The sequence below is a fragment of the Panicum hallii genome, chromosome 9, assembly GCF_002211085.1.
Source record: "Panicum hallii strain FIL2 chromosome 9, PHallii_v3.1, whole genome shotgun sequence".
NCBI classification, from domain to species: domain Eukaryota; kingdom Viridiplantae; phylum Streptophyta; class Magnoliopsida; order Poales; family Poaceae; genus Panicum; species Panicum hallii.
Window position 1 is genome coordinate 8,684,752 of NC_038050.1, and position 131,103 is coordinate 8,815,854.

The following is a 131,103-nucleotide window of genomic DNA, read 5'->3' on the forward strand; positions in this document are numbered from 1 at the left end:
GGAGGATGATCCCAATGTCAACGAAGCCCGGCCTGAATGATCAATGTCAACCACCTACTACTCTCCACGCTGCTTGTGCTGAGCAGCATGAAATCGCGTGCTTACTAGTCGTCTCCACCTACTACGGCTGCTGATCGATCTTCCTCGCCGTCGCAAGCCCGTCCGGTTCCGACAGCACCCCCGCCGCCGATGCCGCCGAGCATTCCCCTGAAAAGATAATCCCACCTTTTTCACACGCCCAATATAGTTAGGGTCTCTCTCGACGCCAGTTGATTGAGATTTCGTGATTTGTCAGTCACTAATTACCCATCCAATGTCTCCACCTGCCCGCAATAATATTTTTACGCAACCGTGAAGAGGGCTGCAGACCCCGTTTGTGGTCTGGGACCCGTTCTACATAGAACCTGTTAAAGACGATTGTTGATTTTCCCAGCCTAGCAGCCGGCATTTCAGCCTAGTAACATCCTTTTCTTTTCTTTCTTTCCAACTACATTACAAACGAAAGTCCCAACTATAAAAAAGGTACATGTAAGATTTTTGGTCTAAAAATAAAGTTATATGCAAGATTTTGCCCTAAAACTAAAGTTACAATCTGAAAATAAAAGTTACATGTAAAATTAAAAAATTACATGTAAAAATTAAAAAGTTACACGTAAGATTTTCTTACATTTCCAGGAGTGGGCTCATGCCCATTAAAAAAACTTAAAAACTCCAAATCGAATCCAAAGCCACCATTTTTCAGCATCACATTCAAGCCACCATTCTTCAGCCTTCTGAATCAGCACTTCCCACCACGTGCTTAATTAATAAGAAAAAAGAGTAAGAAAAGAAGCAATCACTGTAGCACCAAAAGATTCCAGCAATAAACCACATAATGCCCAGAATGGAACATACACTGATTGATGGTGCCAAAATTTTACAAACCGGCTAATGGCCTTATTGCCCATATAAAATTCACATCCATACTATGTTAATATTTTATAAATAAAAAAATAGCGTTATGATCTCATCTCAGAAAATAAATAGTAATTGCCCATACTACGTTAATATTTACTGTTTCATAAAATAAAAAAATATGGTGTTATGAACTCATCTCAGAAAGGCTATAAAATTCAAACTCATACTATGTTAACATTTAATGTTTCAAAAAATAAAAAATATGGTGCTATGATCTCATCTCAAAAAATTTTAAAAAATACGACAGGGGACAAAATATTAAACTATCAAAAAAAGAAAACTTTTAATTTAAACTATTAATAAAGTACACAAAGGGACCAGGAAAAGTTAATATAAATATGTAACATTGAAAAAAGTTCGCATAATTATGTAAAACTTCCATCAGAATCAAAGCTTAAAAGCTTGCATGTTAATTAAGAAAATGTTGTACATAATGCAAATCCAAATTAAAAAGCTAAGCCAAATAAAAAAGTTATAGATTTTATGTTGGATGTCAATTATGTGATTTTATATTTGAAGCCCACATACTTAAAGGTCACATACTTTTATTATGGATGAATCAGTGGATGCACCCATAAAATCACAGTGATGATATCAAATAATAGAGCTGACTGAAACAAGAAACAAATAATTTGGTCACGTTATGTACAAAATAAAAAATATTATAATGAGATAACAAATATCTACACTGCTACCTCCACGTGCACGCGCGCCCACACATGCCCGCACGCACACATTATATATATACTAAAAATGCAACAATAAAACATTTGCACTCGTATTAAAAAAACAAAAAAACATATTAAGCAGCTAGAGGGTGGCACAACCCTCGCAGACTGAAACATTCAGAATTTATCCAACCTAGAGGCGGAGTCCCCGAACACCATGAAAAGAGCAGTATATATCACATCTTGTTTTTGCTGACAAATTGAGGACATAAAAAGGAAAGCACCTGCTCTGCAGAAAGAAGAAAAAAGGGAGACATGTTACTCCATGTTGGAAACTAATATGATGTATTTTGAGGGGTGAAAACTAACTAGATGAATATGTAAGCATCTCAAGGTAGTAGCCTAATACATAAGCCGTAATTATTCAGCACAAATGCATATTTGTGACTTCAAGATAAATAAATAAGGGAACATTGCAAATATCGAAAAGCAAAATCAGGAGCTTCAGTCTAACTATACCAAAATTAAGCCTTGGAATGACAAGGATTTAATACTTATGATCTTGCCAATAGTGGTGAAACTTTTTTCCTTTCATATTGGCAACTTGGCAAGATCACATGGTTAAATAATGTAAAGCCTACCAAGATTGTTTGATGAGATGCACACTGCTCGACCATTGCATTCCATCTGTTTTATTTATCTCGAGCTGAAAAATCATGTAGCCCACATAACATGATAGAATACAAATGGGTCAATTAGAAGAGTCCTAACAGGCTACCTACCACCAAGGATGATAAAATTGGCACATCCCGCAAAGAGCTTTGTAGTTTTGACGTTGATCGACCAGTAGACAATTCTCCAGCTAGTAGCACCATCCAGGCACACATTGACATGTTTAATTATCAGGTTTTGCGGTTGTCTGCAAGTCTAAACATGCATCAAACACAGATCAATCTCAAAAATTCTCAACTAGAGTTCTACATACCACAATTGAAGAACTACATACTTTTTTTTGGTGAACCTAAGAACTACATACTACTGCAAAGTGAATATAAACCTACAAGAAATCCCCAAATCCATCCCCAATATACATGACGCTAAGATCTACACTACAACTATCTCTCTGATACACACATGTACGAAGTCCACTCTCTATCCCTCCCTCCACTTACTAATCGGTTAGCATAAGACACTGACAAAATTGAAAGATTAATAGACCTTAAATCAGGCACAATGGACCAATCAAATCACAAATCAACCATATAAATGCATAGAAAGGACAAAAGCCAAAGACAAATCAACATCTCAGAACCCTAGTGTACCAATATCACAAATCAAAACGAGCGTGAAAAATCTTTATGCAGCGAAACCCTAGATTACCACAAAAGCACGAGTACCTGAAGGTTGCGGATGAGGTCACCGGTGCCAGTGCGCCGGCCTCTCTGCCTTCTTCCTGCCCCCCCCCCCCCCCCCCCCCTTCCTCCCGCTTGCCATCTCCACCTTACCTCCCTCCTCTCGCCTGACTTGCCTCTCCTCTGCCACCTCGTGTCCTTCCAGCCGGCCTCCTTCCGCCTTGCCACCTCACCTCTCTCTGTTTCTCCACTCTCCGCCTTGCCTGAGAAATGGCGAGATAATACAAGACGACCTGTCACGTTGGGAGAAATAGAGGCATCGGGTGGGAGAAAAAGTGAGGAGAACTGGAGATGCAGATGAACAACAGATAAAACTCGTTATCGCCTAAACGGGCGCCAAAACATCAGATGCGGACACGGAAACACCTGCTACATGCTGCATCATCACAATCGTCCATCAACAATCCAACGTCCCTGGACATCGATTGATGGAAAAGTACAATCTCAACTGATTGACGAGAAGTAAATCTGATATAATTATATTGCAACCATTATATATATATATATATATATATATATATATATATATATATATATATATATATCCATTGTCAACTTCTTCAAACCTACAAAAATGGTAACTAGTCCTATAAATGATTTTCGTACTATATAAGGTATAATATTATCTATCACCGTACTTAACTTGGACTTAAAACACAAAGAAAAATGACATTTCACTAGGGGTGAACTAACCAGTTTGAACTATTTTGCGTCAAATGGGGGAAAAGTTGTAGTTTGTGTCCAATCGGACAATGGCAACAGTTTGGCACAATCTTGCACTTTCAGGCGATTGAAAAGGCGTACTTGCACCTCGATGGACAACTGTTTCTTTCTTTTTTGAAAAGTCTAGTTTATAACCTTCACCAATGCAATTTGTTTGTCTAACTCTAACCCTCTGAATAAAATTTAGGCTTACTCTCTTAAACTTTTTCAGCCTGGTCCAATATATTCTCTAATGAGAATATTTTTTTCTCAGTGTACAGGTTGAGTTTTACGTTCAAACATTGTGAGCAGATAGATGAACATGATGCTTTATTTTAGGTTAGAAATATTTAATATAAAATTGATTCTAAGACACAAAATTGCATGAAAAGTAATTGTGAATAAATTATAAAGTACTTATCTAACATCGAGTACCACGTTACAAGTTACCTTGAAAAATTTAATATCAACTTATGCGTGGAGAAATAAAAAAAGAGAAAACCAACTGAAATAGTTTAAAGGAGTAAATTGAGCCAAATTTTGTTTGATGGTTAAGTGGACAATGTGAATTGCAGAGGGTAATAAAATAGACTTCTTTTCTAAGAGAAAGTCGACAGATGCTCCCAGCAGGGTTAGCATACCAGGGATTTCATGGCCATGGGGTCGCTGAGTTAGGTGGGAATGGAGGATGCAGTCCAGCCGAGGCAGAGTGGAACACCATTTTGAGCAACTGATATTTGAAAGGTACTCACTCTAATTTTTATGATTATTTTGTTTTTCATCATACATATTTTATATACAAATCAATTGGTATTAATTTTGTGTTATAAAACTATGGGTTGACAGAGTGATTGTTGGTCAAATAATTGTCATAGCGACCCCTCAAAAAAAATTTGTCATAGCGAAATAAATACATCCTTTCTTCAATAAAGTTCCTGGTTCGAGGGAGGCCCTCCAGCTGCCTCCAGGTGACTCCAAAATGAAATTCCAAGCCCTATAAATACAAACCCTTCTCAAGTACTACGACATCATCTGTACACAGCATACTACACTACTACTGCAACGTCCTGGTTACTTGTTGGATCATAGTTAAGCTGAGAGCAAAGATGTCGTCGCGAACCCAGCTACATGCCCTTGCCCCTCTCGCCGTCCTCGTCCTCCTCGCCGCCGCCGCTCCCTTGCTCGCCGGTGCGCAGCCGGCGTCGCCGGACCCGGCGGCAGACGCCTGCGCCAACCCCTCCGCGGACGGCGCGTGCCACAACGTCCCCAAGGCGCTGCGCCTGAAGCTGATCGCCATCCCGACGATCCTGGTGTCCAGCGTGATCGGCGTGTGCCTGCCGCTCTTCTCCCGCTACGTCCCCGCGCTCCGGCCCGACCGCAACCTCTTCGTCATCGTCAAGGCCTTCGCGTCGGGGGTCATCCTCGCCACGGGGTACATGCACGTGCTCCCGGACTCCTTCAACAACCTCACCTCGCCGTGCCTGCCGAAGAAGCCCTGGGGCGACTTCTCCTTCACCGCCTTCGTCGCCATGCTCGCCGCCCTGTTCACGCTCATGGTGGACTCGCTCATGCTTACCTTCTACAACCGGAAGAGGAGCGGCAACACCTCCGGCCGGCGCGCGGGCGCCGCGGTCGCCGACCACGAGAGCCCCGCGCACGGGCACTGGCACGGCCACGGGGACATCGTCGCGGCGGAATCCGCGGCGGTTGCCAAGCCCGAGGACGACGACGAGGCCAGCAAGGTGCAGCTGCGCCGGAACCGCGTCGTCGTTCAGGTAACCGTGCTGCCATCTCGACACTCTGGTAGTAGGCATCTTCTTGCTTTGTTGGCCGCAGGCGATTGGCCTTGCAGTTCGTATAAGATAAGAGAAACACAATTGTCAAATCAACTACTTCGCGTCCGTGCCGTACCTGGTTACGAGTCTCAAGGACTATCGCCGTACGTACGTTCGCAGCTAGATTATGTTGTAACAAAGTCATCGCGATTTTTTCTTCTTCTTTTTGCGAGATAGTCTTCTCGATTGGTTTAGAGCAATCAATGCATCTCACATGTACATCAACTATGATGCCATTGCTCTTTGATTTCTTGGAGATCTGTTAGTGTCACAGGAGGTGAAAGAGTTGACTTTTTACACATAAGGGATTGAAATGGGCAAATAGACAACTGTACAAGTGGATAGGTAATAGAGCCACAACGAAAGTGTTAAATATATTACTTCCTCCCACTATTGACACTGATTTATTTACTTTATTTTTCAAATATGACATTGCTTTTTTATATATGACATGTATAGGACTGCATGAGAAAATTAACGCACAAGTAGGCTAGCAGCTAGTCTCTTTAAATTATTATTTAAATATATAACACCGAGCACAGCCAACTCGAACCATAAATTTTTCATATATAACATTGTTTGTAAGAGAAATTAGCAAAGTCCTATAATCATAGGAAAATAATTTAAAAAAATCCAACAATAGTATTGTTGTTTCAAATATATGCATATCATTAGACTAATATCTATTGTTGATAAAAGATTTTGTCATCCATATAGAAGGAACAGTTGGATATAAATCAATTAAATCATCTACCATATTTTTATGTAGTATTTCCTAATCTACAATTTATGATATGCACACATTTCTAAAGTCAAACGCCTTAAGGTTTTGACCACCAATTAGGCTAACTAAATATGAGCTTTGTTATAAAGTAGTTCAGTTAGATTTGTAATTCAATTCAATGGAAATTTCAGTGGCAATAGTTCCGTCCGTTCCCAAAAAAAAAAGAGTCATTCTGTGATTCAAATTTTATCTTGTTATGTAATTTCTTGCTAATGCATCAATAGTGTTCAGCAGCTTGAGCCGGTCAAATGTTTTGGGGGTCTTGGAAATAAACTGACGTAGTACATTACGTATAATATGAGGTGCCCCTCTAGGTGATGCGCGCGTAATTAACAACTTTTTTAACTTATCAAACATGTCAGACACTCGACTTAAGCTAACCATGCGCCATCACTATCAGCTTGAAATCCATGACTGATTGTCCTGATGCTAAAAATGTTTTATTTTCAGCTGCAAAATCGTAGTGAAATCCATGACTAATGTGAAGCATCACTATCAGCTAGAAGTTTTTGTGAACTCTTGTGTACGTATTTGAGTGGTACAGTAGAAACCGCCAATTAAAACATCGTCGCATATGCACTGCAGGTCCTGGAGATGGGCATCATCGTGCACTCGGTGGTGATCGGCCTGGGCATGGGCGCGTCCCAGAGCGTGTGCACGATCCGGCCGCTGGTGGCGGCCATGTGCTTCCACCAGCTGTTCGAGGGGATGGGGCTCGGCGGCTGCATCTTGCAGGCGGAGTACGGCGCCCGGATGAAGGCCGGGCTGGTGTTCTTCTTCTCGACGACGACGCCGTTCGGGATCGCGCTGGGGCTGGCGCTCACCAAGGTGTACCGGGAGAACAGCCCCACGGCGCTCATCGTGGTGGGCCTGCTGAACGCCGCCTCCGCGGGGCTGCTCCACTACATGGCGCTCGTGGAGCTCCTCGCCGCCGACTTCATGGGGCCCAGGCTGCAGGGCAGCGTCAGGCTCCAGCTGCTCTCCTTCGCCGCCGTCCTCCTCGGCGCCGGCGGCATGTCCATCATGGCCAAGTGGGCGTGAACGTCTCGCTCGATCTGTATTCTGTATGAACTACGCAGCGTACTTGTGTGTGTGTGTGTGTGTGTTCTAGCTGTGCAAGTGTGCGACAAGAAGTGTAGCAGTAGTTGCGTGTATTCTGGAGTATATACGTGCACTCTGTTAGTATATACTCGATCACCTTTGCTTTACGGCATACATGCGCCGACGAGCTCGGCAGGCGCCAACGGCGGCCCGTGCGCTGCCGGTTGTGCCAGCCACCGGCGGCTTCCATCCAACAAGAAGAGAAGCAGTGTGGTGGTGGATGCCTAGTTGGTGGGCTGGTGGCCGGATGGTCCAGTGGGCCGCGTCGTCCGAATGCTCAGCTCATACAGCTGCTATGTGATTTGGTCATTTGGGAAGGAGCCCAGGCGATTTTACTCTGCTGCTCCGGTTGTCAGAAAAAGAAAAAGGCATAGCCCAGCCACGCAACATGCGGCCCAAAGCACAAGGGCACAACCTTGAGTACTAATGTTTATCATAAATATAATTACACAGCTCCTGTATTACATTGCCGGTTAACTAAAGAGGAGCAAAATTTCAGTCGGCATTGTCGCCGCATGTGAGCAGTGAGCCTAGTGTTGCCGATGAGCTTTGGGTTTCGTGATTTGAGCCAGTTCGGTACCTGGTCCGAGAAGATGGTTGTAGGAAAGCCGGACGATGGTGAGCGTCAACAGAAACAAGAACAGTGGAGGGATCAAGAACAACAATGCTGCTGCCCTCCGATAGCAATCTACGGACCGAGGTCATCGGCCGCGAAGAAGATTATTTCCAAATTGTTAGCATCAACAATATACTTAACATAAAGTATAGCAAAAACACATCCTTATAAGACTCCTTTTAAAGACAAATTTACAAACACCATTTCCATACACCACAGAAAGCAATTTGCAATTGAAGTTCAAAAAAGTGCGGGCACGCAACCTAAAATGGCAACTTGTGTTACTAGAGGGGCGTTTAACTTTATCTTTGCTTGTTTTTAAAGTACGTAACATGTTCAACGTGTGGGTCTTGGCCTATCTCGTATGCGAGTCAGACCAGCCTTCCGCTCACAATTCGATTACGTAGACCCCTACAAATAATGCACGGGCAACTATACGTATCTGATATTTATAGTTTCTGTTCGTAGCAACGTACGAGCATATTTGTCTAGCATTATATATATAATTAGGAGAAGAAAGGGTACATGTGTATTGTGTTATCAGCTGAGCGCCTAAGTCTATGGGTAGGCGCACCCACAGTTGCGGTCACCGTTAAACAGTTACCGACCAGGAACCAGCTTCAGCAGCACGCAGTTGACTCTCTGAGTGTCATGAATTAACAAAGAGATTAAAAAATAATCGTAATTGCCTTGTTTAGTCGGCCGATTGGTTTAGGCTCCCACGGCCTCTGCATCAGCACAAACCAGCGGCCCGTCGGGCGCCCACCGAAACCTTGCACCTGTTGTCAAAAAAAAACCCTTGCACCACGTAGCAGGTGACCTCACGGGCCCACTCGCTCCCTCTAACATTGGGCCCCGGACAGGGTGGGGCACGGGTGCCAGCGCCCTGTCGGCCGAGGGGGGCGCGTGCCGCGCCCGGGCTCCAGGAAGTACGGAGCCGTACGGCACGCGACCGGGAGGGGAGGCGCGCGTGGCCTCCCCGCTGCCGGCTCGTGGCCGCCACGGCCTGCCCGGAATGGCCCTTTGCGTGCGTCACGCCGGCGCAACTTGCCTGCGAGAGAAGAGCGCAAGGTCAACACCGGGCCGGACGTACAGGCTGGACAAAGGTCGAGCTGATGCTGCATCAAGATCCGCGCTTTGAATCTTTGATCTATTTTTCTTGTGGCAAGTTGGCATGCCAGCACAACCCGACATGCATGGCCATTTTTGGCATCTCGTTTTCTGAATTCTATTCGTATATGCTTCTGCATGGAGTCATCTATCTTGGAGCTGTCTCGTGGATTCCTCCTATAAAAGCCTTGCCAAAGCTCATCTCGACACAACTAGAACTCCACACTCATTTGCCAAAACACACCTCCAAACGGTTCAGCTCGAGCTGAAATGTCTTCCCAATCACCAAGAAGAGTAGTGAGCGTCCTCACTCTCTTCGTGCTTGTATCCTCCTCGCTGGCCGCCGCCGCCGCCGCGCAAAACGAGCCCGAAGCGCAACCACCGACGACCCATGGCGTGTGCGGCGGCCCGGACGTGGGCGGGAGATGCCACAGCGTCCCCAGGGCGCTGCGGCTGAAGCTGATCGCCATCCCGGCGATCCTCCTCGCCAGCTTGCTCGGCGTGTGCCTGCCGCTCGTCTCCCGCTCCGTGCCGGCGCTCCACCCCGACGGCGACCTCTTCGTCGTCGTCAAGGCCTTCGCGTCGGGGGTCATCCTCGGCACAGGCTACATGCACGTGCTCCCAGACTCCTTCAACGACCTCAGCTCGCCCTGCCTGCCGCGGAGGCCCTGGGCGGAGTTCCCCTTCACGGCGTTCGTCGCCATGCTCGCCGCCGTGTTCACGCTCATGGTGGACTCGCTCATGCTCACGTTCCACAGCCGGGGCAGGGGCAACAAGGCCAGCGCCGCGGTCGCGCACCACGGCCATGGCAGCCCTCCTCCGCAGGTGCACCTCCATGGTCACGGGCATCTGGACGACATGAGTGAGCCGGCGGCGAGCACGGAGGCCGTGGGCAAGGTCGAGGAGGAGGACGTGGAGGCCGGCAGAACGCAGCTGCTCAGGAACCGCGTCATTGTTCAGGTAATCGCTCACGTCGCGCACAACTGATGCTGAAAGCTCTGGCTGTTCGTTGTCGTTCATCTTCGATCCACTGCACCTCGATCGGCAGGTCTTGGAGATGGGCATCGTGGTGCACTCAGTGGTGATCGGCCTGGGGATGGGCGCATCGCAGAACGTCTGCACGATCCGGCCCCTCGTGGCTGCGCTCTGCTTCCACCAGCTCTTCGAGGGGATGGGTCTCGGCGGCTGCATCCTGCAGGCGGAGTACGGCGCCCGGATGAGGTCGGTGCTGGTGTTCTTCTTCTCGACGACGACGCCGTTCGGGATCGCGCTGGGGCTGGCGCTCACCAGGGTGTACAGCGATAGCAGCCCGACGGCGCTCATCGTGGTCGGGCTGCTGAACGCCGCCTCCGCGGGGCTGCTCCACTACATGGCGCTCGTCGACCTCCTCGCCGCCGACTTCATGGGGCCCAAGCTGCAGGGCAGCGTCCGGCTCCAGCTCGTCTGCTTCCCCGCCGTCCTCCTCGGCGCCGGTGGCATGTCCGTCATGGCCAAGTGGGCGTGATGTATCCGAAGAAGAGCAGACACTATCACGGCAGTTACGTTAGGTACAGGTATTATTGTACTGTGAATATATGCTGTATGCGTTCCGGCCTCCTGCTATATATTTTTTACCTGTCGTCTTTCTTCTCTTCATTCTCTGACACGGTAGTGGTATTTGAGGTGTAAATAGGCAGTATAAGTAGTACTGTGTTGGAAGGTGAGCTACTTGTAAAATGTAAATTTATGTGATATGAATAAGATATCAAAAGCTCTGTACATAATCAAGCAGGTGTTTTACTGTTTATGCTCTAAACCAAGATGGCATATGCAAATCTATTGGTAGTACTGAATGAACTGATCGACACAATTAAGACAAATGTAGCTGGCTATATTATTACCGCTTCAGGTCGGCCCATGTGCAAACAGCCCAAATAGAATGTCGGGTACTGAGCCCAAATACGGGACAACTGGCCCAAATAGAAGCGGTGTTACACCTTGTCTCCTCGGTTGTAACAAAAATCTATATAACCTCCTAAAAATGTAAATAAAAGATTAATCTAAAACAACCTAAATATTTGAATATATTTGAATGTGCATCCCCGCTTTCATATATTTTGTACGTCCAAGTGAAGATGTATGGTTTGGTTTAAAGTAATAATTTGATTCCAGCTGACCATACGTTTATATGATCCCATGGCTACTTACATCTGCTGCGCATACGAGTGATAACTTAATTAATTCTCTATCATTATATCTCTCGCTCCTCTCCCTCTCAATTTTATCTTTTCCCCGCCGACACCTCCTTTTCCCTCCTCTTCCCCACCTCCCCTCCCCTTCCCTCCTCCTCTCCTGCCACCAATTTCCCTCCCCCTCCCAGCCCCCGCCTACCCTCCTATCCTATCCTCCATTGCGGCCTCCCCTCCTCCCTCCCACCCTGCGGCCGCCTTCCCTGCGCGGCCGGACCAGCTCGACTCGTGCGGCTCAGCACGGAGCAGACGTAGTAGTTGCGCTTTGTGTCTACCGATACCATGGGATAAATCCGCGCATCAAGAGTTTGGTTCCCCTTATCCCCCTCCTTTAAGCTTCCGTATTTCTTATTGCAATCTTGTGTGCCTTTATATTCTTAGTGTTCCTCTCTTTGAGATGAGGTTTTCACACTAGTTGAACCCTAGTTGCACATCTAGTATATGTTGTGCTAACTAGTTTGAGCTATAGGTTAAGATTTTAGATGTGTCTAATTCACTCCCCCTCTTAGGCTACGGGCACTGATTCCTTTCATCCCCTCTGCTTCCCAGCCGCGGCCTACCCTCCTATCCCATCCTCCGCCGCGGCCTCCCCCCATCCCCGCGGTTGGAGCAGCTCGACTCGTGCGGCTCGGCGCGGAGCAGGTGCAGCAGAGCGGCATGGGGCGGGCTGCGCGTACCGAGCGAAGCGGCTCAGTGTGGGGCTGCCGGCCCACCCCGCTGCCTCGCCACCTCCTGTGCCACCCCTCCCCCACCCCGTCGCGCCCTCCTCCCACGCCGCGCCCTCCCTTGTCGTGCGCTTCCCTCCCCGCACCCCTTTCCCTGCGCCGTGAGGGGCTGTGGCAGTGCGGTGCGGAGCCGAAACGGCGGGTGACACGGAGCAGCGACAGCGTGCGGGCGGCGGCGTGCAGGCGTACGGGTGGAACAGCGATGGCAGGGCAGGGAGCCGTGGAGTCGTGACGGATACCGAGTTGAGCCTATGCATTTTTTAGGCAATTTATGCTAAATCAACTAGCATTTTTGGTAAGACTTATAAGCATTTTAATTGGGTTAGTTGTGTCCTTTTTCAGTCTCGGATATGTATTTTAATGTTGGTTCTCAATAAAACTGTTCTACAGAGTTAATAATATTGGTTTCAGTAAGCAATAATATCGTTTTATCTAGGCATAACATTACAGTTCATTAAGCAATTTTATTAAGTATCTTACAATTCATTTTAATTGAGTTTTATGCTATTTTAAGCAGTTTCGGTGAACCAAGTAGGAGGTGGCAGGACGTTGCTCGTATATTTATTCTAAATTGCTTTGGAGTTTATTACGATATGCTTTCAACTTTTAACAAAAGTGCTTTTGGAACTGTGTGGGAAAAATATCATCGAAAACCACTATTCGCATACGCGGCCGTTTAGCCTGTGTACACGCTACACATTGTCCATTTAATTAGCCGTTTATCCTATTTAATCACCGTTTAGTTTGTTTAAATGGCCATTTAGCCTGAATAAATAGCTAAACGGTAGGTGACCGTTTAAATATTTAGGCTAACACTATCAAATGAGATATTGTTTTGATTTTTTTATTGGTGGCAACGCAACGGTGCAATCTAATTTTAATTTTGATGCTCAGTTGTAAAATTACAGCCTTTTTTAACCTGAGATTGATTTTGCACGTACCGATTTCATAATTTTTGTCCTTGTCATACTCTGGTAATGCATGTTCCGTAGCAGCTGCGCTCCGTCTGAAAAAAAAATGCAACGGGTAGCAGCTTTTGCCAAAAAGGGAAAGAAGAGGTCGCGTTATGTTTTAACTTTTCCAAATGGGCCGGCCCTGTAATTTAGCCAGGTCCTAATTGATGGTTTAGTTTAATTAAATCTGAGTATGTGCTAGCTGCAAATCAGCAGCGAGCTAGAAGGGTGAGGGGGTGGTTGTGGGCTCCCGGAAACCACGCGCCGTATCCCCCGCCCCGCGCTCTCTGTAGCCCCCGCTAATACGTGATGCTCCTCCTCCGGCAATGGGGCAGATGAACGGACTTGGCCGTGTGTCGCACGACAAGCAAGTCTCGCCTTCTTGTCCGTCTCGAACCAAGGAGGAGAAGAGGACGGGAAGCGCGGCGACAGGAGGTGAGGTCCACGCCTGTCCGCCTCCCATGGTCACTTGGCCAGCCCTCGTGACCTCGTTTCATCTGGAAGAGCAGTGGGGGTAGTCGCACCGAGAATCCGAGATAGAGCCAAAGGCAAGATCGGACGCACGACTGCACGATCCGATCGAGAAGCTCCCCCACCGGTCAGCGGCCCCAGCCCCCAAGCAGGCCGCCGCACGGCGGCGGAGAAAAGCTAAGGCCAAGGCGCGGTCGCCGTCGGCATTCGGCAAAAGAAGCAATAATCAACACCCCCCGCTCCTGTGTTATTCGGCACGTGATGCAACGCCGGCCTAGCTAGGCGGCGGCCCCCATGTCTTCTTGCACTGCTGGAGGGAGAGTGACCGGGCGGTCGGCGAGGCGGCGAGCCAGTGCAGCGTGCACGTTGCCATCGTTTGCCTCACCGGACCTGACTGGACGGACGGCTGCCGTGAAAGGATCGAGGTCGACCCATCACCACGAGCCCACAAAAGCAAATGTCCACCCCCCCCCCCCCAAAAAAAAAGAAAAAAAAGAAAAAGGGCATGTGAGCGGCGCCATCAAAGGCACGAGACGATGCTCGCTCGAGTTAGGCCGGCGGCCTTCCCTTTTTGCGATAATCCGTGTGGTTCCGACCCTTCGCTGCTGTTGTCTTGGCGGCTCCAAGGGCGGCGATGCTCCAGTTTCCGGCGTACGTTTCGCCTGCGCACGCCTCTGCTGAATCTGCTTTGCTCATCGCAGTTCTAGGCCATGCTGAATCTGTCAGTCTGTCACGCACGCACGCACGCACCCCGTATCACAGGACGAGTTATCTTGTCCGCTCTCATTGTTTTTTTCAATCGCAAAATACCTAGAGTTATCTCGTGCGCGCGGGTGTGTGAAAGAGAGCGTCAGCCAGGCCTGGTTTAGATCGCTTCCAAATTTCAAATTTTTACACTCTCTCTCCATCACATCAATTTTGGGACACATGCATGGAGCAGTAAATATACGTAAAAAAATAACTAATTGCACAGTTTAATTATACATCACGAGACGAATCTTTTAAGCCTAATTAGTCCATAATTAGATAAAATTTGTTAAATACAAACAAAAGTGTTACATTATCAAAAAATTCTAAAAGTTATAAAAATTTGCAATCTAAACGGCCCCAGGTCGTCACCTCGCCGATCAGACCAGGCAGCCCCCGCCGCCCACGCAGATGCATGCGTTCGCGGTTCACGCCCGTCCATCCCCCACCTGTCGCTGCCCCCTGGGCCCTCCCCACCCGATGTCAACGCTCAACCCCGGCCTCGTCGGCATCTCCCATCCCTTCTCCGCCCTCCGTCTCCTACGGCCGGGGGCTCCACGAGACCACGACTTTTCTCCCGCGCCCGCCGGCGTGACGTCACCGCCGTGACGTCGCGCGCCCGGTCACGCCCGCGGCTTGATTACTTCACCGTCCCCCCGCCACTAGAAAATCGCGCACGTTCTTCTCCTTCGCCGGGCTTTTGGTTGGGGGGGGGGGGGGTGGGTGCGGGGCGGATAAAAAAAACGCGCGAAGTTTTCCCGTAGATAATTATAGGAGGGGGACACGCTTCTGGCTCCGGCCGCGTTTGCCTCCGCTTTGCCGTGCTCGTTGCTTGCTGGCTTGCTGCTTGCTGCTTGCTGCTTCCCTTCTCTCTCAGGCTGCGGCGGCAGTTCGTTCCGCGCTTTGCGATTGCTCCTGAATCCGCGGGAGCTTGGGCTTCTGCTCCCTCTCTGCTGTATCCTCTGTTGCGGAACCTGTCGAGTGTTCTGATGGTTCGAGCATGATTCCGGGAGGAAATATTCCCCGAGCTTCTTCTGTTTGCTGGAGCTGTGCTTTCCTCGTTCCATCTTGAATCTTCAGATTCCTGCTTCGTTTAGTAGCATCCGTCGTCGCGCCTTGCGAATTCGCTGTTTTCGGGCTCGGATGTCTCCCCGAGCCACGAAATCGTCGTGCAAAGGCTTGAATCTTTGGAGCAGGAGGGAAAGCTTCGACTTTTCAGGCCTCCCAAATCCCGGTAGTAGCTCACGCGGAGGCTTCTAGAACCTTCTTCTGGCTGTCGCCTTCCTAGCCGTCGCCCCATGGAGACCTCCACCATTAGCTTCTCGTCTCCGTCCTCGTCGCCCCAGTCCCCGCCGCCGCCGCTGGCCACGCCGGCCGAGCTCGAGGCCGTCAGGCTGCGCCGCCTCAGCGACAACCTCGAGCGCCTCCTCGACCCGGCCTTCCTCAACTGCACAGACGCCGAGATCGCGCTCGCCGCGGGGAAGGGCGGCGCCGCAGTCGGCGTCCACCGCTGCATCCTCTCCGCCAGGAGCGCCTTCTTCCTCGACCACTTCGCCTCCCTCCCGCCCCCCGCCGCCGTTGGCGAGAGGCCCCGGCTCGAGCTCGACGGCCTGGTCCCCGGCGGCCGCCACATCGGCCGGGACGCCCTCATGCCCGTCCTCGGGTACCTCTACACCGGCCGCCTCAAGTCGCCGCCGCAGGAGGCCACCGTCTGCATGGACGACGCGTGCGGCCACGCGGCGTGCCGACCGGCGATAGACTTTGTCGTCGAGTCCATGTACGCCGCTTCTGGCTTCCAGATCTCCGAGCTTATCTCCCTCTTCCAGGTACTGGCCACTCACCAACGATAGTTACCTGCAAAATGTGTAACCAGATTACCAGACACTCAATTGGTCCAGTGATATGGAGTCATTTTGCTTGTTCTTCCTACTTCCTGGCTGACACGAAAATTGCAGTTCTAACCATTGATCTTTTGTTGCAGCGCCATCTCTCTGACTTTGTTGGCACAGCTCTGGACGAAGATGTGGTGCCGATTGTTCATGTTTCTTCCACCTGCGAGCTTCAGGACCTGCTCAATCAGTGTATTCAGAGGATTGCAGTCTCCACTCTCGATAGCGGGTACCTCGAGAAGGAGCTTCCAGATGATATATACTGCAAGATCAAGGAAATCCGGCAGAGTGCATTTCAGGATGAATCAGAGAACGCCATTGTGGACCCTGAGCATGAGAAGAGGGTTAGAAACATCCTCAAGGCCTTGGATTCTGACGATGTTGACCTTGTTGGCTTGCTGTTACAGGAGTCTGCAGTCACCTTGGATGATGCTTTTGCTCTACACTATGCTGCAGCCTACTGTGAGCCTAAAGTGTTTGCAGAATTGCTGAAACTTAATTCCGCCAATGTAAATCTGAAGAATAACAGTGGGTATACACCGCTGCACATAGCTTGCATGAGGCGAGAACCGGCCATCATTCTTTCACTTGTGGAGAGGGGAGCCTCTGTGCTGGAGAGGACGCTGGATGGGCGTGATGCTCTTACTATCTGCAAGAGACTAACAAGAGAGAAAGACTGCAACAGGAAGTTGGAAACATGCGAGGAGACAAGCAAGCCTTACTTGTGTATTCACATATTGGAGCAAGAACTTAAGAGGAAATCCATCATTTTTGACCTGATCTCTATAGAGGAGTCGATTGCCACGCCTTTGTTGGTTGATAATTTTCACATGAGGCTCATAAACTTGGAGAACAGAGGTTTGCTTATAATCCCTAGTCTTAATTCTGCGTTGGTTAATACTATGCCTTTATAGTTTGCCCCACCTACCTCTCTAACACCACGGATAAGCAATCAGATCGGGCACCAGCAATCAAAACTACTTCTATTAGCGAATCAAAATCAACTTCATAGAACTGTATTGTCTATTTTAGACTGGAGAGGATATTTATCTTGCTTTTATCGTTTTGCCATTAGTCTTGTCTGCATGAACTAGTCTAAGGTTTGATCAATGTCTAGTGATTTTAGTTCATTTTGTGCCACTAGGGCGATGCTTCATCAGTTGGTGTTTTGAGAATTTGCCGTTCTTGCCTTCTCTTAGGTTTAGAAGTATAGGGTGTCACACTGTCACTGGCTTGGTTTGCAACATTCACACTGTTCACTGGCTAGTTTGCAACATTCACACTAGGCTTTATTTGCAGAAATTCAATTGCTTCTGTCCTTCGAAGAACGTATTAATGTATGCGTCAAAGATTAATTGTTGTGTACCCTCTTTCCTTGTAAGACAATAAAAGGGTTGAATATGCTCTTAAAATTGGCACGATGAAGACACTTAATGCTGCTAGAAGTATCGTTGCCTATGTGCTTCTATTTCGCTTCTTTCCAGATTGAAACTAAAGCATATTATTCTGAGAATCGACGCTGAAGTGTACTTTCTTGTCTATGTAGTTGCCTTTGCAAGGATATTCTTCCCTTCTGAGGCCAAGCTTGTCATGCGCATCGCACAAGCTGATTCAACTGAAGAGTTTGCTGGCATCACAAATTTCAGTAAACTGAAGGAGGTTGATCTGAATGAGACCCCCACAATGCAAAACAGGAGGTTACGTGAACGCCTTGACGCCTTAACAAAGACAGGTGCAGCAATAGCTACCGTTGCCTCATTTGTACTACAATCATTTATACATGCTAAAATTACTTTCAGGGTATTTGGTGCAGTATGCTATCATTTTCTAATGAGATGTTTCTCATTTGTCCAGTCGAACTAGGGAGACGATACTTCCCACATTGTTCAGATGTTCTTGACAATTTCCTCAACGAAGAATCTACCGATCTGATCTACCTTGAGACTGGCACTCCAGAGGATCAGCGAGTCAAGCGGATGCGCTTCTCTGAACTCAAAGAGGACGTCCGCAAGGCCTTCACAAAAGATAAGGCGGCCGTCGCAGCCATAGCTTCATCAGCATCCTCATCTTCGTCTGTGAGGTATGAAGGGAGGGGTAGACAATCCAATAGGAAATCGAAGCAATCACGGTGATATCAGTAGTTTAACTGCAATCTGTTCAAAGCACATGACTTTGAGAAAAGTAGGGAACGAAGGCTTGTAGGCTGTTTTGACAACTTGTAGCACAGTGAAGCAATTCAACCCAGCTTGATGAGAAATTTTCTGTAGCTGCTGTGCTTTGGCATGTAATGCTGTTTCGGTAGATAATTTCCAAGTGCTGGTTGTCAGTTTTGCAGCCACTTTAGTTGTCTTGCATGTAAAAACTGCTTTTTGGCTGGGAAATGGAGTGGTGCTAATATCTGTGTCCTTATAGAAAATAGTCGTATTCCTGTGGATATATGAAAGATGCATACGGCCTTAAAGAAGGGTGTTGATATACAAGACACAAGATAATTGCAGTGAGCTAAACAAAGGAATTTGGAAATGTATGTTTCAATGGTTGAACTTGAAAGAATCACTCTGTCAGTTGCTAGTGTCTTTGAAGGCAAAATGGCTGTGCCAGTTAGTAGAAAGGGTTTCACTGCATGGTTCTTTTGCACAGGACTTGTGAAATCATCCTGCTACCATTATGTCGGAATTCTGCAGGTGCATTCTCTCTATCAGACTGTCATTGTACGAAAATGTCACTGAAAGTAGGATGCTTCAGCTGTGTTAGCAAAATATCGAGCAGATGTTAGGCCAAGATGTGCTCTTGGGAAAAAACTCGGGACCAGCTTGGGACCAGAAACCAAATTTTTGTGGTGTAAGTGCTTCGATGCTCTCTGAGTCTCTCCGAGAAAGGAAAATCACAGTCATGACTCATGAAACAAGAATAGGGCCTGGTCTGCAACCGCCTGCTCCACAAAACCATTATGCTGGATAGTTCTGCGGTTTAGTTTACTTTCTGTGGGTGGCTATCCGATCGCGACAGTGGTGACTGATGCCATTTGTCTTTTCAATGCAGTCAAGAATAAAAGCAAAGCAAAGGTGTAATTTGAGACATGTCGTCCACTTATTCAAATCTTAAATCTTGAAGATACAGTCAATCTTTTCACTAACTTCTTCTATTAGGCGTGTCTACAAAAATCGCCAAACAGTGCAAGCCCATGTCTGATGGGCTAATAATGTACACAAAATGTCATCCAAAACAACCATGCCATTCCAAAATCCCTATAGAGAGAGGGAAAAAGTCCAAATTATTCCCTCAAGTATTGTCAAAGTCCGGATAACCCGCTAAAATATTTCTTGGTTTAATTTACCTCCTAAGCTATGTCATTTGGTCCAACTTACCACTTAACAAGATTTAGATTTATCTTTTTTATTTATCCACGCATAAGTGACGTCTTAAGTTAAAATTTTGCAAGATGATAGTAGATACCATAACGTATTTTAAAATATATGTTAATAATTTGTTATTATTATTTTGATCGGGTATGTCATTTAATAATAGATTAACCATTATGATATAATATTATAGGAAAATAATGATAAAAAATTATAATATATTTTTTGACATACGCTGTGATGCCCATTACAATCTTCCAAAATTTTAAATTCAAATTCCACTTATACGTGAAGAAATAAAAAAGACAAATTGTATTAGAGAATGTTTTGTTTCGAACCAAATGATATAGTTTAGGGAGCAAATTGAATGACCAAATAGTTAAGGAATTTATTCAGACTTTAGCCATACGTGATTGGACTTTTTCCGAGAGAGAACCGTAGCACCCGTCATACTGATGTCCACGGTGGCAGAATCCGCGGACAGCAGTCTCTGCAGCTGCGCCTCGACCGGCTGCGGCGCGCCGGAGCCGGAGCTGCCGCCGACGAACCCGTTCACCTGAGCGAAGTACGGACCGTCTCGACGTCGGGCGCCGTGGCACCGTCATCGCAAACAGGCGGGGGCAGCTGATCCAGATGGCCGGCGTTGAGGGTGATGTTGACGATGATGATGCAGTTGAAAGTAGGACCTCGCCTGTAACCGAATGCGACCGGAGACCAATTCTACTGGCCCACGGTGAGGGCTTGGATGCCATCAGAGAAAGGGAGGAGCCGAGTTATGAAGCAAATACATACAGTACATGGTCTGGTTGCTCTGCCTTTCGCCCTCTTCTTTTCTTGCTTGAAGGAACCACCTGCTCCTTGAGACCTTGACCGCTCACTAAACAATGCCATTGGATTTTTCTCTCGCTCTCTTTAACTTAAGTTCTCTTTATCCATGAGTGCTGATGAGGAAAGGCGAGCAATCTACCTCATGTCCTCAACACGCCTGAAAGAAGGAGCACTGTATGATCGTCGATTTATACGAGCCATAATACAGGGAAATGCTCCCTTTGTGGCTTTGTGACACTGAAACTCTGCTGTAGTGCGATCAGTTAACTGAAAACCTTCGGATCATTTCCTCTCCTCACCATTTTTTTTCCTGCATTCAGTTCTCTCCTCTCTATCAGCATGAGCTGTTACTACCTTGTTCCCCCCGGCATGTTCGCCGACCTGCTGGCCGGGGCGGCCAGGCGGATCGCTGCAAGACAAGGTAGGCATGCATGGGGGAGGTTGTTTATGCGCGTGGCCGCAGCATCTTCCCTTGTTTATGCTGCAGCTGCAGAGTTGCAGGAGACACAGCACGCCCGTGTGTGCCTGTCTGCAGCTGCAGAATCGCAGATGTCCAGCCGAGGACCAGCTCCTCCGAGGACGACGACGACGACGGCGACAGCAGGTGGCTGGTGGCTGGTGCCCGTTCCACACGAGCACTCGTGGGTTGCGTAGGCAGGCTGGACGGAAGTAGTCGGCGGTCACATGCTCGTGCTCTCTCTCGCTCCCGCGTAGGATGATAATATAACTATTATTAATTTATGTTGAGAACTACTATTTTCCTTGGAGCTTGCTAATGCAGCCCCATGGGTAGAGATGGAATTTCGAGAGGCCGTTCACACTGAACAGATGCGACGCCCCTTTGTAGCAGAAGAATTTCGTGCTATTTGCAGAAATTTCATTTGAGAATTGCAGAATTTCGCTACAAAATCAGTTTAATTCTCATTGGATTCGAGGGAAAAAAAAGTGTACGTTCCAAAGGAGGCCTGAAGGGTGTGCTATTCCCTTGTCTTCTGGTGCAGGACTCGTCTCAGACGCCTCACCTTGTAATGGTATGGAGCCCTGAAACTGAAAGTGAGTTTCAGCACAAGAAAAAAAAATGAATGGAGGGGTGTTTACTTTGGCTTTCATATATAGTTTCATTAGTTTGCCCTACACAAACTTGCTGCAATGTATAGCTTCTAGGCTGAAACTATGGACTATATTCCTCACTGAAACTTGACGTAAGCGTGGTGGGATGGTTTGTTCGCACACGAAGTGAGGTAAAACGCTCGAGTACAATCCAAGCTTGCCTCCCGCTTTTTTGCGGAAAGATAGTGTGTCTGATGCAGTACCCAGTACTCCTAAACAAGGAACCTTACACATGTGTGCTCACGGCTGCGCAGCAGCTTCATCGGTCCACTAATTTTTCAGTTCTGATGAAGGAATAATAATAACAATAACAAGAATAAAAAGCCGGTCAGCGTCGTTGCCAGAACGAAAGGAAGGAAGGAAGGACAGGGAAGGCGACGTGCTCCCGTGGAGTCCACGTAACCCCGTATCCTGCCTGACCTGATCCGCCGGAGGATGGGATGGGATTGGCTTAGCTTGGCTTCGCCTGTGTTCATGCTCGCTCCATAACTCGGGTCCATGTCCATCCTGCTTGCGACTCGTGACCGGTGTCGCGCGAAAACAAAACAAAACGAGAAATAAAATCCGCGAGAGACACCAAACCAAGCCGGTACCGCATTCTGCAAGTACCTTTTTGGGCCCCGGAAAGAGCACAAACGATTGGCGCGCAAGGCTGCTAGTACTTGGTGTCACAGGGTGGTGCTGCCACGTCATGGAGCTGATTTTGGGACAGTAACCGCAAACTACACTAACCAACACCGATGTAAAAGGCTCACAGAATCAGTTCGATTCTCTGGCCAATATTTTCGTGTGCCGTTCGGTCAAAAAAATACACGTGCCAACATGGACAGTTAAGAATTTAATTCATATAAATTCGTAGAAAACAAACAGAATTTCGCCTTTACACAAAATGACACCCTTCTTCCAATAGTATTCTTACTACTACGCAGGAACCATTTGATTGCTATAAGGAAATGAACTCGGATTACAAAATCGGGAAAACAATAATATATGGTGTCCAGTTTGTCCATTTAGATTCCTTGGTATAGAAATATGGATGTTCAAAAGTAGCATGTGCAATGTGCAGCAAACGACAGCAGCTTATCCACATCCAGCAGCTCTCAATGTGACCAGGCTCCACTAATAACGTTGACAAAACAGTGGTAATTTGGTTGGATGACAATGGAGACCAGCTGCAAGCTGATGGAGTTGCCATGTCGAATGACCTTTCTGCCCCTCACCAGTCCTCTGGATTTGCCCAAGCAAGGCAATGATTAAGCAGTTTAGCACCCTCACCGAATGAGCTGTGTCTTCTTGCCAGGAAGTAAAAATATATGCTAGCTCTGTCTTCACGCAGAATAGTTTATCTCATTATCTGTCTTCAGATTAAGCACTTAATGATGCTGGTGTGATAATCAAGGTGCAAGCTTTAATCAAGGTGGTAGTTGCAAATGCGGCAGCCGCAAAAGGCTCCGACGGGTGGTGGCACGCCGCAGCTACCCGCCTACCCGCTCCCTCCCTCCTCCCCCGTGCCCGCCCGCCCGCCGCCAACACCAACAGCACAACCAGCGCACCACCACCCAAGAAATGGAGCTCAGCCTCCCCCTCCTCCCCGCCTCAGCTCCGCGCGCGTAGCTGCGCCCCGCTCCCCCGCACTCTCGCGCGCGAGCTCCCATCCATCCCTGCGCGAGGTACTTGTCGCCCCGCTCTGCCGCCCCCCCGGCGCGGATCATTTGTTGGCGTTTGTTTCTTGATCCTTTCGGCTTGTTTTTATTCATCTCCCCCATTCTTTCTTTCTTGGTGGGGTTGGGTTGAGTTGACCCTCTTCCACGGATCTTGGGCTTTATTGACTTCCTGCGATTTGGGGGGGATTTTTTGCTCTTGGGGCCATGCCGGCCGTCGGTGGCGTTTCTTGGTGAAGTACACCAAGTGCCTCGATCCTATGTGTGTTTTGACCATTTGGTGGCAAGTTAGGTACATTACCTTTGCGTAGGTTGCAGCGTTCGGAGTACCGCTTTATGTTGCTGCGCATGGAGATCTGCCTGTGTCACCGACACCGAGCCGACCTGATGATGTCTTGCAGCATCTGTATCTGAGCCATGAGTTGCTCAGAATTTGTCGGTGTGATGGTTGACACGGATTGCTTTTTTTTCCTTTAGATTATGGATAGTTCCGGCCTCAGCATTCATAGGCTGAATGCTCACAGCCAAGACACGGATTGCTTAGTGGTGTGTCCTCGGTCCCTATACCTTTTCACAGCCTTGGGACCGGATTGATAGAAGTTGTGTGGAAATGCTGCTGAGAATAGGTTTGAGCTTGTCCATGAGCATAACAGACGTGTTGCTAGGAAAATTTGGTAGATGTTTCAGGCACCACGAAGATCCAATTCTGGGATGTTCTCTGGAAATAGGTTCATGTCAGTATTCATCTTGTGATGCAGGTGCTGTTTGAGACGCGAAGATGGCAGCCGTCACAGCTTACAAATATCAAGCTCAGGCATTGATGAGGGACTACCTGCTAGCCGATCCACTTGTTCCGTACACCTCGGTGCTCATGGGCATTGTCCTCTGCAAGATGGTAGGTTGATTTTCGCTTCCAATGTCTAAGCTATGAACTTCCGGTTCATGATTGCATTGGGTAATCAACTTAATGTGAGCAGCAATCCATGCTTCTGGCTTACTCTTTTGCACAGGATGACTACCTTCTGAGAGATTAGTTACACCAAATTGATGTTTTTCTTTCTTTTCACTAAACCCAAATGAGTAACACCAGTGTGTCCATAGTGGTGTGAAAGGCTAACTGCCACGAATAGGACTAGTTGTTGGCTTATTAATAGAAAGAAGACCAACTGTGCCTACAACATTTATTACTCCTCTGTTTAAATTCTTGACTGTTGATTTTAAATGTAGCTTTCGTTGCCAAGATTGTTGACAACCTCCAGACCTCTCAGTCCAGTAATTCTACTATCAATAGCTTGATGCTAACTGTAATTCCCTAACCAGCAATGTTGACTAGACATATTGATTTACTCCCTTGCAAGTCGCAAGGCTTATTAGCAGAAAGAAGACAAAATGCATCCACAGTATTTATTAGTGCTTTCTTCTTATAAATTCTTGACCATTGATGCTAAATTTAATTTTTTTTGTGATTTTGTCACTAACATTTTTGACAACCCTTGTACCTCTCAGTTCAGTTGTACCATTGCCAATTTGATGCTAACTGTTATTTCATAACCAGCAATGTTGAATGAACACACTGATTTTTCCCCATATGGATATCCTTGGGCAAGTTTTAGTAGTGGTTTAAATCAATTTGTCCAAAGTCAAGCACTGCTGTGTCTACTATATCCTCAATCTGATGCCATTTTTCATCCTGAGTCAAATTAGCCTATATGAATCAAGTATATAGATCAGGACAAAAGATAACTTATCTGGCGTGAGTCCCTTATTCAAGTCCCGCCATCCTCCAGAAACAACAAAACAACCTTCTCGAGTACTTCTATATGTGACAGAATATATGCCATCATATGGCTGGCTGCTGGCCTTTACATTTCTGGACCTTGTCAGCAACTTTTTGTATGACAAAAGTCAAGTCTTTTGACAAACAGCATGCTTTCTTGTTTAGGCTTATGATTTCACTCGGATATTGAGCTCCTTTTACTTCAAGGGCTATACTTCATTAACAAAAATACAACGCATCGAATGGAACAATAGGTTAGTAATGTTTGAGAGCTATTATATCTTTTCTTTTCAGAATCTTCATACTGACGATCAATTATACGTTTCAGGGGTATGTCCAGTGCACATGCAATCTTTATCACAGCTGTGTCGTTATATCTTGTTGCGTCGACTGATCTTTTCTCTGACCGGATCAAGGGACCTATTACATTCCGTAATTCGATCATATCCACTTCTGCATTGGGGGTACTGAATACCATTTATTTTGATAAAGTAGCATTTCTTTTATTCTTTATATAATGTGCTTACATTTCATCTTCAATTGACATAGTTGTGACTTGCATGTATGCTTTACAGGTTTCTGTCGGTTACTTCATCACTGATCTTGCAATGATCTTCTGGTTGTATCCTTCCCTTGGTGGAATGGAATATGTAGGTGCCAACTAAACATTAAACATATATGCACTGGAAGGTTCTTAGGTGTCCCTGGTTAGCATTATCTAATGGTTATGTATTGCCGTTTCAGGTCCTCCATCATACTCTTTCCTTAGTTGCAATAGCATACACAATGTTGTCTGGGGAAGGGCAGTTTTACACATACATGGTTCTTATTTCAGAGACAACCACCCCTGAAATCAACTTGCGATGGTAAAGCAACTGAATTGTTTTATTTATTTCTTAAAATTGAATTCTCAGTCAATACTTTTTTTTTGAAAAAACTTCAATACGATTTGATTGTAATGTGCTGTTTGTTCTGCTTTTCTTTAAAGGTTCCTTGACACAGCTGGACTGAAAAAATCAAGCGCTTACTTGGTTAATGGAATTCTGATGTTTGTTGCATGGCTGGTGCGTATACTAATATTTCTTGAACTAAAAAACAGCCTGTCTTACCTTAAAAAAAAAAGAAGAAACAGCCTGCCTTTCCATTTTTGTTGTTCTTGATTTTCTGTTGGAAACAGAATGCAAATGTCCGCATGAAGCTTCCATATGGAAAACTGATAAAAATAAATGGCTGAAAAGGAGTGATTTGTGAATGACTGCACTCATATTATCACATTTTTAAAAACACCTCCTTTTTTCTCTTGAGGCTTCAATTTTGAAGTCTCTCAGCAGCGGGTTGCCATACTGGGATGTTTTCGCTTTCACAAAAATCATTTGCATGGCTAACCATTAACATTCCCTGATATATTGACCTGATGACTCATGATGATAGCATTTGTTCATATTTCTTTCAGGTGGCAAGGATATTTTTGTTCATATATGTATTTTATCACATCTATTTGCACTACAGTCAGGTACAGAGATCTTCATTCCAAATGCATCAATCTTATTTTGCTCGAGTACAAAACATCTTCGTGCCATCTGACACATTTTCTATTCCAAATTACTTAACTACAGATTATGCAGATGCACGCCTTTGGGTACTACCTGACATTTCTTGTGCCATCAGTGCTCTTTGTGATGAACACAATGTGGTTCATGAAGATCTTAAAGGGTGTGAAGAAAACACTGGCAAAATGGCCATGATGGATGACGCCAAGCGGATCCCAGAGCTAACAAGACTTGGCTTCCTGGCAGCACCGTGTGACCTTGATTTGTAAAGTTATGAATATCAGGTTAACTAGAGAAAGTTAATGTGTAAAGTATTAGCAAACAAGTTAGGTTAGATGAAATCGCCCTATTTTCAGCAAAGCTGGAATTTCATAACCAGTTTGGTTTGTACCAAAGTTCTAGCACGCTGTTATGCTTACACCATCTGCGCCATGTGTATATCCGAAGAGCATTTGAATGGATAGTTTATTCACCAAATAGAATCCCAGCTCTGTGTACTTTGAATTTGTGATTCAACAGTTCAAGACAAAAGGGCCGATAGCACAATTTACCCTTAAATTTAACGGTTCCATGCAAGGAATTTGGAGATTAAATTACTCTTAAAATGTAACTGTTGTGTGTCCGGAAATTTAATTCCACCGAAGTGTCATATAAACAGGGAACGTCAAACATAACAGGGCATGGTAGTGTTCTTTTCTTGGTTTCTGCAGCAATTAAAACTGCGGCTGGGTTTACCATATCAAAGGCACAGCAGACGTAGCATAAGTTAGACCGAGGTTAAAACCCCAACAATTGTGATATATGCAAATCTGGAAGGAGTGGGCGCAATCATATGATAAGAGCACAATCAACACTTCAGTAACACTATCCGTGCAGTGATATTCTAGTATTGACATTTACATGACAAACACATGAGAAGAAAGAAGAGGGAAGCTGGAGCATTATCAGGCTGGAATGCAGCCACACAGAAGACTGGGATGTTTTGTTTAACTTCCTCCGGTACATTTCACAATGGCAGCATGAGGTTGAAACACAGATTCAAGAGCAGCATGAAGAACTGCTGACCATTCTCTCATTTGGTCTCTGGTTCAGAACCATTCCAGCCTGTGGGCTTGGATCCTGTTGCCCTTGAAGCAGTCTCTTTGCTGCAAAGGGATTAGAAGACAATCAATGTGTCCAATGTTAGAATGTAACAGTATCAGCAATAAAAAGCAAGAAACTACCGAGATTACTATGTATTATAAATAGAGAGATTGTGGAGTGAATGCACAGTGGATTGTACTATGAATTAAAGATCTGTCTGTTACAACTGAGTGTTCAGCCCATGGACCATCCACCCTACCAAATTAGAATGGAACTCAACTCACCGATCTCATAAAATATGTCATTCACATTGATTGCAGTTTTGGCAGATGTCTCCATGAAGAAAAGTCCATTCTCCTGTGCATACGTTTTTGCTTCCTGCATCAAAAGAATATTATATCGAACACACATATCAACAAAGTTCAACTGATTGTAACACATGGGCCACACCGGATGAAAAAGATGCTACAACAGCAGGAAGCAGTCCAGGCTTATGTATCCTAATTGTAGATTGCAATATTTTTAGCCTTCATGCTACATCTATATCGCGTGGCATGCAAGTGGGGTTGGATTGAAAATTTGGATAGTGTCATAGTAGAAAATTTTGTGTGCTAAGTTCTCTTTTTGCAAGGTAGATTGGAAAATTACCATCGAAAGGATTAATTTTATCCATAAAGAGAAAAAAAAAGGCAAGGTGCCAGAAACTGCCGGACCAAAAAACAACGATGATGATGATGACAACAACAAAAACAACCCAGCCAATCCCAAGCAAGTTGGGGTATGTCAGATTTCAAACCCAACATGACCCATCAAAAAAAGGGAAAAGAAAGAGAAGGGTCATAAGGCATCAATAATAGTGATATTATTAGGCTATTATTAGGCAATCTAAAGCCTCCCGAGATGGCATACCAGAAACAAAGCAGCTAAATGTTATGACAATGCTACGCTATATACTGAAACAGAAGAAGGCTTGAAAACCATGATCAGGAAGAAAGTAAAATGAATAGGGAGAGGAAAGACGGAGAAATAGGAATTGCATACCTCTGCTGGCACCTGCCTTGCGTCTAGCATATCAGCTTTGTTGCCAGCAAGAGCCACTATTGTATTCGGGTTTCCTACACCAAAGTAAAGGGAAAATTCATTACTTGTGTATCAACAAGCTACATAACTATTACATGGCTTTGTTTTTTTCATTATTCACATTACCATCAACCATACCCAAAAACTCAAACATGAAATGGGTTGGGGGAATCTAAGTTTCAGGGAAAAATAAATTCAGTGGCATATATAGAAAAGGTAATGCACTATCTCTATTTCTTCCAAATGATTTAATGGCCACACAGGAAGTACGAAATAAAAAATAGCATACATGGAACATTACAAGGTATAGATCAAATGAAAAGGTATAGGCTAAAAAGGGAAGCCTAAAGTGATTTATTTTTAAAATAAGGCCACTAGATACACCATCATTTAATACTGAAAACCAGAAGCATTGGGCGTCGAATGCCATTTTGAGAAAGTATATCAAATATAAGGGGCAGATCAGTGCAAAAGGACCATGAATATACTTTTTTTGGGTAAGCATAAAAAACATTTCTTTGCAGGGGAAAAAAAACTAAAACATAGACGGAGCATCCTCAATCTCGAAGTACCTTGAGCTTGAAGTTCTTGGACCCATTTCTTCGCACGAGTGAAGGAGGCCTAACAGTAACATAATAATGATTAAGTACATGGTGGTGTAATTGCATTTAACAGGGGAAAGGAGATGAAACTGTTGAATGATGTGTTGCTTCTGAATTGTAGCCCCAACTAAATCATTGCATGATGTATGAAAAAACAGGGAGCACGAGTGCAATAGGGAGGTGCATAAGTGGTTGGAATATGGCTACAAATTAGAAATTACAAAACAAGAGAGATTAGTACACATCTAAATGCAAGTGTTTATCAGTGAATGAGCAGGCATGTTAAGATCGATGCACATCGATTAGTGCAGAGCATTGAAAGGAACATCAGATATAAGTTGTCAACTATGCATTGCCAATGGCTTTCAGCAATAGCATCAACAAGAGATATATCATAGAAGTACAAGTCATCCCAGTACCCAGGCAGGCACTCCATGTAGTTTTACCACTGGTTAAAGGCACTTACTATATTGAAAGGTCAACACTTTTTCACACTACTGAAAGGATAAAAAGCTACAAACATCTCGTTTTAATTGCTTGAGTCACAAGAATACCATGAATGGAACCATCAGAAAACTTTTGCTAATTATGGTTTCATTACTAATCAGTGCTCATCTCAGCAATGCATTGGTATGAGTTTTAACTTCTAACCGTTATTATTAACCAAAGAATCCATTAAACTATGAACCTTTGAAAGAAATCGCTGGGTCCTAAATCCTGATACATCAATTTATCTAGAACAAGTAAACTATTAGTGTTTTACTAACCGGATTCGTGATGTCATAGACAATGATGGCAGCAGCAGCACCCCTATAGTACATGGGGGCCAAGCTATGGTACCTCTCCTGCCCAGCAGTATCCCAGATTTCAAACTTAACAGTCTCATCATTGACCGCCAAGGTCTGGGAGAAGAAAGCTGCTCCAATTGTTGATTCCTGCAAATAGGTAGACCGACAAATGAGCACAAGAACTAGCAATACGCTATCTCATCACGAGAATCAAATGATTCACCTGGAATTCGACAAACTGTCCTTTCACAAACCGAAGAACCAAACTAGATTTGCCAGCGCCCACATCTCCAAGAAGAACCTGATAAAATAGAAATATCATGTGCAAAATTATATGTTTGACACATAACTGCAAGCCCCCCACAACCTCGAGAAGCGGAATTTATTCACGGATAAGAGACCATTTAGGAGTTCATTTACCACCAATACTGAAGGCCAATTAAAGTCATCATCCGAAGTACATTTGACAACCTCAAGCCACCAATTGGCAACCAAAAACGCAGGTACTGTTTCTCTAAGATAACGCAGAAATTAACCAGAAGCTAGCCATTTATCTAGAAACATTAATTGGACAATTCGCCAAAAAAAAGGAAGTATAAATTCTTAAAACTATTATCAACAACCATAAACGAAAGGACCCCATCTATTTGTCCCGTCGTGGTAATCCATAGGCAAAGAACGTATACGATCGCGACCGACCCTACGCGACTAAGCACCAACCAGCCAAATACTGGCGATCAAGATCCGGCCGGCCGGGATTCGATCTGCGGCGAAACCAAGAACGGGAATTGAGCGCTAGGATAGGGAATTCGCACCAGCTTGGCGTTGCGGATCTTGTTGCCGGCGTTGGCCGCCATCGAATTCGATGGCGGATTGGGGGAACCGCGGCCGCGCCTCCGACGAGATCAAATCGCACGGAAGGAACCGGACTGGGGAATTTCAGTTGTTTGCTTCCACCGCTCCCGTGTTCCGCGTGTGCTATATGCTTCTCCCCCGGTTTTTTTGCTTAAGAAAAAGGGTTTCCCCCTCTAACCCTGCTAAGTTACATAATTGCCCCCAGGCTTGCTCAACACCACTAGATGACTGGAAAGCCCTGCTGGTGAATCTGAACGCTCGAGGGGTAGCCATGGGTTAGAAATGGTCCAAATGGAACATACTTTCTCCGTCTACAAAATAATGCAACTCTCGCTTTCTAAGAAGTTAAATAATTTTAAATTTAACTAAATTTTATAAAATAATATTAATATTTATATTATAGAATAAGTATCATTAGATTAATCTTATAATATATTTTTATATTAAATCTATTTGGAGACATAAATGTTAGTATTTTTTATAAATTTAGTCAAATTTAAAATTATTTTACTTCTCAGGATGCAAGAGTTGCATTCTTTTATGAACGGAAGGAGCAGGAGTATGGAGCAAAGTCCACATCCATATTTTCGTGGCGATTGGCGAATATGAAAAGGAATTGGATTGTTTCCAAATTATTTTTCGAATCAGGAAAAATTTTAAGTGCAAGTACAAAGCTCTTTCTAAAACAGAAACATCGCGTAACCCAAAGTCAAATATTTTCTTCAATGTGAGAAATTTACAGCATGCCATGATTCCTACCAATGCTTTTTTAACTTTTTAAAATAATTTAAAACTGTTCTGTATATTTACTATGTAATGCTAGTTGAATAACCATAACAAACACTTGTACAGTATTTATTTGGCTTTATTAAATTTTATATTTAAATATGAATCACTAAGGAAAAAATCATCTTATAAATACTATATACGTGTCCATCCCTAACATATAATAATTCAAATTGCAAATTATGGGAACTGATACTTGCAAAATTATGAATTTATAAAAGTCAAAACAACGGAAGAGTACTGTTTAACACCGGGCGTGCATATGCATATTCACTCCACGTCGAGAACCAGAAACATCGGAAGAGTAGTAGCGTAGCGTAACAACAGGAGCGAAGCCGAAAGATACGTCAAGCCGGCGAAGTCGCCAAGCTGTCTGCCACCGCCTCCCCCTGCTGTGCGCGCACGGCACGGCTCGCCACCGCGGGCCACCGCTGGCGGCGAGCATCAACGCCCGCGGCGTACGTCGACGACGAGGGCCGCAGAAGCAGAATAGTGTATACTAGTAGTTTTCTTTTCTCTCTGAGTGGTTGGAGCCTTGGACGGGGGGAGGACGACGAGACGTCGCCGTCGACGCTGTTGTTTTGGACTCGGGCATCAGGCCGAGGCGGGCGGGCAGCAGGGTCATGAGCAGTGGGGGCCGCAGGCAGCCGGCCCTGAGGAGCTTGACGTGCCATTCGCCGTGGCGCGGCAGGGCTACGGCCGCGGCAGCGATCGCAGCGGTGTCTAGGGCCTGATTCCTTTGACCGCGCTCCAGTCCTCACGCCCTGCATCGTCTCTCTCTCACCTGCCGCGCCTAGGACGAGCTAGCGAGCTACCCTCTGCCTGCTGCCACAGCCTGACGAGCCCCCAAGTACTCCTCTGTCTTCTTGCACCACCGTCAAGGAACTGATCGAGCACGAGCGCCACCAGACAAGCCATCTCTCTCTTCTCGCCGGAATTCTCTCCGATTAGTTTTACCCCCTGCTGTGCTCCTGGTTGCGCTGGCTGCAGCATCAATGCCTGCGCCCGGGCCAGTCGCGTTACTGTGCATTAGGTAAGCGGCACAGTAACTTTTCCCTCCCAGCAGCTGAGCTGAGCTGAGCTGAGCTGCCTGCTGTGCCCCTGGGGCGCCTCCACTCGTCACTGGCCTGGCCAGTAACCATGGTAACAATTTTTGTCCGGCTGAATGGCCTGTGTCTGGGCGGAGGGGCCGGCCGATGAGCAGCGGACCTGGACAAAAGCTTTCCTCTCCTCCCCTTGTAGTGCGCCTGGCCCCTCTCTCTATCTGTCATCTCTGATCAGGATCAGTAGCCATCAGTTGGTGCCATGCATTGCGATGCGAACCCATGCTGCTGTGCTGGGCTGCTGGCCGTTTCCTTGGTCGTCCCTTCCCCTTGGCCCCGACGACTGCGTGCAATCGCAAACTTATTATTGGAATCGCTTTCACTGCTCGTTTTTTTTCTCTTCCACCGTACGCACTCGAGCTCGTGGTGTACATGCATATGCATATGCATCGATCGACCAGACGCTGGTATATGCGTGCTTGGTTTCTTACCATGCATCCTGTTGGACGAAATTCAGCATGCCTACTGCTATGCAAATCGATACGATGAACCTTTGTACATGCAAGGCACTTGGGCGTGCAGGCCTCGAACACACGACGACCGACGTTACGCTGTCGCCACGGATGCGATGATTAGCAAGAACGCGGCACATGCTGAGGTGCATGCACATACGTGCAAAGGATCGGACACGCGTGCACAGCCAATTCCTGAAACGACTGGATCGAACTGAAGGCATGCAGGCATGCATCCTGATCCCTCGCTATAGCTAGCGCTACCTCTCTCTACAAACCATAGCTCCTGCTCATCTATCCTACCACTGTTGTGATGTGATCAGTGGCTAGCCACACATGCATGCATGTACAGCTAGCTAGCTCGCCTCTAAGCAACGTGTGAGAATGATGCTAGCTTGCGAATTGCGATCGAGCGGCGGCTCTGATCTATAATTGCTGCGCACGCACTGCACCTCGGACGACACGCATTGCAGCCTTTTCCATCGCATGGCACGCATGATCACCGTGAGTTCATGTCCATGACAAGGTTGGCGCTTGGCAGCACGTAAGGTTGGCTCATGACACACATGAGTGCTCCTTTTCTTTCACTAAGTGTAATGGGAGCGAGACGACGACATAGATTTCCTTGGCGTGATTCCGTAGCTAGTTGCTCCACACAAAAGTCTTGTTGATGATAGGAGTTGAGCAGTGCTTGAAGGCTAGCGCTGAAGCACTCCAAAAAAACCATCTAGGCCTTGCGCCCTTGTGGTACCGGGAGCTGGAGGCTCCAATTGCTTGCCGACCTAGCATTTTAATTACCGCGACATGCTTGTTTGCGGATTTATGGCTAATATAATGTCGTTATTGTTGCTGTTCTTGTTTATGTATTTGACACGGTAAACTTAATTATATGCACGCAATAAACAAAATGGTACCGTACGTTTTCTAGTTTTTTTTTATTTCATACTATATGAGGATGGAAATTGGGAAGGGAACTAGTAAATGATGCGCGTGCTTTTGGGTGTATTTTGTCCATGTGACACTCGGATTTTTTTTCTCCCCCTCCTTCATGATGCACGTTACCGAACACTGGAGTTCATACCCATATATTCCACCTCAAAGGTAAAATTGATCTTTTCCAGCATGTTAGGGTTAGGGATTTTCGATTTAGGTTGGTTCGGGACTAAAGGGAGAGCCGAGGATAGAAGGTTGGCTCGAGAGTGGAGGTGGTTAGTGGGTAAGTCTACAGAGGCAAAGCTAGAGCATAAAGGCACCTCAATATACACATGTAAAAAAAAATCTTGTTCCTAGAAAATTTAGATGCTAATCACTTAATCTTTTATTTTTTCCTGGCCTGGTGCATGTGCACTCAGCCAGCCCAACATGGCTTCGCCTCTGACGCACCAGGGATTTAAATGACTTTGAGTAGTCAACAAGGAACCAAATTTGATTGATATCTTAGCCACCGGAGACGGGAGAAAAATATACTGTGGACGAGAGGCGGTGGAAAACTTGCCACTCGGAAATTGAGAGATCTAGGACAGGGCTAGGGGTAGGGGCTTGTGCCCCCCACTCCCTCCTCCGATCCCACCCCCAAGTTTATTTGGGCACGGATCAAGGACGAAGCTAACATAAATATTAAGCTAATTTATCTATAGATGCCTGTGCACGGTGGCATCGCCCTTAGCGTCGATGGCGGAGAAGAAAAGGAAGAGAGGGGTGGACGAGCCATTGAGCCCTATTTCCACCAGGTCTCCATTCTCGACTGGTAGGTATGGAAAATCAAGAGCTTGTACGATGCTACAACATATGATGAATTTCATCCCCAGTAACAAGCATGGTTGATTTTTCGATCCGTGACACCAAATGATTATCTAGGCATCAAATTATATCTATAAAAGGTATGGTACCATACGTCCGCCACGGTTCCTAGCAGACTTTGTTCCTAGGGATACAAGTCCCACCTTTTTTAGTCAACTCATTAGGTTCACTCCAAAATTTGCCGTGAGCTAGAATGACATGCCATGTAATTAGGGTGAGAGAGGAGCTAAACTTGCCATGCAATTAATTAGCTGAACCAAAGAACACCGTCGAATACCAGTTGCATCCCTGCTGTTCTAGCACGATTGTAAAGAACACTACTCCTTGACCGTAGATAAGCAAAAGCAATCTCCCCGTCTCTAATAATACGCTTCTACCATGCATGAACAATGCATCCTACGACAGTAGTCTAGACCTGTCAGGTTCAGGACGACCAGAAGTTCAGAAAAGCAAACCCAGCGAGCTAGTCACATGCATGTAGAAGAAAGCCCCCAGGCGTCTCGGACTCGCCGCGGATGGCAGCGCGCACGCGCTGACGGCCTCGAGCGGCGAGACGAGCATCGGGCATCGCCGGCACTCTGGCAGGACGATCTCGATCTGGTCGACGCCCACTCGATGGCCCGCGGCGTGCGCAGATCGGACTAGCACGCGGCGTCCTGGTTCCGGCAGCGGCCGCACGCACGCACGGGCACGGCGGCGTCATCATGCGAGACGGGACCTGGTCTCACTTGGGCGGCGCCGCGCCGCCCTTGTCCTTGTGCTTGGCGGCGGCGAGCGCCAGCATGGACCCGGCGAGCTGGTTCACGGCCGCGGCAAGCTCGGCCACGCACTGCTGGCCGGCCTCGCGGCGCGCCTGCAGCGCTCGCCCGCGCCGCTCCTCCACGGCCATCACCTCCCGGTGCCGCCGCTCCTCCGCGGCCTCCCGGCTCTCCAGAGCCTCCGACAGGATCGCCGCGCACCGACCGATCGCGCCGCTCAGGACCTCCTCCTCCTCCTCCTCGTCGGAGCGCTCGGAGTCGGAGCTCTCGCCGTCGCGGCCGTGATCGTCGTCGTCCTCGCGGTGGCGGTGTCCTTGTTCCTGACGGTGGACGTGCGTTCCCGGCGCTGGTGGCGTGCTGCTCCCTATCCCTGGCCGCAGGTCGTCCAGCGATGGCCGCCTCCTCTTCCTGTCCGGCGACTCGGGGCTGAAATGCGCCACGCGGTACCCGTGATGCCGCGTCTCTTGTTCTTGATTATAGTGAGAAAGAAACCAGTCGTGCACATCACCATCGAGCACAAAATGGCGCCCAAGAACTCAGAGAGAGAGAGAGGACCGGACGCGACGACAGAGACGTACCTAGAGGTAGAGATCGGGGCAGGAACTGGGCGAGCGGGGAAGCCTGCATGGGGACGTCGAGGAGGCCGGAGGACGCCCCCAAGAACGTCCCGCCGGCGCCACCGCCACTGCCGCCACCGCAGCCACCCAAGCTCATCCTCCTCTCGATGACCTCGCCCATGGCGTCGTATATCTCGCGGAGGAGGTTGCTCGGGAGGCCCTTCTCCTTCCTCTCCGCTCTGCCCATCGCCCAGTAGCTGGGCGCTCTGCCGGCGCCGGCGCCGGCCACCTCGTAGGCGCGCACCTTCTTGTAGTCCCGCATGAGGTTGTCCCAGCGGTCGTTGCACTGGTTGTGGCTGCGCCGGCACCCGGCGCGCCAGCAGTAGTCCTCGACCCAGCGCCACCGCGCCAGGACCTGGTCCCCTGGGTGCCGCTCCTCGTGCACCTTCCGCTTGGCCTCGATCAGCAGCATCGTCTCCGGCAGCGTCCAGTTCCCCCTCCGGTAGTCCCTCGCCACCGTCAGGGCGCCGGCGCCGGCCATGGCGACGCTCCTAGACTGCTCGTCTCCCGTTTGGCCGAGCAGCGCACGGGAGCCGCCTTCCATGGCTGGCTGCTGCCGCAGTCTGCTGGTGGAGTGGCGGTGTTAGCTCCGCGGTGCTGAGATGTGAAGCTATTTTGTATCCGGAAGGTGGTGAGATCAGCGTGTTATTTGATGTGATGGCATGCTGAAATCTCACAAGTCACAAGAGGAGGGGAGGGGAAGCCATGAGCTCCTACCTCCTAGCTAGGTGGTGCCTAGTGATTCCATTGTTGGTGGAAGCTGTATGATGAGGGTTGCATGCATGAGGTGATGAGGGGAAGTGAAGTACCACCAATAACTACTTCATGCTTGCAGTAGATTATAGAATCACATGACATCTTGAGATAGCACGGAGAAAAGTGGCATCTGTTTGGCTCTATGCATTGCCTTTTCATCCTCTCTCTCTCCTCTCCCTTTCTGCGGGCTTTTTTGACTTGGATTGTGTGGGGTTCTATTGAGTTTGACTACCTTTTTCTTTCTCCCTGCTGGTTCTATCTGATCATCAACAGATGCATGTGGGAGGAGTTTAAGGTTAGAAAGACATGAAGCTTTATTTGCTTAGGGTTTCAGGCAGGGGAATGTTTAGTCCTCCAAGCTTAATGGAAACCGAGTTATACTAGCACTGTGGCTCCATGGTTCTCCTGAAAAAGGGCTCACTTTTTGGGAAGTAGGCAGAACCACCGCAACCATTTGCTGAGGCAGTGATCAGGCCCCATGTTAAGGCATAATAGCCATCTTGTTTTGGTAATGTGAGAGGATGTGCAGGTGACTAAATTAACACTGGTCTTGGGGAGCAATTGTACGACTGATACCAGAGGCATCACATGGAGTTGGATTGTGTGGTGGCAGGGGAAAAAAGGCTGGAGAAAAGAAGGCTGGGGTGTAGATTGATTGCGGCTACCTAGCTCAAGGCTTTTAGGCGCATGTGATCTTTCAAGAAGACAGGTATGTGCATCGACTGAACACGACAAAGGTCACCATTCACCGCTGCCCTGCTCCCCTGCCAACGACTTGACATTATTTCAATGGAATGGATGCTCTACATCAAGTTACTAAAGGTTTGATCCGCTGGATTCTGATGAACTTTGTGTTGGATATTTTGCTCGGGACTTGATTGAAGTCACGAAACAACCAGGATTATCGATGTGTGCTCAAGGAGTCAAGGACGACGAGGTTATGCATTGGATAGAGACCAACAGAGATGAAAATGGTAGGCAAGAGGAGCTTCTGCGATAGATGAGTTAGAGCCTGGACGACACATTTGCAAGGTGCAATATTGCCCTTATCAATGTTTCTTAACAGATTGTCTTATGGGCTATAGGCGATTTGTGCGTAAGGTCAGTCTCAGTGCACAGTTTTATGATATAATTATTAAGACTGCGAACTAGATAACTGTGCCGGCTGAGTTTTTACAGGGATGAAACTTCTCTCTCATCCCATGAAACACCCTCCTTCTCTCTTCTCGCCATGTTAGCAAAATTGATGATATGACATATAATTTAATACCACGAGACTCTTCATGAAATCCATTGAGACTGACCTAACAATAATATCGTATACGTTGGGCCCGTAATATTGTACAACTCATTGTACTTTTAGAAATACGTATATGTTGTGAACCTAACATAAATTTTAGATTCTCAAAATTCAAGAGTAGCAGGGACATGACCTTTAGTTTCGTAGTAAGATATGTAGACCAAATTTACTATTTAACTGTTATTTGTTGGTAGTGCTTTTCTTGGGAATCCCATCCACCTTGATTTTTCCATCCTAATTTAAAATTAAATTGCTACTTCCCATTTCAAAATGTAAGAAGTTGTAGTTTTATTTTTAACTCAAATTTTTCTATTTTGACTAAATCTACCGAAATGTTAAATCCATACTATCAAAATAGTTTTATTAAATCTACCATAAAATATATCTTAACAGCATATTTATTTGATATTGTATATATTAATATAATTTTCTATAAAATTGGAAAAGTTAGAAATTTTGAGTTATGATAAAACTAAAGCATACTACATCTTGAAATCAACGGCGTAGATGAGTAGCAATAAGAAAATTAAGAACTTAGGGCTTTTAATTTCATCGATATGTCGTTCTTCCATTCTACATGATGGGGCGCCACAAACTTGTTGATTTGTGGATTTCTAGAAATGCTGGATTCCACATTTTAAGATACGTTACGGTGCGCTCCTATACCTGCTATCTTTAACCCAATTTAAGAGCATCTCTAGTGGTCTCCTTCTCTCCTAATAAGCTGTTAATGCTGAGAAAAATATGCTCTAACAGTTTTTAATACCTCTTCCTTTCTCCAATAATTATTGGATTGTTCCAATTTTTCAACCCAACTCCCCTTAAATAAAGGAAGAATTTTAGCTATCCCAATATGTTAGTTGTACTAGGATGAGATTATTGGGAACCTATAAAAGTATCTCCTCCAATAATTCATAGCAGTGATATTGGTATGTCTCAATATATTATTGGGAGATGTTTATTGAAGGACCGCTGGGATGCTCTAAATCTCCACAATATTCATATTGAATTCGTGCACCAAATAAGGGCCTGTTCGGATCCAATGGAAAGAGAAAGAGAAAGTGCAAAATTTTTGCTCTTTTGCACTTTTTTTGCACTTTTGGATCCAAACACACCAAAGTGCAAAAGGGCAAATGCTACCGTAATTTTGCTAATTATGGATTAATTAGGCTTAATAGATTCGTCTCGTCATTTAGTCCTCATCTATGTAATTAGTTTTTTAATTAAACTATATTTAATACTTCTAATTAGCGTCCAAACATCTGATGTGATAGGAGCAAAAATTTTGCCATTTGCCCATTTGCCATTTGCCCTTGGATCCGAACAGCACCTAAGGTTTTTGACGTGTAAAAAATAAACTTTCTTTTTCGCATTTCCCCCTGGATTTTCTCGAATTACAAACTAAACAACCAGCATGGATGACGACAAATCACCCAAACAAGCCGCCCCACAAGCCAAGCAACAGGAGGTGACTGACACCCGAGGCATCGTCGGCGGGCCCACTCTACATGACCGACAGCTCGCGGGTAGTCCCCGCCAGCGTAGCACAAGCATTTCCGGCAGCGCGAGGTTTCCATCCTCCCATCGATCTGTACGCCCTCCCCACCGGCCGGTCGCGCGCCTCCGCCCTACCTCCCCGCCCGTCGCCGTCGGTCTCCGCTCCCAAAACCCTACTGCCCCTGCCGCCTCCGCCGCTCTCCGCCCGCGCCATGGCCACCAACGGCAGCTCCCCGGTACGCGCCCCGCGGCCCAGCGAGGTTGATTCTGTTGTTTTATCCCCTATGAGACGGTGGTAGTGTTTTGGTTCATATTTTGTTGTGGGCGTTGGGGATTTTGCAGAGGGTTCGGGACACAGAGAGCAGCCTGGAGAAGGTGAAGCGCCAGCTGTCGTCGGGGTCCGGGAGGTACCTGCTGCAGGGCCCCCTGCTCAAGCGATCTGAGACGGTATGATGGTTCCTGGCCTAGATGTTCATGGGGAAATGGCTCGCGCGGGGTTAATTAGGCGTGTTAAGATTTGAATTGTATGCTAGATTTTGTTAACCGTAGGGTTTAGGAGTGGAAGGGTTCGGCTTTGGCGCTGGATTTGGTGTTAATATCAGACTACCGATTAATTATGTAGTAGTAACTAATATGGTTGGTAGCGGCAACTTTTTGGGATGTGATTAGCTGAGTGTGTTTCTGTACATTGTCTTAGCATACCATGATCAGGGGACTTAGTTTTACGAAAACCACCACGTGATAATTGGGAATGGTGCATTGAATTGTGTCTTCCACATAATTTGGTATTACTTTTTTGGGTTCTAGCAGAGAGAGAAAAGGAGAAAAGTCAATCTTATCGCATCTGTTCAAGTACCTTTGTTGCCCTAAGAATGGTAGAACTGATTGAAATCCTTGCCGTTGATATTGCGGATGTATCATTACATTGCGAGGGTGGAACTGTGAATGGTTGGGCTGGCCACACATTGAAGAGGAACTCTGTTGGTATTTGTTGACTCACTACTATCCTAGAATTTACTATTTGATGGTTCACCTAGGACCAACTGTTTCCATGTACACAACTGTATTGTCATAGTGAACATAGTTTTTTCATTTTTCCTAATTAGGTTTGTACTTGTGAGTGTTACCCAGCAGTTTCACCTTGCAAACTCTTATGATTTTCTTTCAAACAGCTGCGGAAATGGAATGAACGATGGGTCATATTGGACCCCACTTCTGGAAAGATGGAATACAAGTATGGAACCTTGCCTGTTTCATAACTGAGAATGCCAAGTAAATTACAACTATCACCTTAGAAAGCGCTGATCTTTTGGTGCAGACTCCGGAGGAATGAAACTGCCATTAAGGGGACCATTCTGTTTGATGCCTCAAGCACCATTACTTTATCTCCTGTGAACTTTCAGTAAGACATCTCATGAACATAACCTTTCCATGATACGTTGTACCTAAGTGTTAGGGTTATAACCTACAATTATTTCTCCTTTTATTTTTTTGCAGAGGGATGCCAAAGTATGATGGTTGCTGCTTCTGTATCCTATTTTCCCATATTTTGATCTCAAAGTGATTTTTTTAGAAAGCATGTCTTAAATACTTATATATAAAAGTTATAAAAGTATCGCATGGTTGAAGCTTTTAGTATTCCTTTACTGTATTTAGACATCGGAACTCCTCAAAAGAAAGATTACTTTCTTTGCGCTGAAACTCCTGGTGCCGCGAAAGCTTGGGTATCTACATTACAGTAAGCTTGCTGATCCCTGACCAGTCAATACATGCTCAATACGGTTTGTTTCACACTTTTGTCTTATCTATATTAATAAGCCAAATACCTAGCAAAAATTTATCTCAGTGCAACATGCAAACTCCAATGTGAGTGTAAAGTCAATATGAGATTGTATTGTCATCCATTTGGTAATTGTATGATTTACAGTGTCCCTGTGGAAACTGTCTCGAATTTCCCATGATGCAGATCTATACGATATGATTCATTTCCTCATTGATCCGAGAATTTGTGATAATACTCTTCATGCTTAGGCTAGGGATTATCTATTTTCAGTACTCCAGTAGTGATATAATAACCTGAAGAACCTTTCAATGGGATCAAATTTACATGATGTGGTGTAGCGGTGAAATCCTTTTTTTCTTCTTCCAGCCTGGTAGTTTACTAATTTGGCATGTTGTAGGATTATGTTGAATTCTACCTTGCATAGTTAAGCTATTCAATGTTGACTTGTTGAGTCCTATTCCTGTTGCTGCATCCTGACTGTAGTTTTGTGTGTTTTGTTGCTACCGTACCATTTCCGTTGCATAGTTAAACTACAATGTTGGAGTCATTCTCATTACTGCATTCTGATTAGTTATCTGTTATTAAACAGCGCAACTCAGTTAGTACTCCGAGCTCATAAAGAGGCAGTTAATTCTCTGGCTGGGAATGGCTCTCCAGCTACATTAGGCACTGTTGCTACTGCAGTTGCTAATGCTAATGCAACAGCCATGGAGGCTACCAAAGAGATAGAAGCAGCAATGAAGGTCTCAATGAGGGCAGCTCTTGGGTTGGGTCCAAATAACTCCAATGAGGGCCAACTAGATGACCTAACAATCATGAAGGTCTGCATTCATCTCTTAATGATTATTAGTTCATTTTCTGTTCAAAAATACTATCATGATAACAATTCTCTAAAATAGTTTCTACCAGTAACACTTGCAGATTAACTTAATTTTTGCTGCAACCGCAGTAATATACCCACTTAAAAGTTAAAACTTTGCCCTTTATGGTCATCATATACTACACACGCATGATTTCTTCAGTATTTTTATACCATTAAATTTGATGTTAGTTAAGATGCCTGAGGCAAAATACAATGTGCTATAACACATTTATTTAAATTCATCACTAGAACAGAATGCTATGAAAAATTTTGTTGTGTTTCATACTTCCAACATTTTGCTGATAGTATAGTAGTTCCATGATTTACATTGCCAAACTGTTCAGATGTCCTTGTGTGGTGACTGCCTGGGGCATTCTTAATTATCTCACCATGCATGATTTGATCAATTCGCCTTGCTCTGTTTTTTGCTCTCTCAGGAGACTCTCCGAGTGAAAGATGAGGAATTGCAGCATTTGGCTAAGGATATTCGTTCTCGTGATGCTACAATAAAGGAAATAGCAGACAAATTAACAGAAACTGCAGAGGCTGCAGAAGCTGCTGCTTCGGCGGCACATACAATGGATGAACAGAGGCGACTTCTATGTTTGGAGATTGAGCGCCTAAAACGAGCCTTGGAAAGGCAAATAGAACAATCAATGCTTAAGGTAAATTACATTAATTTTTATTTGTTAGTCCTCTAAATTCATGACATGAACATGGTCTTGGGGACATTGCAGCTAAGACAATCCGAAGAGAAGCTTATTAGCCTGAGCAAAGAGAAGGACCAGTTGATGAAGGAAAGAGATGCTGCATTTCAAGAGGCTCATATGTGGCGCACTGAACTAGGAAAAGCTAGAGAGCAAGCAGTGATTCAGGAAGCAACTATTGCCCGAGCGGAGGAGAAGGCAAGGGTTTCTGAAGCAGATGCTGCAGCTCGGATAAAGGAAGCTGCTGAAAAACTGCATGCTGTGGAGAAAGAAAAGCAAGAGCTTCTAGCCCTGGTTGGTGAACTCCAATCACAAGTCCAGAGGTTTGTTCTCATTCCTTCAACATATATGAAGTATGCATGAAACATAGATTCATTCATTACACTATGTGATTGCTAATGGCCAAAACACAAAATTCACTGTCGCAGAGAACAGAGCAGCACAAAGCAAGTATGCGAGGAGAGGTCTGAATCATGCTCCAGTGCTGACAATTCCCCTCCCTTAACAAAGCACGTTGATGCGTCAGACGACGATGTAGATAAAGCCTGTGTAAGCGACTCTAGATCAGTCCTGGTTTCCAGCGAAAGCACCGAGGTCCAACTGGCCGTGGATGGGGTGGACATCCGTCCTATTGGCGATGCAGAGTGGGGCAGCTTCCAGCAGTCAGAGGCGCTGATCGCTGATGTGCGGGAGGTCTCCCCAGAGGCCGAAGGCGGTAGCTTGGATATTCCTGTGGTAAACCCCCCACCAGTCAATGATCATATGCAGGGAGGCGCAACTCATCCTTGAATGCCCGGGGTTGCTGCAGGCCTGCTACCACCTTCTCAGATTGGTGTGATTGCTGAGAAACCGATAGGGATTTGAATCCTGGAGAGAATTGCCGTTGCGGGTGTTTTGCCTCGATGCCGGTTGTATGTTCATTGTATTTAAGTATACAACTGAATAAAAAGATAAGTAGTGTTTGGCTGTGGGATTGTAAATTATTCACCTCGTCCCCTTTTCATGTTATTTTTCCCATAACATTTCATGATGTGAAAAATGATGCGGAGCGAAGTATTGAGGTAAAATCAACAGTGAGCTGAATAAAAATAACCTGACCTACTGGTTTGCCGGTTAAATTATTAGCATGAAGCATCGCATAAGCAATGTCAGATGTACAGCGTAAGGGCACCTCACATGCTAAAATGAGTCTTGGTTGAATTGAAACATTAGCATGTCTCTGAGCAAAACATATTCCATTTACAGAGACGGCACGTCAAGTTGTCATGTTAATGTCAATATGACAAACAGTTACCATCAGCAAGGAACATAAGCATGTCTCTGAGCTCGCCGGAATAAACACATGCTATAATACTTGCAATGAAGGCGGTACACGATTACAATATCAAAACCTTACACTTCCAATGGGTTAGAACACGCAAGCAGTGGTAACCTAGTAAAACAAATAAACTTACACACACGCCGTCATAGATAACACCTGAAACTTTTAGCACTAAGCCTCTACAGCATTGGGCCCTCTCGGGCTACCGGCACTGTTCTGTTGCTCATACTCTTGACTTGGGAAAACCTCCGGCAGCAGGCTCGTGGAGATGTTGTTCGCGTGAAGCCACGTCAGCTCCCACAAGCTGTCACCCCCAATCGTGCTCCTCTTTGCAAGGATTCCCTTGTTCTTCATCACGAGTAGAATGTTCTTGAGCAGGTCAGGGATCACCTCTTGCAGCTTGTCGCTTCGCTTGCCTCGGACCTTGATCTTGATGTACTTCTCCATCCGGCTCAGGACTCCCAGCCACAGTTTGCAGAAACTGCTTAGGCCGAAAAGGTCTGGCAACAGTTGAAGATATACTTTCGCAACTAGTTTCATGGCAAGCACAAGGGAACCTTCCATGTTTCTGTAGTCCTTCTGGGAATGATTCTGGCTGATCTCCAGCAAATCATCGAGCAAGGCAAATATGACGAGATCAAAGGCATGAGACCATGTCGCGGACTGGAGGCAGATTTCTTCTGTAACTGTTAGGCATCGTTGGAGCGAAGCTAGCGCATGATTTCGCACCTCCTCTCTCTGATCCAGGCTCAGTTTTTTGAGTGATTGCAGCAGTTTGAGCCACATCTCTCTGATTGCTTCCAGCCTTTTCTCACCTTCTTCACCTGTTCCTTTTGTCTCTTGGGACCACAAGGCAAGACTTCTGACAGAGTCAGACATCAAATCCAGGGCACGGATAGACCTATCAGCTAAACCAACCCTGGACTCAGCAAACTGCCGCGATGCTTCAATGCAGAAGCCATAATTTGCTAGTGAAAGGTGAGCCCCCTCTGTCATGATAAACATGATAGCCTCAAAACCTACTTCTGACGCATCAGGATGGCGAGCTGTAATGGAGAGCAACATTACTACTGTTCTCCAGCCCATCTGTGACTTTATATGCGCCGCATTTGCTTTGACGAGGCGTGCAACCTCCTGTGTGATGTTCTCGCTGTATGCATCTCCTACACGTGCATCGAGCTTCAGAACTAACTGGAGTGACCTTAATAATTCATCAGCAAGGTTCTCCTTGTATGGTAGTAACCTCTGGCATATTCTCAGGAGTCCAAAAATAGCTTTCTCCACGAGAGCACATGGCATAACTGTGGACTGAACTATGTTGGCAATATGCTCGTATACACCTTGCCAGAGGAGCACAATTCGGTCTCGGTTATTAAGTGTTATGGCAATCAGCAGCTCCAAGCAGAAAACTGCTGTATCCTCATCATCTGGTGAACTGGTAACCTTTTGGGGTCGGCCTGCTGCCCAAATCAGAGCCCTGGCAAGTTGCAATAGTGAATCAGGCTGCAAGAATTTGCTCTCTGTAAATATACTATCAATGCGGCATTTCTGAATTGTCTGAAGAGTTCTCTGGTGAGCAGCAAGTTGCTGCTCAGTTGGTTGTGATCTTGGTTCTTCACTGTCAAGAGAGAGCAGCTGACTAAACCTTCCCATAAGCCCAGAAGATTTCCGAGGAGTACCCATCACTGGAATATGAGATGGAGGAATGGCACTAGGAGCAGCTTTTCCTTGGACAGCTTCAGCAGAAGGTTCGGAATCATCAGCTGCATCACTAGCAACACGGGCAGGGAGAAGCCCTAGCTTATGCAGCCTCAGGATGCAATCCAACACGTTCCTCCAGCCAGTACGTATGTAATCACCATATCTGTTAGCTATAGTAAATAATGTCTCAGTTGCTAATCTAGCTTTCAGGTCATCTCCAAATGCAGTAACTGGTTCCTCAACCAAAGAGGTATTCAATAGTGTGGTGAATTTGCACAAAGAAACAACGAGATCATCCAAAACATCCTCAAGATGATGAAATGCAGAGATTTTTGCAACACCTAAAAAGCCATCCACACAGGTCAATAGAACATCTTCATGCTCCGAATGATCAAATACCACCGCAATGGCTGCAATGGTAGGGCCAGACATAACAGCAAACATATCATGGTCAAGGAAAGGCTGAGAGTCACCAACAATATATGGGGATGTAGACTTTGACTTCCGCATCAGATCTATCCAACGACTGGGAGACATTTCAAAATATCCCATACCCTGCTCAGGGGTGGTCTTAATCTCATTTCGGCAGATTGAATGGTATAGCTCAGACAACATCTCACGTGGGAGGTCACTGCCCCCATTTATGTTCCTGTTGTTCTTGATGAAGTCCTCCTCAGTCATCTTCTTCTTCACTTGCATGTTATGTTGATCAGTGTTCAGCATTATAATGGAATAGGACAGTAGTAGAGCAGTGTCTTTGTTTGCGAAAGCCTGAGGAGACTGCTCATAGTATCTATCTGAGAAGGCCTCAAGAACCCTCTGTATCTTCTGAGATTCACCAGGAAGCCGGAAAGTCTCCAAAAATAGACGTAGAGCTGTATCCAGGTTCATCTCCTGGAAATCAAAGGTCTGAGCAAACTCATGAAGCACCTGAACGCAAAACTCGTCATGATTGCCTAGGAAATCTCCTACAAGATTCTTATCCAAGCCAGCTGTGTAGCGGAAAAAACAAGCCACACTCTGGGGATCAAGCTTCTCGGGCAACAGATGAGTGCCTTGAAGAAACTCCAGACCTTTCTTTGGGTCCCTGTTGAAGTGATCAGCACCAATCATTAGCCTCCTTTTGACATACTTCCTTTGACGGACAAATTTCACCCAATGCCAAGGATCAGAAAAGTTCTCACACTTAACAGTCCAGAAAGGAGTGTATTCATTGAGCTCCACAGGCATGAGCACAGGGCGTGAGGTTGCATTCCCGATACGATCAGCCATTCCCTGAATCACAGCAATCAAGCCTTCTAGAGCAAGTATGTGCATGGAAGACAAGGGGCAGTTGATAGGAAAAGCGCTCTTCGATAGAAGATTTGCAAGCTCCTCAAAAACATTCCTACAGGTTATATCACAGTCAAGATTGGCATACATCTCCACCATAAAATTTTTCTGTCGACAGAAGTCTACAAGAGCTTCCATTGCAACCTCCTGCTGATGGTATGTTGCTCCAAAACGGGGTTGTGCAAGCCTTATAATTATACAAGAAAAGAAGGCCTCAAGCTGCAGCTTGAGCTCAGTCCGGAGGTGATGATAAAGATTCAATGCAATACTGCACACTATTGAAAGGATGAGTGGACTCATCGACAACCCGAACTGCATTAAGTTTCTGAAAAGCTCATCTTGCACTAGGGACAACAGCTTTGGATGTTTCTGAATTGAAGACCCACCAAGCTCAATTGCTGAATTGATCAACTTAAGAGCAAACAAAGGAAGATCTTCATCTAAGCCAATCTGTTCAACAACATTGAGGAGAGAGCACAGGAAATGGAAGATCTCCACCATGCAAGGGACTCCATAAGGCTCCACAACAAGACCACTGCCATCCGCAGAATTCTCATCAGAGGTACCTGTCTCAGACATGTAGCTTCCATTACCATTTTCCATTTGCCTGATACCAAAAGGATGATTCATATCCGTGCCACCCATCTGTCAAGAACATAAAAAAAGCAGTTACTAAACCTTTTCCATCAAGCAAAAATGCTAGCATGTTGTGCATGTAATAACACTTGTCAACGGTTCACAGTAGGGAAACAAACACCAAGGAAGACTTCCACATCTAAAGGCCCTTTTCTGATACTCCAATGAGCGAAACAATTAGTAGGGTGTAGACTGACACATACCTTGTTAATTTTTCTCCCACCTAGATAAAGCTCAGATGGATGCACGGACATAAAATTGTCAATTGGGTTACCTTACTGTTAAGCAAGTTTACCTATTGGATGAAGCAATCTCTGTGTATTCATATTTAATGCTATAAGCAATTTTCCATGGTCCGAACAAGATTTATGTTTGAAATTCACCAAACGAGTTGAAAGTTGAAACACATAAAAACACTCCACAAACTAAACCCAACACGACTTTGATTTCCTCTCACAACCCGCAAACAAAAACTCAATTAGCAGTAGGCTCGTAGAGTTGCAACGCCAGCGGTTACACACGTAGGGTGGAGCTAGAAGATGCAAGTCAGTCAACAGTGCTGCGGTAGTGTCAGTGTGTCACATAGGCCAACTGTGTTGCAGCAATGTAGCAATGTCGCATCAACTGTGCGTGTAGCTATATTTGAGGAGGCAAGCTACATTGGCAAAAAATCAAAGGCCCTTGTAGTGGTGATGCTACTTTTGAAACATTTATCATGTTAACAGAGTTGAGTTGATGAGGCTTAGTAGCTAAGAAAGACCACATGGAGTAATGGAGTGTGTTTCTCGAATCAGCTGGTTTTGGCTCTGATTTAAGAGGTAACTTTCATGAGTTCAAGGATGAAGATGTTTCTTCCCAAACTTGTTGTAAAAACTTCATCGACCGTATATGCATCCACATTATGGGATTCAGCCTGTTTGCACAAGTTATCAAGCATAAAAGGGTAAATAACCACCATTTCCTGCCTCAAAGATTACCTCACTGGTTCCACCATACAGTTCCATTTGCATTTTTAACTCGTTAAGAGGCGCTACAGAGGCATCTCCAAGAGAGGTTATGACAAGATATGAAGTTAGATGACACAAAACCGCCATTCATATCAAGGTATATATTTCCCAAACCTAACACTTAAGACACAATAGATGCACTAAAGGTAATTTCCATCTCAAGCGTGTGATTTTCTACCACGATAGTTTGAAACTACACAAGAGAACTCTATCGTTTTGCTCAGTGTAGTACTGAACAAGCTATTTAAGTGAGAATGTGGTACTAGAATCCCATTTTGCGTGTGCAATGCTGTTAATTTCCTTTATATCCAGTAACTTTGGTATGGTCAGGAGTGAGATGCGGGGTTGACTGGCACTTGTAAACTCAACGCAGGACTAGCGACTATTAATAGCAAAAGTGCAGTCTCTTACCTCTGGTTTGACAGCACCGTCAACTCCATCAGCACTGCCTATCTGCGGGAGGCGTGCGAAGACGCAGCGGATGAGCTCGTGCATCGCGTGGCGCGAGAACCGCTGCAGGAGCTCGCCCTTGGCGGCGGCCTGGTGGACGACTCGGAAGCAGGTGTTGACGGCGGTGCAGACGTGCTGGTCCCCGAGCGCCGCGGCGGCTGGCGCGCGGAGGCAGGCGAGGAGCGCCTGCAGCATCCTCATGAGCACGGCCTCCTCGGCGCCGGGCTCGGCCCCGGCCTCGAAGCGGCAGCTGGCGACGGCGTCGACGACCTCCCTGAGTGCGGCGCCCGGGAGGGCGGGCCCCGTGAGGGACATGACCTCGTGGAGCGCGGCGAGCGAGGCGGAGGTGACGGCGGCGCCGGCGTCCTCGGAGCGGACGGCGTCGAGGAAGGGCCGCAGCGCGGCGGCGGGGAGCGCAGCGGGGGGCGCGGGGGAGAAGGCGAGGCGGCGGAGCGAGCGGAGGGAGGCGACGAGCGGGTGCTCGGCGGCGGCGTCGTCGGCGGCCGTGGCGCGCGGGTGGCGGAGGCCCCGGCGCATGACGGCGAGCACGGCGCTGGCCTCGGCGGAGATCGCGCAGGAGAGCGCCGCCGGGTCGGGGCCCGGGCCATCGGCCGGGGAGGAGCGCGCGTGGTGGGGCTCCTCGGCGATGGGGTCGATGCCGCCGGCGCCGAGCGTCCGGGGGCGGCCCATTTTCGTCCGGGGGCGCGGGTCCGGCGCTACTAGCGGCTAGGGCTCGGCATGGGCGGCGGATCTGAGGGGAGGGATCGGGGACAGCGAGGAGCCGAGCGGGGCCGCGCCTCGGTGGAGACGGCGAGGGAAGGAGGGAGCAGGACGGGGGAGGGGGAGTTCGTGCGGGGCGTGCCTGCTCTGCTCGCCCTTTTTCGTCGTGTCGGCTTTAATTTTTCCGCGCCGTGCCGCCGTGAGCTGAGAGATCGGAGGTCAAGCCCCGCGTCAAGCCCCGTGGCCCGTGCTCCGGGGGCCCGGGTTGCGCTGCGGCTGGCGCCGAGGATCTCGGGCGAAGTGAGCAGTGAGATCCCGCCATCCGGGCTGGCCTGGCTGCATTCGGGTAACCAGAAAATTTCGGGTCGGGTTTTTCGGGTATTCAGAAATTTGGGTTTTTAAAATTAAGGGCATGTACAGCTTTGAGATCTTTTTACAGTTTTCAAGGTATAAGAGATACTTAAGTACAGTTAAGATCTCTACAAACTACCTCTTAATAAATAATCAAGAGTAGACTCCCAAAGAGACAAGTATTTATAGGGCTGTACATACTAGAGACGGGCTGTACATACTAGAGACTGGATGTTATCTCTTACTCTTAAAAAGATGTGCAAGAGATCATCTCTCAACGAAGACCCTTTCATTTACCCTCCTAAGACCGTTTAAGAGACACAGCTATACAAAATGGGCATGCCCTAACAATGGGCTATGCATGCCCTAAAGCTCGAGATTTGGTCTGGAAAAACGGATACCCGACAATTCGAGTACCCGATATTTCGGGTTCGGGTTCCGGTATTCCCGAAATATCCGAGAAACACCATGGATCCAGGCTCAGATCGAGCGCAGGAGCTGCGGCAAGAGAACGATTTTGGCAGGCTCAAACCGGAGGACGAGCACCGCGTGGACCTGGGCGTTCCTCGACGCGTCCGCGGGAGCAGATCGCGCAGGGGAAGGGCCAGTTGTGGAGGCCGGGCCGCCGCCGCCGCCGGGGTCGACCCGCTCGCTGCCGCGGAACTTCTAGCGCGGCCGCCAAACGTGGAGCAAGCGCATCCATGGATCCGTCCCGCAGCACCCAGGCGGTGGCCTCTGGCCTGGAGGCAGCTGGCCGGCGGAGAGATCAGAGATGCGCCGAGACAGAGAGAACAAACGAGAGATTCTTTTGCCTTCTGACCGGAGGAGTGAGGGGATCCGGACTACAGGATGAGTGGCTGACGGGGGAGATGGAGTGCTTGGTTTGGTGGGCCGTGTAGAGCTGGTAGTGGGCTGCTTGGGCTGTAATTGCAGGAACTTTGAGAGTTAGGCAGACCTTCTATAATTTCGGATTTCGGGTAATTCGGGTATCGGACATTGAAACCCGAATTACCCGAAGTAATTTCGGGTTCTTGAATTTGCTACCCGAGATTGCTTTGGGTTTTCGAATTCGGGTATTTTGGGTTCGGGGTTCGGGCATCCGGTTTTATGCCCAACCCTACCCTCGGCAGCGGACGCAGCAGCGACTTTATTTTTGCCGGAGACAATCCTTCCTCGATCCTAGGGGTTTGGACTTCGGAGAACATGCATCGGAGTTGATCGCCGGGCATCCGGGTTTCCCGACTCATTGGCATGAGAGCATCTCGCAGCTTCTGTATTCAAATGTAACGATGAATTTCAGTATAACGTGCTAATGAAACCCGATGCAATTAGCATGCTTCGTATTCAAATGTTTGGAGAGAGATTGCTAGCAAGCTTTTTCGAAAGTTTAACACCAGAATAATAAGTTTTCCTCAGCACTGGAAATACAGTTATAGTCTGCTGCTTTTGATTTCAAAGGTTTTACCTTGTATTTTAGCGTCATATTATTTTTTTGCTGAAAAAGAAAAAACACATTATGTTTTGTCATTCATGTTTAGCAGTTATAGATCGAGTCAAAGTCGAGTCTTGTTTATCACTTTATCTTCTTTACCTGAGTTTGTTAAAGCATTGTATTATTATGATGGAACGAGTCTACTTGAGGGGTTATGTAGACTACCTTCCTCGCTATCTTGACAAGTCCTACTCTTGACTTTTTCCTAGGTTGCTCTTTGTTTTCAGCATGGTTTCTTATGCGACCAGCCGACCAACTTCAGATGGTAGTTTGATCCAAACTGCCAAAATCTTGTTGAGACCGGTGGCCTGTTCTCAAAAGAATACCAGACAATTCACGACAAGGAAGCTAAAGATCGTGACAGGATCAAAAGAACCAAACCAGATGTCTCAAACCATAACTCATCAAAAATATTCTAGAGTTCACTGGTATTGTTAATCTGGACCAATGTGTTCCTCGAATAAAAGACCAATTCAGTGCGCATCATACAACAAAAGAGCACCCGACACTGTCCACGTGCTGCCAGTTTGGACTGTAAACCCTGCTTTAACCAAATAAAGCTCTTGTTATTGGCCCACAGAAAAGGCATAGTGAAAGTGCTGCCTGTTCACAACAAATGTACAAGACATGCATTTCCAGCAAAGAATAAGCCGATGTATGGTCACCAAAAGACCGCCAGTATGAATTCTGTCCATTCAAAATATTGGGCATTTTCCGCCTCGGCAAAGTATGGAATAAATGTATCGCTGCATCAACTCTTATATCCATTGCCATTCGTACGTCATGACTTCAGTTTATCTATGGCCGTCAGAAGACTAGTCTTGTAAGTCTCGATCTCAGCGTATTCTGGGGAGTTGGGAGTGGAGCTGACTATTGCATAGGCACCTGCCTTGTCCAAAAATCCTGCAGCTTCTTCTGTACATTACAAAGAAAATGTTATAGGAATAGTGTATAGGAAAGGATAGCTCAAAAACACAAAGTACTAATTCAGTATTCATATATGTTTACATGTTTGTTGGAACCATTGGAAGGAATGGAACAGTGGACCTTCCAAACAAACTCTGTTCAAGCAAGTGTCATTTTCAACATGGCCTGAGAGGATTTTTTTTTTTGTCAAAATGGGTGCCCTACAAATGAAGCAGACTTCATTTGGATATGATGCTCACCATGCAAATTTGCTGGCTCACCAAATTTTTGGCGAAGGATTCTACCACCCTGAGTTTGACCAGCAGCTGGCGGAAAACAGTCAATGCCAAAAATTTGGCAGGGTAGTGATTGGCATCGATAAAAAAGAGGCCTTAGTCTATTGCATTATGATGGGATGTTCCTAGAGTTGTAAACTGTTTTGGGTTTCTCTGTCGTGTTCTTGATGGAATCTTTTGATGTTGCCAATTTTTGTTTTCTTGTAAAACTCTTTTCTTCTATCAATAAATAGCAGATCTCCTACCGCATCTTTTTCAAAAGAAAAAAAAGGAACAAATAACAAATGCAAGAAATCATTATCACAGCATGGGCATACAGCAAGTGTTAAATGTTAGGTAACACAAAACAGTGTCAGTTTAGCAACATGAATACAAACGCTCCTAGAGCGATGACTCATGAGAGCTGGAACAAAGTGGCAGGCCTGTCACATGATCAGTTTTTGTTTCTACATGCTGTCACATGATCAGTTAGCAGACCACAAAGTTAAAAATAGAAATTGATAAATTCCAATATTCTTGGCAACCTGAGTTGCGCATGGCCCTTTTTTGGTGCGTACTATCTAGAATAAACACTCAAAACTTCAAAAAATCAAAATAGAACTTGGAATCATAACAGAGCGACCTAGATGAAGAGAGAAATTAATGGGAATTTTGTCGCTGGGGTCTCCTTTTGTACAAAAGTTAATCAACAGCCATTCAATCATGATAATGCGTAAAAGCAAAAATGAAAGGACTTAGGAATATTAATGAACCACTTTGGACTGACAGGTAAACTATAATTAACTAGGATACAGGGACAGGAGGTGGCTAATGTTTACTCACCAGATTTTGAAAGTGCAACAAGAGTTTTTAGAGCTTCTTTACGTGTTTTATCATCTTTAGCACCTTCCAATACATTAAGAAGTTCCTGAGCTCCCCCCATCTCAACCACCTTCATTCTTCTTTGGTCTATGCCCATAGGGATTAGTAAAGAATATTTCATAAGACTAAAGATCATAGAATGAATAAAGAAAATGAAGTGAAGGTTCAAGTTGAATGTCACATTATAGGAAAAATAAGTGGAACATTTAGCCAAGACTTGAAACTATAAGACTTCATTTTTATATATCTAGGTAGGATAGTCACTCGGACTGTGGAAGCAGTGATATGTAGCTATTGACAATCAGCTTAAAACTATGGAACTTGGTCAAGATCATTCAGTTATGGACCACAGCAAGTGCCTACTACTACAGCAGACAAGACTATGTCAATGATAGCAGCCAGCATGGTAGATTGATAGTGATCTTTAAAAGTTTATGATAATTGAAAACCTTTAGTAGCAAGCCCATATTGCATGGCCCCATGTTGATCAAACCCAAATAAATGTTAGCTGGAATTCTGGATTTTTCTAAAAAATGAGCATGTGTGCATTATGATCTCGTTGCAAAATAGGATGTCAAGCCAAGCATCTAGATATTTTTCTGATTACCTCCACACAAGACGACTTATTGTTTTATTAAGAACCCAACCAATATAAAATATGTAGACAGGGACATAAGTACAGCTCTAAAATGCAAAGAAATGAGGCGAGCCAATGTCATAACCCTTTGTCAGTTACAAGTAGGGACCTAGGCATCAGGACAGGAAAACATTAGGATATTCAATTATGTTACAGGACATGGATAGCTAGGGGGAACCTAAACTGCTATACAAGTGCGAAGGGATAGACCGTCAAGGGTTTCTAAATGAACTAACATTCAAAGAAACAATGCCACTAGCAGATGAACTTTATTTTTGTGCAATTTTCCAGTATCTATAAAAGCAGCAAAAAAAGCACACAAGAACAAAGTGTTAGCAATAAGACCCTTCATGTTGTCATTAAGTAGAGTATCATAATGACAGAAAGGGCCTCAATCCAGAGAAACAAAACCATCATCAATACAGTGACGACATAACAAGCATCTAAGTCAATTATATTAACATACTACAGCAAGTTTAGTTCTTTCTCTTTAAGCAGTTAATTATTATCATGGTCTAAAGCCCAACAATACATTAGATAAATCACTCACACATGCTTAAGTAAAATTAATTACCATCCACTGCAAAACGTGTTAACCGGGAAGCTCCCATCCGCTTGAACAAGGGATCCTTGACACGCAAAAGTGAAATAGATTGCTGAAGTAGGTTATCCCCTGAAAACTTGACAGGCAAAGTGAAATTTGGAGGTCAATCAGAAAATATCCTGTTATGCTGATAACTCAATCCTGGTACTCTAGTAGTGGAAGAATTTATACCCATATATGGAAAGAATTGGTAGCCAACAAGGCCAGCAGTTCCTAGGAAAAATATCTTCAATATCCATCCAAATTTCTTCTCAGCTTCCTCCTCAAGCGCCCTGTCATCTGTGCACCATTTCAGGTCAAGCCAAAAGACATAATCCACACTAGTGTTTTCACCAGGAACCAGAAAATAACAGAACATTGAACCAAATTTCCCAAAACTCTTGCTCAAAATGATACTCTGAACACAGGACATCTCAGCATTGCATTTGAACACAGTTCCGAAAAAATAGTGCCATAAAAATATATCGAGACAAAGGGTAGTCCAGGAAAAATGCATTCCATCAACCGAGATCCAATAAGGAAATTCTACAACGATGAACAGTCTAGGAAGGTGATTTCACAACCAACGAGTGTAGGAACAATCGGGTATGCGCTTGATCAGGGTTATTGATAACCCAGGACAAAATTTGACAAACCTAATTATCCCCATCAGATCGATCAACCACAGGAATAGAAATGAAGCCACCGGAGCCTGTTGTACCTCTCTCGTCGTAGGTGCAGAGCCTCCGAGCCAACCGAATCCCAGGGCCGCCACCACTCCAAATGCTCGCGGCCACCTAATGCGAAATCACAAGCGTCATGAGAGCTCAGACAGAGTTCGACGCGGATGGACGGAACGCAGAACCCCTAAATCTAAGACGTGGTCGGGGGCGTACACCGGCGCCACCGCCACGGGGCAGTAGGATTGATCCTCCGCCGGAAACAGCCTCCGCGGTCACCGGCGCAGCCCGGCGAGCGGCCGCGGCGGCGGACGGCGGCGACAGGAGGCGGAGGAGCGCGAGCTGCGAGACCCGCTGCATAGTGACACGGTGCGGTGGAGGGGTTTGCAGCCCAGTGGGCCGTAAAGGTTTTGAGGAAGAAGACGATAGCGAAAACGGGCTTCTGGATCGTGTATTTGGGCTTCCGGGAGTTTACACGAGGAGATCTCGCCCCAGCCCACCTCCAGGATCAAGGACGCACGGCCCACGATCCCGGCCGGATTCCCTGTCCAAAATCCCAAACGCGTTCTGATTTCTGCTTCCCCACACCGGGCCCCGTCGGCGGCCGTTGCGCCGTCGAGTGCGACGACGGCGACGGACCGCGTGCGATGCCATGCCTCGCACGCTCCCCTCACGCGACGGAGACGCTGCCTCTCCGATCCCTGACGCCATGATGAGCTCTCGCAAACCATCGCTTGGATTGGCAGGTGCTTGTGTCGGCCGCTCGATCGTGACGGGGGGCCTCCCGTTTGAGGAGGTGTGGTCCGGCGGCAACAGATGCGAGCGGCCCCGAACCACGCGCGCCCTCCAGGTGCTCGACGCATTGCGCAGGCACCGGTACACGCGCAGTGCAGGTGCGTGCGTCCTCTCTGAACTCGAGTGTTAACTTGTGGCAAGCGACCACGCGCTGCTTCGCTGCTCTGTTGGTATTTCCCTTTCTTGATCATGCGAAATCATTACGAAATGGCCCATGCCTCGTCGTGCTTGGGTTCTGGACGGCATGGTCGTTCGCAACGCTGCACCGCGCGTCAGTGCCGTTACGATAGTCTATGTCAGTGCCACAGTTTACATGATAACTCTATCCGCTGCAGCCTCTGAAACGCTGAACCATACGCCTGAAATTAGCTTGCATATACTACAATTTGTGTCAGTGCAATGAAAATTGAACGCATAGCAATGCGTGCAGTCCTGTCTTGCAGCTGCAGTAGCGATTGCATGTGATCCTCCTCCAGAAGAAGGGGATCTAAGCCATGCCTCTATCTCAAATGGTGTTTCGCACAGACAAGGCACGCTCAACCGTGATTAATTAATTGATTATGAACAGCTTCGATGGCATGGTTTTAGATCTGCACTTTTCACCTCTGTTCTTGCTCGGCATTGCACACAAGAAAGATTTAGGTAACCGTTCTGCCGCCATAAAATGTGGATAACTGACAAAAACGAAATCAGAAAGAAGAGAAACTAGTCCCTTCCATGAGCTATAATCCAAGTCACACCCTTTAGCATGGTACCCAAATTTAGATGACTAGACCATAAGTTAAGCTGTTATAAAATCATCAATTGTCACTGTAAAGCGAACACATAGGGGGAGTTTTCCAAAGGTGAAACTACAGTACAGTTGTTTAACTGTCACTTTTGGTGTTTCAGTACTTATTTTGAAAAGGGATGGTGAACTGAATCCATTTCAGAAACAGGCATTCTTGCAAAAAGTGACCATGACACTGCAGTACCACAATTTTACAATTCCAATAGGAAGTCATATATGACAATTACAACGTTATAGTAAGCTCAATTCAGTCGGTTAACCTTTTTTCTGAGCAGAGTTGGTCGATTATCGTTATTGTGAGTATCAGAAAGCAGATGAGTATAAGAGGGAAGAGCACAACATTGTGGTGCAACGTGCAACCACCAGCTAGGTAATATGCATGGATCCCTTGATGGTGTAGTGTCCGCATCACGGGTCAAGTCAGGTACAGCAAGAACGGTGACTTGAGGTGTGAACAATACTGCTTGCACATGCTAACCAACTCCCTTCTTTTGTTAGGTCCCAGACACAAAAGTGTTAGTATATCTAAGCATATCTCATCAACTCAATGATTGTGTTGTGAGTACAGAAAGAAGGCAACTTCATCAAAAAAGCCAGACAATACTAGCATCTATTCTCATGAATCTTATGTACATTCCAAGATGGCATGATGAGAACATACATCAAACTGACAAAAGGTGGAAGGGATTTCAGCCTGAGAAGAGGACTAGATGGTCTACAAGCCTTAGGATGGATGAACTCTTCAATACAGTGTCACCGATGATTCATCTCCAACCTGCGAGGTGCTGTACTTCTTGGCTGATTCTGGCTTTGACATGTCACCGGAGCGCCTCCGGAGCATCTGCCGCATGCCGTCAGCCACCCGGACAGCGGGGTTCGACTTGAACATCTTGCAGAACGCCATGTGAGCCCTCACAGCCTCCTCCACGCCCGGCTGAGCCTTCTTCCTGCACGCCTCATCCCTGACTGCCTCACAGCACAGCCCACACAGCCATTGGCCGTGGAAGCTTGCTCTCACGCTGGCAATGTAGTCCAGGGTGCAGTCCTCCCTCAGGCCGCAGCACTCACACTTGACCGACTCTATCTCCATTGCTTGCTTCTGCTGCTGCTGCTTTGTGTGCGCCTTGGTTCCTTGGACTGGAGGCTATTTGTAGGGAGGTTATTATGGTTGTGAGGGGGCAGTGGTGGGGAGGGATGGAGGAGGTATTTATGATGGTGAGGTATTGGTGCATGTTCTGAGGTCAGAGATTTGAGACAGAGTTTGTTGGGTGTGAGCCTCATTTGCTGGCCTTTTTCTGGCATTAAAAAACTCTGGCATCAGTTGGTGGCTAGAGGGGACGGGACATGTTGGTGCTGTGGGAATTTGGGGGGCCTCAGGAAATGTAAAGTTTGTCCCTTTGCTGAATTCTGAGAAAGAGCACGCTTTCCCGTGCTAATCGGCCCACCTTGCCACCTAGTACTTTTTTCTTGTTAAGAGTTTTTGCGTTGGCCCTTTCTCAAGATCCAGTTGTCTTACCCACCACCCTACTTCCTTTCCAACTCTCAAAGCTAAATTCTTGAGATAGCACAGCAAAGAATGTATTAACTTCATCCGCTATTTGGAAAAATCTTAATCATCCTGGTGCTATACAGTCATGGATTCCTGCAATGTTTGAACTCAAAACTCAAAACTTTTTTTGTTCCTGATAATATAAAAGCCAACCATCTGTCAGGCCGAGGACATCTAACCCTGCTATTGGATTAGATTCTATGTACTTAGAGGGTGTTTGGATACAGGGACTAATTTTTAGTCCAGGTCCCATTGTATGTTTGGGGGATTAAATATGAGCTAACTATAAAACTAATTGCATAAGTTGGTGCTAATTCACGAGACAAATCTATTAAGCCTAATTAATCCATCATTAGCACATGTTTACTTAGCACAACATGGTCAAATCATGGACTGATTAGGTTTAATGGATTTGTCTCGCGAATTAGCCTCCATTTATGCAATTGTTTTTGTAATTAGACTATATTTAATACTTCTAATTGGTATCCAAACATCCGATATGACAGAACTAAAGTTTAGCCCTGAGGAACCAAACAGGCCCTTACAAGGTGTCTGTCATAGATTCATAGGAGAGCACAGTTGTCGCTTGTAAAGGAAGTTTAGGCTGGATGTTGTTGTCAACCTATATTGGTTATCCTTTTTTTTTTGTTTATGACAAAGTTGATTCAGAGTTGGTTCCTTAGATAACCTATTGTGGTCCTTTGCATAATTCTGAGCCTGGATGTCCTAAAAGGACTTGCATGTTAGCATTATCTTTTAGTCTTTGTGACATGGTCTATGACTAGCTTTATCAGGTTGGTGCTTCTTTTATTGAAGGATGGCAAGAGATGGCTCCTACGATTTGGACTGGCCCATGGAATCTTGTGCTGTGCTGAGTGTCTGCTGCTTTTCTGTGATGAAATGGAATTAATCACTGTATTATGGAAGGATGCACCGCTTTATAGGGAACGTTAATTATGATTATGCTTTAACTGGTGTACATTTTATTGCTGAAGTTTGTGTTCTAAGCAATATTCAAAATAAGCAGTTGGAGAACAAAAGAAAAGGTAAATACGACTCCAGAGAAGAATTCCTCATGCAAAGGTGAGCGCATTTGGGTCCTTTAGTCCTCCAATTTCAACTTGCAAGTTCAAAACCTGACCTGCTGGTTTATTTGAATTGTTTGATAATCTCACATTACATATCAGGTGTCACAACCAGGTTAGTGCCATTCAATTTCCTGCATTTATGTTTCACTGTAGCAGCATAGACTAATGCTAATGACTTGACAGCGGTCTGAGATATTGCTTATGGTATGTGAACATATTTATAGAATAATAAAATGATTGAATAGATACATACTGAGAAAGTATCATGGCAAGGAGTCAAGGACAATTCCACACCACACTATATGATGTGGATTTTTTTTTCTGAAGGAACACGAAACTGAAATCCTCAGTGCCCAATTTGTTTCGTTCTTGACGATGTTCATGGTTTTGGAGTTTGATGCATTAAGTAGAAGCAATGCACTTGGAGAATATGAGAGGATTTAGCTGGCGTCTTGTTAAAAATATAACTGTTATCTAGTATTCAGCAGTCAGTACAATTTTTGCAAGAGTGTTCCATATGCTTAAGGAAGCTTTTAAGCAGAAACAACCCTAAAATTATTAGTATAGTATCTAAAAATACTAAATTCTTGTCAGGTGTAACACATATTCTACTAAGTTATGGGACCCAATAGATGACTTTCAGAACTTGCATATTCAGTATTATAATCTTAAAATTATTGCGCTCCTCTAGTATTGCCTAAAATTATCGTGCTCCTCTAGTATTGCCTACTGAGTCCAATCTGTACTGCCTTTCGGTGAAGGTTGCCATTATCCTGCTTTATACAGTGCACAAAAGAAAAAGATCTGGTATGTGGAAATTATATTATCATGTCTATCAAGTTTTACCTTTCATTTCCATTTACTGCCTTTCGGTGAAGGTTACTGTTATACTGGTTTGTGTTCGGCCTGTCACTGTCTGCGTCTGGTATTCTAGCTGATAGTTGTTGATTATTCCACTTATCTTTGTCATGTTTTCAGATCTTTCCAAGAGAAATGGAGCTTTTTTTATTGCTAGCTGGAAGAGTCATTGTCCACTGCTATACCTTCTTATCCTTTTTTTGCTGGCTAAACAGAATCACGTATTTGATCTTTGCAGGTAAACTTTCTGAATACTTGATACAGCGTAACCAGCATTGTATATTCACATATCACTATTATAAATTTTAACCATGCTCTGGTTGCTAGATAAGTTAAGAAGTCATGTAGATCATCTGTCTCAATCTTCCATTTAAATACCATTTATATGCACATGGTGCTTCTTCTTTTTGTAATTTGTTTGACCACTAGAATCTAGGGCTACATTTTAGGTTGTCTATAGCCAATCTCATCCACTCCATGTAATGATTTCGCTCCCGGAGATGGTGCTCATCCACATAGGCACATCGTGCTGTATACGGTGCAAATGTAGTTTCAATCAATTTTAATGTGGGGTCATGAATTTTGTATTCCCTTTCATGCCATTTGACTTCCAGTCCCTTGCACATGATGCTACTCAATTGCATATCATCTTCTATGAGTATATCGTGTGTGTTTTTCCCTCTTCGGATACCATACGTGTAACTGTGGGGAATGTTAAATAGGTCATAAGTTAGTAAGATGTAACGTGGTCAGGTAGATTACTCTAGTAGTAAAATGTAACGTGGTCTATCCATGTGCTACTCTATTATTTAGTTTGAATAAAACTTGTAAGATTCATTAACTTCTATTGAAAATTTGATAATCGAACAGATATAGATCAATGATGGAAGACCAATTTCCATGCCGATTACACTAGTAAAGGCAGGTAGTTCTGTTATATGTTACATTGCTACCAAAAGTTTAGGTACGCTCCTGGTGCATGACTAATGCGTAAACCTCAATTTGGTACAAGGCGAAATGTTCGGTATCCTCTTAAACGTGCAGCTTATGAAACATGTGGACATGTAGTGGCAGTTGGCAGTGGGCAGTGGCCATGTTGAAGCTTAATACGGCTGAGCATAAATACTACAGTAATTCGCACCTATCAGTAACATATACAAGTATAGGACCGCTCTCTGATAGCTGGACTGTTGTTTTGGTACATGAATTTAGTTGTCATGTTTCTCTCATATGCTTGCTTCCCTTTTGTAAGTTCCAATTGCATAAAGTGAAGAATATGAACAGTGCAATTAAAGCAAATGAGCTAGGCGAAAAAAACTACAATCTATTTGCCATTCGAAGGCCTGGGGCTAACAAGGTCAAAAAGCCTATGTTTGGTGGCTAAAGTCTGGCTGTAATCATCACTTGAACCCCAAAGGTTCAAAGCTATGTTTGAACATCTAGAACATCACTTATCCAGCGGAGGTTACAATTATAAATCAATTTTCCCAGTTAATAAAGAGCAAATTGACAATATATGTGTACTTTAGTTATTTTAATACGCTATTAATACGCTATCTTCTTAAGGATCACCACTTCATAACTTATGCTTAATGAAAATGTTGCTGATATTTTACCTGTGAAAGCATGATTACCTGCCATGTGTCAGACAAGGTAACTGAACAGGGAACCTCTAATTATTGAGTCCAGAAAATGAAAAGGAAAACAGCCTCTTGTAGAATATAATTTTTCCCCATCGTAAAGAGGAATGTTATGTACTTATGTACAATAAACCTACACCATGCCAATCAATCTTGCCACTTCAAATGTCCTTATCCGTTCATTTCTGTTCTCCAGGGCGGATGGCAAATTGACAGAGACGCAATGACAGCGAGACAGATCATGGATATATACCGGTGGCTGCATTTCACCATCATCCCCCTCCACGGCTCCCATGGGCTTGACTGCAGCACCTCTACACATATTATCCGATTCCCATGGCCATCTCTGGACACAGAAAAGGATGAGCAATGCCTTGTGGCAGCGGCACCGGTAGGGAGCCCCGGTGAATCAGCTTCAGAGACAAGATCGGACACACAGCCATGGCATGCTGCCATTCTCTGTACTCCGAGCCGAACCGTGCATGAACAGCACGGGCCACCATCGCTGGCGCAGAGATTGGCTGCGTAGGTGATTGAGGACATGTGATGTGTGGGGACGCGGCAAGTTGCGCTGCCGCTACAGAACTGCGTGCACCAAGCCACCAAAGCATTGTGGGGTTCAGTGTTTGTATGTGAGCCGTCTAAAGGAACAGGTCGGCAAATGGCACTGGCCGTTTGCCATGTGAGCTAACTGTTGTCGGGCGAGGAGAAGACGGCTGCAGGACGACGGCGGTTTTCCGGTGAACTGTGGGCCGGTACACATGCATGCATATGGATCGGAGCTGCTGATGCTATGCACAAAAGGTGCATGAACTGCTGATACTTTCCCGTCTCCATGGACTGTGTCCTTTATCTTTATGCATGTCTTCGTTCGTTTGTTGGTGAGTCTCATGCTACTGTGGTGACTGCGTGCAGGTCACAGGATTTTCGGGGTTGCATGCAGGAAAACGATATGAGATAATGAATGTCGTGGCCAAGGCCAAGGCTCACATGATAACGGTGATCCTTGTCCTCCCACAGCCGCATGAGCTGCTGCATTATGATCGTTATCCGGTACTGGGAATTTATGAGGCTTTGTCACTTTCTGAACAAGCTGGCAAGTCCATTCCCGTTGGAAAAAAAAGAAAAACAAATGAAAATCATGGTATTTCCTCCCCTACATTATTACATATGCCAGGTAAACAAATTATCAAATAGTGTACACTGCATTCACATGATCATCCATGTTAGGGATACTGAATTTGTTCTGCCCCCACGATTACGACTTAGGTTTACGGATCTATAGAAATTAGTCAGTACGGTTCTAGAAAAGAGAGTAGAATTAGGAGGGCAGACACCCTTCTTGATAACCTGCAAAAATCCTTCATCTGATCGAAGATAAGTTTCATATCAAGTCTGAATTTATTTAGTTGCTTTGTCATCAGGGGTCCATGATTTCTTTTAGTTGATTCGGCTTGACAGTATTCATGCTTCCACGCACACAGGCCAATGAGTGGGCACATGGGAGTTGCTAGCTGTATTACCTAACAGATGATCATGCTGCTATCTCGCCTGATACTGGGTATCATTGGTTCGGTACCGTGTCAACCATGTTTTTCTAATGTCCCCGCCACATGCGCCCCAAAGACCCACATGCCATTTCTCCTAAGGAAAGAAAAACTGCACATTACCTTGCTCTTGCCACACTCTAACAAAACATTTTTGGTTGCCTGGCTCATGAGTCCAGGATATAGACATATCTGTGCATACCTCTCCATGTTATGCGGCTAAAAGTTTTCTTCAAAAGGGAAAATAAGATGATGCCACTAAGTAAATTCTTAGTTCAGATTTTGCTCATTTGTTCCTGATAAACAGCTGTTCGGTTTTTTCCACGGCGCTCTTATCAGTTATATCTACTTTTTGTTCAGGCTTAAATTAGCTAAGACGGTGGAAGAACGAAAAATCTGATGATTGGGCATATATGGCACCGAAGGGCAGGCCATGCTAGATTTCTCGGCCTGCAGTGAATATACTCCGGAGATTGGGCTGGGCCTAAACATTATCTACAGAAAGGGTCAATAGCATACTCTCTCTAGTCTCTAGCAAGAAAAAAAGCCCAGCAAGGCAGCACCCAGAAGTTGAGTTCTTAAATTCTAATCCCGCGTTTGCAGAAGTTGAGAAAGATGGTCGCCTTCTGCTGAGTGCTGACGAGAGATGCGCACTGCTTCGCATCAAAATGAAGTACTTCCTGAAGCTGTTGGTTTCACGAGCTTCCAACAGGCCAGGGGGAAATACCTATGGGGCGCAATAGGTACACTTTCACATCCATTTCCCAGTATTTTGTTCCCTTCAAGCGCAAATAGGGAAATGGTCACGAGCTCTGCAGCTAAACAAAGTTCAGAACCTTTCCATCAGCAATTCCACAAAGAAAAGGGATGGCAAAGTTCCAAGCCTAACAAAAATCACAAAAAAGATGCAGAACCTTACTGCTAGACAGCTAGAGAGTCCGTGATGAGCTGAGCTCAGTGCTGCACTGCTGCCTATATGGATGGATAGTACAGCAGACATGTTGGCAGACGCGATGGAGAAAGAAACATGCATGCGAGTGCTGTGGATCCTGGAAAGGGAGCCAAAAGGAGGCGGGCGTGATCCACAAATCCCAATAAAAGCGTAGCAGTTGAGAGTGAGGTCATGCAAAAGTGACCAATCCTTGTCCTCTTCGATCAAGAGCACCTGTCGACCTCAATGATGCCATTCATATGTTCGTTTACAGTGGTAAAAAAAGCTCGTGACAGTTCAGTTCATTTAAAAGATTGCAATGAAGAATGAACAGTGACGCCGGCAACTTGCACCCGCAGCATCTTGATACTACAAGTTTAGGGACTATGGATTGATTGCGATGATTCCCTCCTCCCGTGCAAAAGATCGCAGAAGATGTTGGTGATTTTGGGGATATATTTCGACCGGGTTCAGGTAATGCAAAACTACCCGTGTAGCCCTGAATGTGTTTGTTGCCTCAAAACTTTTCTGTACCAAATCGACAGGACACCAGGACAGCCCTGGCGAAGGGAATCTCTCCCCGTTTCTGAAAGCGCATCAGTGCTGTGCTGATCGATGATGGATGGCATTCTACTACACGGGCTGGTGACGTGATACCCGGCCTATCCAAAGCTCTCTGACATCAGTGATGCAATTCTGCCCCAATGTCCCGATGCAATTGCCCATCAGGTGTGAGGTGCCCATGGCTCTGCCCGATGGTTCGTGGCTCTGCCGGGTGGCCAAGACGCAGCTGATGCGATTTTTTGGAGTTTCGGTGCAGCCGCATGAAGCTCGAGGTAGGATGCGAGTCGGTATCAATAATATTTTTATCAGCTAATTAATTATGATGGTACGCTATTCTAATTTATTTTTCCTCCTAAATTATTTACACGTAATGCTATTCTAGTTTATTTTATTAATTTTTTGGATCGATCCAATGATCTAAAATATATATAACTTGCATCCTAAATCTTGAGGCGTGCCGCAGAGTACACTACATTAGTAATAATGGCACAATAAGTTTCCCACCATGCAAGCGGATGCTAGCCATAGTTGGCTAGCTCATTGTAGAATGGAGCTAGCACCTACGGTTCGAATCCCCGTGTCCATAGATTTAAGCTATCTTATATGGTTTTTAATAGGTTTCCACCATGGCCTTCTGGGCGAGACATGCGGCGATGTGCTGCCCTCAGTGGTGGTGGTTGGGTACAAACTAGAGCTCCGAAACTAGATAATTCTTTCGAGTCTTACATGGACTCTCTCTTCTTTTTTTTCTTCTGTACTTAGATGACTGAAACTTTGTTCACGCGCGTCTTGAGATGTGAAGCGTTAGTTTTGAAAATTTGAGCTCGGTCTTGAAACCTCAGCTTTGGAGTTGTCTGAAATACTGCATTTGAAATCTCACCGGCTCACCGGAAACGTGTGAAAACATATGCCAATTTTTTTTAAAAAAAACTGTTACTATGAAAACTTCATCTCACGCAACGCAGATGCCGGATCTTACACTCGAATGAAGCTTCTCTAAAACAGGGATGGTGCCATACTTAGCTTCCACGAAAACATGATGATATACGCAGATCGTTCGTGTACGCCGGTCACACATCTTCGCCATTGCAATCACTAAGTTGGCCCCTCTCCCGTCTCTCATCCGTCATGATCCATGTGCCTGTACATCAACGTCGACCCTCTCCTCTCTTGCATCGGCAGCATGCACGGCAACAGGAGGTGTCCACGAGCTGCTGGTAGCTCACATCGGTGCTCGTCGTAGCTAGACTGGGCTCGTGATACGTTAGGTGCGGCCGTGCGCCGTGTGTTCGTGCGGCCTGTGTGGGGGCAAGATGCTGCCTAGCTAGCTGCCTGCTGAGAGTGCGAAGCAACGCCGCAATGTTTCAGCGAGCTCAGCGCCTCCAACCATGTCCATCCATGGCCTCTTGAGGTGACCAGCGAAAGCTGCACGCGCGCATTACTCTCGGTTGGGGCCTTGGGGGCTTGACACAAAAAAGAGGCGTCTTTTCTTTTCTTTTCTTTTTCGTGCATGGTCCATGTCTCCATGAGCAGCTCTCCTAGCACTGCGCTGGCATGCATCGCATGCATGCGCGCACGGTACGGACGTACGTACACGGAGACGCTGCCCCTGCTCGTACGGATACGCTGACGCTGACGACGACTGGCCAGGATCAGTGGCTGCAGCAGGGTTTGCAGCTAGCCGGGCAGTGGTGAGCTTTTCCTTCAGGCTACAGGGACGGAGGGAACTGGAAGACGGAAAGAAAACGTGTGCGTTGGATGTGATCTCTGCTTTTCTCTACCCTCTGTGTTCTGAAGAATCTGATCTAGAACAGTGCTCCTCACGGACCGAATTGAATGGGTATGGAACAATGGATATGTTGTTCAAGTTTTTCCGAACAAACTACTGCACTTTTGTGAGAACTCAACTGATGAAGTACCATTGGGTAGAATTATGTGCAATGTTCCTCCTAGTTCAGAAAACACGTTTCAGGCCAGTTCAGAGAATTATCTGTGAGTTAATAATGCTCTGAACTTTCTATTTGATGGAGAACACGATTCATTGAAGGGACACTATGATGTAAATAAGAAGAGCTCAATTATTTGATTCAGACCGGCCTAATTTTTCTGCATCAGTGTCAGCCTATCAACTCAACCCCCCCATGTACTCCTATGTGCCACTTGAGAAAAAAAAAGAGAGATGTTATACCATTTCAGGAGTAACATCTGCTCTACATCAGTTATGACCTGTCTCCAACCTCATTCGCTGGATTAACTGTCTAGGACAATTCTAGTATTAACAAGACGCTGTTCGGTGATTAGGACGCTCCACACGTTGGTAACCACTACCTCAGAAAGAATTACTCTGCTCAGACAGACAACATCATGAGACAAATTCACCAATCACCCACTTGGAGCAGCTGAGCAGGACAGCTTCACAAATGGGAGTGCTTCGCCTCACTGGGTTTTCAGATGGGCTGTGGGTCATGGTGGTGACACTATGTCCCCATCCATCTTTTGACTTACCTGATAAATGACCTGAAGATGAAAATAAAAAGGTTGCATTCTGTCAACAACGACTACTGTCATGAGCCACATGGGATGGTTCGTATATGCTGCAGTCATATTTATCACAGGCAGATCATACAATCATTTGTGTGCATTATGCATGCATGGATCTGCATGATTGCTCCATGTTTGATTCAAAGATTTGGCGTGCATGCCGTGCTGGAGAGACTCTTTTCACCAGAGTGTGCAATACCACTTTCCGGTCAAAATTGCCAAAAATTATGGCATGAGACATGGAGTAGGCTCAAGGCAGTAGTGGTAGTACTACGAGCTGGGTTGCCCCCTACTTCTAGAATCTAGATCCTCTTATTTTCCTCCTTTCTGGTTCAAGGCTTTTTGTTAGCATTAGGCATCATCAGTAGCCATTGATTCTAATCCACTTGACCCTAGCTTTTGTCCTTGGGCCCTAGGCCTACACTAAAGCACCAAGCAAACACACACTAGATAAGACACCACTTGGTGGTAGCCACTGTGTGGTGGCCTATCCCTTTTCCTCCCACTAGGGAAAATCCTTCCTTCATGTAACGGCCAAATCACCAGACCCGCAGCAGAAAGCAGTGTGTCAAGATCTCTTAACTTCCTGCAAAAGTTTTTTTTTTGTTGGGTGTCAATCTCTTGACCCTGTTGAAGTTTCTTGCACCCTTTGGCTGGAAACGATGGTGTGGAGAATGTTGCCACAAGGTCGTCACAACTGCAACTGCCAGGCCTACCTCTTCCAAACCTCAGAGACTTTGGATGTCACAACTTATATATATAACAAAAAAAATCATCCATCTAGCTGTTTTTTATGCGGAAAATGATCATATAGATGGAAGCAGCATATATCCTCCTCTTGCAGCTGGTTATGTCCTTATTGGTAACATCCATGCAACAGATCAGAGAGAAAGTGCCAACATGACAACAACCTGCGGCACTAGCTAAAAGGGCCACAAGTATGCGCTCCAGAATTTCGGTTCATGAATTGGCATCTTTTTTTCGCCCCCTCAACACAAAGCATGTGAACTTTTCCAACTGGCAAGTGCATTGTGGGCTAGCTTCTTTCATGCCCCTTTTCTGAATGCATTAGTGGATGAACTATAGTATCAACGCTAGACGACTATACCGACCGTGCAATTATTCAAGCCCTGCACACAAAGTGGTTTTCAATATTCAGGCGATACCTTAGTAATAGATACTGCATAACAGTCTAACAGAGTATATTATAGGTCAAGTATATAGTGTTTCTTTTTTTTAAGAATCAAGGACAGTATACTGAAGAGCAAGTGGGTGTTTGGATCCAAGTGCTAGTGCCTAAGTTTAGCACTAGTATGGAGTGGGCTAAATATTAGGTAAGATTCGAAAATTTTAGCGTGTTAATAGATGCTAAAATCTAACATTTAACTTTCACCTGCGATCGCGCCCGTAGTCGGGTATAATTAATATAATGGTTCGGTTCACTGCTGCCTTGTCAGTGTCATCCTCCGGGAGGCAATAATTGCTGCATCGAAGCTTGTTAAAATACTGGTCACCAACAGAAATATTCTGTTGCGTATATTTATGCTGTCAGTCTCTAGATTGATAGCTCCGCTCACTGTTAGGGAGGAGCAGGGATAAATTATTGGTGCCTAAGGCTGACTCCAACGGGTGGCAGGCATTTGGGCCATCCATCCTGGAGTTTGGCTGCCCCGTCAAATTTATATTGCCATCGATGGAGCTGCTGTTTCCAACGGAGCAGCTAAAATAGCTGGACACGTTGGGGCCAGGCTGGTTCGCGCCACGGAAAGGAAAGTGGAAGGCGGGGGTAGGGGGCGCGGCGGCAGGGGCGCGCGCGGGGGGGGGGGGGGGGTGCGGACGCGGCGGCGGGCTGGCGGCGGTGGCGGAGGTGGAGGGGACGCGGCGGCGGCGGGCTTCGGGCGGGGGCCGGGCGGCGGGGGTGGGGGGGCGCAGGGGCGCGACGGCGGCGGGCTGGCGGCGGCGGCGGAGGTGGAGGGGACGTGGCGGCGGCGGGCTTCGGGCGGGGGCCGGGCGGCGGGGGTGGGGGGGGGGCGCAGGGCCACGGCGTCGGGCGGAAGGCGGCGGGGGCAGGGGCGGGGCCGGCGGCAAGGCGGCAGGGGCGCGGGGGGGGGGGTGCGGGCGCGGCGGCGGGCTGGCGGCGGCAGAGGAGGAGGAGCTCCGCCTCGGGGAGGGGACGCGGCGGAGGTGGAGGGGACGCGGCGGCGGCGGCGGGCTTCGGGCGGCGGGGGTGGGGGGGCGCAGGGGCGCGACGGCGGGCGGAAGGCGGCGGGGGCAGGGGCGGGGCCGGCGGCAAGGCGGCAGGGGCGCAGGGGGGGGTGCGGGCGCGGCGGCGGCGGAGGTGGAGGGGACGCGGCGGCGGGCGGAAAGCGGCGGGGGCATTGGCGCGCCGGCGGGCGGAAGGCGACGGGGGCAGGGGCGGGGCCGGCGGCAAGACGGGGGGCGGGCGGCGGCGGGCTCTGGGCTGCGGGGGCAGGGGCGCGCGGGGGGGGGGGGGAGGGGGGCGGGGCCGGTGCGCGGCCGCGGGGAGGGGACGCGGCGGGGGTGGGGGAGGGGGCCCAGGAGCGCGGCGTCGATCGCTAGCGCTACAGTACCATCCAGTTTAGCTGCTTCTCCCTCCTGCCGCTATTTTGGCTGGCTCAAATGGCTGATCCGTTGGAACACCAGTCCGAGCGCTACAGTACCCGCGTGGGAGCCATTTTTGCTTTGCCTGCCCGGATGGCTGCTCCGTTGGAGTCAGCCTAATGAATCTTTTCACGGGGGGCATTAGTGCCTACTGCTGCCTAGGCTATTTAAGTGCAGTGCTGCAGCTACCGCTGCCTCTGCTGGTAGCACTGTGTATGCATGGGATGGTGGCTGAAGATACTATGTCCTACTGTACAATTTGAGAGCGAATTCATGCATATGCATGGGTCCAGGTAGGCTTTCATGGTAGAACAAAGGAATTATGAAGGACTCAATATTTTATATGTTAAAAATATCGCAGCCACGCCGTGCCCCGGTCCCGGGGACAGCGAGAGCCCTCATCTCACCCCGCCCGGACACGCATAATTATCCACTGCCCACGCCTCGGAAGCCGCGCCGTCCGATCCGTCCTTACGAGTACTCGCTGCAATCGCCGGACACCAAACTCGCGACGCGGCCAGCCGTTCCCCGACAGGTCCTCCCCCGCCGCCGCCCGCCGGCAGCCGGATTTCCTACGCGGCGGCCTCCGCGCGCGCGCGCGGACGCTCCGGCGCCGCTACCCGCTGGTGCCTGGTGGAGAGCGGTGGTATGGCAGCCGCCCGCGCCGGCGCGCTCGCATCCAGGCCGTCGGATCCGGCCCGTCGCCGCCAGGTCAGTCGCGGGGTGAGTGGTGGGGGTGCCCGGGCCGTCGGTGGCCGTGCGAGGGCGTAGAGCGGGCCCAGGACGCCGCACGGGAAGGGAATGGCGTGGGACCCTCCACGCTCGGGCGGGGCCTCGCCGCGCGGGCGCGGCTGTCCGTTTCCACCCGACATGGGGGAGGGGAGCAGGCGGCGGTAAGAAATTAGAAAGGCCCGTAGGGGTGAAATGGAAAGCTCTCTTCGTTGCGGAGTCACCGCGACGCTTTTACTGCTACTGCCGCCGCCTGTGCGCGTGTAAATGCATCTTCTGAGCTCGAACGGCGGTGTACGGTTTGAGCTCACCTCCTAGATGCGCGCCCGCCGCTCCAAACTCAATTCTGGAATAGTTGTGCTACTAAAGAAGATTACTACTAGCTCGCCTCTCCTTTTTCACCGAAGAGAGGGTCGAGCTCTACGGGACCAGGTTAGTAATGCTCATAACAAATCGAACCCTGTGACAAGATGACATCACAGAAAGGTCAAACTCTACATACGGGGGTCAGGTTTAGCTGTGCTGCTTCTGCTTTCGGTGACATCTTCATGTCATCATCAGGGACATGGACATGAACGACGATGAACTCATGAACAAACGGGGGCGCGCGAACCGCGAAGTGGCCAGCCTTGCGTGGTTGCGTTGAAACTTCAAACTCTTTGCAGAGTCTTCTGTCACGAAATCGATGCACCCTGTGCTCGCCCGGAGCCAACACAGAAGTAGCAGGCCGTACCTGCGCTGCACTGCACGGCTGAGAACTGAGCTGACCTCTTTTCTAGGAGTAAATGCATGCGTTGCGACTTGCCAGCGCAACGTACGTGCCGTGCCGCCTGCACCTATATCGCCGATCGATGCGATGGACCTCTGCGTACGAATGCACTGTGACGCCATTGATAGATGCGAGATGAATATCACACCTAGATAGTAAAAGGTAAACAAAAAAAAGGGGACAAAAAATGAATCATTCGTGCAAAAGAAGTATTTTTCGATCATGTGCTCCATCCAAACACCATTCTCGCAGTGCCTTATGTTTCTTTAATCCATAAGGTTCAAAAGGTTAGGGCTCTGTATTTCTACGTTTTTTTTCCCAATTCATGCATTTCTAGAATCTTGCATGCATTCCAAGGTACTCAAGTTTGGAGTCACCGATACAGAGCTGAACTCCTTGCATGGAGCTCGGTCTGTAAGGATGTAATATGATCTTTCTTACCCTGAGCCATCTCTCTCACTGTTCCTCTCTTTCTCTTGGCCTAGCTCTTGGGTTGGGTTGTAACCCCCTTTATGTAACGTTTCCTTCGATCAATATATTGGGTAGGTCACTAGGTGAGGCTTCGCCCCCGAGTTGTTCGGGCAAAAAACGAATCTTGCATTCTAAAGAGGGCTTCGGTACTAATTAGATGGAAGAAAAATCTGCTAGATCAACCTCTATGAAACCAAGGCAACCAAGATTGCAGAAAAACTTTGTACGTTGGAGTGACATGCCTATCAATCTATGTAAAAAGATATACTAGTATCGATATATTGTACTCCATATGTCCCCAATGTTTCAAGTGTCCTTATCTCAACTGCAGCCTGCTTTTCACTGGAAACATGGTAAGCTAGTGATGCCATTGTCACGTCTAAGTCTTGTAGTTGTAGCCCTTTTTGTCATCACAGACATCTATTTGTATTTCCTGCATAGCAGTGAAGGAGCTTGCAGGGGTGCTGTTGTGTGTGCGTGCATAGCGTGTTCTTACAATTACATAGTACAACTCAGATACTTACAATGCAAATATACCCCTATGAGCATCTTCGAAGTTTGAGCTCAATTTCGTTTTCAGGGGAGTCGAACTCAGAACCTAATATGCTGCCGAGACTCTTATAACCACTAGGCTGCATATCTTTTCGCGTCTTTGTAAAACTTCGCCTTTTAGGCTTTTACCTTAATGCCCATCATGCCTGCCTCTGTATCGAAGGCATGATTCTTCTTACCCATATACAATTTATCGAAATCATTTTTTACTTTGAAATTTCATATGAATGTAGAATCTAAACTCATGTACAGTTGCTATTGTTTCAAGAATTCTTCAAACGTAGTACCACATAGAAATCGCGCACTAACATGGAAAAGTGTAAGGCTCGCGTGACTTGGCCCTTCATCACTACTACTCATATTACTGTTGGTTGCAAGAGGCCTAAAGAGAATCCTGAAGAACACGCGCGCTACAAGGCGCTAGACGACGCTATTTGCTGTCAGACATTTGCGCCATGCTAAACTGCCAGCATGCTCTCCTCTATCATGCATCCACTCCACTCCACCCATGTACGTACGTAAAACAGGTGACAATTGCACACAATTCATCCAGTTTCCTTTAAGGAACAGCATGGAGGACCCTACTGGATTTTTATAATTTTTAACAAATACGTAGGCCCAATGAGAAGGCACTAATAAAAAGGAAACTAGTGGAAATTTAGTGTACATAATTCATATGGTTTTTTTTACCAGGAGTCTAATTTTTCTCCATAGATGTGTATATCTTTAGGCTTTGTTTGATAAATCTGTTCTCTCTTAATACATATTGGTTGAGGTGAAAATATACCGGCACTATATATGGCTGATCCATGATATTCTCTCCATCTAAAATTGTGATAGTTTTGTTCTAAATCCCACTTTTGTGGCCTATAGAAAAATACATCAACGTATCATTAGATCCACCATAAATTATTTCTTAACAGTATATTTATTTGGTAATGTACGTAGATCCATTTCTCTAAATTTAGTCGAAGTTAAAGAAGTTTAGCTAATACATTTAAAAGAAGATAGTACTCATTTTCCCTGGTTTTAAAATTATAGATCGTTTTGGCATTTCTAAATGCATTATTTTTGCTATGCATGTAGATGTGCATTATATCTAGATCCATAGCAAGAACTATGCACCTAGAAATGCTAAAAAAATCTATAATTTAAAACGGAGGGATTAATACATATGGATCTGAAGGAATTAAGCCTAATATTCGTCTCAACCCAGAATAAACCTCGTCACCGCTTTGCCACAACTTGTGGTTCAGTCTAGCTTATCATGTAAAAGATATATGGTAGCGCAGTCATGATCGCAAGTACGACCGCAATTAACCAGTGGTGGTTAAGCCATTGCACTTGCATCATCACCAAACATCACATCGGACGAATAAATCGCAACGAATTCATCAACCGGAAAAATTATAGCGGAAAAAAATCCTGACGATCTGTTGTTACTCGTCTGTAATTGGTGGTGATGCGCGCGTGTGCAGGTTTTAAATACGACACCCCCCCCCCCCCCCCCCCCCCCCACCCGGGAAAGGAGAATTGCGAGGAGGAAGAAGAAACCCCTCCCCTGCTGTCGAACAGTTCTCCCCATTCCCCCGGGGAAAATGAAAGATTAGCCGAGCCCGAGAAAACAAAAAAAAATCCAGTCTCCGGACCTCGTATAAATACACGAGCCCCACCCACCGCCCAAGAACCGCAGAATCGAGCAGACGCCTTTCCGGGGTTTTCCCTCCCGGGCTTGGGTTTTTTTTCCGATCCGGGCGGCGGTTTCCAGCGACAGTTTCTGGTCCCGTCTCTCAGCGTGGTTTCTTTGACCGATATCCGTGTGCTCTTCCTCCCTCGTTCTCGTTCCCGTTCGTCTCGTCGATCGGAGCCGGCCGGCTTGCGTTCCTGCGTCGCTGGGAGGGAGAGCGGGTGGAAGCTTGGGTTCTGATCGAATCCGAGGCCGGGGCAATGCGGAGGCGGTAGGAGCGGCCAGCCATCGCTGCCCGGAGTTTGATCCATCCAAGGAGGAGGCCGCTTTCTGGTGAGCTTTTTTCGTCCTCTGCGCCGTCTCTGTTCATTCTTTAAAGCGACTACGCAACAAAAGCGCTTGCAGAAGTTGCCATCTTTTCTCCTTTCATCATTGCTGATGGCACCGCCTGCCTGCTCCACACTCGCGCAGCGCAGGGACGCGACGCGACGCCATGCTGCGCAACAGATCGAGGAGAGCGGTTGGTGGCGGTGCCAAGCAAGGAGGAGGAGCAGGCGGCCTCGTGGCTGAGCCCCCCGCGGCCACGGCCGCCGCCGCGCAATCGCCGAGGCATCCGTCTTCTTCCGCTGCTGCTGCCCCCGTGTTCCCGTCCCCGAGGCCGTTCATGGCGATGGCGCTGCCCCAGGCGGGGCTCCTGGACGGCTCCTCCGAGGGCCCCTCGTCGGCCATGAGCCCCACCTCCATTCTCGAGACCAAGCAGTTCTGCTGCTCCGCGTTGCCCCCGTTCCTGTCGGAGCGGAGCCTCAGGCGGGCGCACCACGTGGACGCGGCCGCCGCGCCGTTGCCGGCCGGCGTCGGCCTCGCCGACGTGCTCCGGGACCACGGGGACGCCAAGCTCGGCGGCGGCAAGGTGGTGTTCGGGTCCCAGCTCAGGATCCAGGTCCCCTCCGGCAGGGCCGTCGAGCTGGTGTCCTCCCCGATCGAGTTCGGCGCCAAGAACCGGGACGCGCAGCTGGCGGTGCTGTCGCCCGCCAGGAGGTTCCTGCCGGAGGTGGTCAGCTCGCCGTCCGCCCGGGTGTTCGCCGGGGCCGTGGCGCCCGGGGAAATGGCCATGTCGGAGGACTACACCTGCGTCATCTCGCGAGGCCCCAACCCGAGGACCAGGCACATCTTCGACGACTGCATAGTTGAGAGCTGCGGGGACGTGCTCGTCGAGAAGATGGACAAAGGCGCCGGCGCGGCTGTGGCGAGTGGCTTCTTGAGCTCTTGCCACGCATGCAACAAGCAACTTGGGCACGGCAATGACATCTTCATCTATCGGTGAGAATGATCTCCTAGTTTCCTTCTGTTTCTGCAGTTATGATTTCTGAATGAAAATCCATTTGGGTTCTTGACGGTTCAGAACATAACTGCTATTTTTCAGCTACTGACACTAGAAGTCTTGAAGAACTAGTCACAGTATTTCAGTGATTCATTTGGGTTTCTCTGCTTCTTGCTCACAAGTCACAATGTTACAAGCATAAATGATCTGTTCATATACTAGGAAGGTGAAATCTCCGTCAGACTACTGAAAATTACATAATGATATTCTAATCTTAGGACGCCAACTTTGGGAACATGATCCGCTAGATCTGAACCGCACAGCAACAAAAACAAAATAACACATTCAGAGAAACCTCCACGCAGTTCATGTGTTACATGTTTAAGGTTTAAACTTTAAAGGGTGCAGCGGTAAAGTGAACTTAGTATTTGAAACTAAAATTGAAAATGCCTAATGTTCTCATGGTGCTTGTTCTTCCTATTGGCTATGCAGTAATGCACAATGACACCTAGGCCTCGTTTAGATCGCAAGTTTGTATAACATTTGGAACTTTTTGCTACTGTAGCGTTTTCGTTTGTATTTGACAAATTTTATCTAATCATGGTCTAACTAGGCTTAAAAGATTCGTCTCGTGATGTACAATTAAACTGTGCAATTAGTTATTTCTTTTACATACATTTACTGTTCCATGCATGTGTCCCAAAATTGATGTGATGGAGAGAGAGTGTAAAAATTATAACATTTGCAATGCATCTAAACGGGGCCCTATTTCGTAATTGCTGTTTAGTCAGTTAGATGTAATGAATACTCCTGTATGTCTGACACGAATTGATTTAAGGCAAAAAGTATTGCATTCTTAATGTACTATTTATTTGACATGGAGATGGCTTCCATCATTGCCTGGGGAGACCTTGATGAGTGGTTCTAATGTTAGAGTCGTTTATGACTTTCTGATTGGAGTGGGGTTATACAATACATCTTCAGTGGATCTTATCAAGATTATATTGGCTTTTACCCCACCAATCTTCACTGATAGTTTGATACCCTTTTAATTTAATACTAGGCACTGTTCACCGGAAACAAGTTGCTTGCCCATTTATGATTGTGATGTTTCGATTCCCTGTTGCTTTCGATGGGAGACTTGCTCTTTATTTAAGCCACATATTTAAAATACAGTGCTATTGTGCATCAATAACTCCCTGTGTTTACTTGGAGTAGCTGCTTAACATTTATAATTCTCGACTGTTATGTTTCGCTTTCACATAGAAAACTACGCAAAGGAGTTCCTAGTGCAGGGGGTTATACTAACAAATTCCAAGGGACTAAATTATTTGGCACCCATTGATGTTGCTAAATGAGGTCCGCGTCCCAAGCTGTGCTGGTCTTGGTGTTCCTACTCCTAACTCCTGACCATGAGCAGGACCAGTTATCATCACCAAAAACAAAAGTTTCGACATCGTAGTTGCGAGTTTGACAGCCTCTTGTTACCAAAAGATATACAGAGTTTGCTTGGATAAGATGGCGAAAGTGATTGGCGCTATATCTTGTTCTCATTTTTCCTTGCTTGCTGCATATGATCCATTTGAGTGCTAAACACTAGCTTTGATATGTGCTCCCAAAACATTTTTGGTTCACATCTTCTGATGCTATAATTCCTCGAGCACAGTAGTTTTATTTGTGCCTATGCTGTTCTCAAAGACATAGCATGAACAGGGCAGTTGTCTCGGAAAGTTGTACGCATTTTATAATCCAGCAGTTAGGTCATCACTGTTGTGTTATGATATAATTGGCCCTTTTTTTCTCTCCTTTCTCCAGAGGTGACAAAGCATTCTGCAGCAGTGAGTGCCGGTACCAGGAGATGCTTTTCGATGAAGCAGTGGACAATTTGCGCTAGACGATGATCGAAAAGAGGAGGATGTTAGTGGAGGAGAAGGCACGATGATCCTGAATAACCGAGACACGTTTTTTTTTTGCTTCTTTTTCTTCCTTTTTGTTGTGTCACCTTTGCGAGATTGCATTCTGTTTTTGGTCATGGAGGAGGGAATGATTTAGTCTTTTGCGGATTAAAGACCTTTGGCGCCCACTTTTGTAAGAGGTTGCAGATTGATGATCTGGACTTGTTGTTCATGCGACTTTCCTGGTTAGTTGCAAGTTCTGATGCTCCTGTTCTACTTCTATGTTTATTCATGTGACTCCCAGAGTGAATTCCAAACCAAATTGAAGAAAAGTTAGCCCCTTTGATGTGCTTCTTTTGTGTCAATCATCATATTGTGTGCATGATCACCCATCAGTATCACATTTGTACAATATATCAATTTGCCAAAAGGAAGATGTTGGAGAAAACTACTTTTTCAGTGATTCAGAGGACAAAGGAAGAGCTAGGCATCTTGAGAAAAGTTTCCCTCACAGGTTGGGTGGAGCTTGGTGTAGCAGCTGGGCTAGCTCATTGGGGCCAGCCAGCCAGCAACCCTGCCAATCACCTGTAATAAACTGCAGCAGCCCCCACAAGTATACTAACAGCTCAACAACCCCTAATCATCATAGTGTTTCCTGTAATTGGAGCCCTGGGAGTGTGCTGGACCGATGCTGATTGCGATTTGTCCTGGCATTGCTTATGAGTTCACTCATCTGCTGCATGCTTTGTTCTGTGAACTGTTTGATTCTTCTCCCCTTTCCCCTGCCTTTGGTTGCTGCTACTCTTCTGCATCATTGCGTTGGCACAGTATATGGAATTATTTTGAATCAAGCGCTCGTGCTTTAGCAGTTGTTAATCATGGCAGAGGACACTGCAGCTTTTGACCATGGAACTTTTCTTGGAGACACTCGCATGGAGGTTTGTGGCCGTTTTTTTGGCTAGCTGATAGAGTGACAGGTGATTCTTTGGGCTCTTCAGTTTGGCCGGCCGATTCAGTGAAAAGATGCAGTTTTGACTTCATCTGATTTCGCCTGCTAGTGTGTCTCTTTCTTTTTTTTAAAGAAAAAGGCATTTACATTATTGTTCCATTTAGATATTTCAATGCAGTTTATTGAAGCCAAATTTTCAACTCTGCACAGCTAATGTGTGCCGCACTTATAATATGGAGTGGATGGAATAATTTTTAGGGCATTTACATTAACTTAGATGATTTAGTATGAAGTGTAGTACTCAGAAGTCAGAATATTTGTACTTGATTACGTGGAACATTGTTTAAGAGATTCTGACAAGATCACATAGTCCAATACCCAACCAACATCATTCATGGACTGCAGTTTATTCAGGCCAGATAATCAACTCCGACAGCTAATGTTTGCTGCCCCTTACGATGCAAGTTATATTTATTTTAAGTTATTAGATCGATTAAAAATTTGATAAAATAAATTAGAATGACATTATGCATAATTAATTTAGAAGAAGAAATAAACTAGAAAGACATGCCATCGTAATTATTTACTTAACTCATAAAACACTATTAGGTAGCCACTTGCATCCCTACTGCCCCTTAATAAGATTCGCGGATGAAAGGAAGAAAGTTTTGGGTATTGTTTAATGCCATCAGTCTCTTTTTTTGGAAAAGGTATTTTAATGGGTCAAATAATTCCTGGTTATCTTGGTCGTTTTAATATGGAGCGTAGTACTCAGAAGTCAGGAATCAGGATATTCGAACTTGATGATGTCCAACATTGTCTAATAAATTTCATCTTTTTAGTATTTTCTAAGAAATGTTGACAAGGTCATCAAGTCAAATACCCTATCTACGTCATTCACCGGAGCGACTTGACTCTTTCCCTTTTTCTGTTGAGACTGTGTGTACTGCGCTATTTTTTTTATTTATTAGAAAATGCAAATTGGGAGTTGATAGAAGGAAACGTATACCACTCAGTTACAAAATATAGCTTGTTTTAGCTTTTCTAGATTCATAGTATTTGCTATGCATCTAGATATAATGTATGTCTAAGTCCATGTTAAAATCTACGAACTTTGAAAAGTCAAAACGAACTATATTTTGGAACTGATGGAGTATTTCTATTTGCGTTACAGTGATGTGTGCACTGTTTCCCTCCTTTGTCACAACATCAGTACACTACCATTCGGTCTCTCTTGTAACAGGGAATTTTTCTGAAATCATATACTCTCTATGGTTATACATATAATATGTCATATATTTATAAAACGGGAGGGAGTAGAAATTAAACCAATTCCAGTGAAATTCCTGCATTACGAGGAGACCTTGACTGGTCAGCCAACGAAATCACAACCTCGGTTATTTGTAGTGGTAAAGGTTTCTGACCAATCAATCTATTTGCCATCAAATTTATGCACTTCTTTTTTGAAAACGAAAATTTATGCACTTTTAGTAGGCTGTTTCCACAACATTCAGGGGGAATTCCATCGTTCTTCAACCATTGCAACTCTGCCAGGCTACGACGATTCAGTTCAAGGAAGCATGATCGAACCAGGCATTTCTGTTTCAGAATTCCTTCTTTGCAGCAGCACATGAAGCTGTGTTCCATTCTGTCGCGAGCCACGGCGACCATTGCGAGTCATGGCATCACAGGCGGTCGGACGACAGGAAGCTGTAGATCACCGCGTCCCTGGCCTGGCCGCCGCCGCGTCCGGCGATGTACCTGCGCAGCACCCCCTCCCTCTGGAAGCCGGCCTTCTCAAGCACCCGCTGCGACCGCACGTTCTCCACGTCCGTCACCGCCTCCAGCCGCTCCAGCCCCGGCAGGTCGTCGAACACCCTCCCCACCACCTGCACACGCATGGAGTTACGACGATCACGAAGAACGCCATGGTCCAAGAACGATCGAGTCGATCGACCAGAGGGGTAGCTACGAGTAGTTACCATCCTGATGGCGGCGGCGGCGATGCCCCGGCCCCAGTGGTCCCGCGCCAGGGCGTAGCCGAGGTTGGCCCTGCGGCCGCCCTCGTCGGCGTACGGCCACACGGAGACCTGCCCCACGGGGCGGCCGCCGACGCAGACGGCGCCGAACCACGGGTGGCCCAGCACGGTGTCCCGGATCTGCGCCACCCGGGAGCAGGCGGTGGCGCAGAGCGGCCGCTTCAGGAACCGCATCACGCGGTCGTCCGACGCCCACGCCATGAAAGCGTCCGCGTCCGCCAGGCCCAGCGGCCGCAGCGACACGACCGGCGCCGTGGCCGCGGTGGGGTCTCCGTCCTGTCGCTGCCGGTCCTGCGCGTCGCCGTCGCCGGCCGGCGGTTCCATTGCTGGTTGATGAGCTAGCTTTGCCTTCGAGCCGTGCGCATCGGTGCAGCCGTAAAAATTCGTTGCACGCACTTGGTTGTGCCGCGGTTTGCATCAAACGTGTCACGGTCGATCGGTGGTATGGATAAGAACATGATGCCACTGCTAATTAACAATGTTGCACGCACTACGACTGATCTTATATCTTATCTTCACTCCTTACTCCATTTCACTTTAAAAATTCGTACGGTTCTTAACTTTTATAGATAGAAAATGTGCTACGAGTGGTGCGATGCAGAGGAAAGCCCAGGGAGAGAGCAGAGCAGAGCATTGTAGCCCATCTACGGCCCGCTGGCCTCCACAGGCTTCATCTGCTGCCGACGGTCCGTATCGACGAGGCTGAACATGACCATGTCCCTGGGCCTGCCCTTGAGCACGATGTACTTCCGCAGCGTCCCCTCCCTGACGAAGCCGGCCTTCTCCAGGACGCGCTGCGACGCCGGGTTCTCCACGTCGGCCACGGCCTCCAGGCGCAGCAGCCACGGCCACGCCGCGAACACGGCCTCCGCCGCCGCCCGCACCGCGCGCGTCGCCACGCCGCGGCCCCAGTGCGCGTGCGCCACGCGGTACCCCATTGACGCCCTGAACGGGCGCCCGTCCTCGGCCGGCACCGGCTTCACGGAGATGGAACCCACCACCACACCGCCAGCGCAGATGGCGCGGTACCAGGGGTGCGGCAGGACGTGGCCGGCGATGTAGCCGCGGGCCTGGTCGACGTGCTCGTAGGCGTCGCGACGCTGGAAGCGGGCCACGCGCGGGTCCGACGCCCACGACATGAACGCCTCGGCGTCCGCGTCCGACAGCGTGAACTCGCGGAGGGTGACCTCCACCGCCGGGGCTCCTCCCTGCTGGACCTCCATGCCGTCGCCTCAACACCTCGAACTCGAGTAGGCCGCCACGTTACCGGCAGTCCGGCAGGTATATGTAGCCGGACTTGGACGAGCCGGCGGGCTTGACCAGAGACGAGAGGAGTTGTCCATGGTGTTGACTTTGAGAGCATTCAGATTTCAGAGACCATGCGCCGCCACACGATTGTGACTACGGTACACGTCAGCATGGTTACAGCGGCCGGGACGGGGTTCCAAGATTCCGTTAGCCACTCGAAAGGCGCGCGGCTTCGCTGCACAAGAGCCCGTATTTCATATCGCCGAATTTTAGTAATTACGGTATATGTTGGTGTCATAATTTGCAGATGTACTTAGTATGTATTTTGAACATTTTATTATTGTGACACTACTATTAAAGTAGGATATTATTTTTATATGGAAAGGGAATATCTATATTTTGTATTTTTGGTTATAGTACTTTTTGTTATCATTTATTTTAAAAGTTTGTTGGGTAGCAAAGCTTAAGGTTTTGAAACTTTAAGGAATTTTTGTATTCAAAATTTTTTAACGTAAAGATGTTTCGGTGTTCGAATCCTAGGTAGAATGGATCATACGTAAACATTTATGCGGATGGATTGTAAAAATGCTTTGAATTTAAAATTGTACTATATAATAAAATAAAGTTGTAGATTTTGAAATTCTAAACAATTTTTGTATTGAACACTTTTAAATTTGAAGATGTTTTCGCATGCAAGCATTTGTGCAAAAAAATTTCGAATTTTTTTTGAATTTTAAAATTTTCTCTATAATAAAGTTGTAGTTTTAAATTTTTTGATCAAATTCTATATTGAACAACTTTTGATTTCAACATATTTTGGTGTTCAAATTGTACTTATAATGTTGCTCGTGTAGAAATAATGGATGGAAAGAGTTGTGGTTTGATTTAATTAAAATCCGAGGGTTTTTCAGGATTAGAATTGTGGGTTGATTTTATCAAAAATTAATAATTTTATTTGCAAATTGCTCTAAACTAGAAGGTTGGACTGGGGTTGATTTTGAGAAAAGTTATGAATTTTTTCGTAAAATTATTTGAAATTGGAGGCCAGACTGCATGTTAATTTATCTAAAGTTCGAGAGTATTTTTGCAAAATAACCAGAACTCGCAAGATCTGGGTTGTATCCAGCCGATCCAACGGCTGGTAATAGACCGTGACGTGGCCACGCTGGCTGCCCGTTTTGGTGCATGAATGGTTTATAGAGATCTCATCGTTGTTTCTTCGAGATTACTAGCTGTTCTCTCTAAGTCACAGGCAGGCCTGGAAGTGATTATAAACGAGTTTATCTTACACATCGGGCCCAGCCCAATTACGTTGGTGGGTTGAATAGTTAGGCCGAGCACGCACGCAAGCAATTCGTCGTCGTCAGTGTTCCTCGAATTCGTGTTCCTCCGATGCCCCCGACCCGACGCCGCGAGCCAGATCCATCCATCTAGCCGAAACCGCGAGGCAGCAAAACCCAAACCCAGAGGCAGCGGGCGTCGCCGGCGGCGGCGATGGATCCCCTCTCCGTACTCCGCGACTACGCCGCCCGCAACGAGCTGGACAAGATCATCTTCTCCGGCGACGACATCCTCTTCGGCTCTGACTACACCTTCCCGGCCAACACCCCCACCGCCTTCACCTCCAAGCAGTCCAGCCGCCCCTACCCGCTCTCCGCCGCCGTCTTCCTCGCGCAGCACCACGACCTCAAGCACACCGACTTCATCCAGGCCGCGCGCCTCCGCCGCATCCCGCCCGTCTCCCTCCCCGACCGCAAGACCTTCCTCGACTTCCTCCGCTTCGGCCACAACTCGCTCCCCTCCGCCGACCCGCTCCTCCCCTCCGCCTTCGCGCCGCCGGAGACCCACCTCCACCCGCCCTCGCCGCCGCCCGAGGACCCCGCGGCCGCCGACGAGGCCACCACGGGGAAGCAAATCCGCGCGCTCGAGCGGCCATTCAAGGACCGCAACGCGCTCCTCGACGCCCGCGGCCGCGACTTCCTCGCCGTCTTCCAGGCCGCCCTGCGCCGCCAGGACGAGCAGCGCAAGGGCGGCGGCAAGGACGCCGCGCCCTCCTCCCGCACCGACTCCGGCGCCGGCGCGGCGGCCCTCGCCAAGCCCAAGGTCGTGGACAGGGCACTGGGCGACGGCGTCGTGCCCATCATCCTCGTGCCCAGCGCCTCGCAGACGCTGATTACGATCTACAACGTCAAGGAGTTCCTCGAGGACGGGGTGTTCGTGCCCAGCGAGGAGAGGATGCGGGCGACCAAGGGAGGGAAGCCGGAGAGCGTCACGGTGCAGAAGAAGCTGATTCGTGCGGAGAGGGCGGGCGCGGCTGGGGGTGCCGTCTCATTCGAGGTAAGGGACAAGCCGGCTTCGCTCAAGTCGGACGATTGGGGGCGGGTGGTGGGCGTGTTTGTGCTCGGCAAGGAATGGCAGTTCAAGGACTGGCCCTTCAAGGACCATGTAGAGATCTTCAACAGAGGTGTGGGCTCTTGACCCTTTATTTTTACATGCCATGCTTGAAGCATTTGCAATCTGTTTGACACGGTCCTGTTGCTACATTGTGGTTGCAATTTAGGCATGTAGCTTCATTTGAATGTATTACCGGACACGATAGCTTTGATGTCATTTCGTTAGGAGCTTACCTTGTTATCACAATTGAGTTAAAAAGGCTTGTTTCACGATTGGCTTTGATCAAAAAATTAGTATTTTCTGCTGTGTTTGTTGCTGCTTCGGAAATTAATAGTAACATGTACTAGTTGAACTTCCCTGTTTAGCTTCTTTGCACTATATGTGATTTTCCCCTCTTCTCTTTTGGTGACAACCACTGAACATTACCATCCACCCTTTTCTGTAAGAGGTCTATCTATTTAATACTGGAGAAAATTCCCTATTTGCTATCGGAAAAAGATGTGCTTCCCTATTTGCCACTGAAAATTTAAACTTCCTCATCTGCCATCGAATCTAACTTTCAGCCTAGCAATGTCTGGGTCACCTTTCTTGCATTTGTGCCAGTGATGCCCATTGACCTGATAGATAGGGCACTTGTGCTGTCCTTTCTTCCTTGTGAGTTGCTGGCTTATTGGCTGATATGGTTCTGAGGGATCACGGTATGCAATAGACTGGCGCAACCTTACTCTCACTATGTCTGTGAAACAGTAACTGCAGTTCTTGATCTATTGTAACTTGGGTAAAAGTTTTCAATTCATCATCGTAGTAGTGAACATGAATAATTTCCTTATAACCTGGTGGCTATTTCTCTACCATCCAGTTGACAAAGTCCTCAAAATTTATTGTGTCAGAATCTAAAAACTTCTCAACAATAAAAGCACTGCAATCCTTCCTATTTTTTTTTGGGGTTACCAAGAAGTTTGATTTCTAGTAAATAACTTGATTTGAGATCCATCCTGTGAATCAAAGTGGTACAAAGCATCGACATACTACTGCATGGATGGCACTTTTCTACAAAAGAAACACATGGAGGTGAGGGTTCTTACCCTTCTGGGAACCATGTATGACAAGGGCTTGCTGCTGGATTTGCCATTCCCTTGCTGCGGCACCTCCACTCAGGCCGTGCAGAGTCGCAGCATCCGCTCCGCTCGTCCCGCACCTTCCGCTTCGCCCTTGCTGTGTCTTCAGCTCCCTGGCCACACCACGCCTTCTCAGAGCTCTCTGCCCGCGTCGAGCAACGCCTCCACTGGCATGCCTCTCCCAACCCTCAGCTGTGAAAGACTGCAGCACTCCTCATACGTGACATGAGATCTCCATCCGATCTGAGCCTAATCCTCGATCTAGGCTTTCAAGAGGAGCAAATGGGGAGAGGGGACATGCCTGATTCGAACGGGATAAGAGAGAGGGGAGATGCTGCCGTTTTTTAGAGGTGTGACCAGATATTGGAGGGTAGTATGGTCATTAGCACAAAAAACTGACGTGCAAACAGAAATGTGATGGCAATGGCTAACGGAACCAACGGTAGCGGCACATAAGGGTTGAAAGTTATATTTGATGGCAGATAGGGAAGTTTAAACTTATTAGTGGCAAATAGAGATGCACATCTGTTTTTTTTTCAATGTTTAATAGGATTTTTTCTCTTAATACTGGAGGAACGCTTTAACAACTGTTAGTTCAGATCACCATATTCTGTTATATTCGACTACTCTATATTTGCTTCAAAGTTTTCTTGATATTGTATTGCTGCATTTCAGGATATGATTAACTTGGTAAGAATGCTGCATTGAGTGCAAAGAAGGGAACTCTAGATTGTTCTGTTTCTCATGCAGCATGATATGGCACACTATTCATGTGATCTAACATCTTGAAACTTTCCTCAGTTATTGGTTTCTATGTGCGCTTCGAAGATGATAGTGTGGAGGCAGCGAAGGTGGTCAAACAGTGGAATGTGAAAATCATATCTGTGAGCATGGGATAAAATCTGAAGTTTTCTTGGTTTCAATCAAATTCAGTTCCGCAAATGCTTACATCAACATGGTTGTGTTATGCTGCAGATAAGCAAAAATAAAAGGCATCAAGACAGGACAGCTGCTCTTGAGGTATGGGAGCGCTTGGAGGAATTTATGCGGGCACGCACATAATTGAAGCAACATGTGTACCATAACTGTGATCATGTAAGCTTTCTGATTTCTCTTTTACCGCAATGAAGATCCTGAGCTCTTGTTGAATTTCACAGCTGAGTTCTAACAGGATTGGATATGTTGTCTGTGTATGACTAAAATTTTCTGCTCAATGTCATTTTTCAGTGGACTATTAAAGACCCAAATGTTATGTTGAGCTGGAGGCTTTATGCTTGCTGAATACTAAGGATAAAAGCAATCCATTGTCCAGACAGTAGATGGCAGAACGTCGTGTCTGGAAGCTACACCCACCAAGATTACATCTTTTGTATACTAGATTAGGCTACCATGTGCTCTGTTTAATTGTAACATTGTACTGTAGCTGTTAACTTACAACTTTCTTGGCAAGTATATGTGATTGCTTGCAAGTCGCGAATGAATTTCTTGAAACAAGTCTGGGTGCCTCTCTATGTTGCTGAAGATATAATGTTTTAATGCTTGTGTCATTTTCTGAGCAAGTACGAGAAACATTGGCACTGGATGTTGAACTCCTTTAAATAATTTTCTGCTTCTGCTGCTCTTTGTAATGTAAGCAATGGCCTGATGCGTGAACATCTACCATCCTTCGATCTCCGGGGCCAGCTTCTAAACTGTAGACTCTCTAGAATAAACTTTTTATTGTAACTGCACAAAACAGGGTGCAGTTTCAACTTATACTGTATCACATCACATGTTACATCAGTACATTTGCTGTTGCAAACTTGCAATAGCTTAGCAGGTTACAGCTACACATACATGGTGGCAACTGAAGCGAGAAACACGGTGACGAACACAGTGCCCGCAGCCATGACTCTGGAGCTAGTGGCGCCTGCTGCATGCAACAGCTGCGGGAGCTTCGACCCGGCGCCGGCCGGCGCCGTTGCTGCGGCAGGAGAATCCTCGGCCGGTTGCGGCGGCGCTCCTGACGCATCTGGATCGGCCGCCGGCGTGCCCGACGACGGGTCAGTCGCAGGCGTGGTGGCTGCCGGAGTCGTCGTCTCGGACGACGGAGGCGCAGTGCCTGCCACCGACGGCGTGGAGGTTGCCGCCGGCGCCGAGCCCTCGCCGTCGCCAGCGGCGGCATCTGTATCGTCACAAGCAATGGCAACCTGTCAACACTGGTGGGCACTTTGACAGCAGTGGCTGCGGCAATGCGCCGCACACCGGCGCACGCGCAACGTACCGTCGCATGGGTTGGGCAGGTCGCAGACGTTGGGGATGATGGTCTGCGCCTGGCCGAGGAGCAGGCCGACGGGGCTGGGCGCGAGCTTGGACGCGGCGCAGAGGCAGGGCGCCTGCGCGCGGAGGAAGCTCCGGAGCTGGGAGCAGCAGGCGGTGAGCGTCGCCGAGCCGACCCCGAAGACGTAGCCGATGCACGGGGACAGGCTGAGCGGGGCCGGCGGGCAGCTGGGCAGCGCCGGGAACGCCGCCGCCGGCTGCACCGCCGCCTGCTGCGCCGAGGACAGCGTCGCCGCCGTGACCGCGACGACGAGGGCGAGAGCCACAGCCACCTGGAGCCGCCGCCACGCCATGGCGGCACGCAGCGGGGCTGTCTTCGGCGGCAAGGACGTACGACGGCTACGCGATTGCACGAGACGAGGCGGCGCGGCTGTACTGTACGAGACGCGGAGGGGGATCTCAAGAGGCGACGGTGGTTTATAATGCGGCGGACGGTTGCGAAAAAATGGGGGCGGGATGGGGGAAAACGTGAGCTTGCCTCACCAGGTGGATGGGCCGGTCTATCTAACTCGCTTTGGAGCGTGAGTTCCTACTGGTCTGCACGCCGCGAATGCGACCTGGGGTTCCTCGCGAGGCTTATCGGTGAGCGGACCGGAGAATGTACGTCTCTGTCCGCCTCCATGACTCCATGAGATGGTGAGAAGAGCAGGTCCCGTCTTGCATTCCAGAATCTGGTTGTGTGTGGGTGTGTTGACCTAAGCCCTGCCAGGTTGGTGATCAGCTCGGTCACTTTTGTGTGCTCGGTCCCAATGGTTTCTTTTCCCCTCCAACTGGCTCTGTTGCTACTGGAGTCAATCAAGATGGCGATGGATAGTTCAGAGCTGGACTTGATGGTCACCTTGGATGCATATGGCTGGCTTCTTTACTTGGTGATCTGGTCTGTGCACCCTGCCAGCAGGTTCAGTTTCTTGGGCGCGACAACCTGTTTGGAAGCTGAAACGATTCCAGACCAGAGTAGGTTGGTGGTGTCGCTGGTGTGAGTCGCGTGTAGGTAGAGGCACTAGGCAATTCCCGTGAAATAAAAACGCGACCTGCGTGCAGGCAGCAACTAAAATCATGCGCAAATAGCTGGGCATTTTCCCCGGAAGACAAGGCCATTCACATGGAAAACACAATGAGGAGCTAGCTATCCTATCAAGCGCGCTAGTCTGACAGCGGCTTGCCTGTGCGCCGCGCTCCCGCGGTGGCCGGGACAAGCGACTCACCTCATCACCGCCGGCGACGTGCGCCGGCCTCGAGCAAATGCGGCCGGCCCATTTCGCCCTCCGGAATGTGTTGAGAGGCTCGTAGCTCTTCCTAAATTTGGAAACGGTTCCTCTACAGTAGTGCAGTGTTCCTCTGCAGTACTGCAGAGGAGGCTCGTCCCTAAATTTGGCGCTTGTACTCTTCGTTGTTTGTCTGTTGCTTTTTCAGTTTTCGTTCACTAGTGCCACTGGAAATGATACTTCTTCCTGATACGCGGCTGGTCCCGTGTAACACTGAATTTCGTTCATACTCATATATACCATCCTCTTGCAGTCTAAGGCTGCAGCCGTTGAAGGCGATGCAACCGAATTAACAGCCGAATAACTCAGACATGCAGCTTCTGGAGAGCAATTCACGTTTGTGTGAAATTCATTATATTGAGGTTTAATTGCAGCCATATGTTCATTTCATGAACTGCAATAACCTGTGTACATTAAAATTCGAGTAAATTACATCCCCGGTACAGCAAGTTGTATGGTTGCATCACTTTGGTCTAAAAAGTAGCAAAACATGCAAACGGATACACAAACTTGTTAAATATGTGCAGCATGTACGGTCATTGTACTCTATGTGTGTTGCTGTATTTTGACACCGTGGCAAGTGATGCGGATCTTTTTATGCGCATAACCCCCTATCTTTGTTCTCTCTTTCCATCAAAATCTTAACTATACATGCAACGTCCTTATTAAAAAAATCCTCCACATAGAGGGCTGTATAGAGGGGCCGGGGAAAAAGGAAATCGGAGGTCCCAATTAAACACAAATTAAATTATTTATAAATCTTTTGCACTGGCTAATTATTATAAAATGTTCTCGCCACTATTAGTGCCAAGGGAATTTGGATGTGATTTTTGTAGAAAAATGCTAAAAACTAGTGCATACCTACAAAACAATTGAAATATAAGTGGCTTTCCCTGTACGCCTACGCTCTAGAGCATCTATATATCTACACTACGGGTATTGCTTAACGTTGCTTTATATCCTTTGTTTCATGTTAGCATTTATATTATATGTCCTTGGATTCGATCTGTAGCGACCTAACAAGTGGACTTTTTAGTATACTAAGTACATACTGGTAGATGCATGTTGATCAGGAGTCATCGGGATTTTGTTGGCCTAGATGCGATCTACGGGATCATGCCCTGGTCAAACCAAATATATATTATTGCAGCTCATTTATATGTCATATTTTTCTAATTCAATAGAAAACTTAAATAGTATATCTCAGACACTGAAACAACACGTAACACAAATACATGCCAGAACTTTAGTAATAAATATTATTTAAATACCTTTGAAAAACAAAGTTGTACACGTAGTGAACAAACTAGATGGTGTTGAAATCATATTTTTAATAGAAGCCTCAAACCGATGGTTACCTGCTTGCCTCAAAACGATCTATTTATGATTAAAACGGAAGCAGAAACCTCGAACGGAACAATAAAATAGATAGGTGTAGGGGTTACATGCGTAAAGCCATCCACGTGATGTTGGTAAAATACAGTTACATAGTGTAACATGAACGTATATGCACATATTTAACAAGTTCATGTATCTATTTATATGTTTTGCTACTTGTTGGACCAAAATGATACAAATATATAAGTTGTTGTATCTTAAAATTCAGTGACAGCTGTGTTCGATGGGCTGCAATCGTGTTGTTAGAGCTCACGATGTAACAGACGTTAAACTCCTGGCACGCAGCACGTGCGGTGTGCGGTCACTGGTCACATCTGGCAACAAGCACAGAGCATGAAACACAAATCCACATCTGAATGTACGAACCATGGACACGCACGACGACATCACAACAATCCCTATAGTACATAACCACATCAGAAAATGTAAGCAACGACCAATGACACCAGGGCAGCGGCAGCAGAGACGCCGCGGTAGCCTGCTGCTGCAGCTCCCGAGTCAAGCACGCCTGGAACTGACTTGACTCCACCGGCACCGGCACCAGCTGCCGCGGCCGGGTCCACACCGGTCGGCCCAGTCTCCGGCGCCGCCGCGGAGGTTGCGCCTGACCCTGGCGCCGGCGTCGTTGGACCAGCCGGGGTACCGCTCGCGGTCCCCTGCCCCGAGCAGGCGTTGGCGGGCAGGTCGCACGAGCTGGGCAGCAGCTGGCCGAGCGCGGACCCGAGCCCGAGCTGGGCGGGCCCCGACGCCATCGCGGCGCAGAGGCACGGCGCCTGGGACTGGAACATAGCCCGGATCTGGGCGCAGCACTCGGCCGGCGGCGACGAGGAGTTGCCGATGAAGAAGCCCAGGCACGGCGACAGGGTAGCCCGCGCCGGCGGGCACGCTGCCGGCAGGCTCGGCACCCCGGGCGCCGCCGTCGTCGTCGTCGGCTGCGGCAGTGGCAGCGGCAGCGGCGGTGGCTGCGGCTGCGCCGTGGTGGTGGAAGCGGCGCACATCAGGGCCACCACGGCGAGGGCCAGGCACGGCCTGGTGACCGGAGGGAAGCCGCGCTGCCGGCGCTGAGCCATCGGAGCTAGTGCACGACGAGTACGTGCCGTGTCGTTCACCAGGTGGGGGGGAGTTGTGTGAAGTTGCGAAGCATGTGTCGTGGTTTATATACGCGGTTAGTGTGTGACACTGACACAAACTGTTCGAGGAGAAACAGGCGAGACCGTGAGAGTGGAAGGCTGCTTTGTGGTCGGGTAGATGCGCTGCCCTATCTAACTTGTGATGAGGCGTCTGATGGGTTCGAGACTGATATACCTTGCGTTGCGATTGCTACCAATAGCAGCAGGTTGCACTTTTTGCAGGACATAAACGTTGCTTTCTCCAGCGACTTTGGTGAGAAAAATCTGAGATGGGATGGGCCTTCTGTCAACCTCAACCACTGACAGTGACACTATCTAGTTAATGCTCCTTCTTAGAATACAACTACGTTTAGATTTGTTCTAATTCAAATATTTTTATTTTTAACCAATATTATTTCTAAGATGATTTGCGTATGTTATGGTAGTTCGGTTCACAACGAATCTAGTAATATCACTTTTACATTGACAGTCTATTTTTTTATATTCATAGTCAAAGTTAAAAAAATATTAACTTAGTACAAACCTAATTTTACCTCATCAACTTGAGGGAATATTTGTAAACGTTGATCATCATATGCTAAATACAGGTACATGTTTTTTAGGGGACAATACATGGTATTAATTATACACAATTGGCTCCTATAAATCAAAATTGGACGACATTTGCAATTATCTACCAATCACTATTCGTGTAGTTGCACATGGGCAAAACATGCATACAACATGCTCTTACTTTTCTTATCTGAAAATTTGTTCCAACTCTCAAGTCCCAATATCCTTCCTCTAATAATAAATTCATTTATCTTCCCTAAAAAAAAGACAAAAATAGACTCCTTATTCTCCATATCTGCCTGGTCCCAATTATAGTAAAAGGACACAATTACAAAAAGAAAGGTCAAATGTCAAATATATCTATAATTATAATCAATTTCATCATTTAAAAAAGGTTGTGAGACAATGTGATGGAGCTTAAAAATTAAAAAAAGAAGCATAAGAACTCTGATCAACCTACTGGTACGTTTTCGTTTTCGTTTTCAAGAGTGAAACTAACACAATATTTGTTTGAATGAAACTTATTAACCTGCTAGATTGAATGGTTTCTAAGAAAAAATGAGTTATAATAATTTCTGTAAGGTGTGGCGAACCATCTCAGAAGTCAGAACTAGTACTACGCGCTAGCAATGTGATATGACTTTTTACAACTTCCCAAGGTCAATGCATAACCTTTACTCTATACTGTATTTTTCTTTTCCATATAAAACGCCTCATACTAATACAACGGAAGAATGGAGTTCACGAGACAAGTTGCACTGCATGTATTAATTTGTGAAAAGCGTTGGTATCAGCATACTAACCCAGCGTCCCTTTCACAGGCCAGCGAAGGCATCCGGCATCGTATTTCTATCACCATACAGCAGTCCTTTGTTCCTGTAAATAGCACATAAGCACAGGTTAATGATCAACTAACCAGTGCTCGTTCGCACAAGATCAAATGAAAAATTGTAGTTGAGACTAAAGAAACGCAAGAGAAATTAAACAAGGTGGAGAGTAGAGATCAGAGCCACCTACGACGTACCAGTGCCTAGGATCGCAACAGGTAAAGATGCGATGGACGAAGCTGCATGGACCTTGCTCGGTGCCTGCACGTACGTAAGCTGCACTGATCCATGGCTGGCGACCAGGTGCCACTGCTGAGGTATATGATAGTGCCGCCTACAACAGTAGGCAATACCTTGGCAGAGGCAACAAGAGTCCTCAGATCATGTTTAGAAAAATAGCCTTGTCTCCTATGCTTGTCACAGGGATATGCCTTCCCACGACAAGATCCGTGAGTCTTTATAAACTAGCATCTTGGAAACACGAACATCACTATGGCCTATCACCAGGATCTCCGAGTCGCACTCCACCAAGAAGACAGGTCCATAGAACTTAACTACAGTGCATGTGGCGGTCAATTTTGGGGGTTGCAGCACTTCACCTGGTAGGGGTGTGGCAATCTGGAAAATCTTGGCTGCACGGCCATACCCAAACTCATACACCACCGTGTAAGCCGTGCCCTGGAACGAGAATGATCGACGACTTAACTGATGGAACCACACGGTATATCGTACTACTGAGCGCAAGCATGACGGTGACGACACCAACAGAGAAGGTAGCAGTAGTGGAGAGGGATCTGAGATAGGGAAGATTCTCCTGTGCCGATAAGTGATGGAGTTCCTCGTGCATCTGCGGGAGGAGAGTCGAGAGTGGTGGTAGGTCGAGAACGTCGCCGGTGAACGGGTGGAGCAGGCGGATGGCGGTGTCGTGGTCCCGCTGCAGGACGATCGAGGAGGCCTTCGTAGCAATCAAGAACGCAGTGGTCCTCGAACAGCGGGATGCGGACACGGACGAAGGCTCCCGTGTCGAGGTTGAAGAAGCGGACCTGGCCGCGCAGGTCGGGGTGGCCGGGGTAGAGGCCGTCGCCCTCCGGGAGCATCGCCCAGCGGCGCGGGTGGAAGCGCGGGTCGACGACGCCTTGGCCGCGCGGGGAGGCGGTGCCGGATCGCCACGGGGCGCAGACGGCGCGGAAGCGGACGTAGTCCAGCAGGTCGCCGGCCAGCAAGCGCGACGCGAGCAGGCGAATCAGATCATCCTGCAGAGACGACGCCCAGGGGGACGCCGCCGCCGGCATCGTATCGGCCGTCGGTGACAAAGGTGCGGCCATCCTTGAATCACCGTGCGTCGTCCTGATCTGATTCTGATCTGCCATGAAGCCCCTGAAATTAGTAGTAGGAAGAAAAATGGAACCACGAGATGGAAGGAAACCTTCGTTGGGGCAACCGCCAGGAATTCACAAACTTTTAGAGGGGGGCAGCAGGTAACATGTCCTCACTTGGAGTCTCCATCGGTGGCAGGCCGGCGAGATGCGCAAAACTCGCACCAGGCGAGGCGAAGTACTAGGAAGTCGATGGCGGCGAGCCGGGGAAAGCGCTGAGCGGTTCAGTGCCACGTAGTAAGCTGCGTTGATCCATGGCTGGCGATCTGCCAAGGGGCGCAAACGGCGCGACGCCCAGGCCGGGGCCAGGGGGGGCGGTGCTGGCTGCCGGCGCGGTCGGAGGTGCTGCCATATTGGAGTTATTCGACTTCGAATTAAATCGCGGGCCTGATTGGTCTGATCAACGGAGAAACCACTAGGGAGAGCAAAGAAACCAGAAGCTCGGTCGAAACCCTCATGTAGGCAACCGTACGTAATGATCCCGATATCTAGTTACAAGCTTACTAGAGGCAAAGGCAGCAAAAAATACCTGAGGTTCTGGAGTTGCTAGATGCAGGGTGCCTGGTATTCCACATTTTTTTCCACGAGTTTTACTTAATTATAATCTAAAGTGACCCAAGATAAGATCGAGAAGCCGTTGAATTACCATTGGACAGATCAGATAGCGGCCGTAGGGTCTATCATATGAAGCTTAGTGAATGGATGGACGACATCAAGTCTGGATCCTTTTACGGTCCTGTCGCGGCAGGTGTTCACATAAAACCGATCACATCCAGCGCATAAGTCGCACCAGCTCATTGACAAGCGCCACGAGCAGCAGCAACCTGTACCGTCGTACCCCATAGTGATCGCCGCCGAGACGAGGCTAAGCTTTGCTGACGGATTATTTACGTCTTTGCTGAGGTGATGCGATTTCCGAATGGCATGTCTCTTGTGCAAATCTGAACTCTCTGGTCCCAGCCTAGACCAACCTAACCAAATTGTATAACAAGTGCAACCAATTATGGGTTGGGCTCCTATCAATAATTAGTCAAAAATTTGGACTCAACACACCGTTGGCTCTACCCTAATGATTAGAACATAGAAATAATTTTTAAAAAGGAAACATAACTGATATAATCCAGATTGATAAGCTAAAAGCACGAGGACAAACTAATTGTGCAACACACAATGTTGAAAATAACAATGCATACTTGAGAAGGTTCTAGAAGAATTTGAAAAAAACAAGAGAGAGGAGTTGCCATGCTTCATGGCAAGATAAGAATTGTCTAGGATGAGATATTTAGCATGGTCAGATAAGGATGAGAAAATTCTAGAGTTAGATATTTTGTAAAGAAAAGTGTGGAAGTTGCCATATGTCAACACCACAATACCCATGAGCACGTATAAGTAGAGGTGCTCTTCTCCTCTCTTGCCATACCATGCTATCATATTATCAATTACCCCTGTTTACACTTTGGATATTTAATCATGATATTTTCTAAACTTAATAAATTTTTAAACCACCGCATTCCCTGCAGAAATATAAATACGACACCGAGATTACTCCCAGGTAAAATGCTACAACGTTATTCCGTGCGCTTGCGGATTTATCTATGACAGTAACAAATACCAGCAGAATACAGTTGTAAAACAATTATAATTGATGTATCTGATAAAATGTTACCCAGTGGTAGTCATTGCATGTTAGCTTTTTGCTGGTCAGTAACAACTCACTGGTGAATCTTACAATTCCAATATTGATAAAGAAGCTAGCAAATGGAGGCAAATTACAAAGTAAAATAGAGCAAGTATGAGCATAATAACACCTCCAGAATAGGGATGCAATGATCCTTTCCATTCTCCATCTGCAGGAGGGGGAGGAGAAACTAAAAGCTAGAGAGAGAGAGGAGCAAAGATTAAAATAACACTTCATTCACAAGAGAGAAAGAGAGGAGGAGAGTGTGTACCTCCGCAAAGGCTTATCAATTGAGACACTGGTTGGCTTTTACTCCCACAATGGTAATAAAATCTTATGACCTTATCAACCTTGATACCATCCTTTATAAGGTTACAAATACATGGCACACTGTAACCCTTTCGATCACATTGAAAATCGCAATGCAACATCGTCCATTAGGAACCTGACTATTGATATGATATCGTCTTTGCCAATGCTTTGTGGTCACAATACACTTGAGCAGTAGTTATTCGACACAAAATGCCAAGACAAGAAAACCATATAATAAAATTTAGGACCTAACATGAAAATAAATACTGAATCAGGGCAAGGATGCTTATATGTGCTCCAATCTATAAGACACTAAATTTAATATTTAATTCATATCATACTTTCTTTGCATATTTATATCCGGTCTTTGAGAAAATACCACATGCAGAGCCTATTTTAACATATGTATAACTTGCTTGCGAAGTAACCAAAGTACAATAGAAGATATTTTTATCTGATCTGCTATTTGAAATCTGTTCCTTTCAAATTGGTTACTTGGTTTGTGATTGATGGATAAAATAATTGACTAATGCAAATAGGATTAGCAATTAGCCAATTCGGCACCACTTGATTGCATTTGTTATGAGAAAAGAGGATGCAAGGAAGGTTCAGCTAGAGATTTGACAAGTTACAAATCACACCTGTTCATTCCTTGAGACTACACAATGAGAATCACTAACATTTCCAACAATGACCTGGTGGGCTCTAATGGCTGTTATACATGATATCCTTCATGTTTCTTCCGGCGCAATGTAAGGGCTTACAGACCGAGGGAAAATATTCAAACTGATCTGTTGATATATAATATGAAATCTTAAGAAATTAAGGGATCACGAAAAATAGGCTCCAAACAACACCACAGAGAAACAACAAAATGAAATAGCATCGCCTAGTAAGGATTTTCATGCATTTGATATTATTTTGTGCATGTAAGGTTTACACAAAAAAGAGAAACAGAGCCTGTAATCTATGTAAATAAGATCATATTATAAATCAAAACAATCCAAAGTTGAAAAAATCAGTACTAGTGATGCCATTAATCTTGATAAACTAAAACCATAGGATTATGGTGATAAGAACTCTTAACAAGCTCCAAGGATTACAACACCGAAGCACAAACAAGAGTAAGAACTCACATCATTAGAAGGAACATTACCATCTGCTCCGGCCTCCAACAAGTATTCAACACATTCTGTTAAGCCCTTCACACAAATGGAGTTTGTGGATGTCTAGAATTCAAATTGCACTCCCGTGCCCGGGCAGCCTACTCCAACTTGCCACCGCCTTCATTTTTAACTTGACCGATGCTGTCTTCATCTGTCCATGTACTTTTACTTTTTCGTGCACCATGTGGATCGTCCATGACCCCGTCCGAACTCCTCGGGACCCTTAGTTCAAGCCTACTCCTCGCATCTTACGCCTGCATATCACAAGCCAAGAGATACATCAATGCACACAACGTTGTCAATTACTCATCATCCAAGGGTGACCACCGTTGGTTCTCACCATGGCTGGCGATCTGCCAAGGGCTGCAAACGGCTTCTTCGAATTAAATCGCCGGCCTGATTGGTCTGATCAACGGAGAAACCACTACGGAGAGCAAAGAAACAAGAAGCCCGGTCGAAATCCTCATGTAGGCAACCGTAAATGATCCCGAAATATCTAGTTACAAGCTTACTAGAGGCAAAGGCAGCATAAACACCTAAGGTTCTGGAGTTGCTGTATGCAGGGTGTATGGTATTCCACATTTTTTTCACAACTTTTACTTAACTATAATTTAAAGTGACCCAGGATAAGATCGAGAAGCCGTTGAATTACCACTGGACAGATCAGATAGCGGCTGTAGGGTCTATCATATGAAGCTTAGCGAATTGATGGACGACATCAAGTCTGGATCATATCCTTTTACGGTCCTGTCGCGGCAGGTGTTCACATAAAACCGATTACATCCAGCACATCAGTGCACAATCATTTTTTTTTATGTTACATCAGTGCACAATCATGATATGCTTTGCTCTTTTCCGTAGGGCATGATAGGCTTTACTCGACCGGATCCCAAAAATAGCACATTTACTATAGAAAGTAAAAATAATCTAATTGATGCTTCATAACTGTAAAAATGTCCGGGCTCCATCCAGCTCTGCAGTGCGAGGGTTATTAAAATTATTCACGCCTGCAAAGAGAAAAGTATAAAAGCAAGCAAGCGTCAGATCCATGAGCTATATAGAACCATGCGTATATATGACGAAACAAGTAATGCCGCCTGTAGCTCTCAGAGACAACACGTTATAACGGTGCAAGGTGCATCCATCGTCGCTGCTTCATGTAGCCCTGAAAGTTCGCTTAGGAAAACATTGGTCTCTTTCTCTCCGTGCACTCTATCATCAAATCTAACGTGATCAGCCCATGAAGCAACTACGTGAGCCCAGATATTCTTGCTTGCTTGAACAAGATCTCGACTCGTTAGAGTCCAGGGGGCTTCTCTAAGAGAAAAATGTTTCCAGACTTCTAGAAAGCACCATGAACGCTTAGCGATATGGGTGCCAATAATACCATATGGCTATACCAGCTTTATTTGATTCCATTTTCTTTTTAGAGCATGGACAAAAACGAAAAACCTCATCAAACTAAAACAAATCGCACTGCAAATATGGGCGGCGACAGTGAATTTCAGCTTTCGACTAAGAATAAATAAAGAACACATTGGGGAAGAAGAATACAAGTCCGTTACACAAAACAAAAGCATGTATATTAGCACAGTACTAGCAAATAAATAGTGCGTCCGATCGAGACTAACCCCATGACGGAGCTCCCCGTTCACCGCCGGCCACCGAAGCCATCTGCCATTGTATTTTCCCCAACGGTAAAACAATCCTTTATTCCTGTAATGAAGAACACGTAAGCACAGAAATAAAATTACTATATCAAATGAGAATGAAACTGTAAATTCAAGAGTAGAAATATACCAGTGATGCTTCCAACTGCAGGTAAAGATGTGCTGGATGACGCTGCATGGACCCGGTTCCGTGCAAAGTAAACTGCATTGATCCATGGCTGGTGACCAGGAGCCACTGCTAAGGTGATGTTGCGCAACATAATATTCCATTGGATGGAAGTATGTGGTAGTGTCACCTACAACGGTAGGCAATGACTCGGCTTAGACACTAAGAGTTCTGCTCTGTAAGAAAATGGCCTTGTCCCCTATGCTTGTCACGGGGATATATCTTTCCATGACAAGATCTGCGAGCTTGTACACTAGCATTTTGGAACGAAGATTATCACTATGGCCAATCACCAGGACAGGACCTCAGAGTCGCACTCGACCAAGTAGATAGGTGCACGCAGTTAGTTGTGGCGACCAACTTAGGGGGTTGCAGCACTTCACCCGGTAGGGGTGTGTCTATCTGGAAAATCTTTGCTGAGCGGTCCAACGCCGACTTATCCACCGCGTAAGTCTTGCGCTGGTACGAGAAGGGCGCACTACATATGGCATAGTACCAGATGAACATAGTCCATTGGTGGTCCTGTGAGGTTGCGATGGCCACACGAAACAGGTCGCAGAATGCAAGCAGGACGGTGACGACACCATCGGCGAAGGTAGCAGCAGTAGAGACGGATCTGAGGCATCGAAGCTTCCGTCGCGCAGGTCGTAATCCACGCGGAGCGCTAGCTCTTGGTGCATCTGCGGGAGGAGAGTCGAGAGTGGTGGCAGGTTAAGAATGTCGCCGGTGAAAGGATGGAGCAGCCGGATGGCGGTGTTGTGGTCCCGCTGCAGGACGAGGAGGCCTTGGTAGGAATCGAGAACGCAGTGGTCCTCGAACAGCGGGATGTGGACGCGGACGAAGGATCCTGTGTCGAGGTTGAAGAACCGGACGTAGCCGTGCAGCTTGGGGTGGCCAGGGTAGAGGCCACGGCCCTCGGGAAGCATCATCCAGCGGCGAGGGTGGAAGCGTGGGTCGCCGACGCCGTGGCCACGTGGGGCAGCGGCGCCCGATCGCCAGGCAGCGCAGACGGCACGGAAGCGAACATAGTCCATCAGGTCGACGGCCAAGTAACCGCGAAGCTATCAGGCGAATCAAATCATCAGGCAGAGACAGCCAGGGGGAAGTTGATGCGTCTGAGGCGACGGTGGACGGCGCCGACAAAAGTGCGGCCATCTTGCAGTTCTTCTAAACCGCTGGCCTGATCGATCTGATCCACCAAGAAAACTACGCCGGGCAGGAAAGAAACAACCTTATCTCGATAGAAAACTGCTAGGGCTTGGGCAGGAATTTCGCGGGCGAGAGAGGGGTTAGGTACAGATTGGTTTTGCAGGCGTCGTGGACGGGGAACAAGATTACCAATCGGATTTCAGTTGAAAAAGCAACCGCAGTAAATCACCTTGGACTCGTAGACCAACAAACTAGAAGCTTGAGTCAAATTGGAAAGAGAAGAAACATGCATGATCAGTCTAGCAACAGGACACACATGTCATGTCGTTCGGCTTTCAGAATGAACATATGGACACTCGATTGTGCTGCGCCTATTTTACCAGAAGAGCGAATTGGATGGCTTGTTGTTTTTTTGCCTAAGGATATTAGATGACGTTGAAATTTATTAAGTTAAATGTCTTATATGCCCATCCTTGTTTTGCAGTTTGAGTGTATTCTACCTTGAGTTTGTAATATCTTAAATTAGTCATTCGCATAGTTCTTGACCAGTATGAAGAAAAAATATCAGCGGTCGTCTGAAAGGCGTTAGGCTTGCTTTGATATTGCCAGCAAAACCAAAAGAATGCTTTTATTATTTGAACTAGCAACGTGCCCTGCGCAAAGCCGCAGATAGCGCGGGTACCTAGTTTTTTTTCCAAACTTTTGGATTTTTTTACTTTAAAAAAAGTTGAATGCAAATAGTTTTGTTCATATAGTTGTACCTTTGTAATTGTTTTGTTCTAATGGTCGTGGTCCAGACACGGGTGCGATCTTTATTTTTCATTGTTATATTTTGTGGTGTACTTTTGGATAATAAGTTAGAAGAAAAATGAATGCTTTATATAGAAATACATCTTTTGGGTATTTACTGAAAGTAACTGAATATTTATATTTTTCATTTTGACACGAACAATACTTTTTTTGAAAAATACTTGTGATGTACAATTTTTTTTGAGTATTCTAGTTATGGTGCATGATAAATAAATTATTTCTAAACTTGTAGAAGAAGATTTAGGTAAGTGGTTCAATATATATACCACCACCAGAAGTATAATATACTTTCTTTCTTTATCCTCCAACCACCCCTTGATATAGCCTCATAATGCATGCTCTCATATTATCTTAGGTATAACTATCTCCATTATGCCTTCGAGAATCTTTGTCCGCTATACCACGATAATCGAAGATGCATCACTGATAGTGCACACCATTACTTTTGAACACTACACGCGGCTTGCTATGGATGGGCGTCCATGTCAAACATCGATTTTTAAGTTGTTTTGTTCTAGATATCGCATCATCACTCCACGGTGATTGTATCATCTATCGTTCCTTCTCTTCTAATTATTTTTAGCTCTTGACCATCAACAAATGACAATGCTACATAGCAAAACATCACCGTCTCAGTTCTTCTCATTGTCGCTAGTGGTGATCGCCATGCTTTGGTAATAGAGACAATGCAATCCATATTAGAGTCATCGTCAACTTGGTGACTCGGCTAAGATTATGTCGTGGCTACAACATGGCTGCACCACCATGCAATCCTGCTATGCCTCTAGTTTTGTAATGCTAGTTGCCTATGCATTTTTCATGTTGAGAGACTCATCTGCTCATCATTTTCTAGTTCAAGATCACTTTTTAGAAACTTTCTATTTTCTAATTGTGCAGAGTATGCTACTATTCGGCTAAGCTTCTTCGTGGCTAACTTATCAATTTTTTATTTTTTCAATTAATGTGGTAATTTTTAAACCATCGCAACGAACGTGATGGCTTCTTTTAACACTTTGTTTAAAATTCATATACAAATTAACTACACATTTTATTAATTGCAGTACTAAATTTAGCTATATATTAACTATATTTGATATGAAATATATGTGAACTTGTTGTCCCATTTTTAACTCAAATTTAGGATTTTCTTATTTGCATTTGACCTATACTATTTATTTAGTGCTTCTTAGTAACTATAAAAATCAACTACTAACTTTTTTGTATATTTTAATTCTTGCATTTATCTATTTATTAGTCATATTCAATATGGACTTTTTGATCAACTACTAATTTCCTTATATTTTTAATTTTGATTTAGCTATTTTGCTAATAGTAACTCTTTTTTGTCATGTGCTAATGCTAATACTAATTTTATTTTTATATAATCATGAATTTAGCTATTTACTAATTGTATTCGGTATGGGCTTTTTAGTTAAGCCCTATTTTTCTTATTTTTTAAATTTAATTTAGCTATTTACTAATCGTATTCGACATAGCTTCTTTGGTCATATCCCAATTTTTCTTAATTTTTTAAATTCTAAAATAGCTATTTATTAATCTTATTTGATATGAACTCTTGAGTCAGTTTAGATCATTAGATCTTCATAAAATCCAATGGTATAAATTCTTTTTTTGGATTAATATGGGAATTTCTAGACTCTCTCAGCGAACGTGGTGGCTTATTTTAACACTGTCTTATTAATATAATAGATAGATGGTTTTATACATAGTTTACCATTTTCATGCATCTGATGCCCATTTTTCCCTGCAGCCAGCAAGCTGGATCATAGGCAATGCAGTTTATTTTCAGGTAAACTGATGCCTTTGATGAAAGATCGCTGTGCTTCATTCCGTAGAATCAAGATGCCATCGTTCCATCAACAATATGTATATGACATGAGCAAGAACAACTACTTGAGTTGTGACCGAGACAATCAATTCTTAAAAAAGCTATCCCAAATAGGGTCGTAACCACGCCCAGGGGCATGAACTCGCGCCTAAATAAGGAGCTTCGATTACATCCAGCACATAACATAATCATGATAGGCTTTGCTCTTTTTTATGGGTATGATGAAAGAACAAATTTTACTATAGAAAGTAGAAATAATCTATTTGATGCTTCATAATTGTAATATATCGGTGCTCCAACTGTGCAGTGCGAGGGTTAATTATTCATGCCTGCAAAGACAAAATGTACAAAAGCAAATGAGCGTCAGATCCATGAGCTATATAGAACCATGCATATGACGAAACAAGTAATGCCGCGTCTCAGACACAACACGTTATAACGGTGCAAGGTGCATCCATCGTTGTTGAAAATTCGATTAAGAAAACATTGGCCTCTTTCTCTCACTTATCTCTCCATGTACTCTTATCATCAAAATCTAACGTGAGCCCACCAAGCAACTACCAGACGGTCAATGTGCATCATTGCAAAATGCCCGGATACTCTTGCTTGCTTGAACAAGATCTAGAGTTGTTAGATCCCAGCAGGGGGTTTCTAAGAGAAAAATGTTTCCGACTTCTAGAAAGCACCATGAACATTTAGCAATATGCGGGCCAACTATACCATATGGCTATAGCAGCTTTGATTCCATTTTGTCTTAAGAGAAGTGAGGACAAAAACGAAAAAGCTCAAACTAAAACAAGTTGCACTGCAACTATTGGCGGAAGCTACTAAAACAAGTTGCACTGCAAATATTGACGGAAGCTTTTTCTTAAGAAAAAGGACCGAATCCCAGCCTTTGCTCGAAGGCATGCAGGACCGGGATTCGAGCCCCGGCCGGCTGGCTCCCAGCTCTTGAGCTCAACCACCGAGGTACAAGCTTGTTTGCAATATTGGAGGAAGTTAATTTCAGCTTTCAACTAAGAATAAAAGAACACAATGGGGGAAAAGAACAGAAGTCCGTACATAAAAGCATGTACTCCCTCCGTCCTAATATACAAGGCGTAGCCACTTTTTACTTAAAAAGGGAGTATTAGCATTGTACTAGTAAACAGTATGTAGGAGACTAACCCCTTGACGGAGCTTCCCGTTCACCGGCCACCGAAGCCATCCGCCACGGTATCCCCTCAACAGCAGTCCTTTATTCCTGAAATAAAGCACATAATTAGCGTGAATCAGCTAATAACTCAGTAGCATAGAAATAAAATTACAATATCACCAAAAAAAACTGCAGGACAAACAAAGTAGAGAGTAGAGATATAGTAACTAGTACTACACATACCGGTGCCTCCAACTGCAACAGGTATAGATGTGCTGGATGAGGCTGCATGGACCCGGTTCCGTGCCACGTAAGCTGCATTTGTCCATGGCTGGCGACCAAGAGCTCCTGCTAAGGTGATATTGCGCAACATAATGTTCCATTGGCTGGAAGCATATGATGGTGTCACCTACAACGGTAGGCAATGCCTTGGCTGAGACACTAAGAGTTCTGTTCTGCAAGAAAATGGCCTTGTCCCCTATGCTTGTCACGGGGATATACCTTTCCATGACAAGATCTGCGAGCTTGTAAACTGGCATTTTGGAAAAAGGAAAACCACCATAACCTATCACCAGGACCTCTGAATCGCACTCAACGAAGTAGATGGGTCCACGTAGTTTATCTGCGATAGTTGTGGCGATCAACTTGGGGGGTTGCAGCACTTCACCTGGAAGGGGTGTGTCTATCCGGAAAATCTTTGCTTGATGGTCAGCCCTCATCACATACACCACGTAAAACTTGCCCTGGTGCGGGAAGGGCGGACTACTTATGGCATAGTGCCAGGTAGACATCGTCCATTGATGGTCCTGTGAGGTTGCGACGGCCACACGATGCAGGTCACAGAATGCAAGCAGGACAGTGACGACACCATCGGCGAAGGTAGCAGCAGTAGAGACGGATCTGAGCCATGGAAGCTTAAGTCGCGCAGGTCGTACTTCTTGGAGCTCTTGTCGCATCTGCGGGAGGAGAGTCGAGAGTGGTGGCAGGTCGAGAATGTCACCGGTGAAAGGGTGGAGCAGGCGGATGGCGGTGTCGTGGTCCCGCTGCAGGACGAGGGGGCCTTGGTAGGAATCGAGAACGCAGTGGTCGTCGAACAGCGGGATGTGGACGCGGACGAAGGCTCCCGTGTCGAGGTTGAAGAAGCGGACGTAGCCGTGCAGCTTGGGGTGGCCGGGGTAGAGGCCGTGGCCTTCGGGCAGCAGCGCCCAATGGCGCGGGTGGAAGCGTGGTTCGACGACCCCGCGGCCGCGCGGGGAGGCGGTGCTGGATCGCCACGGGGCGCAAACGGCGCGGAAGTGGAGGTAGTCCAGCAGGTCGCCGGCCAGAAAGCGCGACGCGAGCAGGCGAATCAGATCATCCGGCAGAGACGGCCAGGGGGACGTTGATGCGTCTGAGGCGACGGTGGCCGGCGACGTCAAAGGACCGGCCATCTTGCAGTTCTTTTAAATCGCTGGCCTGATCGATCTGATCCACCAAGAAAACTATACGTAGGGAAGGAAAGAAACAACCTATGTCGATAGAATCTGGTAGGGCTTGGGCCGGAATTTTGCGGGCGAGAGAGAGATTAGGTACAGATTGGTTTTGCAGGCGTGGTGTCCGTGGAACAAGCTTACCTATCGGACTTCTGTTGAACAAGCAACCGCAGTAATCACCTCGTACTTTTGTAGATGTAAACGAACTAGAAGGTTGGGCCAGATCGGAAAGAGAAGAAACATGCACAATCAATCTAGCAACAGGACATACATGTCATGTCGTTCGGCTTTCAGAATCAACAGAGGGACTCCATGGTGCTGCGCCGCCTATTGTAACTGAACAACGAATTGGATGGGTTTTTTTTTGCCTATGTACTCCATAAGTGTTTCCTTGTAATTGTAACATCAACTGTCTTAATCCATATATCTGCAAATTGTAAGATGTGGATCGATTGCTTCGCTTTACTTTCAGGCGATAGAATCAACTATTAAATGTGACGAAACAGCCGCTCGTTCCGCTTGACCGCCGCTGCCGTCCCCAGTCCCTCTACTTCCCCCCTCCACCTCGCCGCCGCCAGAGTGCCTCCGCGTGCAGAAGCCCGCCAGGGCTCAAGGACAGCGGCGCGCAGGGCCTCTTTCTCACGAGCCGCTGCATCATGTGAGCCGTTGAGGGCTCAAGCAATGAGGTATATTATTGGTGGAGTCGCTGGCGAAAATCTAGCCGGTCTCGACGACGACGACATCTTTGGCGCCGTTCATTTTCTTGGAGGCATGGTCACCGTAGTTCTATCCTTCCTACACTTGGCTAGTGCTTGGAAGCAACGACTGATATACAGCGAAAGCGTTACGTCCTATGTGCAAGGAGGCGTGAGCGCGGTTCGCGGCATCCGAGTGGTGCGAGCGAGCCACAGCGTGCTCGAGCTCACGCCGCCTGGTGGGCCTGGAAGCTTGATCCGGGCCTGTGCGGCTGTGCCTTCTTGCGATCTGGAGATTGGGCAATTGGACCATGTGCCCGGGAAATCACACTGTTTTCTGAACTTGATCAGAGCTGAACCTGGGAAATTGTGTTCATCATGAGCTCGGGAGCCAGATCTCGAATGTGTCTGTCAACTTAATTTCCTTTTGTTTTTCTGTCTGTGGAATGCTGGAACAATAGAATTCCATGAAGCAACATTTTTGCCTTGTTGTCAGATACATTTTGTGCTTCTCATCAGCAGGCAGGGGAAGGTGAGGCTGACAAAATGGTACACTCCATATCCGCAGAAGCAGAGATCCAAGGTATGAGTATGGGTACATCAGCAGGTTTTTACTGCAGTTTATTATTCTTGTGGCTTGAGCCTATCTTTCATGCATCTCATAGTGTACAAAGGATTCAAACACACATATTTGCTTTCATTCGAAAGGTCATCAAAGAAATAAGGGCGCCTGTACCGACGATTCATGGTGTACAAAATTTAAGATTTTTCCCCTGGCCCTTCTGACTTGTTCAGATTCAAATTAGTTCTCATTTTCTCTTATGAAATTAATTATCTAAATGTATATAGACTGGCTGACAAAAGTTTCTATTCATAGGGTCTAGATTGCGATATACATGAGCAGTAGATTAATATGGTTTTTCCGTAGCAACACGCGATACTTGGCTGCATCGATTAATCTCCTCGAACTCGCAACAATAATTAAGCCACAGTAATAACAAGACACGTAGATGACACGCACGAAGACTTCAACAAAATCAAGGAGGGACGACACCTTGGTGAGAGTTGCAACGATAGGCTACAAGTATGTTACTAGACGTCTAGACTACCAGTAGCATCTTATTCCCGCGGCAGCTTACGCGTTGCAAACGAAGGAAGCTTCACTACCGCTCGGTGAAGAATAACTTACCAATTGATTCCTGGAAAAAGAAAGGATTTTCTTGAACAGTTAGGTCGTCGCCATAGCCCAGCTGCTGACCGGCAAACCAAAAGAAGAAGCAAGCACTCAAAACACAAAGGCGTTACCAAACGAAACCAAGAGTACAAAGAGAGAAGCCCAACCTTTGCAGGGGTCCGCGGTGTCGGGTCCTACTGGAAGGACACCTCGGCAGACGGGGTACATGCTAAAGATGTCGTGGATGTTAAGCCCCGTGGCAAGGAAGGCGGGGTTTCTCACCACGAGGCAGATACAGGGCACTTCGTAGCCGAACCCCATGCCGACGGACGCCATGACCATCTCGCAGCAGGGCAGGCGAGGCTTCTCTAGACCCCCTAGGCAGTCAGAGACTATCTCACCGCTGCTGGAAAACAGGCCCTTAGTTAGTACCGATTGATGTATGCCGGCGGCGGCTTAGGTACCGGTTGATCTTTCCAACCGATATCTAAAGATTTTCCCCTTATTTTTCACAATCCCTATTATATTTAAATTGTTTATTACTATTTATGTTTACAGAATTGCTACGCTTGTCCGAGCTATACACTACTGTACATCATTAGTCGCGTTCGTGTGAAAGTATAAAAATAAGTAAATATCGTTGACAATCATATAATTAAGTTATCTAGATTAATAATATTTACAAATATACAAATATCACGATTACAAGTTCTAAAACCTCACGACGTCGATGCGGATGCTACTCTGTTCTATTAATAGGACCGTCGTGGTAGAACTCGCCTTTAGGATCTAGGATCTCCCTCATAATGAATGCTATTAGTTGCTCCGACACATCATCAATCGTATCCATATGTAGAACTTCATTCCTTATTTGCATCATCTATCATTTCAAAAAAAAAGCTCCATATATTAGTTCATTGCGAAATCGGTTAGGGTGTGCATGAAATCACATACATAGTACCCACACCAATTATTTCCTGCTTCTTATATCGAACACTATAGGAGAAATAAATTAGGTGTACAATATTTGTGTATGCGTATACATAACACCAGATGAGATATGCAAAATGGTAACGACTCCACGTACCGAAAAGTCCATTCTAACAGTCAAATCATCCTTCCATTCACCTTGGCCTCTATACGTTTTCACAAATTTTCTCCACACCCTGCGCGTAAAAATATGCTCGATGTTTAATGGATCTAAAAAGAAAAAGAATTTTATTGTGCAAATTAAACTTACCTGTTCAAGGGGTCTATGATGTGTTGGATGTCCGTCTGTGGTCTCCTCTTCGAGTCGAACACTATAAGTTTGCTACTCTCCACAGAAATTACGAGCAAAATCCAATGAAAGATACACATATAGATATATAAGCATATATACATGTATTAGACTTAACAAGTATTTAGGAAAAGAAAAGAGTTATGAGTCGATCAAGACTTACTCGAAGTTGTAGGGTAGGAGTATATAGGGTTTGTAATGTTGCTTATCTAGTGCATTGAACATGTTAACACACGTTGCCTGATATCTCGACCCCGTAATTGATAATCATGGGATTCATGAAGCCCACCTAATGTTGCCATCCTTTAGTTCGGCATTGTGAAGCTCCATACTACATGATACAATATAAATTAGATAGTACACAAAGAATATCGCGCTGGTTAATAAATTGTACTAATATGGAGATTAGTCGATACTTAACAGGATCTAGATAGTGATGATAGATATGTCGAGGGCATCTTGACGGTATATTGCATATACATCTTCAAAGTTCACCCAGAAGTCATCCTCCCCAGTGAAGAAATCATGGTCGCGATACTTAACTCCAAACATCTGCTTCGGGTCATTTTCCTTCGACATTCGCAGGTACCATCTATGGAATCTGTGCATCTACGTGCCTAGATTGATCTCCTCATCTTCAGTGACAAAAGGTTTTCCATACTCGTATGGAAGACCTACAACTTGAGCTACACGGATATCTTCTTGCCCGAATGCCTGTGCATAGGTAAATCCCGTTTCTTGCATAAATTTCACCGCGTATTTCTCTTTATTAGTCTGCACCTGGAGGGGCTCAAGGATTTTCTGTTGTGTGCCAAGCTAAGGAATGGTCTTCCCATATTTCTTTATTTTCTAATGGGCCTTTATCAGCATGCGATCGAAGTCCGAGTGTAGTTTTACCTATCTCTTGGTGGCGTCGCTCAAGCTGTCGTACAGCTTTGCTGCCAGCAATGCATCTATTGGCACCCTCTTGTCTAGTACTTTAGATTTGAAATGATCTATCACCTCTTGGCGCATATGCTCCGCCAGTTCCTCGTTGGTCATCTCGTATGCTAATTTCTTCTTCGAGCCTATTTTCTTCACAACAACCTTCCGCTTCTCGGGGGTTCCAGCTGGTGGGAGGGATGAGGTTTTTTTTTCCTTTGGCCGGTGCTGGAGGAGTCGGAGTGCGCGTGGCCCTCGGCGGAGATGATGGTGAGGGAGCCCGTGGTGGCGAAGAAGAAGGACCACCAAAGTCGTCGTCATCATCATTATCTGGGCCTAGCGGTGAAGGAGGATCCATAGGAGCCTTTGTATTCCCAATAAGTTTGATGTGGGCCTTGCGCCATAGAATGCAACCGTGGAGTGCCTGTCCCAACATCTATTCTCCGTCCCCTCCAACAAAATCGAGCTTGAGCTTTTCATTTTGTCTGCCGGCTTCGACGATCTGCTCCATGGTGATAACAGAGTAGCCAGGCGATACCTGCCTACCATGAATTGTACCACCAAGAATCACCGGTAAGGCCGACCGTACGCGAGCGGTGATAATTTTTACTTTCACATGTAGGTCCTATGGTGTCTGCATGGTGATATCATCCACTGGGTATCTTTGGTTGTCGACTACTCACTCGTTCTCTTGGGGCTCATCCCCAGGGGCCGCCGTGGATGCGCAGCTGCTACAACACTGAGAGGCTAGGTTAATCACAACATCCGGCTGCGTCCCAGTGCCCTGCCGCTGACTTAGAGCAACTGCCACTGCCTGTTGGACCCTTGCGTCCATCTCACTTTTTGGCTGTTGCACTTTTCTGGTCATGTCATCTTTTAAGGCACGAAGTTTGTCCTCTTGTTCTGCCTTACTTTTGCGATGAGTCTTGTACGTGCTATCTCCGGCCCAAGCAAATTTCCATGGGACCACACCGATGCCGCGGGCCCGTCCAGAGTGTTCTGGGTTCTGTAAGGCCCTGGTTAGCTCAACATTCTCCCTATGATGCTTGAAAGCTCCTTCTTTGGCCTCTTGTATTGCTACGACCAAATTTCGGGCCACTTCTTCCATTACCAAGGGCACCACCAAACTAACATCCTCTTGATTAAGTGTGACACCATTAGCAAACAACCACTGCTTCGCTTCGATCTTTCCAGCCAGTCCCAAGTTATTGGCTGGATACCTCTATCCATGAGGTCATGCTCCCTCTTCTGCTACTTCTGAATCGCCTTCTTATATCCACCTGGCCCGGCGATGGTTGTATTTCTTGGCGGCCGCATTGACTTTGTTCTGTTCCATGAGGTCCCTTTCCGAAGACTAGTTTTATATCTTTGACCATTTCATATTCCATTTTCCCACAAATGTGCCTAGGCTTCGTACGATGATCTGCCTTTCCACCATAATGAGCATGCTTCTTTCTTAATGGATGTTTGACAGGAAGAAATCGACGATGGCTTATGTATACAATCTTCCTACAGTGCTTCAGATACATGCTGTCGATTTCATCTAAACAATAGGTGCATGCCTTGTAACCCTTATTGGAGTGTCCAGACAGGTTGCTAAGTGCAGGGCAATCATTTTGACGGTTATGAAAAGCAACGCACGCAGGTCAAAATGCTCCACTACGTGCGCATCCCACACACGAACACCCTCCTCTTTCCACAGCAAAAGAAGATCGTCAACCAGTGGTTTCAGATACACATCAATATCATTATCAGGTTGTTTCGGGTCGGGGATAAGCATCGGCATCATAATGAACTTACGCTTCGTACAAAGCCAAGGAGAAAGATTGTATATATATAGTGTCACAGCCCAAGTACTATGGCCACTGCTCTGCTTAGTGAAAGGATTCATGCCATCCGTACTTAATCTAAATCTTATGTTCCTTGCATCATCTGCAAAAGTTGGGAATGTACTATCCACCTGTCTCCATTGGGATCCATCGCATCCTTGCTTCCTTATTTCTTTGTACCATCGCATCAACTTTGCATTGGTTTTGTTCATGAACAGACGTTTCAAATGTGGTATTATAGAAAAATACCACATCACCTTGGCAAGAACTCTCTTCTTGGTATGCACCCCCTCAACATCACCGGGATCTTCTTGAGGGATCTTGTACCGACAAGCTTTGCATACCGGACAGGCATCCAAATTTTCATACTCCTCACCACGATAGAGAATGCAGTCATTAGGACATGCGTGTATCTTTTGTGCTTCCAATCCTAGAGGACAAACAACACGGCTTGCCTCGTATGTTGTTTCGAGCAATGTGTTACCCTCAGGGAGTAGGTTTTTTATAAGTTTTAGCAACTCCTTGAATTTCTTGTCAGATAAACCATTTGATGCCTTCCATTGCAACAATTCCAATATGGTACCCACCTTTTTTTTTACCCTTGTTATGTAGTCCTCCAACATACGTCTCAGATCCGTGGATTCCTTTACAGTTTCGCATATTTCCTCTGCTTCGCGTAGCATCTGACCAAGATCATCTTCTGCAACCTGTGCTTCAGCATCTTCTTCAGGCTCACCCATTGTAGTATCTTCAAATAAGGCACAGTAGTAATCATCCTCAAAGTGAGGAATAAAATCATCTTCTTCTTCGTCATTCTCCAGCATAATCTCTCTTTCTCCATTATCGGTCCAAACATTGTAGTTGGGCATGAAACCGTTTTCGAACAAGTGACTGTGAATGGTTCTTGTTGACGAGTAATCCTTCTTGTTCTTACAGATTCGGAATGGACAATGAAAGAAACCGTCATGCTTGTATTTCTTGGCCGCATCGACAAATTCGTGCATGCCATTAATAAACTCCATTGAACGTCGGTTGGCGTTGTACATCCATTGCCGATTCATCTGCAAAAATAAAGAGTATATATGTTCAAATGTACGCCATTTCAGTACAATGAGCAAATAAATGAACAAAAATGAATAAATTCTAATAATTACAATAACATGAATAGTTATAAGGTCCAAATATCCATCACAAAATGATCAATTAAAAGGTCTAACCGATAATTACTCATTAACCAATAATTGAATACAAAAGTCTATAGAATTATTTTAACACTCTTCAATTTTTTTCAAACCACATCTCCACAAATAGACTTTCAAAGATGACTATTTGTTTCTGAAAATATTTATGTATTTCTTCCAACATAGCCTTCGGGACATTAAAATCTTTCAGGTTGACACTAAAATCCTAGAGAATTAAAGATTCCATCAACACTGAGTGCAGCAGATCTAGAAATTGGAGAGCCTCCCCTGGACCCTTCTTAGACAGAACAGAGGACACCAAATCAATGAAGGAGTCATGAACAAAATCTTTACGAAGATACAACTTTATAACATCATTTATAAAGTTGGATCTTAACAAAAATTATGTTCATGCCTAGTTCACTGATTTAGTGTCCTTTCTCTTACTGAGAAGGGTCCAGGAGAGATTCTCTACTTTCTAGATGTGCTGCAACCATTGTTGACGGAATTTTTAATTCTCAATGGTTATAGTGTAAGCATAAATAATTTTAATGTTCCTAATACTATGTTGGAAGAAACACAGAAATTTTTTGAGAAACATACCATATATACATCATTAGAGTGTCAAGATATTTATTTCTAATAATATAATTACAACCTAAAATTAAATACACTAAAACCACCTCATTAGAGTGTCTAAATAAATAAATTATAATATGTACAATAATTATTATAACAATAATAAACTAAACCATTTGTTAAATACATCTAAATCACAAGGTATCTACATCTACAAATATAATTACCACATATCTAACAATTATTATATCAATAATAAACTAAATAGATAGCTAACTATATCTAAATCACTTGCAAACTAAAACTACAAAAATTAATTAGCAAATGTATAACAATTATAAACTAAATCAAAGGCTAACTGCACCGAAGAAAATTAACAGCTAGCTCAAGGAAAAAAATTCTAACCGTTTTAGAAAACAATTGTAAAAGTTCTTCTCCTCTCCCCGCACCCGGCTGCCATGAACAGTGCTGAGTTCATGGCAGCTCGGGGAGGGGAAGGGGGTCTGGTATTTATAGACGGAGGCATTAGTATCGGGTCGTGCTATGATCCGATGCTTATGGTCAATCATTAGCGCCGGGTCGTGCCACGACCCGGCACTAATGCCGTTGGAGTCATTAAGTACCGAGTCGTGGCATGAATCGGTGCTCATGTCCGCTGCATAAGCACCGGGTTATGCTATGACCCAGTGCTTGAGGTCGTGTGAAGCCTTTGGTATCAGGTCGTGGTACGAACTGGTGCCTAAGGTTCTATTTAGAACGGCGGCCGTTGCAGCCGGTACTGATACGTCGCATCAGTACCGGCTGCAACAGCAGCTTAGTACTTTAGGTCTAAATCTTTAGCCGTTTTTAGCCTGTTTTCTAGTAGTGCACAAAGCCATCTGGATTCGCACCATGGCGACAAGCCCGGCTCGACGATGACCGTCGCTGAGGATAGCGAGGAAGAGGAAGAAAGGACGAGCTGCCTGCTGATCGATTGCTACCTGCAGCAGCTTTGGATATATGAGGAAGCATATAAGTAGTATTTACTTAGCTAGCTACATCAATTGGTTTGCAATATGCGTGCCTCTGCACGCGGACACGCCGTGCCAACTACTCCCCCGAAACGCTGAAATTATGAGACACGAGCAAACCTCCGTGGGTGAACAAGCTCGATCTACTAGCTTGTGAGCAAGCACGAAAGGTCACCATCCTCATCTGAGAAGTCGAGCAGACAAGTTCTGCAGGTTCAACAGCTTCAATCCAAGCAATGCAACTTCGGTTCATGGTACAGTGCTCCTCACTAGATGGGGCTCCGCCCGCAGCACGTGCCAACAGGAGGAGTAAGCCCCTACTGAATATATTAAAAGAAGAGAGTTAACAAGATTACAAGACAAGGCTGAAAAAAACTAAAAAGTGCAGATAAAATAAACCAGAAAAGAAAAGCACGTGCCACTTGGGCACTGCTGTGTGGTTAGTCAAACCCCTAAGCTTGTCTTCATCCAATCAATCACAAGTCACAAGCAGATATGATTGCAATTTTTTTTCAGACGACGGAGGCTTTTTCCTGGCAAGTTACGACCAGCTTTCGAGGAGCCGAGCTGAAAATTGTTAAAAATGACTCGGTTAGACAATAAGCTACCTCGAGCAATTTATTGTGGCTAGATCAACAGGAGGGCCCGACCTTAAAAGCCAAAAGCCACGTTTAGTTACTCGAGGCTGTAGTTTTAGTTTTTGGTCTCTTTTATGGCACACAATACTACCATTTGGTAGTATATAGTACCATTTGGTAGTATATAGTATAGAAAAGATCTAACCGTCCATTAGAAGGGGTAAAATTATTATTAGTAATTTAATATAAATTAAGAATAATTTTTATAATTTTTTGCAATTTGGTCTATTGCAAACACTCTTGGCATATTGTAACACTTTTAGGGCATTGTATCAGGATTGAAATCTTGTAGTGAAATGATTTTTCCATATTACCATTATACTATCTAGATATACTACCTCATACTTACTTATCAATATTTCAGTAGTATAGAAAAATCTCGACCGTCCGATATTTACGTACACTTTTCATACAGTAGTAGTAGTATATGTTCGTATTTAGATGCTGATAGCTATTATATTACTATTAACGTGGCGCCTTAATTCAGACGTTGACAGTTCTTTATTTACTTGTCCTTTAGAGATTGATAGTCATATGCATGCCACTCATCCATGTTGCATGAAGGTGCGTGTACCTCCTCTCCACCTTTTTCAGATTCTAACTTCCATGCATGTCATCCGCCGGCTGCGAGGCTAAAGACTTCCTAACCGATTATATGGGTACCATGCCACCCATCACATGGCATGAATGTGTACCTCCTCCACGCCTTTTTCAAATTCTTACTACCATGTTATCAGTTGTGCGAGGAGATTTCACATGTCCTAACAGATTCATCGAACTGTACTTGCACAACTGTTGACGTAGTAGCTATCTTTTACAACAGTTTAGTTCCTGGCAGAGGAACTTAAAAATATTTTTCTGAACGTACTACATGTGGAAACCATTTTCTTCTGGAACACATTATAGATGTAGACACTCATATAAAGCGGTTCTGCGCCTAGTAACTACACAATTTACTGTACGTATAAGAGAATCGAGTAGCGTTGTATCCCTCTGGTTGAGAACTTCTCGCTGCATTTGTCCGGCTAGAGAACCCCGAACATTCCATGAGAGGAGCGAGAAAAGGGTGTGTATTCATGGAAACAAGGAGACACTGGAGTCAAAGAACAGCACATAACATTGATCACGGCACAGCATGAGTGCAAACATGTTACAAGGGGTGCCTCTAACCCCTAAAGAGCTAACACAAGGAACTAGAAATGGAAATAAAAACGGCAGACAAGCCGAGACGAAACAGACATACAGGGCTGCAGGCATGGCGCCAACACACACACAGACACGACACACACACACACACACACACACACACACACACACCATGCACAGCTACCGACCCACAGCGGGGCACATCACACCGCAACGTGCGCCTCCGATCCTCATCCACCTCGGAAAGGTGGTTCAGGCCACAAAACGTACGGAGAGGTTCAAACACCAATTCTTCTTGTAGGAGCCCGTCCATGAGTTCCGTTGTAGAGCACATTCTTCATTTCTCCTCAGGCACGCCTCTTTCTGCAGAACATCCAATTTGCCTACAAATAGGTAAAAATGCGCATTTTGTGCTGCAAACAGGTTGAGTAACTCGACAGCACGCTACAAATTAAAGAGTTGCTCCACCAGTCACAACAAGGCAGCCTTTTTGTGACTAGTGGAGAACTGGAGATCATTCAACCAGGATCTAGCGACGAATTCTTGACCATTCCCAAGACTTCAAGTCAGAAGCACAGATAATGAGTTGCATGCATATTTTCATTTCTGGAAAAACCACTCTCTTGGTATTTCAATCTAGCATACACTTATTTGAACCATCTTGCAGCTGAGAGAGAGAGAGAGAGAGAGAGAGAGAGAGAGCATATATACCTCTGCAAATGTTGTTTAAGCGTGCTGCGGCTTCAGACTTTCCACCACAAGAATAGTAAAACCGGATCATCTTCTCAGCAGTTATATATGCCTGACTTGTGCATGACATCTTGTTGAATCACGTTGCAGAAACAGGGCGGGTTAGAGCCCCTATCAATCCCACTAACTACTGCCATGCAACAATGTCCATTTGGGACATCATCATTGGTGCAAAATCCTGATATCTCCTGGGCCAAGGCCATAGGGTCACAAGGTACACCACCTACTAGTGGCTCTTCTCCAAGAACAACGGGAGAGAGAGAACCATAGTGCAGAACAGCCATACAATTAACATCGGACGAGCTTTGCCCTGACATGCAGAAAGGAAAAAACAAGATATCAGGGCAAGGATCATAGTATAATAAATCTTCTCTCTAGAAGGCTGTGAAACCATCATTATAAATTATAATGCAACCAAGTAATAATCAGGACCTATCATTATTACAATCACTTAAGGAATCTAAGTACGAGCATGCACATCTCTGATACATCAATGAGAAAACAGGTGAACAATGAAACTAATTCAGGAACACTAATAAGTTTTGCTTGCATGGCAGAACTTAATTACCTGCAGCACCGAAGACAACCAGCCCAAAGACTCTTGGAGCCGTCGCATCATCTCTGGTGCACGCTGGTTTGGCTCAGCGCCGCCGGGAGGAGCGACTCGGCGAGCTTGGACTCGCGGAACTTGTTTCCCTCCATGGGCTTGCGGGGATCACCCTGAAGCGCAGCGCAGAGAGAATTGAAGGTGCGACTTGAGCGTGTTCTTCCTCGCGATGGAGAGCTGCGGCGAAAGAATGCTGGACGACGAGGGTGATCCGTGGCCAGATTTATGGTGGGTGGTGCAGTGCGTGGCAGTAGGCAGTGGGCAGTGGCAGTGGCGGGAACGCGGGACGCGTGCTTCTGGGTGTGACTGTGTGATGAGAAGGATGGAGAGACTCGGTGCGGTTTTGTCCGGCTTGCGGGTAGGTTTGTGGGCCTTTGAGGCCGTTGTAGATTCCTTTAGGCATGTGCTCTGCTCAGTCACGCCGTCCCGTGCATGGGCCTTGGGGCCGTTGTAGATTCGTTTAGGCGTGTGCTCAGTCATGCCGTCCCCGTACGTGTGGTCCGAGATGGGGAGGTTGTGCCGGCGCCACTGGCCGGCCAGCGGTGGCCATCGCCTCCCTCTAGGGTCTCTCTCAGATTGTCTCCTGCAATATCAATTAGATAAGGTATTCATGCACCCTAATCTATGTACACATCACAACTGATTCATAGAGAAAAGTTTCAGAGTAATTCTTAAAAATACTAGAGGCATCCTAGAACTTATCCAAACTTTTTCCACCCATTTTTATTATGCCAAAATCCATAAAATAAATAAAAAATCTAATAAACTCCTAGGATATCATTTCTTTAGGGAATATTCCTAAAATATCATCAAACTATTGACATATCTTCTTTGTAGTAGCTTGAAATCCTTCCACCAAATTTCACTAAAACCAAACCCTTTTTCATTCCTACATGTGCTACCATTTGGTTTATTTAGCTGCATACTAGTTTAATTCTTCTAATTCGGATTTCTTTCGAATTATGATTGACCTCTTGTCGTAATTAACCTATGTACAAGATGGGTGATGTTAATTGCATCAAGATCTAACAGATACATCACATGGCCTGAAAAAAACAATAAAGTTTATGCACCTGTATAAGTATCATAGCACCTCCCTAATAAATACTTCCTCCATTCTGAATCATAAAGGATTTTTAGTGTGTTCTAAGTCAAATTATTCTTAGTGTGACCAAGTTTATGGAGAAGAATATTAATATCTTTGACATATAAAAAAGTATATTATACGATATATTTATGGATTTCAATTGATATCGCAAATATTATGGGTATTTTATATAACTTGATTAAACTTAGAATAATCTATCTTAAGATAAAATCAAAAAAATTCTTAAAAACAAATAGATTGTAGCAGCTTGAAGTGGTGGTCTGGTGGATGGCCACATCTCTGCCCCAAGACGTTCACCCACGGATTTTTTGGCGTGGTTGGTTTGCAGCTTGGCTCGCACAACCGATGGAGGCACCCACTGGCCTGTCTTGCTAGATGCGGCAACCTTCTGTTTTGGTCGGACTTTTATTCAGTCATACCGGTCCGAGATTTCACTTGACTGCCCAGCCAGCGCTGATCCAGTTTGATTTTCGCATCAATGCATGCTTCCCATGCAGCTCGCCTTGCACCGCGCGCGCAACCTGGACGAGCGAAAACACCCGATTTCGACCCGATTTCGCATCCATTCACTAAGCTTCATATGATAGACCCTACGGCCGCTATCTGATCTGTCCAATGGTAATTCAACGGCTTCTCGATCTTATCTTGGGTCACTTTAGATTATAATTAAGTAAAACTCGTGGAAAAAAATGTGGAATACCAGGCACCCTGCATCTAGCAACTCCAGAACCTCAGGTATTTTTTGCTGCCTTTGCCTCTAGTAAGCTTGTAACTAGATATCGGGATCATTACGTACGGTTGCCTACATGAGGGTTTCGACCGAGCTTCTGGTTTCTTTGCTCTCCCTAGTGGTTTCTCCGTTGATCAGACCAATCAGGCCCGCGATTTAATTCGAAGTCGAATAACTCCAATATGGCAGCACCTCCGACCGCGCCGGCAGCCAGCACCGCCCCCCCTGGCCCCGGCCTGGGCGTCGCGCCGTTTGCGCCCCTTGGCAGATCGCCAGCCATGGATCAACGCAGCTTACTACGTGGCACTGAACCGCTCAGCGCTTTCCCCGGCTCGCCGCCATCGACTTCCTAGTACTTCGCCTCGCCTGGTGCGAGTTTTGCGCATCTCGCCGGCCTGCCACCGATGGAGACTCCAAGTGAGGACATGTTACCTGCTGCCCCCCTCTAAAAGTTTGTGAATTCCTGGCGGTTGCCCCAACGAAGGTTTCCTTCCATCTCGTGGTTCCATTTTTCTTCCTACTACTAATTTCAGGGGCTTCATGGCAGATCAGAATCAGATCAGGACGACGCACGGTGATTCAAGGATGGCCGCACCTTTGTCACCGACGGCCGATACGATGCCGGCGGCGGCGTCCCCCTGGGCGTCGTCTCTGCAGGATGATCTGATTCGCCTGCTCGCGTCGCGCTTGCTGGCCGGCGACCTGCTGGACTACGTCCGCTTCCGCGCCGTCTGCGCCCCGTGGCGATCCGGCACCGCCTCCCCGCGCGGCCAAGGCGTCGTCGACCCGCGCTTCCACCCGCGCCGCTGGGCGATGCTCCCGGAGGGCGACGGCCTCTACCCCGGCCACCCCGACCTGCGCGGCCAGGTCCGCTTCTTCAACCTCGACACGGGAGCCTTCGTCCGTGTCCGCATCCCGCTGTTCGAGGACCACTGCGTTCTTGATTGCTACGAAGGCCTCCTCGTCCTGCAGCGGGACCACGACACCGCCATCCGCCTGCTCCACCCGTTCACCGGCGACGTTCTCGACCTGCCACCACTCTCGACTCTCCTCCCGCAGATGCACGAGGAACTCCATCACTTATCGGCACAGGAGAAGCTTCCCTATCTCAGATCCCTCTCCACTACTGCTACCTTCTCTGATGGTGTCGTCACCGTCATGCTTGCGCTCAGTAGTACGATATACCGTGTGGTTCCATCAGTTAAGTCGTCGATCATTCTCGTTCCAGGGCACGGCTTACACGGTGGTGTATGAGTTTGGGTATGGCCGTGCAGCCAAGATTTTCCAGATTGCCACACCCCTACCAGGTGAAGTGCTGCAACCCCCAAAATTGACCGCCGCATGCACTGTAGTTAAGTTCTATGGACCTGTCTTCTTGGTGGAGTGCGACTCGGAGATCCTGGTGATAGGCCATAGTGATGTTCGTGTTTCCAAGATGCTAGTTTATAAAGACTCACGGATCTTGTCGTGGGAAGGCATATCCCTGTGACAAGCATAGGAGACAAGGCTATTTTTCTAAACATGAGGACTCTTGTTGCCTCTGCCAAGGTATTGCCTACTGTTGTAGGCGGCACTATCATATACCTCAGCAGTGGCACCTGGTCGCCAGCCATGGATCAGTGCAGCTTACGTGCAGGCACCGAACAAGGTCCATGCAGCTTCGTCCATGCAATCCTAGGCACTGGTACGTCGTAGGTGGCTCTCTACTCTCCACCTTGTTACTCTTGCGTTTTTTTAGTCTGAACTACAATTTCTCATTTGATCTTGTGCCAACGATCTAGCTAGCTGATTCACCAGTGCTTATGTGCTTTACAGGAACAAAGGACTGCTGTTTGGTGAGAGAGATACGATGCCGGATCCCTTCGCTGGCCTGTGAAAGGGAAGCCTGGTCGCGGGATTAGTTGCCAATCCATTGTTTATTTTGCTAATAATGCATGCTTTAGTGTATGTACTTCTATTTTTCTACCAAAACCCAATGTGTTTTTTATTCTTAATTTGATAGCTCAAAGCAATTTGTCCCCAATATTTGAAGTGCACTTGAATTCGTATGTGCTTTTTCGTTTTTGTCTTAAGTCCTTTCTAGAAGTCAAAACAATTTTTTTCCTTAAAGAAGCCCTTAGAATCTAAAACTCCGATCATGTATTCATATCCAAGCAAGCTATCCCAATCTCTATTCGTGCGCAAAATCGCGGCTTAGGAGGGTGGCTACGTCGCCCCTATTTCGCGGCCATCCGATCGTGGCTACTCCAGCCGTCCATAAGCAGCCAAGCAAGCGTGTGGAAATTTGCAAACAAACTCTTCTTATTTATAAAAATCAACCCGCGGTTCAGGAAGGCCCTTCACATATGATAAATGCGCTCGTATTTTTCACGTACAAACCCCTATGGTCGAAAGTATTTCAATATGAAAAAGAGAAAATTCGAAAATCACGCCGCTTTTGCAGAAAACCGCCGGCCCGCCGCTTCTGCGGAAACACCCTTCTCGCACTCGCTCCAGCCGTGGTTCGAGAGCTCCCCATCCGTCCCGTCTCCCATTTCCCCTTCCTCTTCTTTTTTCCCATTCGCTCACCGTCCGCGTCTGCCGCCGCCGCCGTCGCTGCTCAGCCCACCACGGCAGCTCGCGCCTGCGTGGCAAGCGGTTGTCGCCGGAGTCACGGGGGGGCATCGGCGCCGCGGCAACGCGGGGTTGCCCGTGGCCTCGTCTATAAGAACTCTGACAGCCCTCGCTGCCCAACGGCCACCCGCACGCTCTCTTGCTCCACCACGTCGTCTTCCTCCTCGATCACGCCGAGGCGAGTTGCATTCCGGCCCGAACAGCCTGTCCCTGCAACAGCCGCCCGTGCCGCGCTCCCCTGACCTCGCTCGACCTGGACTCCACCGCCGCCGCGGCATTCGTGTACCGCCGTCTGTCGCCTTTGCTGCGGCCGCCGGCATCCCCGCAGGCACGCCTCCCGTCGCCCTAGAGCCAGATCCCCGCACAGGCGGCGGGGCCTACCACGCGCGCTTCATCTCCCTGCGACCCAGCTGCTTGGGATGCTGCGCAGGAAGGGCGGGCACCGGTGCTTGCTTAGCGCCTACCCCTTCGGCGGCTTCGCTCAGCTAAGCCCGCCGCTGCCGCCGCAGGCGGCGCGGAGAGGCCGCCGCTGTGGTGCTCGCGTTGCAGGATCAAGCCGGTGGTGGACCGCCGACAGAGGTGGGGCCGAGGTGAAGCCGAAAGGGGATCGTGGGGATCGCGGGGGCGGCAAGGGCGGCGCGTCTGAGAGTGGGAGTTGGAGCGGGAGCGGGAATGATGACGAATTGGATGGGTCGGGGAGCGATGACTCGGAGGATTCGTAGGAGGAGAAACGGAGGTAGGAGGAGAGGAGACGGCGGCGGGCTGAGCGGTTCGCGGCCACGGCTGCACGCGCGATCGCCGAGTGAGAGGAGGCTGTTGCGAGGCTTGAATGGGAGAAGGCCGGGCTTGAGAAGCTGCTTGCCGAGCGTGAGAAGGAGCAAGCCCAGGAGGTGAGTCTGCGCCATGTCGATTTTATGTTGCTTGAGATTTGAGAGGTTGCTAAATTTATCACATACTCTGTGCAGCTGCGAACAGAACGAGAGAAACTCTATTCTTGTGATTTACATGACAGTTGAGTTAGTAATACATTGCATGCTGTCCGTTTGTTATGTAAAGTATATTATCCTTTTGCTTTGATGTGTTTCCAATACTGCATTTGAGCTCAAAATCATACAGCTCGATTATTGCACTGGCTATGGAAGTATGGAACTTTATGCTGACCTTGAGGCCTGGTAATGCAGTCCACAACTGTCTCTTGCGAGGCAGAGTCAGCTGCTCGGTGTTCATATGTAAAATCATTTCTATTCTGGTGAGATGGTTCAGAAAGTGATGATTCTTTAAAAGAATTTTGCTCTAACATTTTCAGGCTTCAGAGTTGCATACTAGTACGATTGGTCAGCAGTGGAGATGGAGAAACAGAGACATCATAGCACTAGAATTGAAGCCCTTGCACGTTTGGCTAGACTTGAGGTATATTGCTGTCTGCCGACTCTGTCCCCCTCCCCCTTGCCATTTTTATGTTATACTCTGCAGATAGTGTATTATACGGAGCCTTTGACTGCTGTGGTGGAAAATAGTTTTCCTGCTGTCACAAGTCTTAGCAATGCTCTTACCGAAGGATTTCGCAGGTCACAAAGGCAGAGCTTGCAAAATCGCTTGCCAGGGAACAATGGAATCGGGAAGTTCAAGTATGTCTTCTTTTTTCCTTCATTTTTGTGCATTGTGTTTTTACGCTCAAAAAACAATGAAAAATATGTTGACAACTATGTTCTATGGTAAAACAGATGTGGGTGCATAGATAGTTGAACATTGAAGCTTTATTCTTCCCCTCTAAACTTGGAGAAGGTGCACTGTGCATAATAAATAGGGATGGCAGCATCTGCTCCAAAATTCTACCATTGGACATACTTGATGCACTATATATGGAATTAGAATAATAGGTTAAGCTAGAGTTCTGCGCACAATGCAATTTGCTATATATTGTTGCCTTCCTGTTACTGGATGGATCCTTAACATGATAACTTCTAATAATGAGTTGAATGGGATTCATACTTCATAAATGTTTTACAAGTAAGTAACAGAGTGCGCTGTCAATAATTTCAAACCTGTTTATTCTTCGTATTAGACTAGGTAGATCAAGTTGCCCAGCTTGGAGAGGAAATTGAAACAAAGACGCTTGCTGTAGACAGTAAGTTGACAATGAATTTTTTATGGGGCTCTCTGTTTTTTAGTAGCACTCTAATTTAATTTTAATGCCAATGATATATTAAGCTGATTCATGTTATTGTCTTTCTGAACTGACTTAATTATGAGATTTTTGGTTTTATTGAATGCAATTATTTTTGGCCTCAACATCTATTTCTTTTTAGTATGTGACCTTTGTTATTATTCCATGAACAAAATACAAAAGAAAGCTAGCAAAGATACAAAAGGCAAGCACCCCTACGGTTGATGAAGTAAGCAATCAACTTACATTTGTTCTTTGTCCTTATTCCACACAACAGATACATTATTTCCTCTGAATCTTTCGAGTAGAACTATTGACTCTAGAAAAAATATCTTGCCTTATCAATTTGTAAAATTAGTTAAATTTTGTCTAGATAGAATCTTTGAGAAGATTCAAGCTGGAGGAGGGATGCAGAATACGCTCTGACATGTGATAGAATTGTGAGCCTGAAGGACAAGGTAGATTCTCCTAAGAACAACTGTAGTCATTAGTTCTCGTATGCAAATTATAATCCTGATCAGAAGTTCATGTTATAATTATATGGTTAATTGGATCTTATCAGTATTAGTCTGGTTTATTGACCTCCTATATTGTTTGTCATTGTACTGTTATATAACATAGAATCGAGCTTCGCCTGGTTTATTGTTTTTAACTTGCCCCATTTTACTTGGTTTTGGGTATTAATACCCTTGTGCCCTTGTTTCATTATTTGCTTCTGAGCACATGTTTCTTCTCTAATTCATTGTATTGTTGATTGATGAAATAGATAGGGAAATATATTACAACCTGGAAGCAAGGGACTCAAGGCATCCATGCTTATTTACTTTTCTCCAAATAAACTAATTGTGCAAGTGTTGCGATTTCTTGATATTTCATCCTTAGGTTCTGTGCTGTAGGACTGAGTCTCCTTGTACAAGAGATTTGCATATTTACACTCTCTGCATGAGTCTGAGTACTGTTTGTTGTGTTGTGTTGTTTTTAACCTCGAACATAAAATTTAATGATGATAATCTGAGATGAAACTGTAATAATACTGGCTACCTGTGCTGACATATGAACATAAATATTGTTTAAAAAAATGTATGCATCTGTCTAACTATAATAATAGAGGCAATTCCTTATGTGCCATTAAAAAAGTTCTTAATTCCATACCTGCCACTACTGAAAATGTTTTCAGTCCTTGTGTGCCAAATTTTGTTTCCTCATTTGCCATTTCCGTCCACTGTCCATGAGAGGAGAGGTAGATTGGATGCTAAAAGATATTAGTGCCCATAGGACCTACTTGTCATCCTTCACCTTGTCCAAGGAAGAGGGAACCATCGGCGTCGGGCGCCCGCATGGCTGGAGGCTGCAGCTGCTCATAGCTCCCGCCTGTACGCCCCTGAGCCTGGACACCCTCACGCGGCCATCGAGAACTCTTCGGCCCCGCTCTGGATCGAGTTCGGCAAGCTCGAATCGAGGTCCGCAGTACTCGAATTGAGGTCTGCAGTGCTCAAATTGAGTCCAACACACTCGAATCGTGGTCCGCAGTGCTTGAATTGCGTCCAGCGCCGTTGAATTGAGGTGCAGCCCTGGCGACGGGTGGGCGGGAGCTTTGCCGGTGGCGTGCGTGCAGGAGCACCGCGGCTGCATGCTGCGTGAGCTCTGCCGGGCTCAAACGGAGCGGCCGCCTACTTCTCCATGTACTCGGCCACGATGTGTGTGAGCTAGCGCCTGCGCCGGCTGCCACGCGGCATCCATCGCCTGCGTGAGCTCCATCGTACCTTGAGCCACCACTTCATCAAGCAAAGGGGGAATCTGCCGCCAGCAGCCACGGGTGAGATCTCCGGCGCGAGCGGCTTCCATTACGGGCGACCTCGGCATGGCGGAGGCAAGGTTTCGGGACGCAATGGCAACGCACGGGGCGGCTCGGCTAGCGAGAGGGAGAGGGCGACGACGCGGCAGAGAGCCCGCGCATGGTCAACGAAATCGTGAGAGAGGGCAAGCAAGGGTATTGAAGTCAATTTGACCAAAAAAAACTGACATGTAATGGAGGTTTTAACTCCAAAATTTGACGGCAGTGTACTGGAATCCAATAAAAATTGACTCAATGGTTAAGAAGGCTTGTAAAGCTTTCTGGTGGCAGGTACGGAATTAAGAACTTTTTTAATGGCACACAAGGAATTGCCTCATAATAATACTGGTTATCTGGAGTAGTTACGTACCAATAATAACCTAAGCTCCAAACTGAGACGAAGAAATGGTGCGCCGAAGGCGCACCCAAACTCTAGTATATAGAATATCTGGGCATTTTGCAACGCTCTACATCGACCATCTTATGGTTGTTTAGTGGGATATTCATTCTCAAGTTAGATTTTGATGGTAGGGAATAGAGAGAGATAAGGGAGAGAAAGAGACCAATATTTATTTTCTTACTAGTAAATATGTCCGTGCATTACTACGGTAAATATCGAATAAATATGTAATGGTAAATATATTTTTTAAAAAAGTGTGATCCCAATACCATTTTACACTACTCGCCACCATTGTCTGATCTTATGCATTTCAGCTTCTTGCCGGTTTCTCTTTCAACCTTGGCATGGAACTCCTTGAAAGCATCCTAACACCTGATATTTGTTCTTCAAGACATGCAAAAATCTTTCCGGAATGGTTATTTATAATTCATCAATAAATGTGACAAAATATAAAGCTCCACTAAGCGACTTCTCTGTCATAGAACAAACATCAGTGTGCACAATATCAAGAATATCATTTGCACGATGTGGAGTAGTAGATGTACGAAAAGAAACCCTATGTTGTTTACCAGCTAAACAATTGACACAGGGTCTCAAGGTCATACCTTTCACCTCAGGGAGTAGATCCTTGTGAGCAAGGGAGTTCAGCCCCTTCTCACTCATATGCCCAAGTCTCTTGTGCCACAACTCAGGGCTAGAATTTGTCTCAGCAACATTCACCTCTTGCTTGCATAATTTAGTCTTGATCACATAAAGACATCCTTGTTTAGCTCCACGAGCTACAATCAAGGAACCCTTGGTGAGCTTCCATTTTCCTTCACCAAAATGACTACCAAGTCCAATATCATCGAGCTTTCCCACAGACATCAAATTCAGCCGAAACATGCCTAACATCTTCAAGTATCAACTTGCAGCCCGTACTTATCTCAATACATACAGTGCCCTTACCAACAATAGTTGAAGCTCTATTCCCCATCCTCACATAGCCAAAGTCACCACTTGTGTAGGATGTGAAATGCTCCTTGTGTGATGTGAGATGGAAAGAGGCTCCCGAGTCCACTACCCAACTCAAATCATCATCACGAACAGCACTGAGCCAACTACCATCTTCAATAATGAGATAGTCTTCATCAGCTACAGTTAGTGCTGAATTTGTCTCATATTTTTGCTTGCAAGCTCTCTTTTATAAAATTTGCACTGACTTGTTTTGTGTCCTTCTTTACCACAATAGTAGCAAACAATATTTGTATTTGAACATGACTGCGATCTCCCCCTGGATTTGCCTCTACCATGCTAAATTTTTACTTGACTTCGACCACGGCTTTCATCTTTATTTTCAGCCACATATGCATCAGAAGATGATGACAAACTGTTGCCCCTTTCTTTCCGTCTGGCTTCCTCATTCAGCAGGCTGTTCTTCACCATTTCAAGAGTCAGCTTCCCATCTGGAGCTGAATTGCTAAGTGACACAACAAGCGTGTTCCAGCTGTCCGGCAATGAGCTCAACAATAGCAGTGCTTGTACTTCATCATCAAGATTTATCTTCATGGCTGACAGCTGATTTATGTGGCCTTGAAAGACATTCAAGTGTTCAATAACACTGCTGCCATCTCGGTACTCTAGCTTTGCAAGCCGCTTTATCACCGAGGCTTTGTTCATCGCTGTCTTCCGCTCATACATAGACTTTAATATTTGCCACAGCTTAAATGCATATGTGTCGTTAGCAACATGATGAAAATATATTGTGGTTGATGTACAAACGAATCATACATACTAAATTAGGGGAAAAATCATAGGACCAAGCTAGCCAAATCTTCTTCCACTATATGCTTGTGGGATTACAATAAATTTCTCTCTAGATAGCACTAGAGGCTCACATACATCAACATTTCATTATCTTGGACAGCAACAACAAGATTTGGTGAGGAATGAGAGTACTCTATCCTGCCTGTGATGAGTGAATTGTCAACCATGCGGTGTGATCGTGCGCTTGGTCTTTGGATTGCAGGTACACGGGCGTCGAGTGTCGACGGAGAGTTGCCGTGGAGGAGCTCAGACCGGGCGGCAGCTGTGACGTCCACTCCTGAATCGAGGGCGCAAGCGGCGACGGAAGGCGGGTTTCTTGGTTTGCGCCACAAAACCAAGGAAGCTGACGGCGGTTGAAGACGCCAAGTCGTGGAGGCACGGGCGTCGGTCTCGGGACTGACGGAGGCGACGGGCGTCGACGGCGTCTAGGGCCTCGCTGCGGGCGAGGAGGTGACGGGCGTCGGGCGGCGTCTAGGGCCGTCAGAAGGCCGAGGCGGGAACGACGTCTAGGGCCACGGCGTGGAGGCGGGAATCTTCCCGCGCGTGGAGTTTTGGCGGTTTTCTCAAAACCGGCCACCTACCCGGGTTTCGCGGACCCTCCAAAACCGCGGAACGGATCTTTGTCCACATGGCGGCATCGCGGAGAAGGCTTCGAGTCGAAGAAAGAACCTCGGCCGTCGGATGAGTCCAATGTATCTTTTCCGGTTTTGCCCCTACGGGCTTTCTAGTGTCTAGTTAAGTCTAGGGGTATTTTAGTCTTTAATCTAGAGAGTTAGAGGGGATAAAATAGAGAGAGGAGGGCAGCCAACTGTGGTGTGCCACACAAGTTCCCGTCACCCCCTTCCTGCCCCTCTCTGGTTCCTCTTTTCCTTGCCTTTTGTTTTCTCCACCTAGGGTTAAGTTTTTTCCTATGGATCTTTGAGACCTGGTACTGCAAATCGATGGGAAAGGAGGCCTTCTCCTCCTCTTGCTCTCTGGGCTGTTGATTTGATTCTATTTTGTTTCTCCGGTGTTGGATTTTGGTTTGGTCTCCCTCTGTTGTTCTTGCGCAGGAATTTTTGGTGCTGGTCGCTGGGCTGTTCTTGGTGCAGGGAGCAGTGCAGGTCCAGGCGATCTGGTCCCTGGCGCAGAGCAAGTCGTCAGCAGCCTGCAGCGGTGCGAGGCAGGGAGGCAAGCAGCACAGGCATCTGATCAGCACCAGGCTAAGTAGCAGCTGGACTGGGCGCAGGGGACAGATGAGCATGTCCTGGTTCAGCTCCAAACCCAAGGTCTTCATTAGAAATCCTAGGTAAATGTGAGGTCAATTTCAAGTGAGTTATTACATGCCTATTCGACGGATTGTCTCACACTATTTTCAGCAGCCAGGTTAATCTCCAATTTGGTGCTTAGCCTTGTTTAGGTTTAATATTAGCTTCTTGTTAAGCTTTGCTTCCACTGGATTTTGAGATGTGCTAATTTTTGAACTTTTTGTATGCTTAGTCAAGTGAAGTTTTGTTGTGGAATTAAATTTCTTGCTCTAGGCCATAATTAATTTTCTGCTTAATTGAAATCAGAAAAACCTCTAAAAAATTAGTTGCTAGCCTTTTTAATCTTGCCTACTAGCATGCTAGGGTTAGATTAGTTTTTACTTGAGCATTTAATTTAGTTTTTATTCGACTAACCCTCTCGTTTTGATCTGTTCTCGTTTTGCCTAGTTTCAACTCGTTTTGCTATCTGATTGTGTGTGCTCTCGTGTTTTGATTCCACAAGAGTTTTGCGACACCCTGATTGTGTTCCTAGCACTAGCAGCTTGTCCATGCTGCGTAGTGTTGGCATATTTTAGAAGCTGTGGTGTGGTGTTTGTATCGGGACTTTTTCTTCTTTGATTTTCGGATCGAATTTGAGGCTCCCATTCAAACCCCCCCCTTCTGGTCGCCTGTCCGGTCCTTCAATTGGTATCAGAGCTTGGTTGAGGTTTTCAGTACCTTAACCGGTTCG

At 46.3% G+C, this 131,103-nt stretch overlaps 18 protein-coding genes, 1 long non-coding RNA gene and 2 pseudogenes across 22 annotated transcripts; 9 read left to right on the forward strand and 12 right to left on the reverse strand.

Moving 5' to 3' along the window:
• Window positions 1–4,704: 4,704 nt before the first annotated feature.
• LOC112876435 (fe(2+) transport protein 1-like) lies at window positions 4,705–7,964 on the forward strand. The gene is made up of 2 exons (XM_025940548.1): window positions 4,705–5,514; window positions 6,944–7,964. Exons 1-2 carry the CDS (start codon window positions 4,846–4,848, stop codon window positions 7,397–7,399), a joined length of 1,125 nt encoding a protein of 374 aa, XP_025796333.1. The 5' UTR covers window positions 4,705–4,845; the 3' UTR covers window positions 7,400–7,964.
• Window positions 7,965–9,455: 1,491 nt separating this feature from the next.
• LOC112872713 (fe(2+) transport protein 2-like) lies at window positions 9,456–10,930 on the forward strand. The gene is made up of 2 exons (XM_025935780.1): window positions 9,456–10,145; window positions 10,234–10,930. Exons 1-2 carry the CDS (start codon window positions 9,456–9,458, stop codon window positions 10,687–10,689), a joined length of 1,146 nt encoding a protein of 381 aa, XP_025791565.1. The 3' UTR covers window positions 10,690–10,930.
• A 4,126-nt stretch (window positions 10,931–15,056) lies between these two features.
• LOC112876214 (BTB/POZ domain and ankyrin repeat-containing protein NPR3-like) lies at window positions 15,057–18,614 on the forward strand. The gene is made up of 4 exons (XM_025940271.1): window positions 15,057–16,135; window positions 16,291–17,056; window positions 17,745–17,930; window positions 18,053–18,614. The coding sequence occupies exons 1-4, from the start codon at window positions 15,608–15,610 to the stop codon at window positions 18,328–18,330; spliced, it is 1,758 nt and encodes a 585-aa protein (XP_025796056.1). The 5' UTR covers window positions 15,057–15,607; the 3' UTR covers window positions 18,331–18,614.
• Window positions 18,615–22,992: 4,378 nt separating this feature from the next.
• LOC112874842 (transmembrane protein 56-B-like) lies at window positions 22,993–26,997 on the forward strand. Its single transcript, XM_025938401.1, has 9 exons — window positions 22,993–23,168; window positions 23,918–24,054; window positions 25,102–25,190; window positions 25,265–25,400; window positions 25,512–25,586; window positions 25,681–25,802; window positions 25,925–26,000; window positions 26,390–26,449; window positions 26,553–26,997. The coding sequence occupies exons 2-9, from the start codon at window positions 23,938–23,940 to the stop codon at window positions 26,679–26,681; spliced, it is 804 nt and encodes a 267-aa protein (XP_025794186.1). The 5' UTR covers window positions 22,993–23,168; window positions 23,918–23,937; the 3' UTR covers window positions 26,682–26,997.
• Window positions 26,998–27,286: 289 nt separating this feature from the next.
• LOC112874843 (ras-related protein RABF2b-like) lies at window positions 27,287–31,042 on the reverse strand. Its single transcript, XM_025938402.1, has 7 exons — window positions 30,855–31,042; window positions 30,263–30,340; window positions 30,019–30,186; window positions 29,222–29,270; window positions 28,611–28,684; window positions 27,854–27,947; window positions 27,287–27,631 (listed from the first exon to the last, which is right to left on the reverse strand). Exons 1-7 carry the CDS (start codon window positions 30,894–30,896, stop codon window positions 27,525–27,527), a joined length of 612 nt encoding a protein of 203 aa, XP_025794187.1. The 5' UTR covers window positions 30,897–31,042; the 3' UTR covers window positions 27,287–27,524.
• A 4,717-nt stretch (window positions 31,043–35,759) lies between these two features.
• LOC112873645 lies at window positions 35,760–36,891 on the reverse strand. The gene is made up of 2 exons (XM_025936659.1): window positions 36,372–36,891; window positions 35,760–36,262 (listed from the first exon to the last, which is right to left on the reverse strand). Exons 1-2 carry the CDS (start codon window positions 36,889–36,891, stop codon window positions 35,760–35,762), a joined length of 1,023 nt encoding a protein of 340 aa, XP_025792444.1.
• A 3,095-nt stretch (window positions 36,892–39,986) lies between these two features.
• On the forward strand, window positions 39,987–44,368 carry LOC112873547 (switch-associated protein 70). 2 transcript variants are annotated; one of them, XM_025936538.1, is made up of 10 exons: window positions 39,987–40,223; window positions 40,306–40,410; window positions 41,136–41,197; window positions 41,282–41,365; window positions 41,461–41,492; window positions 41,620–41,701; window positions 42,336–42,567; window positions 43,046–43,273; window positions 43,346–43,638; window positions 43,744–44,368. In XM_025936538.1, the coding sequence occupies exons 1-10, from the start codon at window positions 40,176–40,178 to the stop codon at window positions 44,102–44,104; spliced, it is 1,527 nt and encodes a 508-aa protein (XP_025792323.1). In that variant the 5' UTR covers window positions 39,987–40,175; the 3' UTR covers window positions 44,105–44,368. The 2 variants fall into 2 exon arrangements, with proteins under 2 accessions (XP_025792323.1, XP_025792324.1); XM_025936539.1 differs by having other exon boundaries at window positions 39,988–40,199.
• A 163-nt stretch (window positions 44,369–44,531) lies between these two features.
• Window positions 44,532–50,792, reverse strand: LOC112873545 (ARF guanine-nucleotide exchange factor GNOM-like). The gene is made up of 2 exons (XM_025936537.1): window positions 49,724–50,792; window positions 44,532–48,314 (listed from the first exon to the last, which is right to left on the reverse strand). The coding sequence occupies exons 1-2, from the start codon at window positions 50,450–50,452 to the stop codon at window positions 44,808–44,810; spliced, it is 4,236 nt and encodes a 1,411-aa protein (XP_025792322.1). The 5' UTR covers window positions 50,453–50,792; the 3' UTR covers window positions 44,532–44,807.
• Window positions 50,793–52,746: 1,954 nt separating this feature from the next.
• On the reverse strand, window positions 52,747–56,677 carry LOC112878042. 2 transcript variants are annotated; one of them, XM_025942435.1, is made up of 6 exons: window positions 56,505–56,677; window positions 56,330–56,405; window positions 55,801–55,908; window positions 55,600–55,698; window positions 54,350–54,475; window positions 52,747–53,240 (listed from the first exon to the last, which is right to left on the reverse strand). In XM_025942435.1, the coding sequence occupies exons 1-6, from the start codon at window positions 56,646–56,648 to the stop codon at window positions 53,107–53,109; spliced, it is 687 nt and encodes a 228-aa protein (XP_025798220.1). In that variant the 5' UTR covers window positions 56,649–56,677; the 3' UTR covers window positions 52,747–53,106. The 2 variants fall into 2 exon arrangements, with proteins under 2 accessions (XP_025798220.1, XP_025798221.1); XM_025942436.1 differs by lacking the exon at window positions 54,350–54,475.
• A 1,660-nt stretch (window positions 56,678–58,337) lies between these two features.
• On the reverse strand, window positions 58,338–59,065 carry LOC112878044. The gene has a single exon (XM_025942437.1). The coding sequence runs from the start codon at window positions 58,961–58,963 to the stop codon at window positions 58,616–58,618; it is 348 nt and encodes a 115-aa protein (XP_025798222.1). The 5' UTR covers window positions 58,964–59,065; the 3' UTR covers window positions 58,338–58,615.
• A 2,340-nt stretch (window positions 59,066–61,405) lies between these two features.
• LOC112877470 lies at window positions 61,406–66,779 on the forward strand. Its single transcript, XR_003225493.1, has 6 exons — window positions 61,406–61,606; window positions 63,205–63,812; window positions 63,924–64,185; window positions 64,916–65,960; window positions 66,032–66,322; window positions 66,668–66,779. It is a non-coding gene; the product is annotated as an uncharacterized LOC112877470 (long non-coding RNA).
• Window positions 66,780–75,261: 8,482 nt separating this feature from the next.
• LOC112873758 (protein MARD1) lies at window positions 75,262–78,981 on the forward strand. 2 transcript variants are annotated; one of them, XM_025936805.1, is made up of 3 exons: window positions 75,262–75,754; window positions 75,893–76,741; window positions 78,558–78,981. In XM_025936805.1, the coding sequence occupies exons 2-3, from the start codon at window positions 75,915–75,917 to the stop codon at window positions 78,634–78,636; spliced, it is 906 nt and encodes a 301-aa protein (XP_025792590.1). In that variant the 5' UTR covers window positions 75,262–75,754; window positions 75,893–75,914; the 3' UTR covers window positions 78,637–78,981. The 2 variants fall into 2 exon arrangements, with proteins under 2 accessions (XP_025792590.1, XP_025792591.1); XM_025936806.1 differs by having other exon boundaries at window positions 75,898–76,741.
• Window positions 78,982–80,918: 1,937 nt separating this feature from the next.
• LOC112877194 (uncharacterized N-acetyltransferase p20-like) lies at window positions 80,919–82,046 on the reverse strand. Its single transcript, XM_025941412.1, has 2 exons — window positions 81,569–82,046; window positions 80,919–81,475 (listed from the first exon to the last, which is right to left on the reverse strand). Exons 1-2 carry the CDS (start codon window positions 81,947–81,949, stop codon window positions 81,272–81,274), a joined length of 585 nt encoding a protein of 194 aa, XP_025797197.1. The 5' UTR covers window positions 81,950–82,046; the 3' UTR covers window positions 80,919–81,271.
• Window positions 82,047–82,151: 105 nt separating this feature from the next.
• On the reverse strand, window positions 82,152–83,069 carry LOC112878245 (uncharacterized N-acetyltransferase p20-like). The gene has a single exon (XM_025942685.1). It carries the CDS (start codon window positions 82,846–82,848, stop codon window positions 82,270–82,272), a length of 579 nt encoding a protein of 192 aa, XP_025798470.1. The 5' UTR covers window positions 82,849–83,069; the 3' UTR covers window positions 82,152–82,269.
• Window positions 83,070–84,227: 1,158 nt separating this feature from the next.
• LOC112877709 (protein CDC73 homolog) lies at window positions 84,228–87,932 on the forward strand. Its single transcript, XM_025942065.1, has 4 exons — window positions 84,228–85,337; window positions 87,187–87,269; window positions 87,361–87,480; window positions 87,613–87,932. The coding sequence occupies exons 1-3, from the start codon at window positions 84,368–84,370 to the stop codon at window positions 87,445–87,447; spliced, it is 1,140 nt and encodes a 379-aa protein (XP_025797850.1). The 5' UTR covers window positions 84,228–84,367; the 3' UTR covers window positions 87,448–87,480; window positions 87,613–87,932.
• Window positions 87,933–88,084: 152 nt separating this feature from the next.
• LOC112877710 (mucin-7-like) lies at window positions 88,085–89,059 on the reverse strand. The gene is made up of 2 exons (XM_025942067.1): window positions 88,649–89,059; window positions 88,085–88,549 (listed from the first exon to the last, which is right to left on the reverse strand). The coding sequence occupies exons 1-2, from the start codon at window positions 88,995–88,997 to the stop codon at window positions 88,212–88,214; spliced, it is 687 nt and encodes a 228-aa protein (XP_025797852.1). The 5' UTR covers window positions 88,998–89,059; the 3' UTR covers window positions 88,085–88,211.
• A 2,511-nt stretch (window positions 89,060–91,570) lies between these two features.
• Window positions 91,571–92,478, reverse strand: LOC112877447 (non-specific lipid transfer protein-like 1). Its single transcript, XM_025941759.1, has one exon. It carries the CDS (start codon window positions 92,435–92,437, stop codon window positions 91,784–91,786), a length of 654 nt encoding a protein of 217 aa, XP_025797544.1. The 5' UTR covers window positions 92,438–92,478; the 3' UTR covers window positions 91,571–91,783.
• A 2,050-nt stretch (window positions 92,479–94,528) lies between these two features.
• Window positions 94,529–95,168, reverse strand: LOC112872714 (annotated as a pseudogene).
• Window positions 95,169–99,409: 4,241 nt separating this feature from the next.
• LOC112872715 lies at window positions 99,410–101,399 on the reverse strand (annotated as a pseudogene).
• Window positions 101,400–104,375: 2,976 nt separating this feature from the next.
• LOC112872716 lies at window positions 104,376–106,617 on the reverse strand. Its single transcript, XM_025935782.1, has 3 exons — window positions 105,689–106,617; window positions 105,220–105,295; window positions 104,376–104,381 (listed from the first exon to the last, which is right to left on the reverse strand). The coding sequence occupies exons 1-3, from the start codon at window positions 106,615–106,617 to the stop codon at window positions 104,376–104,378; spliced, it is 1,011 nt and encodes a 336-aa protein (XP_025791567.1).
• Window positions 106,618–120,924: 14,307 nt separating this feature from the next.
• Window positions 120,925–121,560, forward strand: LOC112872717. Its single transcript, XM_025935783.1, has one exon. It carries the CDS (start codon window positions 120,925–120,927, stop codon window positions 121,558–121,560), a length of 636 nt encoding a protein of 211 aa, XP_025791568.1.
• Window positions 121,561–131,103: the final 9,543 nt, after the last annotated feature.

Bases quoted from the DNA above. Each gene is read 5' to 3' on its own strand.
- LOC112878042 (XM_025942435.1), bottom strand. From the start codon at position 56,648: ATGCAGCGGGTCTCGCAGCTCGCGCTCCTCCGCCTCCTGTCGCCGCCG. The intron at 54,476-55,599 runs GTAATTAATTTT...CTATGGGCATAG, and splicing joins AACACGTTTTGCAGTGGATG to ACCAAAGAAGAATGAAGGTG. The intron at 53,241-54,349 runs GTGAGTAAACAT...TGTAATGTACAG, and splicing joins TGTTGCACTTTCAAAATCTG to AAGAAGCTGCAGGATTTTTG.
- LOC112877447 (XM_025941759.1), bottom strand. From the start codon at position 92,437: ATGGCTCAGCGCCGGCAGCGCGGCTTCCCTCCGGTCACCAGGCCGTGC.
- LOC112874842 (XM_025938401.1), top strand. From the start codon at position 23,938: ATGGCAGCCGTCACAGCTTACAAATATCAAGCTCAGGCATTGATGAGG. The intron at 25,191-25,264 runs GTTAGTAATGTT...TATACGTTTCAG, and splicing joins CGCATCGAATGGAACAATAG to GGGTATGTCCAGTGCACATG. The intron at 26,450-26,552 runs GTACAGAGATCT...ACTTAACTACAG, and splicing joins TCTATTTGCACTACAGTCAG to ATTATGCAGATGCACGCCTT.
- LOC112873547 (XM_025936538.1), top strand. From the start codon at position 40,176: ATGGCCACCAACGGCAGCTCCCCGGTACGCGCCCCGCGGCCCAGCGAG. The intron at 41,366-41,460 runs GTAAGACATCTC...ATTTTTTTGCAG, and splicing joins TTATCTCCTGTGAACTTTCA to AGGGATGCCAAAGTATGATG. The intron at 41,493-41,619 runs GTATCCTATTTT...TACTGTATTTAG, and splicing joins GTATGATGGTTGCTGCTTCT to ACATCGGAACTCCTCAAAAG.
- LOC112873758 (XM_025936805.1), top strand. From the start codon at position 75,915: ATGCTGCGCAACAGATCGAGGAGAGCGGTTGGTGGCGGTGCCAAGCAA. The intron at 76,742-78,557 runs GTGAGAATGATC...TCCTTTCTCCAG, and splicing joins AATGACATCTTCATCTATCG to AGGTGACAAAGCATTCTGCA.
- LOC112878245 (XM_025942685.1), bottom strand. From the start codon at position 82,848: ATGGAGGTCCAGCAGGGAGGAGCCCCGGCGGTGGAGGTCACCCTCCGC.
- LOC112873645 (XM_025936659.1), bottom strand. From the start codon at position 36,891: ATGGCCGGCGCCGGCGCCCTGACGGTGGCGAGGGACTACCGGAGGGGG. The intron at 36,263-36,371 runs GTACGTCTCTGT...ACTATAATCAAG, and splicing joins GCCCCGATCTCTACCTCTAG to AACAAGAGACGCGGCATCAC.
- LOC112872717 (XM_025935783.1), top strand. From the start codon at position 120,925: ATGCCGGCGGCGGCGTCCCCCTGGGCGTCGTCTCTGCAGGATGATCTG.
- LOC112877709 (XM_025942065.1), top strand. From the start codon at position 84,368: ATGGATCCCCTCTCCGTACTCCGCGACTACGCCGCCCGCAACGAGCTG. The intron at 85,338-87,186 runs GTGTGGGCTCTT...AACTTTCCTCAG, and splicing joins TGTAGAGATCTTCAACAGAG to TTATTGGTTTCTATGTGCGC. The intron at 87,270-87,360 runs GTGAGCATGGGA...GTTATGCTGCAG, and splicing joins GGAATGTGAAAATCATATCT to ATAAGCAAAAATAAAAGGCA.
- LOC112878044 (XM_025942437.1), bottom strand. From the start codon at position 58,963: ATGGAGATAGAGTCGGTCAAGTGTGAGTGCTGCGGCCTGAGGGAGGAC.
- LOC112872713 (XM_025935780.1), top strand. From the start codon at position 9,456: ATGTCTTCCCAATCACCAAGAAGAGTAGTGAGCGTCCTCACTCTCTTC. The intron at 10,146-10,233 runs GTAATCGCTCAC...CTCGATCGGCAG, and splicing joins GGAACCGCGTCATTGTTCAG to GTCTTGGAGATGGGCATCGT.
- LOC112877194 (XM_025941412.1), bottom strand. From the start codon at position 81,949: ATGGAACCGCCGGCCGGCGACGGCGACGCGCAGGACCGGCAGCGACAG. The intron at 81,476-81,568 runs GTAACTACTCGT...ATGCGTGTGCAG, and splicing joins CCGCCGCCGCCATCAGGATG to GTGGTGGGGAGGGTGTTCGA.
- LOC112877710 (XM_025942067.1), bottom strand. From the start codon at position 88,997: ATGGCGTGGCGGCGGCTCCAGGTGGCTGTGGCTCTCGCCCTCGTCGTC. The intron at 88,550-88,648 runs GTACGTTGCGCG...GTGACGATACAG, and splicing joins CCTGCCCAACCCATGCGACG to ATGCCGCCGCTGGCGACGGC.
- LOC112872716 (XM_025935782.1), bottom strand. From the start codon at position 106,617: ATGGCCGGTCCTTTGACGTCGCCGGCCACCGTCGCCTCAGACGCATCA. The intron at 105,296-105,688 runs GTATATCCCCGT...GCTTTATTTCAG, and splicing joins GCAGATCTTGTCATGGAAAG to GAATAAAGGACTGCTGTTGA.
- LOC112874843 (XM_025938402.1), bottom strand. From the start codon at position 30,896: ATGGCGGCCAACGCCGGCAACAAGATCCGCAACGCCAAGCTG. The intron at 28,685-29,221 runs GTACTTCGAGAT...ACTTTGGTGTAG, and splicing joins CCAAGAACTTCAAGCTCAAG to GAAACCCGAATACAATAGTG. The intron at 27,948-28,610 runs GTATGCAATTCC...CTTTTGATGCAG, and splicing joins CAAGGCAGGTGCCAGCAGAG to GAAGCAAAAACGTATGCACA.
- LOC112876214 (XM_025940271.1), top strand. From the start codon at position 15,608: ATGGAGACCTCCACCATTAGCTTCTCGTCTCCGTCCTCGTCGCCCCAG. The intron at 16,136-16,290 runs GTACTGGCCACT...CTTTTGTTGCAG, and splicing joins AGCTTATCTCCCTCTTCCAG to CGCCATCTCTCTGACTTTGT. The intron at 17,931-18,052 runs GTGCAGCAATAG...TCATTTGTCCAG, and splicing joins TGACGCCTTAACAAAGACAG to TCGAACTAGGGAGACGATAC.
- LOC112873545 (XM_025936537.1), bottom strand. From the start codon at position 50,452: ATGGGCCGCCCCCGGACGCTCGGCGCCGGCGGCATCGACCCCATCGCC. The intron at 48,315-49,723 runs GTAAGAGACTGC...TGTTCTTGACAG, and splicing joins ACGGTGCTGTCAAACCAGAG to ATGGGTGGCACGGATATGAA.
- LOC112876435 (XM_025940548.1), top strand. From the start codon at position 4,846: ATGTCGTCGCGAACCCAGCTACATGCCCTTGCCCCTCTCGCCGTCCTC. The intron at 5,515-6,943 runs GTAACCGTGCTG...TATGCACTGCAG, and splicing joins GGAACCGCGTCGTCGTTCAG to GTCCTGGAGATGGGCATCAT.